This window comes from Haliotis asinina, chromosome 5, assembly GCF_037392515.1.
Source record: "Haliotis asinina isolate JCU_RB_2024 chromosome 5, JCU_Hal_asi_v2, whole genome shotgun sequence".
Lineage (NCBI taxonomy): Eukaryota > Metazoa > Mollusca > Gastropoda > Lepetellida > Haliotidae > Haliotis > Haliotis asinina.
The window spans coordinates 4072428-4216606 of NC_090284.1; the positions used below are offsets into that span (position 1 = coordinate 4072428).

The 144179-nt window shown below is 41.2% G+C and overlaps 2 protein-coding genes across 2 annotated transcripts; one reads left to right on the plus strand and one right to left on the minus strand.

Moving 5' to 3' along the window:
- The first annotated feature begins 1357 nt into the window (after window positions 1-1357).
- On the plus strand, window positions 1358-56647 carry LOC137283615 (neuronal acetylcholine receptor subunit beta-3-like). The gene is made up of 7 exons (XM_067815208.1): window positions 1358-1893; window positions 18321-18664; window positions 31894-32003; window positions 47017-47468; window positions 49839-49925; window positions 50520-50638; window positions 54282-56647. Exons 1-7 carry the CDS (start codon window positions 1779-1781, stop codon window positions 54717-54719), a joined length of 1665 nt encoding a protein of 554 aa, XP_067671309.1. The 5' UTR covers window positions 1358-1778; the 3' UTR covers window positions 54720-56647.
- A 22592-nt stretch (window positions 56648-79239) lies between these two features.
- Window positions 79240-123456, minus strand: LOC137283648 (neuronal acetylcholine receptor subunit alpha-2-like). The gene is made up of 7 exons (XM_067815255.1): window positions 123031-123456; window positions 105583-105788; window positions 102546-102655; window positions 99315-99769; window positions 92142-92228; window positions 82819-82937; window positions 79240-80912 (listed from the first exon to the last, which is right to left on the minus strand). Exons 1-7 carry the CDS (start codon window positions 123113-123115, stop codon window positions 80460-80462), a joined length of 1515 nt encoding a protein of 504 aa, XP_067671356.1. The 5' UTR covers window positions 123116-123456; the 3' UTR covers window positions 79240-80459.
- Window positions 123457-144179: the final 20723 nt, after the last annotated feature.

A 144179-nucleotide genomic window follows, 5' to 3' on the forward strand; every position in this document is an offset into this window, starting at 1 on the left:
TGATTAAAACCGTCTCTGACTCAAGTCAGTGTCTCACAAAATGAATACAGGATCTCAACCTGTATGCACCATGTGACCCACGAACTGTGCTAAACAAAGCGACTGCTTGACTTGAATCTGAAAAAAACGTTTCGAAAGGTTATGGTGCTAATTTAAGGAGAAACTGCTTGAAGCTGTTAACGCTGTGTCTTAGGGTAGCGGTGCCAAACTACGGCATTGTTGGTTTCAAGCTCTTACTCTTGTTTGAAGCAGCAGCGTTGCTGAATGAAGACACAGAGGATGGAAGCATTCATTTCTTCCTGCAAGGTAATCCCACTCTCCGGCTTCACTTGGCTGAGAGAGCAATCATGTATCGTTTTCTTAGTGAGCGATCAAGCTATGAGTTCTCCAGCAACTTGACGATTGATCGCTCACAATGCATTTAGACAACTATCGATCCTCGGTGCAGTTGCGATAAACACAGGTCAACATATAGACTATTAGAGTGTTGTAATTTGATTAAGTTATTCGCTGATGATACATGGCGGACTTCTTAAGGGATTGTTTGCATTGGATACAGATTCGACCTAATTGTTAATACTTTCAGAGGTCTGAGTCTTTGTTTTTTACTTTACAGGATGTGGGTAATTCATTATAGATTAGTGTTGGTACGTGACGCATGTATATCATTGTGATGGGGTCACGGTCTGCGGGCGTTATGAACTGTCATTGTTTCCCCAAGCAACCCATCCCTCCAATGTTGCTACTTCCATTCGTCATTGTTTCTGTCGTGGTTTATGCCACCACCAGCAGTATTTCAGTGTTATATCACGGTCTACATGTAATCGAGTCTAGATCGGTGTTTTATTGCCATAGAAACTCGTTGGGGTAGGTCCATGGGCAGTCAGCCAAGTTGGTCCTCTCTCTAAACAAGAGGAATACCGCTGCAGTTAAATGAAGTGTCTGGGGAAAAACAGCACGTTGACTGGACGATCTCAGTTTATCGTCACGGCAGGCTCGCCACAAATATTTGATGTAAGTTACGAAACAGATAAACTATATTTGATTGGGTTAGTATGACTATACAAAATCATTTCCGACATCGTAAATCAGACAAATTATTAAATACACTTTATTATGTTTATACACCTGTGTGTTTCTTGGAACAAGTCAGCGGAACTATCACCAACTGTGCTATTGTTATGTTGTATTACCTATTCTAGTGTGGAAAGCAGTTCAGCCTCATCTTCCAGCTCGCCCACCATTTAGCAACGATACACGGTACATAATTGATGCAATGTTGAATAGATGTAGTTCTCCCGTCATCGCTGCCGACAGACATTTGCGCGAGAAGTCCATCTCAAGCCTGTAGAAAAAACTCTCTGTATGTTGTTGCATTTTAACAGTACTGGTGGCATGTCAAACATTGTATAAGTATGTGTTTTGCTTGCAGTTATCTCGGATGAGCTCTATGTGCATCGATCCCTATCGGAAGCTTGTGTAGTCGCCGGCGGGAGATCGGGAAGACTGCTATAAACACGCTTCTGTTTGCCAGCCAACTCGCAGTGGTGACAGACGAAGGCAGACCAACCTGCTGCTGCAGCAGAGACAGTTGTGTGTCGCGTTGTCTGCCAGTTCTTGGAGTGTTTCATGTAAACATACAGGATACCGTTATCCACACACACGACAGTGAAGTCAGTGTCATCTACTTGATGCAAGGGGATACCTCTTTGAATGTAACAATTGGCTGCCGACCCAGTGCCTGTGTGTTCAGATAGCCCGGTGTGGGTCTCCCTTCTATGCAATGCACGAAGATGTTGGAAGTTTGGAAAATTCCCCGTCTTTTTGTCTCCCTGCTGCCAACAGCCCAAGTACTGTTGCTGTTGCTGGTACTGTCATCGCAATCACGGGCAGGTATGTGTACTGACGTCTATCTTCTAAATTACTTGAATTTTTAAAGCCTTTTGAACTGGTGAATGAAACTTGAATCGTTAAAAGAATGATTGAATGAGTGCGCGGGTCTTCCTTCCTTCCTGCCTTGGCAGAGATTTGTCCGTATAGATATGTCGAATCGTGTACTCAGTCTGCTTATATGACGCTTCAACCACTAAACGCTTTTTTTTGCCATTTTAACAGATTTTCAGCAACATACCTATTTAATAATTTACATTTATATACATCGCCAAACATGGGTAGAAAACTGAAATGGGGATGAATGTAACCGTCCATCGGTTTGCAGTGATGGAATGTTATCATTGGTACCGGACATTAATTCTCCATCAGTATGTCGGACGACTGGAGATTTGCCGTAGTCTGTCTGCCGATATCGGCACAAATATATGCGTCGTAGATTGTCTATCAATGGCGGCAAGTAGAGATTTGTCCTAGTTTGTCTAGAGTAGCGTCAGGTTGTAAGAATATTTGTGGCTTTATCAGTTGCTTGTCTCACTTCAATGCTTTAACGATTATATACTATTTTGTAAGATTTTCATATAGTTTCAAAAAACTGGAACAAGAACACAGGTCGATAGAAAGAAAAAAAAACAAATAGAAGAAAGAATGTGTAAAGCATGGATATTTAGAAAGTGGGTAACAGCTCAGGTTTGTTTGTGATACTAATACAGATCTGCGTCAGGTGCATCTTCACAAGAAATATTGATATGTACATCCACTTTACAAACATGTAATAGGCTAATGACCGTTGATGTCACTGGCATTGTTAGACTATGGGAGCATGTGTGTATTTCCTGCAATCAAGGAGCAATCCTATTAACGTGTAATCAAGCTTGCTTGTTAGCTGCATCGTAACCTCAGCTGTATGAGCCAACTTCCACTTTGAATAAAGATAATGACGTATCGGGTGTCAAACATTTCTAGATATTTACAACTGATTGTCAAACTGCTTTTCGATTTTTTGGAAAACACATTTTCCCCACTGTACAAGAATAAGGCTGCTTCTGGTGTTACTCCCATGTATTAAAGAGTGTTGATACAGTAGCTGGAAACTACGTACAGAGGCAGTTCTAGACATATCTTATGTGAAAGGTGATTCTCCCTGTAGTGATGTGATCTGAAGGACCCACATAGTGTTTCACCTGGAAAGTGGCCGAGGAATCGTCTTAGGTCATGTTAGGTAATTTTAGGTCATTTCATTGCCGGCCATTCAGATACAGGCTGCGCACTTGCATATCATTTTATTGTCGGCCAGTTCAGCAGATGCAGGTTAAGTCATTTCATTGCCGGTCATTCACATACAGTTTGTGCACTTGGATATGAGATCATTACATGTCGACCATTCACATACAGTTTGTGCACTTGGATATGAGATCATTACATGTCGACCATTCACATACAGTTTGTGCACTTGGATATGAGATCATTGCATGTCGACCATTCACATACAGTTTGTGCACTTGGATATGAGATCATTGCATGTCGACCATTCACATACAGTTTGTGCACTTGGATATGAGATCATTTCATGTCCACCATTCACATACAGTTTGTGCACTTGGATATGAGATCATTTCATGTCCACCATTCATATACAGGCTGCTCACATGCAGGTGCGATCATAATGAAAGACTCACACTCAAGATGCTTTTCTTCAGTGTGTTCATAATGAAATATATCAATCGGTCAAACAGCCGTAGCCCACATCGGGGTGAAGGTGTTTTACAATAAGACATTCATATGGACGCTGCTTATATCATGGTGAAGATCATTTTATCATGAGATATTCACATAGATATGATTCACGTCTGAATGTAGATAAGTATTGTATCAAACGTACACTTGGCAGCTATTCGCACCGGGTTGTAGTTGTCTGTTTTCAAACAACAGCATGTTAATCGGTCACATGAATATAGACTTGAACATGATGAATCATTCAGGTGTATGCACAAATCAAGGTTCAGATTGATAATACAGTGGACGTGCATGCTACATCATTCTGCCGTCATAGAGTCACGTGCGAATCATCTGCACGAAATTGAAAATCATTGTGGTATCAGACATTCATATGGATAGTTCTTCACTTGAGGACGTGGAGTATTTTGTTTTGAAATGATTACATGCATGTACACTTCTGAAGGTATTAATCTTTAGATTATCAGACATTCATATGCATGGTGCCCACGTTAGGCAGTTGAATATTTCTTTTCCGTTCACACGCACGTTACTCACACTTCTTTTTATTTTCAAGCATTCAGTTGCTTGTTGTTCTTATTAATGATTCTATTATCAATTACTGACAGTCACATTGTTCAAAACCCTGAAGAGATAATTCAGCTATGAAACATTTAGGTGCATGTTGTTCACATCCATGAGTAGATCAATGATACTCAATTATCAAACATTCATATTCACATTTTTGCGCCAGTGGGCAGACCATTCTTTCTCAAAGATTCAAGAGCAATTCGCCTCTAATATAGCTCTTTTAAATCGTGTAATTAAACTAGTAAAGATAGCGTAAGTTTCAGTGGCAATGGTTATCTGTATTCTTGCGGATACACAACTAGGTTCAGAAGAAAATATACTCAGTCAGTAACTGACTACAAAACCCGGTGTATTGTCTGCTACTGATGACAGTCACTAGAATGTCAGACCCAGCCTCGATTATGTACAGACTGCCGTCGGAAAATTTGTAAGTGAGACGCTAAGCAACAAACTAAATTCAGCTGTCAGGGCAGATATCCAGGTATGTTTACAGGAGAACAATTGACTTGTCATTGCATGTGTTGGTGACCATCAGGATAGGTTATTCTCACCGCTTCATCGCTGTTTGATAGCGAGTCATTAACACCTGCTGATGATATACACAGAATTTACAGTGGTCTCCGTCTGTAGAGGAGATTTCTTTTTTTTTTATTTTGTCGTTTGTATTTAATGTCAAGGCTTCCAACATGGCTGTGCGGTGATAAAGCCAAATAATTACAGTATTTACGGAATCTTATTTTAGAACGCTCTGGTGTATAATGTTGACACATAGCGTTAATGTCCACCCAGACTAATTTACATGGATGTAGCTAGATGACACTGAGTCTGTTCGCTGGAAGTCCACCCACACAAGTGTGTTGCGACGGCCCTGCACTCAGTAACGCACGAAGAAGATGTTGTGACAGTGATGGCAATGCAGTTGAACCCGAACCACGAAAACATCGCTAAGGCTCCATCATTCCATTTGATAAAGATCATGTAACCATTGTGTGCTTCTGTGCTTAGCAGGGAACACTTTTAGCATCACAGTGGGTGAGAAATACGCTCAGGCGGACGCGCGTTTTATGCTCATCAACTACTATTATCTGGAAATCAAAAAACATCAGTCTTCGATTGGATATTTTCATGATCAAAGTACATAAATGGTCTCATCTAATGCTAAAACTCACGTGGCTTCTTCTGCCTTCAATTTGAATGTTAACCACGGCGGAAAATAAGCTCCCTAATCAATGGTCTCATGAAATCCGGTACATATTTTCATTTCCGACAGACAAGCTTAAGTAATAACGCTTCTTCACGGCAGACGATATGTGGAATGGGATTTGTGAATGTGTGTAAAGCGGGCTGGTCATGCTACCACAGGAGGCCTAGATCGTTGCTTCTCATCACACCAACATTCAATTCTCCGGTCATGTCATAAAGTTTTTCTTATCAGTATGGCTAAAGGAAAATTACTTCTAGAAAGACCATTTCCAAGCAGTTTGGGTAGAGGCTTATAACGAGACTCCCGGTAGTTGGTGTAAGGGGTTTTGTCGATCCACTTAACCGTCTAGAGACTCCTGAAGACGGCCACCAAGCTAAATGGCTTCTTTATATCATCGGTCATATGCTTTGTATGTCTGGTTAGCGGTGGTCAATCATGTCCTGTGTGTAGATGGTATATGCCAGCCAGTCGTGGTAGACGTATATATGCTTATCAATGTGTCATGGTGTATATGTGTTCGTCAATCACGTTTGAGTGCTGATGGTATATGTTCGTTATACAAATAGACTGCATATGTGGTGGTCAAGTGAGTGAAAGTGAAATAGGTTTCAACGTCGCCTTCAAAAGTCTTAACGCCTTCAAAACGCCTTAACGCCTTTTGTATGCATGTCTTCGAGTCTGTCTCCTTGGACCAGTCCCAGCCAATGTCATTTTGACAGTGCTGCTTCTTTGTGATCAAATATAACATTCATACTCCAGTCGGCCTCAGCATACTGTCTCCAAGCTAAGCAGGGCTTGAAGTCGACAAGAATGTAACCAGAAGTCGACAAGAATGTAACAAGCACCTTCCTTCCGTTCTAGAGATAGAAGGCATCCATGTATGTGTGTGTACAGTATTCACTAGTCAGTGGTGTATGCGTGAATGGTATATAATAGTCAATTATGTGTGAATGAATATACTTGCCAGTCATTTATGAAGTATTCATTGTACATGCCACTCAACTGCAAATGTCCTTACTATTCTAGCCCATTATTGCGAATTGTAGAACATGCAGTTATTGTTTTGTTAACGTTGTGTCATGGCGGAAGGAAGATGTGCCAACTTTGACGTTTTCAAGCTTATTTCCTTACATATAATGTTATAACTTCAAGACTCAGGAAAGTGCTGCCGAATGGCAAGTACTGAATGCTCGCAACCTTTTTATTGAAAACACAGAAGCCTTATCTCCGAATTCGAAGCCAGTGTAGCTTCTGGACAATTCGCTTGGCGTGAATGCATTTCTTCATGATTTATTTTCCCCTTAATCCTGAATTTGATAAAGAAACTTGCCGGCTTAAGAAAACTGATACAAAATTAATCAAATCTTAAGTTTCGTCTATATTTTTTTCAGAATAATTTCGATTTAGTTCGGTCTTTTTGTCAAGAAATCTGCCATAAGGTGGTTTCGGTTACCATAAGCTAGCCCCGATCTCATTATAATGATCATATCATTGCGACGTCAGTACAGACACGGAGTACTGTTGTCCTACACCGGATGTGACACCAAAGACGCGCGTGTTGGAGATAGAGATCCAGAGGCCAACTTACATGATGTATACTATTTCTGGAAATACTACAATGACGTACGTATGGTAGAGTAAATAGTGTTGTCTGTATACATTGGTATACCATTATGTTTGGGTCATCTTTCAAGTACTGAATGGAGGTGCAAGTATGCCAGGTCCGTTTGGTCATTTATCCGTACTTGTATTGGGGGACGTTCAGAGCAAGAACTATATCTGTATATGTACAATACTCACCACAATAACAACTTGATTTCAACCAAATACACAACCACTCGCCCTGCCTATATCTGCAATGATGAAGGGGTCCGCCAGTGAACGCCAGTATCATTTGAGCTCCTTCCTTCGCCATTTCACTAAGAAGGGGGCAGTGGAAGAGGGCAAGAGAAGCCCGATTACAATTAAAAAACGAGCTTAAGGAGACAAAGGCTTTGATTGTGGATGATCTATAACTAACAACGTGTCTCCCATCCATTCCGCAGGAATTTCAGTGGGAATCTCGTATGAGAGGTGGGGATGTTTTCAGGAACGAACGGCATTGCACACATTGCACGTCTCCTGTCTCCGGAGTCATCACCCCTCTTGCGGCGTCCCGTCTTGCTGAAGCAGATCCAGCTGATTTGGTTGACCGATTTATAGCAACCGAGTTCATTGTTATCAACCTGAGACATTACAGTCAAAGCAGTGGACTAATCGAAGGACATCACGGGACATCTGTTCCATCTAGCACAGCGATGTCTTGTGGTTTCTAGGATCCCTGGTGACACCTCCTGGTAGACTCCTTCATGAAAGGTCACGTCATGAATACAGACATATTAGGCTAATCTACAGAGGCAACTGTGAGACACTATCACACGAGGGCAAAGCGGCAGGCACAAAAGTATCCTATGGTCATGACTAGTATGCATGACTGTTGTTGTAAACTCATTAAGCACAACCAGATATTTATACCTGATTCCTAAATGGAAAACAAGAACTATGCAAATAAAGATGAATTTTCGATTTGTGTACTGATGCGTCATATCGTTGTAAGAGCGACATGGTCCATGTGCGTGGCTTACCACTGTGAATGTATGAAGTTTCCGAGTGTTTACTGCCGGGGTATTATTTACAGGATAACATGTAATCTCCGATTGTATCGTATTTCTTTGTTACTGGTAGCATCACATGTTTTCTGCTGTGCCATGCCTTTGTTACTATATCGGAGTCTTATGTTTAATATCACAATATTACATATTAAACTAACTTTGCATGAAATTCCATGTTACGCGTATATCCCAGATAATTATACCTGTTCGAAGTATATTGACTACTAACTGCCAGCTATCAAGTGCTCTACGCCTTGTCTCAGAGTCTATACAATTAAAACACAAGAGCGTATGAATAATAGATGTTTATGTATAGAAGTCAATCGAAGTGAAAATATTCCTTCCCCCAGATGTACGCTTGAGCAGTGACAGAACGTATTATCTTACTTCACACATAAATATCATTGTCTGATTGGCTGAGCGCTCTAATATTTTTCAATGAACAAGCGAGATGCATTGCAATACACCCCCCTGCCAAAAGCAACTCATTCTGTACTTCGTGGTAGTTACTATTGTTATCTCGAATAATATTAAACTACGCATGGTGCACGGAAATTGCCGATGTTGTGCGAATGAAAATCGACGGAAGGGAGATGTGTCTTGTGTCGTCCGAAAATCTACCGATGGTTTCGAAAAATTATACACTCCTTGCAATAAATAAATTTTTACAAAACGTTTAACATTAAGAAGGGGAATTACATCGTGGCGACATTACTAAGACAATACCTGCGGGAAAAATGAGCAAGATGCAAGATTCGAATCGTTTGATTCACAAAGCTTGGCTGAAGTGTACGATCCATGGTTCAAACAGTTCAAAATTAACATTGAGGTGTTCGGTGAGATAAATACTTTATTCACTGGTTCCTCGGGGATCATGGTTTGAGATATCCTCAATGTTTGTATATTTTCGGGCTGATTAAACAGCAAGTGTTCTCACAAAATATTTCTCAGTACTTGTTGAAGGCGCTTGACAAGAAAGAAACTCGTGAGTTTGGTGCCTTAAACGGTATTTCAGTCAGAGTTTCAGGTCTGACATAACCACGTTGGTGAAACACACAAAACACTGGGTACTGACAAAACCCAGAAGCAAAACGTGGGAAATCTGTGATTAGAATCCACAATCATTGGTTCCTGGGGCACCTATGGGAGGTAATTCTGCTCGGCTAATTACGATTCCGGGGGTGACGGGGCACCATCGGGTTTTACAGTGCTGCAATTTAATCCTAACTGATAATTCTCATTTACAAGTCTTGTTTACTGTCGTTACACATGGACAATGTTTACCATTCTGACAGATTTAGAACGTCGTTTGTGAGGTAGTGTTACTAATCCCACATCACCCTCAGTTCCATCCATAACTATATTAGTCTTGTTATACAGTCGTTCCTTTATAGCGTTTAAATAATAATCGATATAGCTCACCAAGCGTGCATCGCCCTTCCCCTCCACATGGCCGCCCTGCAATCAGATTAATTCGAAACACGTTTCTGTGAGAAAATAGAATGGAGAGAGAAGGCTCAAGAATATCCTAAAAGCTTAAATCTTGTATTTTAGTGCTACGGTAATTGCGCCCATTATTTCTCAGAGAACATCCAAGCAGTGCATTCGTAACATGTTCACGTGTTTTGGATTTTTTATTTTATTTTTATCTTTTTTTTTTTTTTTTGCATTTCATTGGCACTTGTGTTTTTTTTCAAGTAGAATACACTTTAGTGTATTTATTATGGAGCGCATATTTTATGTTGGGGAGAACATGCGGGTTACTGTTCGCTGGCAAGGCGAATCATGTTCACGAAATCTGCCAGTATGATTTGTTCTCAAAATACATTGATAACTAATTTCTTTTGTGGAAAATGGTTTAAAAGTATGTGGGATCTCTTTGTAGTTGCATCTTTTCTTATGTGAGCGTGAGAAACGTCGAATGTGTCCTCTGCTAATGACGACGTGAGTTACGAAGCTCAGTCGTGAGTTGATATTTAAACAAAATTGTCTCAGTGCTCTTTACAATGTATCTATGGGCAGTAATTGATCATTTTAATCCCCGAATTACTTGAACGTGAATAACACAATAAGTTTGCTTTGTCGTTTAAACGCATCAGTCAGCTATATCCCTGGTGTATTGTCTGTAAACGATCGATTCTGCACCATGTAATCCAGTGACTGTCATTATGAGCAGCGGTGTAGGCAACGAATATATGATATTATGCACCAGCCAGCCTCATCACCTAAACCTTTTTCCGATACAATTTGAAATCATCACTTGAGAGCGTAGATCCGTCAATTCCAAGTATGTACAATCATATATATGGATTCTTGTTGGCATACACTTATGTACAATATACAATAATAACTGACAGTCCTTTCCAGAAGAAACCCGACTGATAGTTTATATAACAGAATATTGTATATATGATAAAGTGAAATTTTGTAATACATTTCAGAGGTAATATGCACCTTATCCACCTTGTGCATACACTTGCATTTTAAACTATTATCTCCTGGAACCTAGTCGACTAGTATACTAGTCCCTTCCCAGGTCTTCTATCCAACTAGAATGTTCGATTTAATTTTAGGATGGCAAACCCCGATCGAAAGCAATGCAGTCAGGTTCCATGGTATCTAGGAGTTATGTCTAAATGTGTCCAAGTCCTAGCAACGTAATCGCAGTTGTGGCCAGCCTAAACTGTATTACAAGGAGACTTGATGGCGGGAACCCATGTTGTCCCCTGGGGTGGAAATATAGAGTTTGAACGTGCCTGTATCGTAAGGTGGGGGTCTGTTCTTTGTCCTGGAGAACCATTGATGGCAGTTGCATCTGTCGTGGTCGATCTCAACAGTACAGGGGTGGGACTTTGCCAGAGGTGACCACTACATATGCGAGAGTCTATGGACTTTGTGGTGGGTCTTTACTGTCCCAGACTTAAACTGCATCGGCCTGCAATTGTTGTATATAGGGACGTCTGCTGTCGCAGGATAGAAGTATATATACCCCACCATTTGCTGTTGAGTGGACTTGGGCTGTCACAGAATAATGCAATACATATATGAAACTGGTAATTGGTAATGCATTTATTGTGACGGGTTTGTTGGTCAGACCACAGCTTTCTCAGGTTTGGCTAATACATGAAGCATACCTTTAATACCATACCACGGCTGTGAGAGGGTACAGCAATACAGGCGGGCGTCTACTTTCAGTGGAGTCTCAGGGTACATGGATACGAACCGGTTTTCTAGCCTCGTCAGCTTCTATATATAAAGACCAACCTTTGATGTCCTATTGAGAACAAGCCTGACGGGAACGTCTCTACTATCTACCGAGAATTGCAAATTAAAACCTGATATCCCCTGTCTGAGGACCCTCGGTTTTTAAAGACATACGTAGACAAGGTAACGAGGATACAATGTAAATGTACTTTAGTATATAAAATGTTGTAATTTAAAAGAAAAGGTTTTGTATAAAGAGGAGCTGTAACTTCTGAAAGACCACGGTCTTCAACGGATAGCACAATGTTGATATTGATAGTTGGCGTTAGAGCACCCAAAATGACAAATTACAATTTATGTGTAACTATATTTTGCTCTTAAATCTAAAGTTCATCAATCAGTTCAGTTTATCTTTATGCGCGTAAGAGCTTTCTAAGTACTAAGTACTTCAAGTGGTTTTGTTTGTGGAGAGTTAACCAGCACTATTATATATGCCTCACAATATATAACAGATATACGATAGTGTTTGAAAATATCTAAAAGTTCTTATCACGTGATTCCATAAAAATGTTACAAACTCATACATCTGAAAACTGGACTTGGTGAGTGAATAAGGCACATAAGTGTTGTTAGCTGACGAAATGTAAATAAGACACAGGTCATGTTATTAGGCCTGGAAGATATGAGAATAGTAGAAACTTTTGAAACCACAGATTAATAATCTAAATCCATATCAGTCAGTGATTGAATTGTTGACGCCAATCAATACAAGAAGAAAGGGATTGTCTAGCAGTTTAAGTCCATTTCAGTGAAGGATTAACATCACCATCTATTCGTATACATATAATTTGAGAAAAATATGGATGGAACGATTTGTGTGTGTTCATGCCAAACGGTGATGGTTTATGCAAATGATTTGATATCACAATGATATCAATGATGCACAATACTATGGGGTTCTCAACTAATACTCTCATATCATAGTCTATGCCGGTGGAGTACGATGATGGGCAATTCTCATGCCACCATCTGGATTCGTATTAGGATTGCTTTCACTCTGTATCTAGTACGATAGCTGATCGTATCTTTATACCGCAGTTTTGCCTGAAGTAATTTCGTCATCAGTTTCCTGCCCGATCAGATGTTCCAAGAACCATTTGATCCACATATAATCTCGTATAATAGCCCTCCTTATATTCACAAGCCCATGTTCGTGTACCTAAGTACTTTCACATGCCACGGCAATAAATGAGGAATGCATGTGTGATTTAAACCCTCCGTAACATTTTCTTTTGACGGGTGGTATTCGGTTTGACGTGGACAGGCGGAATTTCGCCACGTGAATAATCTCTAGAGTATGTATAAATGCAAAAGTATTCAGTTCCCATAATCCAATGCGTCGCCATTTAACCGTCTCTGCCTACGCCAGTATTATACGCGCAAGGCAACGTGCTAGGTACGAGCGACAATCTACGTGAGTGTGCTAGTAGTTATTACCTCACCTAAAGAGCATCTCCAGATGCAACTTCAAGCAGCGAGCCCTAAATTGCTGGAGGGACACGGTAGGGGGAGCTGTTTGATGATGGAGACAGAGCAGAGAGGGGAAGTTCCCAACTCGAGGTGAAATGTGGGGAGCGGAGACACGACTGCGCACATTTGACAGGAATACCTCGCCTATTGACTTCATCTAGCCAGGATCAACATTCACGAGGTGTACTGAACGGCAGACATCTTAATGGAAAAAAGGTCCGTTTGGGTTAGATCGATAAGAAAAAAATGAGCTTTCTTGTCTAAAGAAATCAACGAGAAAATGTCGGATGTTTCAGAAGTAAACACTCTCCCAAAGGGCGAATATCTAAAGAAGGAATAATAGATATATAAAGTCGCCCGTATCAATAGCAATTTCTGATAGTTTGTTTTGTAAATATGAATACGTGCACATGAAGTTCAGTCAGCGCAACGTGATCGATATGAGGTTGTTCAATAGCAGGAGTGAAATGAGGTTCTTCAATACTAGCAGGACCGAAATGTGGGTCTTCAGCGCTGCCTTGGCAGGAATAAGGGTCTTCAGTGCTGTCATGGCTGAATTGAGGGTCTTCAGTACGGGCAGGACATCGGGAAGATTTTTCAATACAAATATCATTATAAGAGTATGGTCACTTTCAGGAGTATTAAGACACACTGGAAGGGATTGTTCTGCTCTCGCCTGGACTGAATGATGTTCATTAGCACTGCTATGTATTATCACAACAACGACATGATCACTAAAGATCACCATACATCTCCCGTTCAAGAACAAATCACGTTTGTTTACTAGTGCTGAATAGCAGTTCGTGTGGACACAACAGGTCGAGCAAAGGCTTGTACGCTGCAGCGTCTACATACCGTACACAACAACTCCTCTACACTATACACAGCAACGCCTGTACACTTTACATAGCAACGCCGGTACACTATACACAAAAAACACCTGTACGCTATAGACAGAATTGCCTGTACACTATAGACAGTAATGCCTTACACTACACACTGTGATGCCTGTACACTATAGACAGTCATACCTGTACACTATAGACAGTAATGACTGTACGCTATAGACAGTAATGCCTGTACACTACACACTGTGAAGCGTGTACACTACAGACAGTAATATTTGTACGGTGTAGACAGTAATGCCTGTATACTACGCACTGTAATGCCTGTACACTATAGACAGTACTGCCTGTAAGCTACACACTGTGATGCCTATACACTATAAACAGTAATGCCTGTACACTATAGACGGTAATGCCTGTACACTATAGACAATAACGCCTGTACACTACACACTGTAATGCCTGTACACTATAGACGGTATACTACACATTGTAATGCCTGTACACTATAGACGGTAATGCCTGTACACTATAGACAATAATGCCTGTATACTACAAACTGTAATGCCTGCACACTATAGAGAGTAATACCTGTACACTATAGACAGTAACGCCTGTACACTACACATTGTAATGCCTGTACACTATAGACGGTAATGCCTGTACACTATAGACAATAATGCCTGTATACTACAAACTGTAATGCCTGTACACTATAGAGAGTAATACCTGTACACTATAGACAGTAACGCCTGTACACTACACATTGTAATGCCTGTACACTATAGACGGTAATGCCTGTACACTATAGACAATAACGCCTGTACACTACACACTGTAATGCCTGTACACTATAGACGGTATACTACACATTGTAATGCTTGTACACTATAGACGGTAATGCCTGTACACTATAGACAATAATGCCTGTATACTACAAACTGTAATGCCTGCACACTATAGAGAGTAATACCTGTACACTATAGACAGTAACGCCTGTACACTATAGACGGTATACTACACATTGTAATGCTTGTACACTATAGACGGTAATGCCTGTACACTATAGACGGTAATACCTGTACACTATAGACGGTATACTACACATTGTAATGCTTGTACACTATAGACGGTAATGCCTGTACACTATAGACGGTAATGCCTGTACACTATAGACAATAATGCCTGTATACTACAAACTGTAATGCCTGCACACTATAGAGAGTAATACCTGTACACTATAGACGGTATACTACACATTGTAATGCTTGTACACTATGGACAGTAATGCCTGTACACTATAGACAGTAATGCCTGTACACCATAGACAATAGCGCCTGTACACTACACACTGTAATGCCTGTACAGTATAGACGGTATACTACACATTGTAATGCTTGTACACTATAGACGGTAATGCCTGTACACTATAGACGGTAATGCCTGTACACTATAGACAATAATGCCTGTATACTACAAACTGTAATGCCTGCACACTATAGAGAGTAATACCTGTACACTATAGACGGTATACTACACATTGTAATGCTTGTACACTATGGACAGTAATGCCTGTACACTATAGACAGTAATGCCTGTACACCATAGACAATAGCGCCTGTACACTACACACTGTAATGCCTGTACAGTATAGACGGTATACTACACATTGTAATGCTTGTACACTATAGACGGTAATGCCTGTACACTATAGACGGTAATGCATGTACACTATAGACAATAATGCCTGTATACTACACACTGTAATGCCTGTACACTATAGAGAGTAATGCATGTGCACAATAGACAGTAACGCCTGTAGACTACACACTGTAATGCCTGTACACTATGGACAGTAATGCCTGTACACTATACACTGTAACGTATATAGCGTACACTACAACGCCTGTAAACCGTAACTACATTATGTATGTGCAGCGTACAGCAACGCCTGTACACTGTATTTAACAACGCCTGTACACCGTATATAACAACGTCTGTACACTGTATATAAGAACGTCTGTACACCGTGCACTACAACGTCTGTTCTCTCCCAGGCTAAAGAACATCGAAGCATAAATACTACGTTCGTTATACTACAAACCAATCTCTAAACTGTCTCGTTGACACATTTTATGTCCAGACTTTGCTTACTTGAGTTGCAGAAAAATAATGAAGAACAAACCATTATAAGGTCGTTGCAACATTAATCGTCGCATCTGCTTGCTACCTTGAACTTGTGGTAACAGAGATCAGCGCCCGTTGGACCAAGTGGCCTGTCACGTATGGTCTTATGTCAACCGGTATAATCTTGTTTCGTGAATATTTCGTGCTCCGAAACTAAGCAAATGGTGTAGCCTAACGGTAATTACAACCAATGTCACAACAGATAAACCATCTGGTGACTCATATCACAGAGGTAAAATGGCTGGACTCGATGTATCTTCGTCTCGCGGGCTCGCGTCACCATCATTAAACGGAGTCGGAAGTAGTGTTTCCACTGAATAGAAATGTTTACGAGTCAGCGATGCTGTGTGAATAAATGCTGTTGAAACGTTAATAAAAACGTTTTGTAGCATCTTATCGTATTTTAAACCCGCCTTTGAGAACTTTATTGTCAGGTTGCACTTCTGAGTACAGTCGGCGAAAGGTGGCTTTCTAAGCCGCTGTCACCAACACTGTCCGTTATATACATCTGGATAATGAGGAAGGCTATTCACTGCCAATTACGGTACCGGTTGTATTTCAACCTTTGAAACAATGCTATTATTATTACTTTGGAATCACTGTGATTCTAATACCCGACCCTCGTTTAGTCATTCGTAAAGTCCACAAACACATGCTTTTGATACATGCATGCATGTACCGAACGTCGTCTTTCACTCCCGTCAAAGCTAACGTTTACGTCTCACATTGCTGGAATAATAATTAGCACTAGGTAGAGAGGTTTTCGCAAAAGCTGGACGTGTGTATAAATTAGATTACTCTTGGTTTGTGGTATGTGGTTATTATGAGCCGTCATATGTTTGTGCTGACTGTTAAATAATCCTTAGGTTTCAAAACATGCGCGCAGATATCTCTTCACAAACATTCATGTGAACATATTCTGTACATGCTTGAATTTCACAGCTTTTCATAGATTCGCTCTTGGTCGAATATTGATAAGGCATTGCAATAACTGTCAAGGTAATCTGTTAGCCTTAATTACAATGACTATGGGTGAATGAGCTGTGAGTGAGTTTGCTCTAGATTGAATCCCTTTCAACAGTTGTTCAGTCGTTTCACACACGCAAGTGATAGTTGGAAAGTTTGTTACAGATGGTAGCTAGATTCGACAGCTGTCAGCGGTGATCGGAAAACGCAGGCTTGGTACCTTAACGAGATGTGACGCTCAGAGAGCTTAGCTGCAGTAATTGATTTGGTTTGTAGATAATAAGCAAGACTATTTTGATTCTGAGTTCTGATTCCAAATGACCAACGTGACTATACGCCATTGTTCTATAAGACTACCCTGACTACAAGACATTGGACTGAAAGAGTAACGTGACTTCTAGTCATTGTACTTTAAGATTAACATGATTACGAGTCATAGTTCCCTGGGTCTTGAGTGATTACTAGACATTGTTCAATAAGACTAGTTTGACAACCAGACTTATGGTTCTGTAAAACAAACGTCACAGCAAATCCTTCTTGAATTTCAACTTGTTTGTAAGAAACGCGAAAGCAAAAGTGAACACAAGGTCCCCAAGACTAATCTGAAAACAAGTATTGTTGAAATAAGACTGAACTGACTACAGGCCGTAGTTATTCAAGACTCACAAGGAGACAAGACAGGGTCTTCCAAGACGAATCGTTGTTCTCTAAGACTAACATGACGAACAATAATTGTTCTAAATGGCTACATGAGAAACCTTAATATGGCCAACGTGTGCATGTACGAGAAACGCTAAAGCAAGCCATGGCGTGAATGTGCATGTCATGTGCTTGTACAACTAACGTGAAGGAAAACCATATGCATGTACGAATAATGTAAATGCATGTCATGTGCATGTACAACTAACGTGAAAGAAAACCATATGCATGTACGAATAATGTAAATGCAAGTCATGTGCATGTACAACTAACGTGAAAGAAAACCATATGCATGTACGAATAATGTAAATGCAAGTCATGTGCATGCACAAATAATGTGAATGCAAGTCTTGTGCGTCGCAAGACATGACCATGTGCGACTAAGGTGAAAACAAGCCATGGTTGTCCACGATTATATATAGTGGTACTTGAGGTCCTCTTTACCACCGTTTGTAGTTTCAAATTCTGGAAGTCAACCACATTGTCTCTCTGTTCATACGAGCAGGCACAAACTGACTCTCCTCTCTGTTGCCTTGATCTAGTGTTTGAAATGTGTACATGCACAGGGTGTCCTTCAAATGGGGACTGACTATTCCGAATGCCTGTATGTGTTCTTCACGTTGTCTTTGTATATATGCCTCGTGTTGTCGTCTTCTGTGTATGTGTATGTTTTTGTTTTTTTTCTATGATGTGTTTGTGTGTTTTCTGGCACATGTGTGTATCTGTATTCATGTATATGTACGTAACATCTTTCACAGGCTTTACCAGCGTTTTATAGAAGAGCAAAAAACAATATGTTCCCACTCTTTGACAGGTGTGCTTTTTCTTTTGTTTTAGTGAGGCCCACAGAAGGAAAAAACGCCGTAGACGACCCTGCGGTTCCACCCTGGGAGAGCGCACAAGACCAGCTACAGAACAGCAGTGGGATGCCAGATAAGAACAATATACAAGAACGCAGTGTGCAACCACCGCCTCTCAAACTACCACCAAAGCGGGCAATATCGACTGAGAAAATCCTCATTAAAAAGTTATTGGAGCGCTACGAACGTCAAGGACGAGTGGGTCGCCCGGTGATACACACGAACGACAACCTCACGGTGTTCTTTGGCCTTTCCCTGATACAGATTCTGGACGTTGACGAAACAAACCAAGTACTAAAAACAAATATATGGTATCACTATGTAAGTAACTGTGTTTGTTGTATATATTTTACGTAGTAATGGTATCCTTTCTGTATATGTTTTGTATAGGCATAACACACTCGTAAACATTAATGGCCTTCCTCACATATTATACTGTCCGTTTGTGGTCATGTGATAAGTTCTATGCCCATTCCTTTAACTCAACCAAGGGACGCTGGGCCAGAGAACGAAATTTGATTTGACTTGACATTTGTTCCCTTGGAATAAGCAAAAGCATTATTTAGTTGTATCTGGTATGTTCTCACATAGAATCAGTTGCGTGAAGTGGGCATTACATAATGTCACAGGCGTTTAGCCAGAATAATTTAGGTATTAAAGTCAATTTGTTTCGCTGACCTTTGGAACATGAAACCTTAGTTCAACAAGTGTGGAGGCATTGAAAAGAAGACAAAGACTGCCCCATGGGATGCGGAGGTCGTGGCCTCCGCGTTCCGGAATGTCAAAGCTGTCAACTTGGTGGAATATTTTCGTCAAGGCCAGACAATAAACGAAGCATATTGAGCTGGACCTTTGAGACAATTACAAGATGAAATAAGGACAAAGTGACGTGGGAGGCTTTGAAATGTCTACTCATCCACAAAAGCACTGAGTCGAGGTGACAACTCAGTCTTTGCTATGGCTTGACTCCTCGAGTTTGGCATTGAACTCCTTCAGCAGTGATGTTATTCTTTGTCATGGCCCTGAGTGACTCAGTCTGTTCCTAAACACGATGAATACTCTACTCGGAGCCAACTGATAAACAACTCAGGACGGTACGGCAGCTGTAGAAAACATCGTGGACTTCTCCGAAACCTGGACAAATTCTCTCCAACGTCATAGGCAGAAGTGTTCCAATGGAGAAAGGGATTATGCTGAAACAGTAGTATACATAGGAAAGTCACACACAAACCTTATCTAACGTAACATATGACATTCACGTCTTCTTACACATAATTTTCTTAAAAACAAATGTAGCACCAAGTAGCTGTCAAAAACATAAACCATAATTCCTAATATTATCAAGGCCAGACAAGTGGGAACACCCCCATGTGGAATCTCAGAAAACGCAAACGATTTACTGTCAGATGTTTAATGATTCACCTTTGTGCCGTGCAATCGCATATGACAAAATGAATCATTCGTTGGGGCATTTGTAAGCTTGGTGTGCACAGACATGGATACATCCTTAGAGAATGTGGACAATTTGTCACAAATGAAGCAAATTGAATCACATATATTAAGAAGACCTTATTGAAAATGCTTGTCTTCGGCATGAAAAACATCCACGTACAATTTAGAACAGGCAACGTCATTTGATGACTTGTGGACTTAATGTATATGAATCAGAATTTTGCAAAGACAAAACATACTGTCAGGAAAATTGACCAATAGAGTAATACTAAACTTCAGTTATACCTATATTCTGTTGTTCAACACTAGTCAAGCAGCAAATTCTGTTCCACTGATTTACACACATGTTAGAAAAAATGCAGCCTAGTAAGACCACTTAACGTGTTTTAATATTTAGAACTGTACACAAAGATTCCAAATAACAAGTAATTGTTCCAAGGCAGTGAGACAGAAGGAATTATTGTACTTTCCAATTTCTTAACCTTTTTGTCAAGCCATATTTCAAGAGCTCTGTTCTTTACTATTTACGTTTCAGCTTTTGATTTAAAATTAAGCACGCGTTATGTTTTACAAGTTCAAAAGTTCATACGACTCGTGATCTGACAACTTTAAAGGCCGTGGTAAAATTGGACTCTTTTATGGAATACATGTGGAGCACAGTCGCATGTTTGACATCAGAAACTAACTTCCTAATGCAGCATTTATTGTAATACCGACCTCCAACTTCTTAATGCAGAATGTCTTGTAAAAATAACAACTAACTTCCTAAAGCAGTATGTCTTGTAATACCGCCTACTAATTGCTAGTGCTGCATGTATTGTAATACCGCCCACTGACTTTCTAATGCAGCATTCCCAGTAATACTGCCCAGTAACGTCCTAAAACAGCATGTCTTGTAAAACCGTCCACTAACTTCCTAAAACAGCATGTTTTGTAAAACCGCCCACTAACTTCCTAAAACAGCATGTTTTGTAAAACCGCCCACTAACTTCCTAAAACAGCATGTTTTGTAATACCGCCCACCAACTTCTAATGCAGCATGTCTTGTAAAACCGCCCACTAACTTCCTAAAACAGCATGTCTTGTAAAACCGCCCACTAACTTCCTAAAACAGCATGTTTTGTAATACCGCCCACCAACTTCTAATGCAGCATGTCTTGTAAAACCGCCCACTAACTTCCTAAAACAGCATGTCTTCTAAAACCGCCCACTAACTTCCTAAAACAGCATGTTTTGTAAAACCGCCCACTAACTTCCTAAAACAGCATGTCTTGTAAAACCGCCCACTAACTTCCTAAAACAGCATGTCTTGTAAAACCGCCCACTAACTTCCTAAAACAGCATGTTTTGTAATACCGCCCACTAACTTCCTAAAACAGCATGTTTTGTAAAACCACCCACTAACTTCCTAAAACAGCATGTTTTGTAATACCGCCCACCAACTTCTAATGCAGCATGTCTTGTAAAACCGCCCACTAACTTCCTAAAACAGCATGTCTTGTAAAACCGCCCACTAACTTCCTAAAACAGCATGTTTTGTAATACCGCCCACCAACTTCTAATGCAGCATGTCTTGTAAAACCGCCCACTAACTTCCTAAAACAGCATGTCTTGTAAAACCGCCCACTAACTTCCTAAAACAGCATGTTTTGTAAAACCGCCCACTAACTTCCTAAAACAGCATGTCTTGTAAAACCGCCCACTAACTTCCTAAAACAGCATGTCTTGTAAAACCGCCCACTAACTTCCTAAAACAGCATGTTTTGTAATACCGCCCACTAACTTCCTAAAACAGCATGTTTTGTAAAACCGCCCACTAACTTCCTAAAACAGCATGTTTTGTAATACCGCCCACCAACTTCTAATGCAGCATGTCTTGTAAATCCGCCCACTAACTTCCTAAAACAGCATGTCTTGTAAAACCGCCCACTAACTTCCTAAAACAGCATGTTTTGTAATACCGCCCACTAACTTCCTAAAACAGCATGTTTTGTAATACCGCCCACCAACTTCTAATGCAGCATGTCTTGTAAAACCGCCCACTAACTTCCTAAAACAGCATGTTTTGTAAAACCGCCCACTAACTTCCTAAACCAGCATGTTTTGTAAAACCGCCCACTAACTTCCTAAAACAGCATGTCTTGTAAAACCGCCCACTAACTTCCTAAAACAGCATGTCTTGTAAAACCGCCCACTAACTTCCTAAAACAGCATGTTTTGTAATACCGCCCACTAACTTCCTAAAACAGCATGTTTTGTAAAACCGTCCACTAACTTCCTAAAACAGCATGTTTTGTAATACCGCCCACCAACTTCTAATGCAGCATGTCTTGTAAAACCGCCCACTAACTTCCTGAAACAGCATGTCTTGTAAAACCGCCCACTAACTTCCTAAAACAGCATGTTTTCTAATACCGCCCACCAACTTCTAATGCAGCATGTCTTGTAAAACCGCCCACTAACTTCCTAAAACAGCATGTCTTCTAAAACCGCCCACTAACTTCCTAAAACAGCATGTTTCGTAAAACCGCCCACTAACTTCCTAAAACAGCATGTCTTGTAAAACCGCCCACTAACTTCCTAAAACAGCATGTCTTGTAAAACCGCCCACTAACTTCCTAAAACAGCATGTTTTGTAAAACCGCCCACTAACTTCCTAAACCAGCATGTTTTGTAAAACTGCCCACTAACTTCCTAAAACAGCATGTCTTGTAAAACCGCCCACTAACTTCCTAAAACAGCATGTCTTGTAAAACCGCCCACTAACTTCCTAAAACAGCATGTCTTGTAAAACCGCCCACTAACTTCCTAAAACAGCATGTTTTGTAAAACCGCCCACTAACTTCCTAAACCAGCATGTTTTGTAAAACCGCCCACTAACTTCCTAAAACAGCATGTCTTGTAAAACCGCCCACTAACTTCCTAAAACAGCATGTCTTGTAAAACCGCCCACTAACTTCCTAAAACAGCATGTTTTGTAATACCGCCCACTAACTTCCTAAAACAGCATGTCTTGTAAAACCGCCCACTAACTTCCTAAAACAGCATGTTTTCTAATACCGCCCACCAACTTCTAATGCAGCATGTCTTGTAAAACCGCCCACTAACTTCCTAAAACAGCATGTCTTCTAAAACCGCCCACTAACTTCCTAAAACAGCATGTTTCGTAAAACCGCCCACTAACTTCCTAAAACAGCATGTCTTGTAAAACCGCCCACTAACTTCCTAAAACAGCATGTCTTGTAAAACCGTCCACTAACTTCCTAAAACAGCATGTTTTGTAAAACCGCCCACTAACTTCCTAAAACAGCATGTTTTGTAAAACCGCCCACAAACTTCCTAAAACAGCATGTTTTGTAATACCGCCCACCAACTTCTAATGCAGCATGTCTTGTAAAACCGCCCACTAACTTCCTAAAACAGCATGTCTTGTAAAACCGCCCACTAACTTCCTAAAACAGCATGTTTTGTAATACCGCCCACCAACTTCTAATGCAGCATGTCTTGTAAAACCGCCCACTAACTTCCTAAAACAGCATGTTTTGTAAAACCGCCCACTAACTTCCTAAAACAGCATGTTTTGTAAAACCGCCCACTAACTTCCTAAAACAGCATGTCTTGTAAAACCGCCCACTAACTTCCTAAAACAGCATGTCTTGTAAAACCGCCCACTAACTTCCTAAAACAGCATGTTTTGTAATACCGCCCACTAACTTCCTAAAACAGCATGTTTTGTAAAACCGCTCACTAACTTCCTAAAACAGCATGTTGTGTAATACCGCCCACCAACTTCTAATGCAGCATGTCTTGTAATACCGAAGACTAACTTCCTAAAACAGCATGTCTTGTAAAACCGCCCACTAACTTCCTAAAACAGCATGTCTTGTAAAACCGCCCACTAACTTCCTAAAACAGCATGTTTTGTAAAACCGCCCACTAACGTCCTAAAACAGCATGTTTTGTAAAACCGCCCACTAACGTCCTAAAACAGCATGTTTTGTAATACCGCCCACCAACTTCTAATGCAGCATTTATTGTAACACCGCCCACCAACTTCTAATGCAGCATGTCTTGTAACACCGAACACTAACTTCCTAATGCAGCATTTATTGTAATACCGACCTCCAACTTCTTAATGCAGAATGTCTTGTAAAAATAACAACTAACTTCCTAAAGCAGTATGTCTTGTAATACCGCCTACTAATTGCTAGTGCTGCATGTATTGTAATACCGCCCACTGACTTTCTAATGCAGCATTCCCAGTAATACTGCCCAGTAACGTCCTAAAACAGCATGTCTTGTAAAACCGTCCACTAACTTCCTAAAACAGCATGTTTTGTAAAACCGCCCACTAACTTCCTAAAACAGCATGTTTTGTAAAACCGCCCACTAACTTCCTAAAACAGCATGTTTTGTAATACCGCCCACCAACTTCTAATGCAGCATGTCTTGTAAAACCGCCCACTAACTTCCTAAAACAGCATGTCTTGTAAAACCGCCCACTAACTTCCTAAAACAGCATGTTTTGTAATACCGCCCACCAACTTCTAATGCAGCATGTCTTGTAAAACCGCCCACTAACTTCCTAAAACAGCATGTCTTCTAAAACCGCCCACTAACTTCCTAAAACAGCATGTTTTGTAATACCGCCCACTAACTTCCTAAAACAGCATGTCTTGTAAAACCGCCCACTAACTTCCTAAAACAGCATGTCTTGTAAAACCGCCCACTAACTTCCTAAAACAGCATGTTTTGTAATACCGCCCACTAACTTCCTAAAACAGCATGTTTTGTAAAACCACCCACTAACTTCCTAAAACAGCATGTTTTGTAATACCGCCCACCAACTTCTAATGCAGCATGTCTTGTAAAACCGCCCACTAACTTCCTAAAACAGCATGTTTTGTAATACCGCCCACCAACTTCTAATGCAGCATGTCTTGTAAACCGCCCACTAACTTCCTAAAACAGCGTGTCTTGTAAAACCGCCCACTAACTTCCTAAAACAGCATGTTTTGTAAAACCGCCCACTAACTTCCTAAAACAGCATGTCTTGTAAAACCGCCCACTAACTTCCTAAAACAGCATGTCTTGTAAAACCGCCCACTAACTTCCTAAAACAGCATGTTTTGTAAAACCGCCCACTAACGTCCTAAAACAGCATGTTTTGTAAAACCGCCCACTAACTTCCTAAAAAGCATGTTTTGTAATACCGCCCACCAACTTCTAATGCAGCATGTCTTGTAAATCCGCCCACTAACTTCCTAAAACAGCATGTCTTGTAAAACCGCCCACTAACTTCCTAAAACAGCATGTTTTGTAATACCGCCCACTAACTTCCTAAAACAGCATGTTTTGTAATACCGCCCACCAACTTCTAATGCAGCATGTCTTGTAAAACCGCCCACTAACTTCCTAAAACAGCATGTTTTGTAAAACCGCCCACTAACTTCCTAAACCAGCATGTTTTGTAAAACCGCCCACTAACTTCCTAAAACAGCATGTCTTGTAAAACCGCCCACTAACTTCCTAAAACAGCATGTCTTGTAAAACCGCCCACTAACTTCCTAAAACAGCATGTTTTGTAATACCGCCCACTAACTTCCTAAAACAGCATGTTTTGTAAAACCGCCCACTAACTTCCTAAAACAGCATGTTTTGTAATACCGCCCACCAACTTCTAATGCAGCATGTCTTGTAAAACCGCCCACTAACTTCCTAAAACAGCATGTCTTGTAAAACCGCCCACTAACTTCCTAAAACAGCATGTTTTGTAATACCGCCCACCAACTTCTAATGCAGCATGTCTTGTAAAACCGCCCACTAACTTCCTAAAACAGCATGTCTTGTAAAACCGCCCACTAACTTCCTAAAACAGCATGTTTTGTAAAACCGCCCACTAACTTCCTAAAACAGCATGTCTTGTAAAACCGCCCACTAACTTCCTAAAACAGCATGTCTTGTAAAACCGCCCACTAACTTCCTAAAACAGCATGTTTTGTAAAACCGCCCACTAACTTCCTAAAACAGCATGTTTTGTAAAACCGCCCACTAACTTCCTAAAACAGCATGTTTTGTAATACCGCCCACCAACTTCTAATGCAGCATGTCTTGTAAAACCGCCCACTAACTTCCTAAAACCGCATGTCTTGTAAAACCGCCCACTAACTTCCTAAAACAGCATGTTTTGTAATACCGCCCACCAACTTCTAATGCAGCATGTCTTCTGAAACCGCCCACTAACTTCCTAAAACAGCATGTCTTGTAAAACCGCCCACTAACTTCCTAAAACAGCATGTTTTGTAAAACCGCCCACTAACTTCCTAAAACAGCATGTCTTGTAAAACCGCCCACTAACTTCCTAAAACAGCATGTCTTGTAAAACCGCCCACTAACTTCCTAAAACAGCATGTTTTGTAATACCGCCCACTAACTTCCTAAAACAGCATGTTTTGTAAAACCGCTCACTAACTTCCTAAAACAGCATGTTGTGTAATACCGCCCACCAACTTCTAATGCAGCATGTCTTGTAATACCGAAGACTAACTTCCTAAAACAGCATGTCTTGTAAAACCGCCCACTAACTTCCTAAAACAGCATGTCTTGTAAAACCGCCCACTAACTTCCTAAAACAGCATGTTTTGTAAAACCGCCCACTAACGTCCTAAAACAGCATGTTTTGTAATACCGCCCACCAACTTCTAATGCAGCATATCTTGTAAAACCGCCCACTAACTTCCTAATGCAGCATTTATTGTAACACCGCCCACCAACTTCTAATGCAGCATGTCTTGTAACACCGAACACTAACTTCCTAATGCAGCATTTATTGTAATACCGACCTCCAACTTCTTAATGCAGAATGTCTTGTAAAAATAACAACTAACTTCCTAAAGCAGTATGTCTTCTAATACCGCCTACTAATTGCTAGTGCTGCATGTATTGTAATACCGCCCACTGACTTTCTAATGCAGCATTCCCACTAATACTGCCCAGTAACGTCCTAAAACAGCATGTCTTGTAAAACCGCCCAGTAACGTCCTAAAACAGCATGTTTTGTAAAACCGCCCACTAACTTCCTAAAACAGCATGTTTTGTAAAACCGCCCACTAACTTCCTAAAACAGCATGTTTTGTAATACCGCCCACCAACTTCTAATGCAGCATGTCTTGTAAAACCGCCCAGTAACGTCCTAAAACAGCATGTTTTGTAAAACCGCCCACTAACTTCCTAAAACAGCATGTTTTGTAAAACCGCCCACTAACTTCCTAAAACAGCACGTTTTGTAATACCGCCCACCAACTTCTAATGCAGCATGTCTTGTAAAACCGCCCACTAACTTCCTAAAACAGCATGTCTTGTAAAACCGCCCACTAACTTCCTAAAACAGCATGTTTTGTAATACCGCCCACTAACTTCCTAAAACAGCATGTTTTGTAAAACCGCCCACTAACTTCCTAAAACAGCATGTCTTGTAAAACCGCCCACTAACTTCCTAAAACAGCATGTCTTGTAAAACTGCCCACTAACTTCCTAAAACAGCATGTTTTGTAAAACCGCCCACTAACTTCCTAAAACAGCATGTTTTGTAATACCGCCCACCAACTTCTAATGCAGCATGTCTTGTAAAACCGCCCACTAACTTCCTAAAACAGCATGTCTTGTAAAACCGCCCACTAACTTCCTAAAACAGCATGTTTTGTAATACCGCCCACTAACTTCCTAAAACAGCATGTTTTGTAATACCGCCCACAAACTTCTAATGCAGCATGTCTAGTAAAACCGCCCACTAACTTCCTAAAACAGCATGTTTTGTAAAACCGCCCACTAACTTCCTAAAACAGCATGTTTTGTAAAACCGCCCACTAACTTCCTAAAACAGCATGTCTTGTAAAACCGCCCACCAACTTCCTAAAACAGCATGTCTTGTAAAACCGCCCACTAACTTCCTAAAACAGCATGTTTTGTAATACCGCCCACTAACTTCCTAAAACAGCATGTTTTGTAAAACCGCCCACTAACTTCCTAAAACAGCATGTCTTGTAAAACCGCCCACTAACTTCCTAAAACAGCATGTCTTGTAAAACCGCCCACTAACTTCCTAAAACAGCATGTTTTGTAAAACCGCCCACTAACTTCCTAAAACAGCATGTCTTGTAAAACCGCCCACTAACTTCCTAAAACCGCATGTCTTGTAAAACCGCCCACTAACTTCCTAAAACAGCATGTTTTGTAAAACCGCCCACCAACTTCTAATGCAGCATGTCTTGTACAACCGCCCACTAACTTCCTAATGCAGCATTTATTGTAACACCGCCCACCAACTTCTAATGCAGCATGTCTTGTAATACCAAACACTAACTTCCTAATGCAGCATTTATTGTAACACCGCCCACCAACTTCTAATGCAGCATGTCTTGTAAAACCGAAGACTAACGTCCTAAAACAGCATGTTTTGTAATACCGCCCACCAACTTCTAATGCAGCATGTCTTGTAAAACCGCCCACTAACTTCCTAAAACAGCATGTCTTGTAGAACCGCCCACTAACTTCCTAAAACAGCATGTTTTGTAATACCGCCCACAAACTTCCTAAAACAGCATGTCTTGTAAAACTGCCCACTAACTTCCTAAAACAGCATGTCTTGTAAAACCGCCCACTAACTTCCTAAAACAGCATGTTTTGTAAAACCGCCCACCAACTTCTAATGCAGCATGTCTTGTAAAACCGCCCACTAACTTCCTAAAACAGCATGTTTTGTAATACCGCCCACCAACTTCTAATGCAGCATGTCTTGTAATACCGAAGACTAACGTCCTAAAACAGCATGTTTTGTAATACCGCCCACCAACTTCTAATGCAGCATGTCTTGTAAAACCGCCCACTAACTTCCTAATGCAGCATTTATTGTAACACCGCCCACTAACTTCCTAATGCAGCATGTCTTGTAATACCGCCCACTAACTTCCTAATGCAGCATTTATTGTAACACCGCCCACCAACTTCTTATGCAGCATGTCTTGTAATACCGAAGACTAACTTCCTAAAACAGCATGTTTTGTAATACCGCCCACCAACTTCTAATGCAGCATGTCTTGTAAAACCGCCCACTAACTTCCTAATGCAGCATTTATTGTAACACCGCCCACCAACTTCTAATGCAGCATGTCTTGTAATACCGAACACTAACTTCCTAATGCAGCATCTATTGTAACACCGCCCACCAACGTCTAATGCAGCATGTCTTGTAATACCGAACACTAACTTCCTAATGCAGCATTTATTGTAACACCGCCCACCAGCTTCTAATGCAGCATGTCTTTTAATACCGAACACTAACTTCCTAATGCAGCATTTATTGTAACACCGCCCACCAACTTCTAATGCAGCATGTCTTGTAATACCGATTTATTACCACCTAGTTGTGCCCCCTTGTATGACTCGTTATGTAGTCAGATAACATGGTATAGCACGTTATTACATGTAGCAAATTCCATAGCCAAGATCTTAATATCATACACTAAAAAGGAATGTAAGTGTCTTGTAATGCATACTTGTAACAGTTGATGAAACATATCTTGTCATACCATTCAGTTCACACTCTAATGTAACATGTCCTGTTGTACACATCAATTCACAAGGTGATGTAACATGCACAACGCACCAGTCACTCCCTGGTGAGCAGTGACGTGAACGTGCACTGTGAAGCGAGGTGTAAACGGGGTAACGTCGCGTTGCGTTCCAGATCATTGCCCTCTCGAGTAAGAGGTGTTCTGTCAATAATACGTTTGGACGCAACAGGAAAATCTTTGTTCATCAAGTCTGGTGACCTATTCCCATGAAGACCAACATGTTTACACCCACACAACCAGTGAAGATATGGGCAGAAGTCTGCAGCGACCCATGTTTGTCGTAAGAGGCGAGTAGTGGGATCGGTTTGTCAAGCTGTCTGGCTTGGTGGACAGGTACCGTCGTATCCACCATGTTGTATAGATCGATGTGTTTGTTGGAATGGATTGTTTGGTCCTGACTTGATTTTTTACAGACCACCGCCACATAAAGGAATATTGCTGTGCGAGGTTTAAAAACATAACAGATTAACAAACAAAAGAAGCACATACACCCATGAAACACCTGATGTCTATAGACTACTGACCCTTAACGATAGTTTCCTGACATTCTGCTGCCGATGTTGTATCGGAAACCAATGTCGCACTAACGGATCATTACGCAGAGAGTTCGAAAGGAGCACACATGCAAAAACAATAACACCTGGTGTATAAAGAACTTCTTTAGTAACAATCATGTCTATGTGTTCGGTTGAATGTTATTGTTTGAAATGTGACAATGTTGTTTGGTGCACTGTGTCAAAATTGCAATTAAACATTTCGGAATTTTTCGTGGTATACATGTGGAGCACACTCTCAACTTTGACATCAGAAAAAAATTATGCAGTTCCCTATTTTAACTTGTACTACAGGTTCCCAGGATTTACCTAGACGTATACTTATGAGGGGTGTAGCTTGTTGGGGAGGATATTCCTGAACACCTGCTGTCTTCCCTAGAATCCATGATCAAGCTGGAACTGTACAGTCAATCCTACTTTTAGCAGATATATCTTATGGATGTTGAACGGGTTCTGTCGTTTTATGTTCATACGTTCTACCAAATTATTACATCTGTTGTGGCTGGCGTGGCCTCTTGTCATTGCAAGCCTAACAAGCGATAACAGAAACACTTCCGCGATATTGTTCAAGTTTAATATCCCCACAGTGTCCGTGCTAGTACCAACACAGGGTCGACGGTATTGATTCCAACCCCGCTTTCAGAACCCTTCGGTATGCATGTCGTACTTACGAAAATTAGAACTATCAGCCTCTAAATTTGAGGTGTCAGTAGCGATCTGTCCTGAATCAAGTGCTTTGGTTATGAGTTTGTTGTAGGTCATTCCTCCTGAACATAGCTGTTACGAAGCAATCTTGTTGAGCTATGTTGATGGAAACATGTACTCAAGGGGGTTGTAGCTCCTGCAGATCTCGGCCCTTATGCAAATACTGACGTCTGATGTTGGTGCTATTGGATGTCCTTTTTGTGGTGCGGCTTTGACTAGGGCTGAAGGTGCCGTTTCTTGTGATTCTGAAGCTTTAGCAACGTTTTATGCTGACGCTACTATCCGATCCGAATATGAAAGTGCTGCTATGCCAGAATACGAAGGCAATATGAAGCTGCTGCTCTGTCAGTATTTGAAGCTACTTCCTTCTTTCATATAGAAGCTACTACCCTCTTCATATAGAAACTACTAGTACCTTCTTTCATATAGAAGCTACTTCATGTAGAAGCTACTACCCTTCTGAAACACGGAACTAATAAACTGTCGGAATATGAATGTATTTCCTCTACGCAACTACTATTGCAATATGAAGCAGCTATCCTGTTGTAATATGAACTTTCTAGTCTGTCGGAACATGAACCTACCATTTTGAAGCTGTTACCATGCCACGTGCATGAATCTACCACCATGTCAGAATATCTATCCTCAACTCTGTCCGTGTCTACTGACAAAGACACAGCTCGTAGCACCTTGTGTTGAGACGATACATGAAACCTGTCTGACACAATCCGATGGTGAGTAGCATAATGTGTGCATTTGCAAGAAAGTCATTCCACATACTAATGAAGCCGCGGTCCGAATTGTCCGGCACCTATTATAAATGTTAGTCGCATGACTCTCACCGAGTGAGTGCAGAATAAACACTGTGTTCTTTTTTTAAAAAAGAGTGTGTTTACGCCTCGTGAAAACGTCTTTCATATTTAACACGAATATTACCACCATTGCCACTTGTGGAAGATATTCCTACATATATCGTACATATGATGCTATAGGTGAACGTGCACAGTGTAGATTGCACGTGTTTCCCTTTTGGAGATAAACGGGTATGGAGGGAAGCATTTGGTCATTGTATATTTCTCCATTCTGCAGTCATGATTGGTCAAATTGTCCGCGTCACCTTTGCACTCGATCTCGATACGAACTTGTAAGATACTGTTTGTTTGCTGTGTGAATATCTTCTACCCGTTCCTTTCTTCCGTTTTAACAGAAATGGACGGACGTTTTGTTATCGTGGAACCGAACAGAGCACGATGACATCGACAACGTCCGGGTCCCCTCTAAGAAGATTTGGCTCCCTGACATACTGCTGTACAACTTGTAAGTATGGCTCACCCACCTTTCTTATAAGTCACCTACCTTTCCTATAACTCACCATGAGAAGGTGACCCTTCTGACACACACACACACTGCACACCTATTTCATATCGTTTATAATAATATGTGCATCTGGGGAAAACGTAGGGAAAGTCATAATATGCATTACATTAACATGTAGCCAAAATGCTGCACATTGGAAACGTTTATGATGCATGTTAGCCTTGACGACTGAGTGTTTGGGGTATCATTAGTAGTAATCTGCCCATCTTGGAAAAGGTGCTATATGTTTTTTTGATAAACAGACAGTGATAATGTTCCATATGGCAAGCGTTCAACTCTGAGCCGCGCTGTGAGCATTCTAGTCTTGACAGCCAGGTCTTTGGGGCAGTAATGTAGGGTGGTGACTATCGAGTTTTGGTATTCAAGCTTTTAGTGTTGGAGATAGTGCTGGTTCCTCTTTAATTAATGAACCTGTAATCCGTGTGTAATGGTGGATGAGACAGCAAGCATATTCCGAAGTGTTGTCCGTCATGCCGATTGCTGAAGAGCTGGCGCCTTGTTGGTTGTTCAAGTGGATAACATACACATGTGTCAACTCCTGTTGTTGCGTTTGGACAAGGACAATGGATGTATGTCTCATCAATGTCCTTGTGCAGCAAAGAAACCCTCTCTTCAAAACTGTTCATGTTTATTTCGATAGATAGTAAAGAAAGTGGCATAAACGTCTAGTGATTCACATTTAGTCTCAGTGTCTGGAACAACAGTATGTTTAGTGGACGATGTTGTCAACGGTGTGTTTACTGTGTGGGAGATCATCTTACTCTTCTCGTGGAGTGATGTTACAACCTTTCTTTGTTGACAGAGATGTCAGGGCCGCCCTCTTTTCTGCACTGATGCTAACGGCCTGGGTACATATAGGCCACTTTCGTTGAATGCCGAACCTCTTGATTTTGTGGGTTTGACAGTTGCTTTGACATAATTTGATTAGGATTGATGCGATTGCTGAAGATGGTGTCATTAATGTGAATTCTCCAGGGTTTTCATGAAGGGTTGTAGGTTAAAGTGAGGGTTTAGGTTTCTGTATGGTGTCTTTTCCATTATCTGCTTTTGTGTCTGTCCATTGTAGAGTAGAGGTGGGCAGTCCGAGTTAAATATTAGGCATGGCCATGTGTTACAGATAAAGTGTGGCTAGGTTATACTTTAGTAGCAGAAGGTGTATGGAAGGTGTAGACAAAGTAAATTATAAAGTAGATATGGACAGTGTGAATTATATGTTAGGTGTGGCCATTTGTGGACAGTTATACATACAAAATATCTGAGTTATATAATGATTGATTGTGGTCAACGCAACGTTATACAACGTATTATCTTGTTGATTATATTCTGTAGAAAACCTGATCCACATGACCTTCCCGCGAAGGTTCCTTCAAATACCCAGGTAAATCATTTGAGATGAACAAGATGCGATCGAAAATGATGAGACAAGTGTTTGGCATTGACTGTTTTCTTTGTCACTTATAACGATGGATTTTTTAAAACACATGCCTTTGTAATCCAAAGGGTTTTTTGTATTAATTGAAAGAATCACCTCAGTCTCCTTATATGAGGTAAGCTATGTACACATATTCCATGTATTGAGGAGACCCGATGCACGCAGTTCAGGAGTATGATTACTCTCTGTATGATGTAGGGCATGTTATTTTACCCGACCTGTGTTCAACGTTTCCATGAACGTTTAACCTAGGTAAATAAACCGGTATGCATGCTCATGTATTGGAAATCCGTGTAACTTCTTAAACACGTATTGACATAACGCACTTGAGAAAAAAAAGACACATGAACACACTAGGTTGACTTGCAATCAAAATGGGAAAGTCATATTTCGAAACGTTTGCATGCTGTTAAATGTCTGTACAATTTCAAACGTTTCTGTTGTTATGCGTCCATATTATTTGACTACATTGTTTGTGTATAATTAAGGATATAGTTTTATGCAGCTGGTGAATGTATTGTAATATCTATTTTAAGGGTATTTCTCTGGTTCAGTATAATTTCAGTTTGACTGTCAACATTAGTGTACATTCTAGGCGTTTTCCCACAAACGAACTTAGCCGTTATAGTAAGCTGTGCACACGTCCAACAATTCTCTCCCAGTCAAAAGTCACCTCACCATGTCGACACATTCATGAAATAGCGCCAGATTACATTCGTCCTTGTAGAATATACTTTGGTGTGTCCATACTGATCATTGCCTGGCTTGATTACCAGAATGTGTTATTTTGCGTGAGAGGGCTTTTGATGGTTTTGAAAACAACAAGTCGTTTGTGTAGAAGATATGTACTGGGATCCTCATGTAGGGGGAAACTGATATTTCATGAAACAGTGGCGAAAACAGTCTGTCTCAAACAAAATTACCAAGCCCCCATGAGCCACAGTGAAGGGCAAACTGAAGCTATACATTGAAGCCTTATGATACTTGGTATAGTCGCTTCTTGCAAGGCAAAAATCCTGAATAACGTATATGCTTCACACCACTGAGGATGTTGTAAGGTAATTAAAGCAGATTGTCCGGTATCCGTCACGCTAGGCCCACGTGGGTTGTCGTGTATTATTCATTCCGTCGGACACACTGTGTAACGGTGGGAAATGCCCACTGTGATGACCACGTCCACTCAACTGGACGTCTAGCAGCCATATCGTGATTACCTTCGTTCGTCATACATGATTTAGGCATATCAATAAAGGTAATTAACACCACAGTCAATATTGCTATGGCAGAGTCCTGAAATAGAAGTCGATTTTTTCTTTCAACAAATATTGTATCAGCTGTTGATCTCGTATTGTTTCAAAGTGGTCTCACTTGGTCAATATGCTGTGTATACAACTACGATTGCGTTTGAAAACGTCTTAGTTCGTGCTACTGAAAGCAAAATTGTTGCATGGGTCATGTAGTGCGTGTTAACAGAACACGCAGTGATTGGCCTATCCCCATCAGCGGCCGCTCCTGGCTGCATGATAAAGACCTGGACTGGTGGTACCAGCACCTTGGAATCAACCACACCTTACCAGCAACCACACCTGTCTTCATTACTGCCAATCTGATAGTCTTCACTGTTCCGAAGCTCACGGGAGGCTGGCTGCAAACCTACAATTGGGTTCGTGACACAGAACACCAATATGGCATGCTGTGCTGTATTACGTTGCGCGATTTGTGATTAACCTCAGACGTCACGGTGATAACTACCTGACGAATGGCACAGAAAAACTTAATCTCTCGTTACGGCCAAAACGTTCTTGAAGTAGCATGTCTTGTTACACCCACCAGTAACTTCCTAACGAAGCATGACTTGACATACCTACACATGAGTCCTCGAAGTAGCATGTCTTTTATACTGGCCAATAACTTCCTGATGTAGCATGACTTGTTACACCCACCAGTAACTTCCTAACGAAGCATGACTTGACATACCTACACATGACTCCTCGAAGTAGCATGTCTTTTATACTGGCCAATAACTTCCTGATGTAGCATGACTTGTTACACCCACCAGTAACTTCCTAACGAAGCATGACTTGACATACCTACACATGACTCCTCGAAGTAGCATGTCTTTTATACTGGCCAATAACTTCCTGTTGTAGCATGTCTTGTTACACCCACCAGTAACTTCCTAACGAAGCATGACTTGACATACCTACACATGAGTCCTCGAAGTAGCATGTCTTTTATACTGGCCAATAACTTCCTGTTGTAGCATGTCTTGTTACACCCACCAGTAACTTCCTAACGAAGCATGACTTGACATACCTACACATGAGTCCTCGAAGTAGCATGTCTTTTATACTGGCCAATAACTTCCTGTTGTAGCATGTCTTGTTACACCCACCAGTAACTTCCTAACGAAGCATGACTTGACATACCTACACATGACTCCTCGAAGTAGCATGTCTTTTATACTGGCCAATAACTTCCTGATGTAGCATGTCTTGTTACACCCACCAGTAACTTCCTAACGAAGCATGACTTGACATACCTACACATGAGTCCTCGAAGTAGCATGTCTTTTATACTGGCCAATAACTTCCTGATGTAGCATGTCTTGTTACACCCACCAGTAACTTCCTAACGAAGCATGACTTGACATACCTACACATGAGTCCTCGAAGTAGCATGTCTTTTATACTGGCCAATAACTTCCTGTTGTAGCATGTCTTGTTACACCCACCAGTAACTTCCTAACGAAGCATGACTTGACATACCTACACATGACTCCTCGAAGTAGCATGTCTTTTATACTGGCCAATAACTTCCTGTTGTAGCATGTCTTGTTACACCCACCAGTAACTTCCTAACGAAGCATGACTTGACATACCTACACATGACTCCTCGAAGTAGCATGTCTTTTATACTGGCCAATAACTTCCTGTTGTAGCATGTCTTGTTACACCCACCAGTAACTTCCTAACGAAGCATGACTTGACATACCTACACATGAGTCCTCGAAGTAGCATGTCTTTTATACTGGCCAATAACTTCCTGTTGTAGCATGTCTTGTTACACCCACCAGTAACTTCCTAACGAAGCATGACTTGACATACCTACACATGACTCCTCGAAGTAGCATGTCTTTTATACTGGCCAATAACTTCCTGTTGTAGCATGACTTGTTACACCCACCAGTAACTTCCTAACGAAGCATGACTTGACATACCTACACATGAGTCCTCGAAGTAGCATGTCTTTTATACTGGCCAATAACTTCCTGTTGTAGCATGACTTGTTACACCCACCAGTAACTTCCTAACGAAGCATGACTTGACATACCTACACATGACTCCTCGAAGTAGCATGTCTTTTATACTGGCCAATAACTTCCTCTTGTAGCATGACTTGTTACACCCACCAGTAACTTCCTAACGAAGCATGACTTGACATACCTACACATGACTCCTCGAAGTAGCATGTCTTTTATACTGGCCAATAACTTCCTGTTGTAGCATGACTTGTTACACCCACCAGTAACTTCCTAACGAAGCATGACTTGACATACCTACACATGAGTCCTCGAAGTAGCATGTCTTTTATACTGGCCAATAACTTCCTGATGTAGCATGACTTGTTACACCCACCAGTAACTTCCTAACGAAGCATGACTTGACATACCTACACATGACTCCTCGAAGTAGCATGTCTTTTATACTGGCCAATAACTTCCTGTTGTAGCATGACTTGTTACACCCACCAGTAACTTCCTAACGAAGCATGACTTGACATACCTACACATGACTCCTCGAAGTAGCATGTCTTTTATACTGGCCAATAACTTCCTGTTGTAGCATGTCTTGTTACACCCACCAGTAACTTCCTAACGAAGCATGACTTGACATACCTACACATGAGTCCTCGAAGTAGCATGTCTTTTATACTGGCCAATAACTTCCTGATGTAGCATGTCTTGTTACACCCACCAGTAACTTCCTAACGAAGCATGACTTGACATACCTACACATGACTCCTCGAAGTAGCATGTCTTTTATACTGACCAATAACTTCCTGTTGTAGCATGTCTTGTTACACCCACCAGTAACTTCCTAACGAAGCATGACTTGACATACCTACACATGACTCCTCGAAGTAGCATGTCTTTTATACTGGCCAATAACTTCCTGTTGTAGCATGACTTGTTATAACCACGAATAAGATCCTGATGTAGCATGACTTGTTATAACCACGAATAAGATCCTGATGTAGCATGACTTGTTATAACCACGAATAAGATCCTGTTGTAGCATGACTTGTTATAACCACGAATAAGATCCTGATGTAGCATGACTTGTTATAACCACGAATAAGATCCTGATGTAGCATGACTTGTTATAACCACGAATAGCTTCCTGTTGTAGCATGACTTGTTATAACCACGAATAAGATCCTGATGTCGCATGACTTGTTATAACCACGAATAACTTCCTGTTGTAGCATGACTTGTTATAACCACGAATAAGATCCTGGTGTAGCATGACTTGTTATAACCACGAATACGATCCTGATGTAGCATGACTTGTTATAACCACGAATAACTTCCTGTTGTAGCATGACTTGTTATAACCACGAATAAGATCCTGATGTAGCATGACTTGTTATAACCACGAATAAGATCCTGATGTAGCATGACTTGTTATAACCACGAATAAGATCCTGATGTAGCATGACTTGTTATAACCACGAATAAGATCCTGATGTAGCATGACTTTTTATAACCACGAATAAGATCCTGATGTCGCATGCCTTTTATGCCGAGCAATAACTTTCCGAAGTTGCAATGACGTACTAAATCGACCAACGTCGTTCTGATGTACCATGACGTGTTATGCCCACCTATACGTTCCGGAAGCTGTATGTCCCATTATTCACACCAATACATACCCTGACTTAACATGTCTTGTAATGTATACATTGACGTTCTGCCCAGTATCCGTTAGTCTTGAATTGTAAATTCAAAAGCGCTTTATTCTCGGATCCAGCAAATGTTCCCCGAAAGACATGTTTCAAGGGACTTTTCATATAGTCATGGACGTCATACAGAATGATTTTATCACCTTTGGGATTGACACCATATACATTCTAGGAAAAGAAGGGATATTATTGGAATTAAGTTCGATGTTTGCAATGCATTTATTTCTTAGCTGTGCACATTACTATCCCATATAAAGCAAGGAAAACTTTCATTCACTCATTGTTCTCTTAGACATTATGGTCGTCATAGAAATAATTCCAGAACTATATTCAGAGGTTCGCAAAACGAAATGGATGAAATGCTGGTGATCGGAATTAACCACCAAAATGCCAGTTCCCATCAGCTGATTTACTCACGTGAAACACAAATATATGAGACCGAATCGCTTGTTTCATATGTATATTTATGAATAAACACTGAGAGTGACTAGACAGCTATCAGTGGACTACATACCAAGGGATGACTGAAACAATAGTCAACCCTCTCTTTATGTCGAGTATTAGTACAACAGCTCCAGTTTGTGATGTTTTGTTATACCATTCAGTTCACACTCTAATGTAACATGTCCTGTTGTACACATCAATTCACAAGGTGATGTAACATGCACAACGCACCAGTCACTCCCTGATGTTCAGTGACGTGAACGTGTACTGTGACGGAGGTGCAAACGGGGTAACGTCGCGTTGCGTTCCAGATCATTGCCCTCTCGAGTAAGAGGTGCTCTGTCAATAATACGTTTGGACGCAACAGGAAAATCTTTGTTCATCAAGTCTGGTGATCTATTCCCATGAAGACCAACATGTTTACACCCACACAACCAGTGAAGATATGGGCAGAAGTCTACAGCGACCCATGTTTGTCGTAAGAGGCGATTAGTGGGATCGGTTTGTCAAGCTGTCTGGCTTGGTGGACACGTACCGTCGTATCCCCCATGTTGCATAGATCGATGTGTTTGTTGGAATGGATTGTTTGGTCCTGACTTGATTTTTTACAGACCACCGCCACATATAGGGATATTGCTGTGCGAGGTTAAAAAAACATATTAACAAACAAAGGAAACATATACACTCATGAAACACCTGTCTATAGACCACTGACCCTTAACGATAGTTTCCTGACATTCTTCTGGCAGCCACTGCTGCCGATGTTGTATCGGAAACCAATGTAGCACTAACAGATCATTACCTAGCAAGGTCGAAACCAACACACATGCAAAAGAGATCTTCTTTAGTTACAATCATTTTTATGTATTTGCCTGAGTGTTATTGTTTGAAGTGTGTCACTGGGGTTTCGGTGATGGTATGGGCCTTTTAGTGTATCCCGATAGACGTCAGGACGTGTATGTCATCGCTTGTTTTCAGTGATTTATTGAATCATGCAATGATCACCACTATTTTTTCCTTGGACATGCTATGTTTGTAATGAATGTGGAGATTTCGGGACATTGGTTGAGGACATGAGGGTTCGATGTGTCGTGTTTATTTTTTGATTGTGTGAATAGCTCTCTACATTATGTCAGATTAAAGTATTTTTGTCTTGAAATTTGTATTGTATTGATCCTGAAAGTACAGGAGTACATTGCATAAGTGTATATTGTATCGATCATGAGAGTACATCAGTAAATTTTGTCATTGTGTTCATCAAGAAAGGAGCGAGTACATTGCATCAACTTGTTTTGCGCTGATCATGAACTGTATATGATACACTGAGTCATGTGCATAGGGATGTCAGTACAAAGTGTCAGCGTTTGTTGTGTCGATCATGGGATTAAGGATGTTTGGTGTATTGGATTCGTCGTTTGTCTATGTTTTCCGTCTCTCGTCGATATGAATCCATCTCCCACAGTCTTCCCACATACCAGCCACGTCTGTGGAGGACTTTGTGTAATTTCACGCCTCCATTTTGGGAAATTGCATGTGCCAATCACGTGTATTGATATTTTAGCTCAAAGATAACCAATTTCCCAAGTGTCCAGAAATGTACCCCTAGGCCTAGGAATCGCTCTGTTTTGACTGAATGAAGATGAGAAAGTACTCAGCATTGAGTGAAGCTATGAGTCCTTATAGAAGGGAACGTTTTCTTCGGTGGACTAAAGGCATTGGAGAAGGCGTGGGGTGTATGTATTACCGTCGTGGAGGAGGTAGTGTGTGCTGTGTTTTGCCAACAAACATCAATAAGAAGTCAGCTCCTTCTCACTGACAAGAAGCATTTTACCGACAATGTAATTTTGTTCAACGCACAGAAGCCTGATGCGTTTGTAATAGCCACTCACACGAACATTTGTCAAGTTTAATGAAGGTTTCATGTGGATTCCTTCACAGGTTGCAATGTGATGTTTGTGCTGTGTCCACAAAGAGTTAGTGTTCTCATTGCTCGCTGTAAGTGTGAGATGTGAATGGTTCTGACCACATCCCACTGTGCCCTGCTATCAAAGATAACGCTGCGTTGAGAGCTTAATTGACACTAACGTGTGAAGAGAGTACTCCCGGCTTGACGGTGCTCAGCTCTCATGTGCTGAGTTTCAGTTGGGGTCGGATAGTTGAGCAAACATGTTCCCAGTCATGGCTATCTTCTCGCCTCAAAGGCCTGCTTATTGGTCGCACAGGAACATAAACGTCTCAGCCTGGCATGTCGGCGTCCGAGCTGGCAAATCAAAGATTACACACTGTAATTACAACCCGGGATGCAGCTATTGAGCATTTTGATCCTGTCCAATTCTAGAATCTATCGATGCTGATTTGTACGGGCTGAGGTATGCACTACTCGGCTAATGGCAACAACACAAGTAACAAGCCAAACGAAAGTTTATTGTGTGCAAATACTTGTACAGAGAGGTAAATTGGACATACATGCACACAATCTGATACCCTTGCTAGAGCTACATGTTATCGACAAGGCTGCTTGCTTTCTAAACCGATTCCACTAAAATAGATTTCAGCGAAGACGAGACGTTTCTTGGAGGGGAATACAGCAGTGCCAACGATGCACGCTATAACACCCCCAGCCTCAGTTACAACTCGGCTCGTCCTTACAAGCACAAGAACATTATCGGAATTTTTCCAAAGCTGTCAAGATAGCTGAAGCTAACACAACAACATGTGTGCACAATGAAAAGACTGCTTTTGCTTCGGCACTTAGGCCCAACATTTGGTTTTCCATATGCTTTGGAACTCTGTGTATTGGAAATCATTCACCACCTACCATCATCTACTTTTTCCGTGTACAGACATTCTAGAGAAACACTCACCAGACTGGTTACGTACAAAGTGGGTAAATCAAACCTCGATACCAGTGAGTTTTCGTATCGTGGTCTCTTAGCGGTAATTTGTTAATACTGTCAGTGAGAATTGGTCGAAGCGCTGAGATCATACCCCGCACACCACAGTGGCAGATTTATATAACATGATCGAATACACGTTCCGATAAATGCATCTTAAAATAGCTGCATTATGGGTGCTTTCTTTTAACTGATTTCGACATATTCCTGTGTGTTACTGTGACAGTATACAAGATGGGGAATATGCTATGTATGAGGTTTGGACGGTACTTCTCGCTAACCTAGGCTACTTGAACTGTATGCTATACACCTGCAGAAAGCTAAATGGTGTGTGAAATGTATTAGCTTCACGCATTCTTAAACTTTGTATGCAGAATTTCTGCAGACGTTGAACACGATAGACCTGCCATGGAGTTGTGTTAATCTGAGTTGAATTAAGAGGGGTACTGTATCGATATCCACTCCATGCATATTTAAGTACGTTTTATATGCTTGCATATAAAATATATACAAGGCTCGCTGGTCAGGAATATTCTCTGTCCCTGGACTTAGCCCCTGTTAGCAATAAAATCTCCATATGCTATACTTCCGATGCGTTGAATACTACCCATATACATCCTCTGAGATACACTAAACCCTGCAAGAAAATATATAACGTCAGTATACAAAACCTCAGGTGGAATATACATATTGTTCAGGTTTTATATACACTGTCCGTGACTTTGACGTTGCTTACACTGTCTTTATCCTACTTCACCGCAGGGATGAACGATGTGTATTATACTTCATTATATTTATCTATTCCAGCTGTGATATTCCCTGCCTATATTCTATATTTCTTCTGCATTATATACGGCTCATCAATAGTACTTCTGCTGGAATATTAGCTCACCTAATGAAAATTAGGTCTGCTGATGTCGCAGCACTTAGCCCCTCGCCCATGTGTCCATGCATCCGCTGTTACCATTTCTAGTTTTCAAGTCCTCTGAAACTACAAAGTGTATGAAGCTAAACATGGCCTATTTCATTCCAGATAGCAGCTAAGAGAATTCTGATTATAATCTGAGCACGACCCTCAAGGTTGCGAAATCATTTTTATATCTAGCTTCCGCCTTGTGACCTTGACTGCGTAAGAGCTGATGTTACAAACATGAATATGTTGTCGCAACACAATTGAGAGTAGGCACACAATTTTAAAAATAATTCTAAGATGCAATTCCACACTAGCTTGCTAACGCATTTGATCAGATTATCTTCATACACTGGGGAGCAGTGGTAAAAAGACGGTTTTTGCATATGGTTGCCATGGAAACCAAATAGAAATTGTTCTAGCAACATTTGGAAACTCTGTCATTAGGATCATCAAAACATGGTTTCAATGGAATACACCTCTTGCACTGGAGATAATAGTGAAACGAATTCAGAGGGAGTTTGGGCCAAGCTGACAAGTGTAAGTTATGCCTTGTAGGTTAAGGCCGCCAAGGACTTTTTTGGGACATACTGCATAAAATGTTTTGTACTCAATGATCACAACAGTTCTGAAACGGACTTTGTAATTAGAAATTAATGTTTGAATGTATCACATTTACAACGAAAACCGTCAAAACATCAGGACAGTACATGCTGAGAGCTTCTGTTATTACGTTGTCTACAAGAAGATCTCACTGTGTTGTTTTAAGTATAGGGATATGCACTGAACTTTGTGTTTGTAAGCGACGTTGTAAATATTTAATGTTCTCATTTGTTATTTAACTGACAGTACATTTTGACACCGAATTGAGGTTAACATTTATGACATCATTTGTTAAATGTCTCTGATGAGGTACAGACACACGCGTCTATTTTCTGTGTCCTCTGCAAGACACTCTCGAAATCAGGTGCATTGCATCCTTTGTTTCCAGCTGAACTGAAGATAATTTGTTTAAGGTATGTGATGTGCTGTCTATGATGGGGATGTATGATCACCATCTATGTGATGATGGTATGTATGATGACTATTTATGTGAGTTCGGTGTATACTATGACTATCTATGTGATGACGGTGTATATGATGACTATCTATGTGATGATGGTGTATATGATGACTCTCTATGTGATGATATTGTATGTGATATGACGTCTATGATGGAGATGTCTATGAGTTGGCGGTGTTTATAATCACTATCTGTGTGGTGATGGTGTATATTATGACTATCTATGTGATGATGGTGTATATGATGACTATCTATGTGATGACGGTGTATATGATGACTATCTATGTGATGATGGTGTATGTGATATGATGTCTGTGATGGAGCTGTCTATGAGTTGGCGGTGTTTATAATCACTATCTGTGTGATGACGGTGTATATGATGGCTATCTGTGTGATGATGGTGTATATGATGACTATCTATGTGATGACGGTGTATATGATGACTATCTGTGTGATGATGGTGTATGTGATCACTATCTATGTCATGATGGTGTATATGATGACTGTCTATGTGATGATGCTGTATATGATGATTATCTATGTGATGATGGTGTATGTGATGTGATGTCTATGGTGGGGATGTCTGTGGGATGGCGGCGTATATGATGAATATCTATGTGATGATGGTGTATGTGATCACTATCTATGTGATGATGGTGTATGTGATGTGATGTCTATGGTGGGGATGTCTGTGAGATGGCGGCGTATATGATGAATATCTATGTGATGATGGTGTATATGATCACTATCTATGTGATGACCGTGTATAAGATGACTTCCTATATGATGATGGTGTATATGATGGCTTTCTATCTGAAGTATTTGATGACTATCTATGTGATCATTGTTAACGTGATCACTATCTGTGTCATGATGGTGTATATGATGGATATCTATGTGATGATGGTGTATCTGATAAATATCTATGTGATGATGGTGTATGTGATGACTATCTATGTGATGAATTTGTATAAGATGACTTCCTATGTGATGATAGTGTATAGGATGGCTTTCTGTATGGTGGCGGTGTATATGATGACTGTCTATGTGATGACGGTGTATATGATCACTATCTGTGTGATGATGGTCTATATGATGACTTTCTATGTGATGATGGTGTATGTGATCACTATCTGTGTGATGATGGTGTATAAAATGACTTCCTATGCGATCATGGTGACTATCTATGTGATCATGGTTAATGTGATCACTATCTATGTCATGATGGTGTATATGATGGATATCTATGTGATGATGCTGTATATGATGTGAGGTTTATGATGGCGATGTGTATGAGATGGCGGTGTATATAATGACTATCTGTGTGATGACGGCGTATATGATGACCACCTGTGTGATGATGGTGTATATGATGACTTTCTATGTAATGATGGTGTATAAGATGATTATCTGTGTGATGACAGTGTATATGATGACTGTGCAATGATGGTATATGTGATTTGATGCCAATGATAGAGACGTATATGAGTTGGCGGTGTATATGATGACTATCTATGTGATGATGCTGTATATGATGTGAGGTTTATGATGGCGATGTCTGTGAGATGGCAGCGTATATGATGACTGTCTGAAGTGATAATGGTGTATGTGATATGATGTCTATGATGGGGATGTCTTTGAGATCTCGGTGTATATGATGACTATCTCTGTGATGATGGTGTATATGATGACTATCTCTGTGATGATGGTGTATATGATGACTATCTCTGTGATGATGGTGTATATGATGACTATCTCTGTGATGATGGTGTATATGATGACTATCTCTGTGATGATGGTGTATATGATGACTGTCTATGTGATGATGGTGTATATGATGACTATCTCTGTGATGATGATGTATATGATGACTATCTGTGTGATGATGGTGTATATGATGACTATCTCTGTGATGATGATGTATATGATGGCTATCTCTGTGATGATGGTGTATATGATGACTCTCTCTGTGATGATGGTGTATATGATGGCTATCTCTGTGATGATGGTGTATATGATGGCTATCTCTGTGATGATGGTGTATATGATGGCTATCTCTGTGATGATGGTGTATATGATGGCTATCTTTGTGATGATGGTGTATATGATGGCTATCTCTGTGATGATGGTGTATATGATGACTATCTATGTGATGATGGTGTATATGATGGCTATCTATGTGATGATGGTGTATATGATGGCTATCTGTGTGATGATGGTGTATATGATGGCTATCTCTGTGATGATGGTGTATATGATGGCTATCTCTGTGATGATGGTGTATGTGATGGCTATCTGTGTGATGATGGTGTATATGATGGCTATCTGTGTGATGATGGTGTATATGATCACTATCTCTGTGATGATGGTGTATATGATGGCTATCTGTGTGATGATGGTGTATGTGATGGCTATCTGTGTGATGATGGTGTATATGATGGCTATCTGTGTGATGATGGTGTATATGATGACTATCTCTGTGATGATGGTGTATGTGATGGCTATCTGTGTGATGATGGTGTATATGATGGCTATCTCTGTGATGATGGTGTACATGATGACTATCTCTGTGATGATGGTGTATATGATGTCTATCTCTGTGATGATGGTGTATATGATGACTATCTCTGTGATGATGGTGTATGTGATGGCTATCTATGTGATGATGGTGTATGTGATGTCTATGTATGTTATGATGGTGTATGTGATGATGGTGTATGTGATGACTATCTGTGTGATGATGGTGTATGTGATGACTATGTGATGATGGGATATATGATGACTATCTCAGTGATGATGGTGTATATGATGATGGTGTATGTGATGATGGTGTTTGTGATGACTGTCTATGTGGTGATGGTCTATATGATGACTATCTATGTTATGTTGGTGTATGTGATGATGGTGTATGTGATGACTATCTCTGTGATGATGATGAATTTAATGATGGTGTAAGTGATGAGTATCTATGTAATGATGGTGCATGTGATGATGGTCTATGTGATAATGTTGTATGTGATGATGATGGTTCTGATAATGATCGATGTGATGATGTTTTAAACGGCCTTTGCAATGGTGGTGCCATAACTGTACATTCCGTGATATGCTAAAAGATGTTTGATGATACAGTATGTGATGAGAACCCATGTGATGATGGCGTATGTTGTGCATGTGATGATGATGTATGCTGTACATGCGATGCATATTCGTGCACCTGTATCATCTCTGATCTGCATCTGTTACAGTGCTGACGACCGACTCCAGGAACAGAGAGACGCACTGGTTGTGGTGCATGATTCGGGACAACTGCTGTGGATGCCTCAAGCAATTCTGCGGAGTTCCTGCCTGTTTGACACTTTATATTTCCCGTTTGACTCACAAAAATGCAGCCTTAAGTTCGGTTCGTGGACGTACAATGGCAACAAATTGAACATAGACTTTGTGGATTCTCACCATATGGACGTGAGTGACTTCGTGCCCAGCAACGAGTGGGATATCGTGGAGAACAAGGCAATACGCAACGTCAAGTATTACACCTGCTGCCCCGAACCGTACCCAGACCTCACATTCAGTCTCAAACTCAAACGGAAGGTAGCGTTCTACACGTTCATCCTGGTCCTCCCCTGTGCCCTACTGTCCCTCCTGACCCTCGTCATCTTCTGGGTGCCGCCTGAATCCCCGGCCAAGCTTCAGCTGGGTAGGTCATCTTATATTCAGGTGGGAAAGTCATTTTGTAATGCACATGATGGTTGAAAGGGGTGTTGGCATGGGCGTGTCCTCTTATTGTGCATTGACCTTTCAGTACTGACACAACTGTAAGCCTTATAATTGTGACAAAAGCGTTCATCTTATGACGTTGACTTTGTTATTTAATAACATTCATGTCATCTCATTGTGTTATGGATGTCTAGATAGGAAAGTGGTTCCATTATGTATTAATTGTTCAGTTAGGAACATCACATCAATGTGTATTGAGTGTTTGGTTAGGAACGACAGACATTTCATTTGTATATTGACTGTTTGGTTGGGGATAGCATTTAGTTTGTGTATTGGGTGCTTAGTAAGGAATGTAATGTCATTAGCGTGTTGAATTTTGAGCTGTGGATTTCATTCCGGTTGTTTAGTTAATTTTTATTCGGGAATATGTTTCATTTGTCTACTGAGTGTTAGCAATGTCACCTTTATGTGTTTTGAGTGCTCAGCTGGGAATGCATTTGTAGCATTTTATTGTGTATTGAGTGTTCACTTAGCAATGGCATTTCATTGTGCAGTGAGTATTCACGTAGGAATGCCACTCCTATCTGTACAATGCGTTCAGAAAAAAAATGTCATTCCTCTGTTCACTGCATGTTCAGTACGGAATGTCATTTCATTATGTTTCAGTGTTCAATTCACAGTAATATTTATACATTTATTCTCATATAACTTCCTTAGGCTTAAGTCTTTTTCGAAAGCGTTTAAAGTTTTTAATGGGCAGATCTAGACTTTTTCCGACATCAACCATAGCAGATACTCCGTAGCTACATACTGTGATAAGTGCGCCTGTCTGTGTTCGCCAAAGAGCTACATGGTCATAGTGTGCACATACAATCAGTTATAGGTCTCTGATGTTAAAATGAATGGTTACTGACATGCTACGTGGTCATTACAATCGAATGCACGCTACTGAAGCATACAACAAGAAAGATGCCATGCATTACATAGTTTACTCTAGGGCTGTTACTTCCAAAACAGAACAATAATATACAAGAAGGGCACAATTAGCTGCGGCTGCATTACACACAATATGGAACACAATATTCAGAGAAAGGTCTTCCATTGTGTAGGGCAGTTCCATATTATAATCATTGATACAAATGTATAATTGTATACACAATTAAGTGAGATGAATATATTGTCAAATTAATTCGTTAATGTATATGTTACACATGGCCGTTCAGTGGGTAAGCCGCCATATGTTATTTATGGAAATGACACCTTAGTGCTCATATCAATAATGAAAATTTGACACCAGAATGCTCGGCTGGACGATTTGCATTCTAAACCAGTACATTCGTTTCATTATTTGTCGAGCTGTTGCTTGGCAGAGAAAGTTAACTGTGACACTTGTACTCAATTTAGAAATAATCCATATGGTGCTTTTAGTCTTTGTTTGCGTATGTGTTTAGTTGTTCACCAGTGCGTATTTTGCAGAAAGGAAACAGAAGATGATATTTGGCTGTAATTTATCAGAATGAACTAAACGTCAAACTCAGCATTTTAAGGATTCAAAGTGAAGTTTTCAAATCGAAACATGAGGGGAGGCCAAACCCACTCAGCCCAAGAACCCATACAGTGTACTGTACTACACAGTGTTATGTGAAAACGGGTCTTTCGTATCTCAATAGATACACCTACGTCACTAATATGTACCAGATGGGCAGGGACGTTTCTTCCAGTGGTTTGTGTCCATTATATTAGGCTGGGTGAGGGTGTGGGCGGGGTTGCATGCTCGTCAAGATCAGAAAGACATTTAGCTGCCTACACTGATAACTAAACTACTGTTAAGCTCAACTCACACAAAAATAATTGGTATCATGTACCAGATAAGGTTGTAGTGTATCCTTTCAGCTGGTCTTAAAAGGACGCTATGTTTATCAAACAGCAAATGTTAGAAATGAAATTGGATTCGCGGATATTTGGGATGAATAATCAGTTAGTCGACAATGTATTTTCATAGCTTACACAAAGGTCAAGAGAATCATTTCGCAAAATAGATTTGATCTTTAACTTGCACAAGTAAGTATTTGCATCAAAGCACGACCAAGAAGTATGAGATGTTGAGAACAGCTAGTGATCATGAATTTAGTGTCATGCGCAATTTAGAAGATGTGACCGCTGAATTAGACATAAATTGTAATTAATCTGACAAAAAAATGTATTAGACATTTTCCCATTCAGTATATGAACTTCATCTGAATGTGTATAATGAGAGGTACACCATTACTCAGATAATGAGCTTTTCCAAATACAGAAACGACGTTGTTCTGAATTTAGAGAGTAAAAGTGGAATAACTTCTATTTTCAGGTATGAGTATCTTTGTAGCCTTCTTCTTTCTGCTGTTGGTCTTAGCAGAGTCCACTCCCCGTGCAGCTGCATCAGTACCGCTCATAGGTAAGTGTTAATCCCAGGCGCAGCTGCAGCAATACAACCAATAACTAAGTGCCCACCGAACGTGCAGCTGGATAAGTACCACTGATAGGTAAGTGCCCAACTCATGTGCAACTGCATCAATACGACTCGAAGGTAAGTGCCCAACCAACATGCAGCCGTATCAGCATCACCTACAGGTAAGTGCCCACCCAACGTGCAGATGCATCAGTGGCACCACTCGACAGTGTCCACCACGTCAGTAAAGTTGACCTCTGTAGCTATGTGTTTATGTGGTGGGCAGAGGTAGAAATATAGTTATATTTATGCCGAACAATAGGGTGTTATCCGCTGCTTGTTGCGTGATTGGGTGACAGCTTGCTATATGCTTTCTGGAGAGAGAGACAATCGTTTTGCGCACCGCTTCAGGTGATACAAAATTTATTGTCCTGAGAGACCAATCTATTTGACAGATTTTGTTTCTGGTAGAACAGTAGTAATGTTTTTTTCCTAAACCTAAAGTAAGATTTATTTTCCAGCAGGTTCGAAAACAACCTTTTTGATTGAAGTTTCAAGTGAATATATAATAAACCTGAGCCCAATGTGTTTATTTTGCAGGCGCCTATTTTTGTCTGAGCATGGTGCTGATCACGGTGTCAACTGTCCTTGCCTGTATCGTCGCTAACATGTTCTTCAGGGGGGTCCGTATCAACCGCGCTCCAGCGTGGCTTAGATCTGTGAGTAGAAGCCAACCATGTCTGTTTATTTAATCTGTTCATGGCCGTCACTGTCTGTGTCTGTAGTACTGAAAGCGTAGTGTTATTGTAGAGTACGTTTTGAACACGGACTTGACTGAATGGCATCAGCTTGGAGTTGTTTCAAGCTGTTCAGTACCTTTTAACAGAACAAACATCTGCCATATTTGAAAAAAAACCAGGGCTGTCTTTGATTTTGTCACTTGTCGGCTGATAAATCTGTTTGATCTTATGAGAACGTATAACCGACATTTCCAGTACCTTCTCAAAATTCATTGGAATATTCATGCATGTTTTCATGCTTATAAAACTGATTACTTGTTACTGATAACGATGTACGTCAGGTTACATTAACTATCAAAACAAATATACATCCACTCACTAGGATAAAAATATGCACATGTTTGCTGATATTTCCCTACACAAACCATGTATCGACCAGCACTCGATTATTTGTAATAATCAGTGATCGATTGTGATATTACAAACCTGTGAGACATAACAAAGAAGCGTACACAATAGACAAATAATTTCGAATATTCATTACTGTCTAGTGAACCAGTTTATTGTTCGGTATCTATTAGAAGTTGCTAATATCCTGCAACGCCCCATCTCATCGACTTTCAACAGTCGTTCATAGTGATAAATTACTTTATTTTGTCACATATGAAAGTACTAAATGGGCCTGGAAATTATTCATTATTGTTATTCATAACTTGTACACACATTCCATATTTAATCGTTGCACTATGTGACCAGCGTGTCGATTTCAGCTACGTTCACTTTTCTGTCATCCGTAACGGTTTTAATGCTTAATCTTTCTGTAGACGATGCTGGTACATTCCATGTGGGTTGAGTTTTGTTTTGGTTTTGGTTTTCTATTGATATCAACAGTCTTTCCATTTGCTTGAGCGGCGGGGTGGCCTAGTGGTTAAAGAGTCCATCTCTCGTCACGCCGAAAACCCCGGTTCGATTTTCCACTTGGGTAGAAAAGTCCATCCCCGGTGTTCCCCGCCATTATATTGCTGGAATATTGCTAAAGGTGGCGTCAAAACATACTCACTCCAGCTGTGTCTCGACTGTTGATATATACTAGACTACGAGCGAGCCAGAAGTAGCACAGCTATCAATGTCGTCGGGTTACTTAACACACAACAACCAAGAAATCCATCCATTGTTACCATTCCACTCTCATTTGTGTCAGTTCTCACAACAAGCACGGTCGGTTGAGAAGAATCGGAAGAAATAATTTGTAGCTTGAAAACACAACTGAAAATTGACACACGTATTCGTCGATCACTAACTGGAGAACCCGCCAAATGCACGTCTGCGGTTAGACCCCACAGAATCTGAAATCATGATGCAAACAGGTATTCAATGGATGCAGTTCTGGAACTGGGGATATAATATTAGAGTGAGTGAGTTTAGTTTTACGCCGCACTCAGCAATATTCCAGCCATATGGGGGCGGTCTGTAAATAATCGAGTCTAGACCAGACAATCTAGTGATCAACAACATGAGTATCGGTCTGCGCAGTTGGGAACCGATGACATGTGTCGACCAAGTCAGCGAGCGTCAGGCACCCGATCCCGTTAGTCGCCTCTTACCACAAGCATAGTCGCCTTTCATGGCAAGTATGGGTTGCTGAAGGCCTATTCTACCCCGGGACCTTCACGGGTCGATATAATATTAGAATACATAGTGATAAGCACAGGTAGATCATATGACTTGCAGAGAAGACAGTCCATGTGGACAGGGATGATATTGATAAAACTGTTGATAACAAGTTGAGTTTTTAGTGAGTGCTATGTTTCGATACAGGATCTTGCATCGTTGTCAGACATGAAGAACGTTACACGAATCTGTATCGAAACGTCGTACTCACAAGAAGCATTAATTGTTGTCCAAAACTTATGTCAGAATTGTACTTTCCAACTTCTTTATGCCACTCATCGAAGTTACAGCAAGATCATATGACTTATGGCAGGGCAGCCAGTCTATGTATACATGCACGGAAATGTAATATCTCTTGCAGGGCAACCAGTCTAAGTATACATGCACGGAAATGTAATATGTCTTGCAGGGCAACCAGTCTGTGTATACATGCACGGAAATGTAATATGTCTTGCAGGGCAACCAGTCTATGTATACATGCACGGAAATGTAATATGACGTGCAGGGCAGAATTTCTACGTAGTCGTCACAGTTGGATAATATGACTTGCAGACAGAATTTCAGGACAATCACATTTACATTGTTTGCCGTAGCGACAAAAGCACGTGTCAGTATGGGTACAGTTGGGTGGCGAAAGATGTAAAAGTGAAGACGTCAATATTTAATCAGCTTCCCTGAAGAAGAATGAAAGCGAGAGACAGGCCTAGACGTAGGCCACATCCTTCCTCAGACACCTCCCTATGCTGCTACTCCTTTGGGTGTTGGCTCATAACGACAAACAGCACCAAATAGCTGACAAATACGCCGCCTCTAACATAAACAAGGAAAGATCATTTCTCTTAAACGGATATGAATATTGCAGGACCGTTAGAGGTGTTCCAAGACGTCTCCCAGGCAGTTATTGCCTGTAATATGTGGCCATTAGTCCTCTTCAGTATCCAACTGATTGCGGAGCTGGAATAACAAAGCAGAGTCTAACGTAGCTTAAACAATACGATGTCAAAATCATGCATGAAATAGGAATGGTCTCCCCAAACATATGTGATACAGTAATCAAATATTCATCCTAAGATTTGTACAAACCATTTTAACACTACCTGAAAGAACGACGTGTCCAGTCAGAAACACACAAACACAGTCATCATTGGAGGAGCAGTTCTCACACAGACGCATTTTCTTTGGAGAGAGACATACAAATAACTAATTCAATTCCCTCGTCTTTGAGAATACAGTTGAACTTTGTCTACATAGATGACTGTATTACTGAAGGAAAGTATCTCTGGATTCGCTTCTTCGAGTCTTAAACGTTCAATGTTATTATGGTATGTTTGTGTGTTTTTATTGTAATATTTTTGTATTATCTAGTTTGTGTAATATGCTATTGTGATTGATCTTTCCACAATGTTGTGTGTGTGTTTCGTGTTATTATAGTGTATTTGTTCACTATAATATATTGTATTTGTACCTGTATTGTATCTGACTGGATACCCATATATATAGTACATGTATATATAAGACATGTTGCACGATTGACTGTTTGTTTGCGCCACAACGAAACGCACGCGATAAATGTGGTCTTACCCCAGGCAAGTGAGTTTGCTCAAAATAGCTTCTTTTCTCCCAGCAGTGAATGGGTACCTGGTGGGATAAGTCATGTGACTGTTGATCTACTATGGCCTTAAACAGCCAAGCCATATTACTGTCTTTGAACATGCGTTAGTGTGTTTATATATAGTCTTTACAATTGTCCATTATCATTGTGGTGTGTTTGTACTTCAGTATGGTTAACATTTGTGTACGTAGTGTGTATTTGTAGCAACTTATTGTTGTATTTGTCTCTAACGATGTTTACTCTTTAGCTTTTTATTGTTAGTTGTGGTGGACTTGTTTGTTTGGTTTATTTTGCTATGTTGTGTCTGTGTGTTATATATACTATGTTTGTGTGTTTCAGTGCACGATAAGAGGTATCGCCACGCTACTCTGTCTGCGGGATAAAATCATTGATCCAGATGAATATATGGAAACAAAGAAGGAATCATCAAAATCCTACAAAGACACAAAGAACAAGTTCCCCGAAGCTGACTTTAAGTTCTCTAAGGTGAGACTGCTAGACAATGGTATCGACTATAGGATCACACCCCAAACTGAGGGTTCCGATCTTGATGCTTTTCTGGACCGAGGTGGTTTCCGCTCAGGCGCCATTTTGGAGGAAGTGAGAGGAATCCGGGACATTTTGGAAAAAAACGAGGAGAAGAAACGTATTCGGGATGAAAGGGAGCGCTACATTCGAGAGTGGCGTGTCATAGCGTGTGTGACAGATCGCTTCTTCTTCCTCATCTATGTCATTATCAACATCGTTGGCATCACCGTCATCTTCAAAGGTCAGTGACACTCTCTGCACCCTGGACGGCAATATTCTCAGTTGTGTCTTATCCTCGTCTGTCTGTGCGTTGTTGCTTCAACAGCAGCAGAACCATCCGGCCTTGGACTCCATGCTGTCTCAAACGACGTTCATCCCAAACAATGGGACACTACACTTTTATCACTGGATTTACGTACACCTTGATTGTGCAATATTCATGGAACTGTAAACATTGACATGTCCAGGGATACTAAGCTGAAATGTAATCCCCAGTGCTGCTTAGAAATGCTTCATTACAGATAGTGATACGTATTTGAAGATGATTGTTTTGTGGAACGAGTAGTCGAGGAACACTACGAGTGCTCATTGTTGCACATATTGAAGATGACATAGGGCTGCTGCTGCTGCTGTATATAAGTGGCGACCTGTCTGAGATCGCTCCAGCGATGTCACGGACACACGCTACTGGTCTTTGGACTCGTTCATGCACATACTGTAAAACAAACAAGGATATATGATATAACAATGATATATGTACCCTGTATATATAATTTTTATGTGTGGGCTTAATACGTCCGTAATAAAACGCGTGTTGTGCGAGTGGGAAGGAAGGAGGGAGGGTATTTGTGTTGGAGGGTGGGTGTTTGTGTTGGAGGGAAGGAGGATGGATATTTGTGTTGGAGGGAAGGAGGGGATGTTGGTGTGAGTTAGAGGAAGTATGTGTGTGACTGATAGGGAAGGCGATAAAGACAGTTTGAGACTAAATCCGTGTGAAAGTGTTTGCTATGTTGGTTTTTGCTTGTCATTGAATGTGTGTGTGTGTGTATGTGTGAACGCGTGTGTGTTTTAGTTTTCACGTGTGTATTGTTTGCTAGCCTACATCACGTCAGTGTATGTCAGCCTACGTGATATTACCTATCTTACATCATGTTCACTGCATGCAAGTCTCATGATGTATGTCACTGTGCTGGCTAACACTTCGGACACTGTGAACTAGCTAGCACATCGCACTTGGTGTGCATTACAGACTGATAAACAAGGAATTCCAAGTTACGTTTTACCACTCAAGTTCAACACGGGTCGTTTATAGATATACTGTACATCGAAGAACTGGTACCCACAAGCTTTATATACATGTTGTGGCGTAGTGGTTTGCACTGATGTTGTTCATGTCACCGTTGGCGTTGTCCGGCTGGGAGCTCACAGCGGCACTGTCAGAAGACAGGGCTGACTGACGTAGTGCAGTCATGTAGTGGAGGGAAACAGGATAGATTGGTATAGGGACGAAGCTGTTCCTTTAGATGGTGTCTCTGCATGTTTTCCACAAACGCGTGGAAGCGGAGGAAAACGTTGTATTAGTCAGGAATTATTTCAAGACACACTGTGTCAGCACACGGATAACAAGATACACTGTACTGGCATAGGCGGTGTTAAGTATTGCTGTACTGAGTGGTGGCGGGAGATACAGACGGACTAGTGAAGTTGTGTGGTGCAGCTGGTTGGTGGCACAGGCGGGCTAGTTATGTTGTGTGGCATAGAATGGTTAGTGGTACAGACGGACTAGTTATGTTGTGTGGTACAGGGGAGGAGTTGATGGTACAGATGGACTAGTGAATTTGGCTGGTGCAGACGGGTTAGTGACGTTACGTGGTACAGGATGGATGGTGGTCAGGACGGACTGGTGAAGTTGTGTGGTTGGGGAATTGGTGGTACAGACGGACTAGTGACGCCGTGTGGCACAGGGGGGTTGGTGGCACAGAGGGGCTAGTGACGCCGTGTGGCACAAGGGGTTGGTGGTACATAGGGGCTAGTGACGCCATGTGGTACAGGGGGGTTGGTGGTACATAGGGGCTAGTGACGTCGTGTGATACAGGGGGGTTGGTGGTACAGAGGGGCTAGTGACGTCGTGTGGTACAGGGTTGGTGGTACAGAGGGGCTAGTGACGCCGTGTGATACGAGGGGGAGGGGTTGTGGTACAGAGGGGCTAGTGACGCCGTGTGGTAGAGAGGGGTTGGTAGTACAGAGGGGTTAGTGACGCCGTGTGGCACAGGGGGGTTTGTGGTACAGAGGGACTAGTGACGCAGTGTGGTAGAGAGGGGTTGGTAGTACAGAGGGGCTAGTGACGCCGTGTGGTACGAGGGGGTGGGGGGTGGGGGGTGGTACAGAGGGGCTAGTGACGCCGTGTGGTACGAGGGGGTGGAGGGTGGTACAGAGGGGCTAGTGACGCCGTGTGGCACAGGGGGGGGGGGGTTGTGGTACAGAGGGGCTAGTGACGCCGTGTGGTAGAGAGGGGTTGGTAGTACAGAGGGGTTAGTGACGCCGTGTGGTACGAGGGGGTGGGGGGTGGTACAGAGGGGCTAGTGACGCCGTGTGGCACAGGGGGGTTTGTGGTACAGAGGGACTAGTGACGCCGTGTGGTAGAGAGGGGTTGGTAGTACAGAGGGGCTAGTGACGCCGTGTGGTACAGGGGGATGGTGGTACAGACACGCTAAGCAGGTCAGTAACGTTCTGTTGTTTAGGGTGATCTCGGCGGTATGCCTCCGGTTCGTGAGACTAGTCTCCAAAGACAGTCAGTGAAGCTCAGAAGTACAGCACGATTTTATAGAGGCACGCAGGATTGTACACAGGAGTTGGACGGGATGGAATTGCCAGGCGATTGTGAGGGTAAATGACTTTCTGAACAGACGGTGAAAGTGCTGACTTAAACTAAACTAATGTTACGACGAAATAGCGATATTGGGAAAAGAGTTGCGATCATCATGCTACAGACAGCATGCTCTGAACTGTAGTACAGGCCTGCGAGGGTGCACTAAGCAAAGACGGACATTTGAAGGACATTGTATTTATTATTTAGAATCGTTTTTAAGCCTTGTGCATCTACAGCATTGGACGTGTGTGACATATGCAAATATATGTTGATGTAAGCTATCATACGTGACTATATGCAAACACTGAGAATGACAGTGCTTTACTACCATTATCCCTTACCACGTTGTCGTCTAGAATGAGTGAGTGATTTGTTACAGATCGCCGCTATGAACAGTACTGAAGTTGTATCCCAGCGAGTTTGAGTTAGTTCCGTTAGGGAGAAACCAGATTTGGTACAAATTTGTTGAATCCCAAAACAAATGGGCCATGATCGTGAGTGGGCGAATCAGATGCCCGATCCGCGGATCCTGGCAGCTAGGTCATTTAAAGTTTTTGACCACTGGTTCCTCCACGCCACTCCATGTGTAGTCCTTCCTCGTACGGATAACACTCTATTTTAGTACCGAGATCCCTAAATTACGGTAGTTGTCACTGCGTCTTATTTTTGTATTAACTATCATGTAGAACTAATTGCATTGTTCCCCTGTAGCTCATCTTGTACTCAACCAGATGTTTAATGACTTCCTCATCGTAAGTGATTTGTCCGTATGGCCTGCATTGTAGACAAAGCAAAGGCACGTGTTCGTTTCAATCGATGTCATTATTAGAGCTATTTCGACTTCATTTGCCTGATGTAATGAATGTTTCAATGTAGAAGTGGAATGTTTTCTCTGCACCCCCTCCCCTTGACGGTAGGCCTGACTTAGGCTGCTGGGTCATTTGGTGTTAGGGTCGGGGCACTATAGGTCGGCAGGATAACTAATGACTCTCCCTTCCCGATCTCTCGGCGGCACCTATGTATTATACCACATGACTTATGGCACAAGTTCATCGGAGACTACGCCTAGCCGAGGAAGGCGGTTGCCTTTATCTTCAGCTAATCGTAATTGGTTGTTTTTGTGAAGCACTGCATGCTGCTTGTACCGCCCAGTAGCCTGTCCGAGCTGACAGCAATAGTCGGCTGAGCTCTAGGTTGTCGATGCCTCGTATATATCACTCTGTAATAGTACGCTGTTCGAGTTGCACCTCTTCATCTGCATCACGTTCACTCTGACCTCTTGTAACGACCAGTCGCTCTATGTAATATGCAGGCCAGTTCCAACGATTCTTATATCAATAAATATATAAAGCTACGTCCTCTGTGTTCTTTTTACACTCACACAAAACAAATATTGGGGTGAGTACTTGTTTGTTTGTTGGTGTAAACGAAATCTGCGTAAATGATCGTTGATAGATGTCAGCCATGTTGCAGGGGAGGGGGTTGGGGGGACATGTGACTTGCAGTGAAACATGAACACATGCATGGTAACCCAATATGCAGGAACATGGCACTACACATGGCAGGCATCACTGCACATGTCCTTCAGAGCATTACGTATGGCGCACAACAGGGCATTGTGTATATAGTACAACGTGTCACCATAACATATTTTCAGTTGTGACCTATCCAGACACATCTCCGTCAAAACATGTTCAGCAACACACCACGAAGCGTCCACCTACACAACCTGCCCAACAACGCAACACATGTCCAACAACACAACGCATGCCCAACAACACAACACATGTCCAACAACACAACACATGTCCAACACAACACATGTCCAACAACTCAACACATGTCCAACAACACAACAGTTGTTCAACAACACAACATATCTCCAACAACACAGCATGCCCAACAACACAGCACATGTCCAACAACACAACACATGCCCAACAACCCAGCACTTGTCCAACAGCACAACAGATGTCCAACAACACATTTCCAACAACACAGCACATGTCCAACAACACAACACTTGTTCAACAACACAACACATGTCAATCAATACAACATGCCCAACAGCACAGCACTTGTCCAACAACACAGCATATCTCCAACAACACAACACATGCTCAACAACACAACACATGTCCAACAACACACCACATGTCCAACAACACAACATGCCCAACAACACAGCACATGTCCAACAACACAACACATGCCCAACAACACAGCACTTGTCCAACAACACAACAGATGTCCAACAACACAACACAAGTCCAACAACAAAACGCATGTCCAACAACACAACATGCCCAACAACACAGCACATGTCCAACAACACAACACATGCCCATCAACACAACATGCTCAACAACAAGGCACTTGGCCAACAAAACATGTCCAAAAACACAACACATGTCCAACAACACAACACACGCACAGGACAACATGTCCTCACAACACAACACATCCCCAGGACAACTTGTCCAGCAACACAACATATATCTGTGCCCAATTGTCCAGTAACACAACACATGGCTAGGACAACTTGTAGAGTCCGTCTGTACCACCATCCAACCTGTACCACACGGCACTGCTGGTCGAGACACGCGTCTAGAAACATAAATGTTCAGCACAGCATCACATGTACGACACGGTAGGACTTGTTCAACAATGCACAACAGCTACCCAGCGAGGTAAATTATGACAACCATCACAGCATATGGGAAGCAACAGAGCTTCTAAATGGCAACCCACTTAAATGACTCGATTTGCCAGCAACATATTCCCTAAAATAGATTGTTGTTGTTGTTACGCCGTGTATATAATTTCACGACAGGCACGTCATCAGTGTAAGGTACCGAACACAGATGGTCTATAAAGGTCAGGAGACATATTGCAGTGTTCGTTTACTGCTGATAGAAGCAACCGTTGTCATGAGTGTATATACTTACCTGAAACTCTGTGATCGATCGATCGATATGCAATCTCTATGATATGATACACATATCATTATAAATAGCATCATTCATCGTAATTCCATCTTGGTGGTCAACATATTGAACATCACATTGATGTGGAATACAAATCTAAATCAAGATACACCTGTCAGCTCATCAAGACTTGCAAAGACCACTGCATTGGTGTGAGTGAGTGAGTGATGTCTCACAAAGCTACTATTTGCTTGTCCCATTGTTTATAACCTAGGCGGACAGTTGGAACTGATTTACTTTTGCGTGACGAGTGCACCTGTTTCAAGACGCTCACTGCATGACTGGAATCGCACAGTGGAAAATTCGTATCAATATGATTGTTCGCATTACTTACTATAAGTATTGGCTACTTACGTGTCTTTTAAATTGATGATTCATATACACAGACTGATAGTCACGAGAAGACGAAATTGAGTGTTTTAACAAAGCTTGATAATAACTGAAAATGTGAAGACCATTTACCATCTGAGACCATTGTGGGATTTCTAATTTTCAGATTTCGATCTAGCATTTACCAAAAGACTGGCGTTGGCGGTATGCAATGTTTTTGATCTGCAAGTCCCTTCAAAGGACAGACGATGGATTTCAAAGTACACGATGCTTTCACAACGACAAAAAGCAAACTGCAGGATTTGTTTACTAATTGCATATTGCAACAGCGTATTTTACGTGGCTGACACTTTTTTTATTTTGGCTTTTGTTTCAACAATGTGCAGCATTAATATACTTTTCAAGTTCTATCCCCCCGCCTCCAGAATATCAAATAACCGGCCCTTAAGCGGGAGTTATGTCAACACAAAGCAGCGATGGCACTTCTCTATGCATTATCCACTTACATTTACAGTTATGTTTTAGTCACGATATCCCATTGACAAAAAGTTGTCAGTAGATACAGGTGCCTTTGATTTCAATACGTTCTGACAATTTGACACTTGGAAATCACCCACCGGGTACAATCATCCGACTAGTTCATCGACAATCTTAATTGACGGCAACAGAGACCAATGGATGTCAGCTGGACAAATGATTAAGCGCCATTTAATCACTGCCGGCGTGACTCTGGTAATAGAAAGGTTGCAAGGTTATGACACAGATGCCGTGGCACTAAACTGGAGTGTTCCCAGAAGCGTAATTTCAAGGCCAGTAACACCGTAATTTTTAACTTGCCAGTCAACGAGGAGTGATCCAAAGGTGGCATCGCCGAGACTTGGTATTCATTTAACACCTGTGTTGTCTGCCTGATCAAAGCAGGGGAAGCCATCGTGAAGACCTTTACATCTTACATATAAAAAATGAATAAAATTATTTGGAAAATAGATAAGCAATATAAGATTAATTTTCATTTTGATAAGTTTTCTGTCTGGCTTAAGGACAAAACTTTCCAACTTACGATTGACAGCAACAAATGTTTACACAAACAATTCTAAACGACGAGAGAGTTCTTGGCCTTCCCAAACGCACACACGTATAACATACATTCACCCTTGCTATCTTGTTCCCAATTCGTCCGGTGTAAGAATTCGTAGTTCCAGTAGTTGTGTCGTATATCATTTAATAGGAATTAATTGTCTTCACACTTTGTGGCACAATGGACCTTCGTTAGAATGTGAAGAACCGTCTCATGTCTCAGAATGCAATATGTCACCTTCTTCTATGATATATCTAACAGGATATCAGGAAGGATGGGGATCTTCTATGATCTCAAGTATCTTGTGCACCTGACATCAGAACATAAGGTAAATAAGTACATACCTTGGTTATTGCAAACCTAACACTCTATTCTGCAAAATTATGGACTGTATTTTGGGGTTTGTTTTGGAGCTACATAGCATACGAATGTCTGGCAATGGCATGATGTGGTGAATGTGATAAGAACATTTATTCAGCTCCTAAATGCGACCGTAAAACAAACATAAATCACATAACCGATTACTGAATGTGTAAGTGACGGTATATCTAAATTACAATGTCAGTCACTCTCGGTTGTGAAGAGATGCCTATTGCCTTCTTTGAACCAAACACACAATGGACCCTTTATAAATACTTTTCACTGTTTAAGTAATAAAACGTGCCTGTTTTGATCATGAGCTGTAGGGCTACATGACTGAGTTTTCAGAACGATGTCATGAAGAAATCGGTTGCAGACTTCCATCCGGATAAGCAATCAGTTGCAATAGGCTACAGGTGCTGTAGTATATGCTTGATTTCCATGACAGAGGGACGAATGTTAAGACGTCTTAATAAGCCTTCTGTGTATGTTATCGCTAGCATGCTTGTTTTGACAGTAGATGGCATGGTGCTGTGCTACGACGAACTGCAGTGTCTCTGTGATGCCTTAAGGGTGACCTCTATGATTCTCTAATACGTGTTCTGCTTAAAATCTATATCTACGAGTGTCACTCGTTGGGATTTCACATTGACATGGCTGAAACAGTCACCGTGTAAGACTATACTCTGTCATTACTTTTCATATCGAAGTCAGGCCATGTCTTATCTATATATCTAACAGAGACCTAGTAAAGTTTGTACGAACAGAAACATTAACAGCGACGGGGTTAGGCCAAATATATAAGAAATTTCATAGGAGGACGAGTCAGTTGTTCACGTGAATAGGATATTAACTTTCATGTATTTTGTTCATAGAACTTACTCTCTTCATACTATTACACATTAGATAAATGCATTTGCACTTGAAAACGCAGTTCTACATGTTTATTGATAGACTATATTTCCACACAAATGCCAATAAAAATTCTTTGGCAGTATAGATGATTGATTTAAGATTATCTCATTCGTGAAAAATATTTTCTAAACGTTCGCGTTCATCATTGCATAAACTGCAGCGATCGTTTCAGCGATCAGTTTTAAATACATAATGCCCAGTCGCCGTATCAAAGAGTAAACGTATCATCAATATGTCACTACCATGTCCTTTCGAAGCAATTCTAAAGAATTGTGTGTTACCGCGATGTTTACTATCAGTGGCCGTCTTCAAGGATATCCAAGTGAGGTATGACAGTTTTACCGGATAATCAATGTATAAGAATGTAATTATTCTCATGGTTAAACATAGAAGACGCGTTCGTTGCTAATGTTAATAACGTATGGCACAAACATTGATATGGAAGACACAATAACTCATTAACATTTTTATCTTTATTCGTCCTTTGACAACTGTAATGAAGCAGCGCGACAGATATACATTCTTATTGTTCCATTGTATCTATGTACTTTCCATAGACATTATGTATATGTGTTTACCACAGGAGTATATGGATTGCTTTGCTAGCAATTATCATAAGCTTTGGGAAATAAATTAATAGTTTTTATTCAACTGTGCTATTCCCATGTATTTCTGTAAACATGAAGCATGTTCAGTCAGCCATTTCAGTATTCATTGATAATGTTTCTAATCTAATCTGTTTACTACAAAAATATTTATTCTGCTAATATATATTATATATAACATTCTGTCTTGGTTTTTAAAACAAAATCTGTACAAGACACAAGAGGGAACTACTTCGAGCATAATGCTGAACGCTGATGAGCCGAGTTTGAACATGTCTTCCTCAATACACGTCTTGAAAGCTCTAATGATGCCTAGACTGTTGTCAGTCCCAACAACTTTGTACAAGAGGGAGCGGCGGGTTAGCCCATTGGTTAAAGCGTTCGCACGTCACGCCAAAGACTCGGGTTCCATACCCAACACGGGCACAATGTAAGAAGCCCATTTCTGGTGTCCCCTGCCGTGATATTTCAGGTCGTGGCGTAACATCCGAGTCACTCACTCATTCATTGTACGAAGGAGGAATCCTTCAAACTTTTGTCGCGAGTGCATTCTCAGTAGCATCCAACAAAATATGACATATAGGTACAGAGGGCCGAGGCTTTCTTGCTCGAAATTAGGGAAGTTTAGAGAATAAGAAGTCATCCTCCTTGTCATCTAGCGTCTCTGAATACCCATGCATACTGAACAGTGTCTCTTGACTGTGGTAAGTACATGTGAACATATCAGCAGAGGGGAAAAGGCTGTCTGATTGTTTTGGAATGATAGCAGATCATTGGTTCACATAAAGCTTTATTTGAACGTCTGTTAAAGTGTATTTTATTTTGCTAGTCCCAGCAGATCGTGCAATTCACATGCATATGCTTACAGATGAGAATGAAGTGTATCTCAACTGTGTCCACGAGATATATTTGCCTTGACTGAATGTAATATTCCCAACTGTCACATAGATATCATCCACGTCGAGTATTTCATATATTGTCTACACAAACCAATCAATGTAAATGTAATCTGCATAAACAGAGCACAGTCTATGTGATAGTAGTCAACATAAACACATCTGAAGCAGCAACAAAGAATTCTACACCCTAAGAACAGGTACTATGCAGATGTGCTTTACATGTACCATGCAAGTGTAATTTACACAGACAGGCACATGTATCGGAAGACTAGTCTATATCCAACAAACAGTCCCCTAGTAAAGACAAATATTTTGCTATAACGTTTGCAAGTTTTTAATCGGCACCAACAATTAAACAGATTCGCACCTACACTCGATATGTGGACAGTATGACGTAAGCTGTTCTTTTATTGGGCACGCAGCAAACTCTACACAACACTCATGCTAGCTACCGCACAGTCTGAACAAGACCGTCTGGCTATAGGTAAAAAGTACCTCGGGACAACATCCCCTCGAAAAATGCTAAAAAGGCCCCTTACCGTAATGCAAAAATATGATTAATGACAAGAAATAATTAAAACCATGCTACTGCCTGATAATATAATGACCGACAGGTGAAGCGTGGAACCGCTGACCCTGACCACCCCGGATAGTTTAAATGCCCTCACTTCATCTGCCGATAGGGGATCTCCCTGAACAGTCATTTCCGCGCCGACACAAGAAAAGGACTTAACACATAAATGGAAAATCATCAGATCGATGGACGACCGAGATAGAGAGAGAGAGAGAGAGGGAGAGAGAGAGAGAGAGAGAGAGAGAGAGAGAGAGAGAGAGAGAGAGAGAGAAAATTGAATACTATGTAAATTAATATAAAAGTGGCTAACATTTTTAGAGATTACGAAATAGTTATGTATCATCACTAATGAAAAAGACGTCAACAAGAAATTGTAAATGACATGATGTAATAATTCTGGAGCTACATCTGACATCATAAATAAACACATTAACACAACCCGATGTTGTGGCCTATGGCAGAAAGGACGTCATCAGTAAGACGGACAACGCTCTATTTTTCAAAACAAAGCTGCTTAAGGCGGCATCGTGTCCACGTGGAAAGCCATAGTTTGGCTGTCAGAAATGTGAGTTTGCAAAATACATTAATTCCAGTGCAATGGGTATGATGTGTATGTTTTGTGTTATGCCCATATCCTCCTCAGATGTTGATTTGTCAATGCTTATTCTGAAATATGTGAAACAAGTGAAATACATAAATCGAGGGGCCTTTGACAGGGGTGCTCAAATTCAGCGAGGGGATTTTGTCCAGAGGTGCTCTTGTACCAAGCTTAAGGGGCTTTTGTCCTGACCCATGTTCCCATACTATCTAAATCAGATACAGCGAAGTCGCCTGATATGAGCATACCAAATCTTTACTATTCCTATTTGGAACGCTATCCTTGTATGGTGTACACCCACATCAAGCAGCAACACACTAAACACGGTGATGATAGCCTATAAGTGATGATAGCCTATAAGTGATGACAGTCTCAACAGAAACCAGGAGCAACTATGCAGAAATACACCATGTAATACCTGATCATAGTCATACCCGCACAACAGGCAATAACTTTCGATGGAGAGAGAAGGGAAGGAGGGAGAGAGAGGAGAGACAGTATCTTGATGCAAATGATGATGAGCCGTCAGGCGAAAGTTTCAGGGAATCCACACTATGAAATAAGACAGAAATCTCGGCTTCCGGCTTATGAAGGAAGGGGAGTAACTCTTCATGTCGGTGAACCACAGTACCTGTGTTGCGACGGGAGTTATGGGATCAAGGCCTGTAATGTCGTTTGCCTCGCAGATCAGAAGTATATCTGATATTCCTCTTAGCATAAAGACGATCATTTGCCATGACCACTGTCATAGTATAGTCGAAGTATTTAGTTGTCTTCTATTTACTCGTGAGGGCTGCATCCGTTAGTAAACGGTTTTAATTCAGTCTGGTGTCGACCAAATGTCGTTAGATTTCATAGCAACAGCAGTAATGTACATAACCCAAAACGCAACTGTCTTCGTGTATCTTTTTTTCTTGTAACACAAAGAGAGACGATTTTAAAGAATGAAATATTTGATTCTGCACTTTACTTCGAAAGCGAATCCCCCCAAAATACAGTTGCATAACCTGGTGTTGTCACACGTTGATCGCAACGCTAAAATATAGCTGCTATTGGTTTCTGTATATCCACTGACCTTGATCCCTATTGGAAAAAGGCGGTAGCTTGGGGATGTCCTGATGCAGGTGGATTGTGTGATTTGTGGAATGTTGTTACGCAGCTCCCTAGTAGACAGTGGTATTCCTTCCCCAACTGTAGAGCAGACGACTTTGGTGTTGATATCAATTTCAACATTTTCATTTTATGAAAAATGATGGAAACAGTACACGTGTATTTGCTCACATGACTACGGCCCTGGGTGAACGGCTCGCATAATTTCCAGTTCATGTATATTGGATCTGTTTCATAGCCAGAACTACGAGGCTACACCACTTTGTCACCAGAGAAAGCAGTTAAAAGTGGCAAGACTTCTTGTTCCAAGGGAGAGTACTCTGTGTGCTCCATGTGGACATCAGCTGGTTCCCACACGCCTCCTGTGGCTCAGATCGACCCATCTTTCTACATTTTCTGTTTCTCTAGGAATTCTGTTTTAACTACACCTCCACTGCAACGACGACTGCTACTTATGATAACAGTGTTCACAGAACTTCCTCGGGTAAATGCATTAAACCCAGACAAAGTCTTGCCCATCGGGTGAGATTTACATTTAGATCTTCCATATTGGAATTAAACCGGTTGTGTTTTTAACTTCGTAGTTTCGTAAGCAGATTCAAGGTCGGATAATGCCATTTGGCACCGACTGATTTAGTGTGTGTTTAAGGGTTTTAAGCCTTTCACCCCACTAGGATGATCAAACGGCCGTTTGGTTCAATGAAACAGGACAAAAAGTTCAAAGTGTTTGGTGAAAGTGGAATTAAGTGATGAGTGCTGTGCTTTTATCAAATGTTTCTTACTTATAAAACAGAGCAGTTAATATGATAATCAATCCATTTCATCCGTATCGCAGCTTCAGATCAAGTCTAACGTGCCACTGAGTGAGTGACCTGTTTCACTTTGAAACCTTTCCGTTGAGCACTTGCAGCTATAATTAAAATTCCGATGGAAATATATCACATTTTACGTTCACACAACAACGTTTACAAAATAACTGGAATCACATTTTTCTGTGACTGGATATTGATCCAAGACTGGTCTCCTTCTAAAGCTACGGAATTATCGACTATTTCATGGTTTAGCAGATATGGCACAATGTGTCACGAGGTCATGACATTATAAAGACGGATCATTCCTTAGAACAAACTTGACGTCACATGGCGTCGTAGAATAACGTCAAATGCCACTTCAAGGCCTCGGAAAGTTTTTAGGGTCCGTCTTTGTTCTTCAAATTTAAAATCTCCAGGATCATCATCGCGGTATTAGACTGTGTAAATTTGATAATATCGATGATGTTCTTCGAGGAAGTTTCGGGAGCGAAGTGCTTTCAAATAAATACAATCATCAATTCGGACGCGATCTAATGTAAATTCGATTCCACTTGAGGTCCAATCAGAATGGGGAACTCTAATATTTCAAACACAAGTCACAAAGGCGATATCAGTTAACAACTTGACTTTCGCTTTCATCTCATGACCTGTCAATTGAACATCGACTATGTGATAAATGAAACGACAGCACAGCCTGATGCGTGTCGTCAACTTCTTCGCTTTTATGTCCACTACGAGAGTTTTCTTTTGTGAGTGTTGTTTAAAACTGACTTTATGACCAGTCAGCAGAACGACATCCATGGCTCATAATGAATTTAAATTTGAAGGCCTGTCGCTATGTTTACGAAACGGACCTCTTTTCGGAATTAAACACTTTTTGTAACATAAATAATATTTTGACCAATTGATGGAATGTCAGGATGACCAATTCTCATCAGTCCCGATTTTGCTTCGCTAAATTTTGAAGGCATGGGACTTTTAGGACAATCGCTTATTATTTTGCATTACATTCATATGTAGCTGGATAGGGAAGAAATTTTAAACATACATATACATATCATTGGCATATACATCAACACGTTGGATAAAACATGTCGTTCAATGAAGCTACATGGCTACTTGGTGACAACAATGGGTAGCACACAATATACGTCTTTGGTGACATTAAGTGCACTCATATATAATATATACCCTTTCATGATTGATTGCTCAGCACTTCAAGGTTTAACGCCATGGTGAACGTGTCGTTCCCTATGCAGCACCGACGTGCCTCCAACATTACACCCCATTACAAGTAGGTGACGGTAGCATCGACAAAACGCACTCTTTATGCAGATTCTTGCGCACTCAGCAAAACCTATTGGATTGTGTGGACAAATACAACAGCTATATTAGATATTCTTTCAGGTACGTGTTTTCTCTCCGCTGCACATTTCCAATAACATAGGGATCTAAGCAATGAATAATTGAAATTGTTTCAAGGATCCGCACCTCAACCCGCCGACATAATGGGACAATCAATATCTACACCTTCTTTGTTGGTGGAAGATGAAGTTACCTCCCTTTACTCGCGCAGCAGCAGTTTGTGATCGCGTGAACGCCACTGATATGTTGCCCATGTAAAGGAAACTGTTGTATTTTCAATCGCATTTCACGGCTGAGGGATGTGAGAGCTTGCCATGCCGGCAGCCTTTGTACAGGAAAAACTCTTCAATTGTTGTTGAGGAAATTACAGGGACGGGGGAAGTAGAGGGAGAGGGGCGGCAGGAGGGGTCACGGGGGGAAACATATCTAATTATATCCCCTCTGCTTACCCGCCAGGAACATTTAGGAATTAAATTCCGACAAGATAATCCAATCACGAACCACTCGTGTTTCAGTTATAATCAGGGAAAGGGAAGTGGCTACCCCATAACTCAATGAATCATGGAAATCAAAGGCATCTGCGAGAGCACTATTGCTCAATAAATGCATGATACGAATGGAACACTTGCTTTATTTCCTCATACAATGCCACACATGATGCACGGTAACCGTTATCAATGCTGCATTACTGATGCACTCGACTGGTGCGCCGCTTCTGGAGCCGCAGCACAGATGCCTTCGAGACTCTAGACAGTCAGATTTAAACTGCCATGTTGTGATGAAGGTTTCACACGTAACCTATTTTAAAAAATGAAATCTTCAACTAAATTTATAACTTCCCCTTCAATCACGACGGACGATCAACAAAACAAAGCACGTCATTCTACAGTGAAAGAGTTTGTGAATACTGATTAAAGCCGCATAAGAAATATTAGAATATTTTACTACACGTAATTTACAGTCTCGGGTTTACAATCAGATAATGAATCTTATCACACTATGTGATTTTCCGTGTGTTTATCGATAGTGGGCCATCCTTGAGGTTTACGTAATATGTGATGAATAGCAGTGCCATTCCAAAATGGCCAATAGTAAAGTGTTTGGGGGATTTCCTTTCAAGGTAACATGCATGCTATATGTGGGACTCTCGACGCAAAAAGATGTCTACAGAATGTGTCATCTATGGTGTTATTGTTACGCTTGATGTTTATCGATACGTGTCGTCTGTGAGATTGCAGCCACACCCGATGTTTATCGATACGTGTCATCTGTGACACCTTGGTCACTCTTGATATTCATCAGTCTTTAGTCACCAGACATGACGTTGCCCAATGCGAATTAACTCATGAGTCTGTCATAAGCATCAGTGAGTGAATCATCGACTGCACGTTTTCACCGCGTTCAGAGAAAACTCCGAAATATTACTGTGCAACAAATACAGGGGCTTCACTACTGTGCCTATGTTGGGAATTGAACCCAGGTCTTCAGCGAGGAAAACTGAGGCTTCAGCTACTTTACTTCCCGACCACCCTGTCTCATGATGACCTCGTTTAGCACATCACTGTCTTTAAGACACTAATTGCATATGATTGCATCAATAGATGTTCATTTTTTTCCCAAACCCAGGATCCCAAATTCTAAATGGAAAAATCTATAATATAATCATAATTTTCCACTTTCAACCGCCAAGAACTCATCGGAGAAGTGTATGCCCACAACGCGTAACAGTTTACTGCCTCGGTTGCCAGATAAATCCACACTCATATTTCCTTCTCAGCTCCATGGGGTTAATACCTCGGAATTTGTCTGTTATACACTGGAATGTTACAATCACATCCCAATGCCCTTGGCAACTGATGTCTACTGGTTAAACATATGCAGGTGCCAATTCAGCAATCACATTTCCACTTTGATTTTTATCGTGTGAGACTACTCCGATCTTTTGCAAAATTAATTCCTTTCCGAAATGAGGACAACAGTGTGCGGCCTTTGCGTTATAACGTGAAGTAGATCGTTCACTGGACATGGTGGATCTTCAAAACAATAATATGTGGAAAAATGATTCCATTCATCTCCAAAAGGTCCCACAAGACTGACTAGCAACCATATCCTGCGACGAAAATCTCAGCGTCACTACGACCCGACCCCTAGATTATTAGATAACCGGATCCTACCTCTTTGAAGATTCCATTAGAAGACCCAGGTTTTGTTCACTGCAATGTACACTGTATTTCTAATAACCTGAGATAGTATTAGTTCTGATGTTAAGAAATGCCTGTGTGTTCTGTCTTACGTGAAGTTCAATCTGTACAAACGTTTCAACATCTGCTTAAATCAATAATGACGGGTAAGGATTTAATAAAATGTTCCCAGCGTAGAGTTAAATGTCTGTTATAAACCGCAATCATGCCTATTAAACCCAATACTTACGTTACAAGAGTCTTGGGTTCATCGTCTCCACTCAGGCTAAGAGAATCCCACAGTGAATAAATACAAGCGCAACACCGAGAGGATCCCTAAATGAGTTTCAACCCGTGCAATGAGAGGGAAACGGTACTTCTTCGTTGGTAGGAAGATGAGGTTTTAATCGTACGTTTGTATTTAACGCCGCTCTCAAACATAACTCAATCGAACTACTACGTTTCCGTTTGGGAGGTAAACCCATAGTAGTCACACTACACTATAGCCCACACCATGATGTAGAATTATCATAAATTGGAGATGATAGTGTAGACAAGAGGAGATTACAGTGCAAACTGAAGGAGATTATAGCGTAAACTAAAGGAGATTCTGGTGCAAACTAAAGGAGATTCTAGTGCAAACAGGAAGGGGTTATGGTGTAGCCTGGAGGAGACTATGGTGTAGACGGGAGGAGATTATAGTGTAGACTGGATGAGATTAGGGTGTAGCCTGGAGGAGATTCCATTGTAGACATGAGTAGGCGTTAGTAGATACTTGTGGAAGTTACTGTATTGGCCAAAGCAGGTTATAGCATAGACTGGATGATCCTATAGCGCAGTCAGAAAAAGGCCATAGTCGAAACCAGAGGGGATTTTGATACAGATTGCAGGAGGTCATCAGCTGGAAGTATTCAAGGTGTGGACTGGAGAAGGTCATATCTTTCATAATGGTGTAATTTATTATTGGTAAACTATGTCAAAATGCGTTTCTGATTAGATTCATTTCATATAATTTTGTTTTGAGAACAATAGGTCTCAGAAATGTATCACTACCTCAGGTAAACGTTAGTGAAGAAATTGCTGTTTTCCCCTATCCTTCACGAGAAGTGTGGTATGGAATCTGCAAGGACAGCAATAGGCTATCCCAGTCAATAATGGAACCTTCTGGATGGTCATGAGACTATATGATATGAAAAGTGTATGATGGTTTACGATCACAGGAATGCAACCTTTACTGGTCATATTTTGACCCTGATTATATACCTAATGGCAAACGCTACTCAGGGTTAAAATCAGTAATTATGTTTCCCCTTACCCACTGAAGACTGTTCTAGATATGGATCTGATTGGCCTGCAGTTGTGATGGCTTATGAAATGGGTTTTTTTATGCCAAAGGGCACACGTACAGGTGTCTTTGGAAGACATATGGTTCCGTTTGTTGATTATACTTAGTAGAGCATTATCCGTATGTCAGGGAACAGTCGGGTGTATCCGAATAGGTGACCAGTTACACAAAGCTACGGTGTAGTTTCAGGCAGCCAGGGTTCTAAGACAGGAGTGTGTTGGGATAGATATGAGGAAAGGGCAGTTTATCATCTCCTACTTCTCGTTCTAACGTGTGTTGGTATTGGTGTTGGTAAAGATACGTCTGGATTCCGCCTGAACCTCCCTACAGATATTGCCGTATACCATGGCTTATGATTTCTGAATGTATACTGCTTGTTCTTAATACTAATGATATGCCCCTAATGCTTGCATATATTTTAAGTCACGACCATTTGCGTGAATCGGATAACAGGGAGGTCCCGCTTTTAGATCATCTTTGTGATACTCGTCAATTGTAGTTGATGGTGACCATTCCAATTTAAAGCCCTTTAATGTGTATTGCTGCTCTTGGGACGGGGTGGGGTTGGACTATTGCTGTTCTTTGCCATGTTTTATGTGTTGTAGCTGGTGTTTTGGTTATGGCTATCAGGCAATCTTTTTGACACCTTCTAACCTTTTCTGCGGGGTCAGCAATGATTGTGTTTTGCCTTTGCTTGAAGCTACGCTACGTAATTGGTAAGGGTCATTCTTTAGGGGGAATCAGCTATTGCGATAGCCTATTGCAACATGCTATTGCGATAGTCTTTGCGACCAACTACTGCAATACTATTGCAGTATTTTATTTCTCCTTGAATTGTCCCTTTTGAAGTCATTTCCCAATTGAATGTACAGTAAAAAATAAGTTGAAGTATTTTCATTCTCTCTTAATAACTGCCAAGAAACTTCAAACCCAGATCAAGCTTATTCAAGAGGTAACAGGGGCGGATAACTCTAAATCAAAGTGAACGGATCTGTTATTTGCTGTATTTCGACCTCAGATACTAAACTATCGACAGTGACATATACTATGGATGCGTTGATAATTATTCGTTTATCATCGATTAATTACTATTTTATTCATTTAGAGACTCAACAATTGCAATGCATCGATAGTTCGATCCATCGTTACAGCCCTAGTAACGAAAACATTCTTATTACCGTATGTGATTTCACAAGTTTCCATAAGCTAACTCACGGATGCCACAGCTCAGGTTATATGCAAGGCTTTTGTTAAGTATTATCCTATTGCTGGTTTTCCAGGTCATGACTGTAAGCTCTTGTCAGTTGTCTTTCCAACAGATTATACTCCAGTGAGGCAAAACTCTGTCTAAGTAAGTCTGTCATCATTAATCTCTGTCTATCATCATTTATCCCACGTATCATCACTCTGTCAAGAATGTGATCAGGACATATACTTTCAGACGGAATGATTGGAAAGAAGGGGTAATTGCTTCCTGTGAAGGAGTAAGCTCAGGAATTCTAAAGTCTGATCCTCCTGACATGTACCTTGCCATATTGTTTGTGAACCCCTGAATATCTTGGAGGAGAATAATTGATGGAACGGTGAAACATGTTCCGTCATTCCGTGCTGGACTTTCTGAAGCTTGTCCGTTTGCAAGGGAAAAATATAACGAATCTCAAATCAATGAAATGACTCCAAAGGGGAAAAGGTAAAGCATGTCTGCCAATGTGTGTCAATCCTTGCATACTTGGTACCATGGTCACTGTGTTATTCATAGGAACATGACTGGCTATGGCTAGACAGAGGGCCTCCATTAAGATATAGGTTGTTATGTCAGTTTGACAAAAGTTGCCATGTAAGAAATGACAATGTACCAACACTGAGTGTTGTCACCATGTCTGCAAATAAATCCCTGACGAATACATCCAATCACGTTTAAAGCCGCGAAGAAGGACAATGGCATTATTGACCTAAGCCATGATGACTGGAATCATCACCTTGCATTCTTGTGGGAACGTCTAACGGAAGTTGCATATGTTGTACAGGCCTAATCGGGTTTCTAGCACGAGTTGGTTAAATGTGATTGGTTATGAATTAATACATATGATTACCATGTATAATGTTCAGTGTCGTTCACCGACTTGCTATTTGTTTTATACGATGTGAAGTCACCACTGTTTTAACTGTCTTTCTCCTATGTAGGAGAGGGTAACGACGCAGTGTAATCCATTGATTCCTGTGATATGAAGCGCCTGCTCAAAAGAGTACCCAGTTTTGAACATATTTAACAGCTTGATTGTGGGATCGATTTCGTCAAAAAAATTCTACAAATGACCGTTCAAGATCAGGAAGAACTAGAGTCACCACACCTGCCCAAGATCGGTACATCCAGGTAACCCATCTACGTGACCGTCATCGCACCGCCGTGGACACAGCACAAGAACAGTTTGGAGCACGAAGAGTGTGATCAGATCAACGGCAACTCTTCCAACAGGACAACGCCAGGCCACCACACAGCACGTGCCACCGTGGACTACCTGGCCAATAACAACATCAATACCTTCCCCTGGACCTCCAGATCCCCGGAATTAAATCCAATCGAACACTTTTGGGATCAGATCGATAGACGGGTACGTCGACGTCGTAATCCACCACAGAATCCTGTGGTGGGTCACATTTCGTATGATAGATGATCCGCATTTTTAGGATTCAGGTTTTCCGGGAATTATCTGCCCTTGACGTCCTGTTTGTTTACTGCCGGGAGACATTGTTTCGAGGGCATTCTACAGTGTTGGCGATGGCAGTTAGTACTCGTACTTTCGGGAAACGACTGAAAATGTACATAAAGGCTAGAGCCACACACATTTACATTCATTCACTGGAGCTACATCGCCAACATATCCGTCAACGCCTGAAACTGCTGCCAGACCGCTCGCTGTTTTCATTCTACATAACTGTGTCTCCCTTGTACAAAGACTTTGGTGGGTTTGCTATATATTTTGTGACCCATTGCCTTAGATCTTGTCTCACTTGTATTGTATTTGAAATCGATATTGTTATGTCGACGTAATAACAGTGCATTGGTCCACCAAATTTTATTCATGTATCTTTGTTTTTCCGCTGATCTACACGTCCTTGAATAACAACAAATTTTCGCCGAAATTTCTTTTTTTCTTTTCTTCTTTTTTTCTTACTTTTTCTTTAAAGAGTGTGGATTCCAAGAACTTATTATACAGAGATGGAGAGATCTTAGTATAATAACAAACGTTATGGATAATAACTTCTTCATTTTTTTTCAAGAATCTCTATAAAAACGCCGCACTTGCACACAAAAGAAGTTGTTATCCGTAAAATTTGTTCTATCTTGTTCTTCTAAAACTCAGTTTTGTATTGGTAGGGTTGACCAAGTTTACATTCCTTTCATTGTAACATGTGCTATAAACAATTAGATAATTCAATAATAAAAGCGTAACAAATGACGACTGCAAAACACAAAGGGGTAGTGAAGCATGTGGTATACATAAGCACGGGATTGTAAATGAAGCGGGTGGTTATCACTGATGGGGATCTTTACTGAGTTGCTGGTATATGCTGGAGATATGCACTAACCTTGGTCACGGTTGACTGATGGCTGAAGTCTTCTGATGATGATGGCTTCTTGAAGGTTCCTGAGTTTAAAGTCTTTGGGGTTGGTTGTTAGGCCTTGGGTCTGTCCCACTGGATACTGTGGTTGGGGTTGTCCTATTCCCCGTTGTAGTGTACAAACATCTCCTCTAAACTGTACGTATGTTTCCTCTATCCTTATGTGTTCATCACTTGCTTGATAACAGTGTTAGAACCATCACTGAAACGTCCCTCTCATTGCAATAAGGACGTTGTTCATCCATATATTGTCATCCTTCCATGATAACAGTTTTCAGATCAATTGACTTTTACATGTGTAATGCATTAATTATTTGTTAAGTGATTTGAATGTCTTTATTCCTACCTTGTTCTCGACCCTATCAGAGTATTCTGTGGTAAGAGCTGGCCACAGAGTTACAGGACATACTGCAGGAGTAGGGCAGTATAGTCTTGTAATGACATTTTCTGTTATCGATAGAAGCGGTTTCTAGTATACACCAGAGAAGAAACTGCATAGACAGACTTTACTGTGCACACAGGAGATATAGACTGGGATAGACTGTATAGATGCAGTATAGACTGGGAGGGCTATAATATTAACTGGTGATGTAAATAGTATGGACTGACAGGGAGTTTTGTACAGAATGAAGGAAGTTTGTGAATAGACAGGATGACGTTAGAGTGTACTCTGTTGGACTAATATCAATATAGTTTAGAATAGTGTTGATAATAGGATATGTTTGAGATAACAGTACAGAGTTGACGTTTAAGAGCTTGACCGAAAGAGGTTAGCTCACTGCGTTGTAAGCGTTGTCAGAAAGACTGATGATCACGTAACGGAGACTAGAGAAAAATATAGAAATCCAAGGGAAGTGTAAACTGTCTAAAATACCGAAGGCCTGATTCATGAAGTTGTGATAAATATTTTGTCGACTGTATATAACAGGCGTTGACAAAGAGTAGACTGGGTCAAAGTATAAATACTCATAGCGTAGAACAGCGAAGACAGGAAATAATGTCCCAAAGCAAATTCTGTAAATTCATTGCGATGAATGTAATGTTAATAAATGTTATCTTAAACCATGTTTGGTTATGCATTCTAAGGCATTAGATTTAAACACTTTGTGAAGAGAAGTGAATTCTCCCCGTCAAAGAAACATACTGTTTTATTGTCATAAACGTCCACATAAGATGTTCAAGTGTATGCCTTTATGTAAGTACTGACTTGATAACAACAGATTTCACGAGAGACAGATATGTACAATGGCCATACAAGGGACATGTTACCCATCCATACAGTTGCTGTACCTGTCTCTTCTCCAAACAAAATATACATTACAGTCAACACAATACAATCCTTATCTATATGACAATCATACCATAATCATCAAGCCCCTATTTCATCTTGGCGACGTTGGTAACAGCCATTATTTACTACGGAATCTTTGCGGTTTAATATATGTGCCACAAACATATCGATCTTTGCTCTTTCAGTACTGTACATTGACACGCAAGTAGCCCTCATACAGAACAATAGAATGGATAGGAAAAAGTAACATAGAGTTTGTCATAATGAGAATGTCAACAGATAATATAAACGTGCAGAACCGACGGATGAATAGACGGGTATGTAAGCTAGACAGCTGATGGGACAGATTATATAGACCTGGAGTACTTTGGATGGAGCAGACTGCATATATACTAGTAGCTCGCAGATAAAACAGTCTGTGTCTGTACCAGCTGCACCGAGGTAGAACAGGCCGTATATACACCAGTGCTTGCAGATAGAACAGTCAGAACACCAGGGACACACCGTATTTCTGCTAGTAGATCTCAGAGAGGACAGTCTATGTATATAACAGGTCACCGAGAGACAAAACCTTTATTTTTTTATAGCACGGATATTGAACAAGGTATTTATATGCCCTCATTAGTGATTTTGAAATGATGCTAAATGTAGCGGCACTCAAAATGAACCTGCGTTAGAATGACCAGATACAATGAGATCGAAAAGTTGATATTACTCATCTAAAATAAAATACAAGAAAGATGCTGCTATCTTATCAGCTACCCTGTAATGACACCAGATATACTTCTGAATCATGATTATGATCTTTGTTGCGATGCTGCTCTTCCCTGTCATCAGTTTTGAAATCTTTCCTCTCTACGTCGTCATGTCTATAAATAGACATACTATGAGTCAGTGTAGCTCAAGCTTGACACGCGCGCAGCGTAAAACCTATAAAGACGCTGACTTTGATAAGCATTGATTTCTGGCAATTATTAGGCAAAACTACGAGTGCAGAGGTATTTCGATACCTGGGTAATGCAATGGTGAACTGAAGTGTCAAATTCAAAATGGTGTACTGCATTGGAACTCATCTTTGTTTTGACAATGTTTTGCTGGACATTTCTACCGAGTGTTGGAACTTTCGCGTTTGATGCTCGTTTCTTGTGTCCTACAAAGTCATCAGATTGTAGACGCTACACTAAGATCTTAGCTAGTGTGTTAATAGTAATGACTGGAAACCCTTTGTTACACTACCTAGCAAATGATGTTGCACTTGCCACCATGAGCAGCGGTGTGCATGTAGTGTTTTGTGGAAGAATGACGTCATAGGCTGCATCGTCATCTGTGACAGTCATGTTGGTAAGTAACATACCAACAGCAGAAGCAACACAATTACCAATGCGTCGTTTCTGTAACATTATGAACAGAAGCTGATATCAAAAGATGCTTGTTTATGTGTGTTTATGTTTCGGCACACTTTATTAGAAATGACCTGCAAATATCTAGATAATACTGAATAATTTATGTCACACTATATACAGTCTTAAACAGACATTATTTGTATTATATACAAAGGCAGATCTTTGACGCAAATTTCCCTGTTTCCTTCTACTACTGCAGAACGAAACACGGTGCACGCCAGAGTATCGCAGCACACCACCAAGTGACTGTTTGTCAAACTGCAGATACAGTGAAATAACTTACTGTTTTGGATCTTCTTGTTCCGACTACATGCTGTGTAATTAGTCAAAACGCATACAAAGGACTTCAGTCACGTCGAAATAGGTTTTTAGAGTTCGTTTAAACCGTTGATAACTGTAACTACAAATAGCAAAGGTCGAACTCTTTTAAGGTGCATATGAATTTAGTCACAACGAATACAACGATTCATATGTAATATTCTTAGGTCAAACATGTCATAAACATAATTCCGTGAATGAAATGTTGGGGAATCATCTCGACATCTATTTGAAACACCCAAAACTTGATAAGGTCAGTCGGACAATATACGTTTGTTTACATAAAAGCCATATTGGGGCACAGAAGAACAAAACGAATGATGAGAGACACGTGGTATACACCTGTGGGGAAAGGGACGAAGCATACAGTTGTCCATGTCAACACTGGAAAGACGTATTACAATGGACTTTGGAGTCTATCAGTGGGTCAGGATGATTTATCATTAGAAAATTATGTCATTACGGCATGATCATATTGAGCAAACAAAATTACTAAAATCTGTACTCAGATTTAAATCAATTCATTTTATCTAAGGGTAAACAGCTGTTTTCCGGTGTATATACAGCGAGGATATGTTAGTGATTTGCCTCATATATTCAGAGATAAAATATAGTACACGCTGATGGTCGATGTTTGGCATTATTCCAGAATAATTACAGATAGTTAAAGAATTACAGTGAAACTTCGCTAACTCGAATAATATGGACAATTGAAGCATGCCCGTACTGTATTTCGAGACAAGCAGAGAGATTTGACAAGCTGGTGATGGCAAACAAAAGTCAGCTTCGTAAAACATGTTTTCAGGAATGGAAAGACATTGAGGTAAGTATTTTTTTCGCAGTGTCTTATATCAGACGGTTACTAGCTGGAAGTGCTTTAAGCATAACACCATAAGCTTCGATCGGCTGCAGTTTCTGCATTGACAGATGCTGTGTGGATATTGCTGGTGGCTAGAGTCACCATGGTGAAGGCAGATACATAGATACATGTTGATATATCTGCACGATGCTGGTGGGTATGGAGACAGTTAGCACATGTAGATGGATGTGACTTTGCATAATGTTGCTACTACTACACAGCAGTAGCAAATTGTACAACACAGGTATTAGCAGGCATGTCCAGTTCGAGTGTGCCCTCCATCTCAAGCATTCATTGAGGCGTTTCAGTTCGATTGATGACTTTACGAAGTCATATCATGTCATCTTAACTTGAACAAAAACCCAACTCACATTATCACCTTGTGTTATATCTCAAACAACCACCAGGAAGCAGATGATGCGACCGGTTGCACTCACAAAACCAGATCACAGTCGTTGCCTTATCACTCAAACAAATACACCTCTCAGAATAATTGCGATAAGTCCGATGCCATTGACAATGACATAGAAGACAAAGAACAATCTGTCCACCACACATGCAATGACTCTCCACTCGCGCACATTGCTGTCGGTCGTGTCCTTGGTTTTCTTGTCGTCTCGCGACTTGTCCATGTGTTCACGTATTCCGCTGACCTGCTCCAATATCGGGCACGGTTGTCGCGCCATCTGGCGGGCGGGAGACGCTCCAAGCGAGGACCCGTCTCCACCATAGATATCTGAACGGGAGTCTCCTCCCGTGTCCAGAAGGTTCACTCGAGCAAAGGCTAACTCTGGATCCGACTGGTCAGTCTGATTATCCACAAACGATGACCAGGTTTTTTTGGGTGTTGTACAATCTCGGGGAGACTCTTGGAAAGTATGACGGACATTCATCAACCGCGCCACGCCGTCGATAATAAACTGAAACAACAGGTAGAAAACAGCATTAATACATTAAGGAAGGAGGCATCAAAAAGAGCTGAGATATAACAGGCAAAACAAACAGACACGTTCACACTTAATTGCCATCACTTACACAATGAAATGACGTCATCAGACCCTCCTGACACTTGTCAGTGAGGTTATGAATTAAGGACTGGCCATCAAATATAATCAGGAAAAAGCTTCAAGAAATCAACGATCGACCGTCAGAATAAAGGTTGGCTTCAAATGACTTCCAAAGACAAAATTGTATCTCAGTTAATTCTAACACCCCCAGACACGTGAACATGCGTATCATCTGTGCGAGTTGTTATAGGGTCGTCATTCTTGACCTAACACAGAGTATTGTCCATTGCTATTGTTGTTATCCGCAATATCAAGCTAGCTCCCTAATCTTGCTTTCATTTGTGATCCTTTTGATAATGCTATGGGCATGCTTTAAACTTACAAATCTCACCGAGAGGTAGCCTGTAAGCAAATATGTCTCAGTCTGCGATTTGTATACTTTGGTACACGTTTCGGCACACATATACCGTTAATGACTGGTCCTGCTGGGTGCTCTTGGTCAACAACACAAACACAAGATCAATTTTCTGTGAAATAATAACATTCAGCTCACACACCCAATCAAACTCACTCGTGCGAGGCTGTCGACATTGCTACGGAGGATGGAGCTAGTTCGAGTGCTCAGCGACTACGTGTAATACCAACGTTTGCAAATCGACACATACTAGCCGGGTGCCAAGGCCTTTCAAAGCGGGAAAATGCTGATGGTCTCTGGTAACGCTTTTAGGCGTTAGACTATGGACGTTTTGGATAGCGTGGTTCTGCCCGGAAGCGTCATAACTGACGCAGTGTAACCTTAAGATTGTTAAATAGGTTTGGGAATTCACTGTGGAGTCACAATGACTGTCAAAAGGCCAATGCAACTTGTACATGTCAGAAAAAGAGTCACTCAACAGTTATGTCGAGGAGACAAAATACTGTCCCCAACAGCCTGCCATTTGTCACCAATAATGGAACTTTTGTGTCTTTCAAGACAATAACGATCTTGAGTGCACTTATCCTGAGTGAATACTTCCAGCAGCAGAAGATCAACAGTAAGGAATGACAACTCATTGCCTTGGCCTTCCCCTCACACAAGACGTCTTAGACATGTTTGTTAGCAATCTGGGCAAAGACCGAACTGACCCAGGTACGAGGGGATATCAAAAGGTATTGAGCCTCACCCGGGCAGTGATATGAATGTTCTCCTGCAGCTGCTCTTCATGTAACACCTTATCCTTCATTTCCTCAGGTCGTCTACTACCACCACTCTATATCTGCCAATAATTCGGTACTCTTCTATGTTTGAATATCTCCTCCTTCTTGAGGGTGATATAAATGTTTTTAGAATGCGCCATTAATCACCATTTCGTCTCACCATCTTTCTCACACAATAATTTGGGTGGTACAAATGTGATCGCTCGGTCATATTCAATGTCTGTAGAAATGTGAAAGAAATGAATGAAAAGAAAACCATGTAAATTAGCTTATGCTTTTTAATTACGTTCATCTTCACTCTTTTACATATTAGAAAACACATTCGACCGAAAGCAAAACCAAGCATTCTCAAGAACGGATAATCACCCTTTGCCTAGAAAGTGAAATGTTATGAAAACTACATGCACGCATGGGCCCAGCCAGAGTAATATTTATATAAACAGGCGATGGTCAGGACATCTAGGGGTTAAAGTGTTTTTCGTTACAAAAACTGTTCGGGTCTATAAATTGTCAAAATATGGAGATCCCATTTGTGGTGTCAACAGCCATAATAATATTGGACTGTTCTTAAAATCGGCACCACGTCTCGCCCACACATTCGTCATGTCACACAGTCACTCACCGAACGAAGCCACCGAGGAGCCCTGTTGATCCGAACACCGCGGAAAAACATGTTGGCGATGACGCACGCCAGTACTGTCGACAAAGTGATCATCACCATGCTCAAGCAGAAGTACGCCCCTGTAACACATGAAGATATAATGGTTGATTCTTTGTAACTTTGTGGTCTCATGATGCATCGCTATTTTCTGTCCGATGGTCAATGATCAATGACATGCAAAAAAGCAACAAAAACGTACATCGATGACTCGGATGCATATGGGTAGAATCGATAAATAACATACAAAGAAATATATACTGTTACGTATTTACTACTATTTCGATTACATTCCCAAACGTACCATTATTCAGCGATACATGAACATCCCTTCAAATAGCCAAGAGAGGCACCTCTGGACCATCTTCCAGAGAAATCTTAGGATTCCGAGGCTTTGGACATTTCTTTCCTAGGCTTTCTTTCTTTAATTTAGGCGGCGGGGTAGCCTTGTGGTTATACCGTCAACGTGTCACGCCGAAGACCCATGTTGTATTCCATGGTGCAATGTATGAGGGCTATTCTACTGTTATTTCGTAGTCTCAGTATTACACTCCTCTACTGAGTCTAACAAACCCTGGTGGGAGGTCATGTGCTATATTGTGGGGTGACCATATTTAAGTCACCGTTTTTTACCATAAAAGCAACACTAAGCACACACAAAACAAATTCGGTTAGAGTTAAGTTCTTACTGAAACTCAATTCCAATTCGCAGAACTTCAAAATGATACGTCATAAATTGTGCGTAGTAGCTGTAAGTCCGATCCACAGAAGTCATTGTGGCATGTGTGATGGATTCAGTGTGTTTGTTTCACACAAGTAACGGTCACAATAGTTCGTCAACAATCGTAAAATTATGTTTGTACAGTATGATGAACATCCTTTGGATGGGCTTTCATGTATGTGGTAAGTGTAGCAAAACGTTATTATGTCTAAGAAACGGCGTTGTCTTAAAGCAATATATAAACTGCACTGGCATCATAACCATTCTGCGGAGCAGTTTGTATGTATTTTTCATTATTTTCTAATATTTTGTGTTCAGTTTACAGTCTTAGCTTGTTAGATCTCACTTACATATAAGAAATAACAAGTAAACGAACCAAACGTCGAAGAGACGCAATGCAGACCGTTTGAAGTAACTGTTGGAAAGATATGGGATACAGTTCCAGTCGCCCCGAGAACAGCAACTAGAGCCATCATTTGATATCTTTGGCACAACACGACATGGTTTAACCGTTTCCATGTTACAACTGAGCCTTCTAGCTCTTGTCTATGCCTGAAAGTGTGTTGGCAGCGCTTTGAGAAGAAAAAACGAATCTTTTCCATTATGAATCACATTGTTTACGATCTAAAGTCTATCAAATGCCATTGAAACCAACAATGTATCATTCTAAAGTATTGATCTATTCTGTTTCGTAAACATATGTGCCATATATAGTTAGTGACGTGCATTGATACAGCATAGCAATGTGTCATAGAAGAGGGTAATACTACTTTGTATTATTGTGTCATCGAGAGCATGTAGGTCACCGATGATGACAAAGAGCATGCACTGTAGCTGTTCATCTCGTAACACGTGTATTATCCATTCATTGTATCGCTCGGGTGGTATGTTGGTGTCACTGTCCACCAAGAGCTAATACTCCTTGATATGTTTATTGTCGCTGTCCAGATATTGATATCCATTTTTACCAAATTCTGTCAGCCTCGGCCATTTTCTTAATTAATCATTTTCGACCGCGATCATTTTCTTGCTATCATGTCATCGTGGAACGTACACGCACACAGCACTTGCTCATATCGTATAGTTATTTATGATCTCTTTATATTATTTCTTCCAGATATCGTATCAGTACTAACTGTCTGTTGATAGAAATATTTCCAGATATTTTGCATTGCTGGTCTTTTTACTAGTATCAGTAATTCCTGACATTATGTCCCTGCTGGACGTCAACTGTTGTTGACCGTCCATTGTTGATCGTCTACTGGTATCAATACTTCCTGATATCTTGTCTCTCTTGACCGTTAGCTGATATCAGTACTTACCATCAACTAATATCAGTGTTTCCATACATCTCTTCAACGTCGGCTTCTGTTGACACCAGCAGTTCCACAATCTTACTGTCGGTATTTTCTAAACGCACGCCGTGATGCCACAGGGGACACAGACTAATCAAATTAAGCGTTGTGCAGCTTGGAACATATGGTTTTTGCTCCCGATCCAGGTCGTGTCTTTCAATTACTAATACATGTTCATCAGGATATTGCTTCATCATAGCGGCTACACGTACACTATACCGCCAATGACCTCTTCTCTTCATGCGCGAACTCTAACAATTACACTGGGTATTATTGAGTTTTATAATGACAACTGATTACAGCCACGAGTGTCGGACTGTTTACTTTTGGTGCATTCATCAGTATTGAACCAAGAGCTTCTAATATGATTTACTTTCAATAATCAAGGGCCATTATGCGAGCAACAAACGAGCTGGAACTCAGTAGCTCGGTAATAACCATGTACGATTACCTCATTCACGGATAGCCAATGAGGTGATTGTTCCTACAGTGAAGTAATACTGACTTCATTATGGATTCAATTTGAAATTAGTTATGACTATTTCATAGATGGATGTGGCGAATGTAATTCCAGCAATTGTCTAACTTAATTCCTTCTACGTTTCTTCCCTGCTATATGATCAATATGGAAATATACAGCGCGTGAGGGGGCCCCTGAGGGTTTCAGCAGGCGCTTAGTACTACTCCCGTTAGTTCGGCGCCGTCGTTATATTTCTTGGCTGGTATTGGTCAGGTGAGATTAGCTATCTGTGTCAGTATCTCTCATACACGTAGTACGTGGCCGAGCTGCTTTCAGTTTACATACAGGATACCTGATTGTCCACCGCTAACACCATCCTCGCGAGGAATAACCCTTGTCCTACATACGCAGCAATACCCATATCACATGCTCATCTGCATAAACTCAGCTTGATCGTCCTACAATACATCCTCATCTTAATGCAACACAGCTCTATCTTCAGATACCACTTCCTCGTTTTTATATAACACAGACTCATCTTCACAAAAATATCATCATCACACTCTTATAATCTCAAAACACATCCCCGTCTTAGTACAACACAGTCTTATCTTCACAAAACATATCCTCACCAAAACAAACTCGAAACCATGTTGATCATGAGCTACTAACAACACCCCCATTAAATGCCGACAATATATCACACAACACAACACACTCAAACACAAACACACATCACAATTTAGATACTGTTCAAACTTTGTAACATCTCGAGGAGAAAAGTGAACATTCAAGTCACAAACACACTTTCACCTATCATTTTGCCATACTGAATATACATATCTCTTGAGGAATGTGTAAAGACAGTAAGGTTCTCATAAAACAAGATTAAACAAAAATGTTAACTAGATTATGCAAAAGAAAAAGACTTTAATATTATTTTTACATCTTCATTTGCATAATCAATATTTCCTTGTCAGCCCTGACACATTGTATTTGAAACAACGTGGCAATAGATGCTTTCTATCGTAAACATATTTTACCAGTGTAGTCACAGATTCCGCTGAGAGTATTGAGAGCCCCTGCCACATTGTTGCAGGGACAAGAAAGGTTTCAGCAGCCTAAATCACGTCAACATTCTACAAAACTATTCCTAGAACAAAACACATCATCACTATTTTGTTCAGAGCATAATATATAGCTCGTGAACGACAAAATATAACACACCAAAAAGACTGATATGACGTTAGCAACTGACACGAGGCCGGATAACCTGTCAGAATGGTAAATCGTTCTGGAGACATAGAAACCCAATATACTGTGAAATATGTACGAGACCACAGATCACAAAGACCGAATGACTTTTGCAACTGACACGACCTCTGATGACCTGTCAGATGCATTCTTGGGTATTTGAGAGTGCAATTCCCAACCAGATAATGGTAGCGAAGAGTACTGCGGTGGTGGATGAGGCATTGTGGATGTGAAGACGATGAAACATTATATACTTTCTTATCTCCAGATATGATTTTTGCGTGGTAATGTTGTGTCCGTTAGTAAATTCCTTTCTACTGCATTTGATGGAGATACATACATAGAAAGACACTCTCGTATACAAGAGATATTCATTCATGATACCTATGTGTAACAGGAGAGCGCTACGAGGCTCTGTATCTTACATTAAATTGTTTACATAATGAGATAATGATAAAGGGGAAACGGATAACATTATAAAGATGGCCAAAGGATAACAGAATGATGTAACTATAAAATGACGCAAAGTAACGTGTGTTTCCTGGAAATCCTTGTTGGTATTGTGTGACAATTGGACTTCATACCTGCCTTACACCATGCGAATTTAATCTGTTTCAAATAATAACAGTCTCCATTACCTGCCTATTCCACGGGGCAGTAAAAGAGAATCGCAGCTAACACCAGTGTTGACAAGCCCCGCATGCGTTGTCAAAAATGTTATAAACTGAATTACCGAGACACCGGTGTGTGTGTGTGCGTGTGTGCGTGCGTGCGTGCGTGCGTGCGTGCGTGCGTGCGTGTGTGCGTGCGTGCGTGCGTGCGTGTATCTGTGTGTGAGTCATGCAATCATTGTGACCTGTTAGCGCAAAATCTCATCAATAAAATATTCTCTGCAAATAAAAACTTAAGCATTAAACGCTTACTGTAGGAATTGTGCTGTGGTTGCCTCCCCCAAGGACAGTGTATACGAGAAGACACGAGCGCGTTAAGAAACATTTATCAAGTATTAACTGAAGTTAAAATTGAGGATGTGTCCTATCACCCATGACAAATGTATGTGTAATTATTACGTTGGATAAAGCCAACTCGCTGACATACATCTGTCATGTAGTAATTCGTTAAAGTTAAAATCTGGATCAAAAATGATGACGGACACAGTGATTACACATTTGAAAAGTGTAAAGGAGTGAGTTGGGTTTAAAAAGTTTGTAATAACGTTTCAATGTTATTGCTCGTCTGGAAGGAAAGACAGAATATGAGCAAGGTCTGCGATTTGATGAGAACAACTGGAAGAGGAATGTTCCCAAATCAGGGTCAATTTCACAAAACATCTTAACGCTACACTTATTCAGATCACCATCGTAGATTTTAGATACAATCGATTGTATTCTAAGGTCATTGTAACTTACTGGGGAAAGTGGTCCGGACCAATTATAAGAAGCTAAGATCATTGTCTTTGACATAATGGCGTTTACGTTAGTGTCTGTTTCACACAAATATTCAGCTTTACGTTTGGAGGTTGCTCTTATATTGCATACAACTATATGACAGGCCCCGACACTCCAACAACACGAATAATGCACTACCGATTTAAATTCAGAAATATTTTATTGGTAGAGACCGCATAACTAACCAGTCGATATCATAAGCTAGTACTCCCACCCGGTTCAGTGCTGGAAATGTGAAACAATATACCCTTTAGATAATCAAGACAAGGATAGTAACTAAAGGTGTCTGCGTTGAAAGGCGATTAGCAATGGTAATGACCTTTTCAATACCACAAGGGCGGATAATCTTACGAGGTGAGAGTGGTTTCCCTTGGCATCTTATGCAGTTGTCGTAGAGTCAGATATGCCCAATATATTAGGTCACATTACCGTCAATGATTTCATCTTAGTTGATCATTTAAATACTCTACAATTAGATGTTTGGGATTTTATTTCAGGAAAATAACCCGAACAGCTGCGTATTAAACAATGTTTCTATAACAACCATTGGCAGAGCATGTATTAAGGTGCTATGGTATAAGGATATGCTGTTGTTTTTTATGGTTTAATTTACATAATTATTAAATCGCTAAATTTAAACCTAAATTTATGAAAGAATTTTTTTCGTATTTCATTATTTACATTAAAGATGGGTAGTTATTTCTGTGGTGACAATATTACATTCTTAGATCATAAATGTTAAATAGAAAATCATCCTCCAGGCAATCGTTTCCTACCACGATTTGTGGGAATGTTTTTCATGAATGAGTGAGTTTAGTTTCACGCCGCACTCAGCAATATTCCAGCTATGTGGCGGCGGTCTGTAAACAATCCAGTCTGGACCAGTGATCAACAGCATCTGCATCGATCTGCGCACAAGGAACCGATGACATGTATCAGCGAGCCTCAGCACCCGATCCCGTTTGTCGTCTCATACGACAAGCATGAGTTACCGAAGGCCAATATTTAAAAACGGGACCTTCAGGGGTCGTTTTCATCAAACTGCTCTTTTTTTCGAGAAAATTCTACAGGTGCGATTCAAGGAGGTTCAGTGACCAGTTCCACGTTTTATTTGCGCAGCACGCTATGTGCACTTATAGACAATTGTATAGCAGTGTCTAGTTTAAGGAGTTTGTACCTCCACTGTTGAAGAGTTAGTGCGATCTTAACTAAATGATTTTTAACATTAGCGTTAAGATCGGCTTAGTGCAAATGGATTAGGGCAAGTGGATTAGGGCAAGTGGATTAGTGCAAGTGGATTAGGGCAATTGTATGGTGATTGTAAAGTTGACTGTAGTGCTCCACGATTGACTGTAACAAAGGTTGCTCTGTGCAAGTGAGCCCAGGGATTTATTTTCATGATCAACCATGTTACGCCAAAGAGACGAATATTCGCACATCTAACGCAGATGTAGCTGATCGGATACGTGTGTTACTATGTCTACCAGTATAAGTAGCAGCAGCATGCTTTTTATCAACGTTTTTATAGATTAATAACGGTAACGTATATGACTAGCATTACACACTCGCTCATACAATACAGACATGCATGCACACACACACATGTGCACACGCATACACACTCGAAAACACACGCTAAACCACATATAATGAGTCAAAAAAGAAACTTCACAAAATGTCATTTTTAAAAATACTGAATATTTTCTTCTCTGATAATACATGTTTGTATCCGAAATGAGATCCCTATCTTTCGACTCTAGAAAAACGTTAGCACACAAACTCACTCAAACCCAACCCTTCGTCGTGCAAATGACGTTAGTGCCAAATCAGGTTTTGCAGTCGATCACGTGATCTTCGCATGGACGTTTTCTTCATTTACACGTGTTTGCATTGGCCTAAAGAATTGAAAAATCACTTTTAAACCACAGTTCTAACGGTACTTTAAATGTGTACCGTTGGCATGTTGCAAGCGGGAGGATCAGTTATTGACGTCGCAAGAGCAACGGAATACCGCCTTACTGTGTATGACTTGCGAGATCGTCTACAACAAACTGGCACCACTTCTGATCGCCCAAGGTCGGGTCGTCCATGTGTGACGTCACGAGCAGAACACCATCAAATCGCCCTACGTCACTTACGTGACAGATTTCTGCCAGCTACGCTTACCAGGGCTGAGATGTTTACAGGTCGACTGTCCTCACAGACCATTCGAAATCGGTTTCGGGTTGCCAGTCTCCATTCTCGACGTCTGTATTATGACCTGACATTCTGAATACCCATGTTTTGGAATGGTGGTGTAGTCTAATGGAACTGATTGTGGCACTGTCAGTGCATCGAGTACATCACACAGATCTCAGCAATGAAATAATAACAATTTAACCACCTTAACATCTGTTGTTCTTTTATGGTGCCCTGAAGAATGATAGTGACGTTTCTTTTTTGACTCAGTATATATCACCATCACGAGACAAGACAAAGTAACATGCTTGTGTCATATCTTTGGTATATACACACACACACACACACACACACACACACACACAGATGTATATGTATATGTGTGTGTATATATATATATATGTGTGTGTGTGTGTGTGTGTGGTCTTATTGTTGAAAGAACATATTGTGTGTGTTCATTCTGCGATTCATGAATAGTATATGACTTTAGACCCAGGAGAACTGCCCCAGTAGCGTTTCTAAGTAGACACTACACGGTAGATTGCGCCACACACCAAGCGGCGGATGCATCAGCCTATGTCACGGAAGATGGGAACTTGGTGTCTTTGGACGCCCTTTCGTCTGACGTCATCCTGACCGCCCGGGCAAATTACGTGTATCTACATGTAACAGCTGCTGATGTGCATAAATATCTACACACAACACACGGCTTCGTGTGAAAGATGTACATAGATACCCATATTTCAAAAAGCGGCTAAAATGGCTACATAATTTCAATGATCATAAGGAATCACCGGTAAATGCAGCTTCGTTTGTTTGACAACATCATAAGAACCGGTTAAGACCACTAAGTATTCATAATACGGATCTCGCACTGTGTTTACCCACACTCTTCATACACTATCCATTAACCTGTGCTAACGTCATGTGTAGACACACACAACACCTGGTCTGCAGACACCACGCAGTAACATGCACAAGTCTCATTTCACTCATCCTCATACACACGCTCTGCAATGACCGGCGCCACCTTTACCTACAGAGAGAGAAAGAGAGAGAGAGAGAGAGAGAGAGAGAGAAGGGGAGGAGGTAGGGAGACAGAAGGCATCGTCTCCAATTGGCACACTAGGCTATCGTCACCCACATCATTCATCGATCAGTTTCCACAAGATTTCCTCTAAGGACCAACTAAGAACAATTATTTATTTTATATTTTAATATGACTAATTAAAACCTGTGGTGTGCACAACTAAACAAAAACTGACGAGCGTTAGTTTCTATTGCAGTCAACCACCTACCTATGGTACAATAAGTTCCGCACGTCTGGGACAACACGCACCTCAGGATAAAAGGAGTAGTTTTAGGTGTTGGCCTCTCGTGACCACAGTACTTAATGAATATAAACGTGTCCAAGCAACTGCACAAAGGACCCCCATTAACAATACATCGAGTTAAACTGCACTCAGCCATGCTGTCAGAACAACCTATTAATTTACCATGGTGCTTCAGGAGGCTTCACAAGGTGGGCGACTCACGGAAACCAGACACGAGCGCCCTTTCAGTTTCGAGGCTTAATTGACATACGCACCTTTATTTCGATATTTTATGTACATGTTTACTCATATAAGTATGGCACACGCTATAACAGTGAATGTCTCCGTTCAGCATCAGCAGAAGGCATAACAAATAACAGAGTCTCTTTGACCTAGCGCAAGTGGCTTCCCAGGGGAAGCTGCCCATTGACACCTAAAGCAAAAACCTTTTTCGTATCTATTCTGAGATCAACGGTGCTATATGGTCAGTCTGCGGACAAGGACTTCCAGGGAGACTGTAAGAGATAATTATCAGTGGATGTAAAGGGATTGACTCACCTATAAGGGGTATGGATGCTGCGGCCCTTGGGGTGTAGTCAGCCAACAGGAGAAGCAGCACAAAGAAGGCCAGAAAGATGTTCATACCTACAACACAGTACCACAAGCTGAATCACATATACAACACTCCCTATATTCATTGCATGTTATTACCTCAGAGAGGGGAGATGAAGTAGTCTAGAGGTCTAGTCTAGAGTCTATATATATTATATATATTATATACACATTATATATACATAATCTTACGGGAAAACACAGTAGTCATATATGTACAATGTACAATTTAGAGGTTAGTTAGTCACAATAGTAACTGACTACACTAAAAGTCACCAGTCGTACAATTCAGAGTGATACCCCGTACATGCAAAATAAATGTAATCATGCTGTCACTCGCACCCTTTAAGCGAGATAATGCTTCGTAAAAGATACAGTTTCATAGGTAAAGTATAAGAAAGTATTACTGGAGTCCGACGCTGTATGTGCCTGCCTTCAACTGGTGTATTTACAAGATAAAAACAACCCAATTAATATGAACATGCAATGAATGTATATAATTCGTCTTTCTGGAAACCCGTTAGACTATTATATTTGCTTGCATTTGTATAGTTATGTTCATTGCTATGAAATTTAAATGGTAAAACAAGTACTTGTAATAATTCCCTTGTCTCCAATTCTCGTTTGAATTTATCACTACATTGATCAAAGGCTTAACGCAAACGTGTGCTGTCTCTGGATAACCTTGTTTGTACACATGTTATAGGCTACAAAGATGCTGACAGTGAGATTACCTATCTGGTATTGATGGAACTGATGAATGACGATCCATGATATCGGAGATATTTAATAAATCTCAGATGAATAGTTATATCCAGACGTGTATTTGTGCAATGACTGATTCTTGGCTCCAACGCAAGGAAGCCGACGAGTCAAAGCCTGCCACATTTCTTTAGGCTCGTGGGAAAACCTGCTCCCTTTGGTTGTATTCAAACACAGTGATAGGTGCATGTTTTCGTAATGTTGATAATTATAGATTTCACACCAATCGCTCTGTTATACATATGCACATGGCTAGTGGTCTCATGATGTATGGAAACAACGACCTATGGCTCTGCCACTATTGTAGGACCTGTTTGTGATGCTCGAGAGTTATGATAGCTACCATATCGACCAGCAATCAATATTTACTAAATATCGCTGTGCGTCTAACATACTGGTGTATACGTCTGTAGGGAATATATGTTGTTGGCATCACAATGCTGACTTCTGTTCATGGATGCCTTTCCTTATTTCTTCTCTCAACGCTGGCTTCTTTCAAAAACATTTCTTTACATTTCACTGTTAGCACAGCTTGTGTGTTCTCTGTGTGTGTGTGTTGTTTAGTGCCACAATCAGCAATAATACAGCTAGCTGTATATGGCGATTTGTAAATGATCTAGTCTGCACTAGACTGAAGCAGTGATTGAAGACACAAACACCGATCCACGCCGTAAGGGTATGGGGACATACAATCAAGTCTGACCACGCAATCCTTTTAAATACCTTTTCCAACAATGGATTGTGAAACTGGAGAATGTGATTACGAAATAAATCAGATTCTTTTCCTGGTAAAATCAATACTCGATAAATGTAACATAAATATGATTTAATACTGCCTGCACTAATCCCATCTGCACTACGCCCGTCTGTATCATGCACTATGCTGTCTGCTGTCTGCTTTGCATCCCTAGCACTAAGCCTGTCTGTACCACGCCCCTCTAAACTGGGCTTCTCCGAACTGCGCCCCTCGACGTCCCGGTTGCACTTAGCCTTCATTATTACGCCCCTCTGTACTACGCCCCTCTGAAAACTGCGCCCATCTACGCCCCGGCTGTACTAAGCCTTCTCTATTAAGCCCCTCTGAACTGCGCCCTTCTACGTCCCGGCTGCACTATGCCTTCTCTATTACGCCCCTCTATAGTACGCCCCTCTAATCTGCTCCTTCTACGTCCCGGCTGTACTATGCCTTCTCTATTATGCCCCTCTGCACTACGCCAATCTGAACTGCGCCCATCTACGCCCCGGCTGTACTAAGCCTTCCCTATTACGCCCCTCCGTACAACGCCAATCTGAACTGCGCCCTTCTACGTCCCGGCTGCACTATGCCTTCTCTATTACGCCCCTCTATAGTACGCCCCTCTGATCTGCGCCCTCTACGTCCCGGCTGCACTATGCCTTCTCTATTACGCCCCTCTGTACTATGCCCCTCTGAACTGCGCCCCTCTACGTCCCGGCTGTACTTAGCCTTCTCCATTACACCTGTCTGTACTATGCCCCTCTGAACTGCGTTTCCTGCACAACACGTTTCCGTACAACACTTGTCTGTTCTCCGCATGTCAGCACTACGCCTCTCTGTAAAAAGATCTGCGTACATTTCTCTCGAGAGTCAAATCATACTCGGTAAGAAAACAACCCCTGTCAGATCGGAAATTTCTTTCTTCTGGATCGGGGATAAATGCTGAGGTATGCTGCAGTATTTGTGTATAATAAAATACATTTATATTGTTTCAATGTCCCAGTGCTTACCACGATGAACAAGTTATGCTATATCTGAATCAGTGTGACTCTCTATAGACACCCATGCCTCATCAAATGGCTGAATTCTACCAGTCGTTTTTATGAACGTCATCGAGATAGGAATTCAGTTGCCTTATGAAGAAGTCACTCGGGGCAGGAGTCGATAAGTCAGCACCTACTGAATCTCTATAGCTACTGCACACTGTGTCTAACTAAATATAAATACACATAGAGCAGTTTCTTTTACGTCTGTTTCTATGAGATGACGAAACAATGTATTATTGAGTTTTTTCAGTGCGTTTGTCCATGTACCGAAGGAGTCATTATATCAACACAACAACCCTTCCACACTATTGCACGCTGTTCCGCTGGTGACAGACTTTCCCCCATCGTCACAATGACTGAATAGAGATCACTTCACGGTAGAACAGGGGTCGGTTGCAATCGTTTTCACTTCTGCGAGACACGAATAGAATGAAATATTACCCCAGCCGTGATACAAATAATATGGCCCAAATTAGGGCAAATTCACAGTTTGCGCGATGCATGATAATTGATTGATTGTAGCTGTGGTCGTTATTCTAGTTATGGGGTGTATGCATCCACGGGCACCAGGAGAAAATGAGTAAAGTTACTCTGTGGCATATTGGGTATTGGGATGACACGGTGTCATGTCCATGGGCTGTAGTACGGAACTAATATCCCTTTGCCTGTATTCTAGTGCTGGGCTAGCCATTGTACATTCATCGATTGCCATCTATGCATCTACCGACTGAGTTTACAACGTGGTACTTAAATTTCATAGCTATGTATTAGATATCCTTCACTCGTGTTTTGCTATTTCCTGGATAGTTATTTATCAACGTCATACACTAACCATCAGCGAAACATTCCAAGTGGATAGAGAAAGGTCAGATTTCACAGGCTTCCGTATATAGAATCACAACTATCCATATATTTCACAGCAGAATGAGAGGAAGCCTGGGGAAAGTAGCAGACTGGAAATGTTTGTTTGGCTTGTTTACCGCCACGTTAAATTACCTAACTGCATGGTGGCTGTCTGTACATAATCGACTCGGGACCAGAGAGTTTAGTGATCAACAGCATGAGCATCGATGTACGTAAGTGGCCATCGATGACAGTGGCCCTGACCTGCAAACGTACCTTTAGTCGCCTCTTGAGATAAGCATGGGTTACTGAAGATCAGTTCTAACCCAGATCTCAACCGGTCCGACTTTAGATAATCTTTGTATTATAAAGACAGTCCAGAAGGTTAACGGAAGACTATAGCACTAAACAGACTATATACTAAACTATACTATGTATACTACACTAACTATATACTAAACATGTTTCCACATTACTCGCTCGCATCCATGGCGCCTGTGTTTAATACTGGAAAAGGGCTTCAAGTGATTGAGTCTCTTAATGAGTTATGTTAAAACCATTCACACGCTCCAAGAAGACGTATCGCGATAAACGTTCATTCACAGAACTCGAGATTTAGTGCAATAATGTATCGACAATCTCGACAAAATTAATGGTCTCATATCATATATCTAAGGTACGATATCCATCGTCGTCGCAAGTATAAGGGTATTTCCACAGCTTATGGTATGTGTAAGGAGATGCAGCGGTTCACTTAGGTCATGACAGGTGATAGGTCAGGGCTGTATAAGGAAGTACTAACATTCACATAAATCATTTCACGCATAGCGATATACGTATATTGACATAGCCGATGACAGGCATACTGATATACTTGCACCTGCATATACTAACTATCTAAAGTTTAGACTCACTTAAAACACTCACTCTATGTTATGTATTTACAGACTTTTCCACTAACTTGGAGGAACCAAATGCAAGTCGTGTGTAGATGAATTGCAGGAGGATAAGGATTCCAATTTCTGAAAACTATGTTCAAATATCGTGCATATGAACATATGCGTTTTGGTGCAAGGTTTTGCTGAGAATTGGTTAATTTTCATTCAGTTTAATCATTTGTTGAACTGATGACACAATCGTTTTTTTTGTGAGCACTCTTTTGGGACAGTTGACTGAAGTGACTTCATTTACACAAGTGAATCTAAACATTTGATGGATAGTATATATCATGCATCCACAAGGAAGTATGTATATTCACATACCTCGTGGCAGGTATACGGGTATGGGTACATTTGTATACATCACGGTATCCATAAGGAAGGACGTATATTTACATACCTCATGGCAGGTATACGGATATAGGTACATTTGCATACATCAGGGTATCCACATGGAAGTATGTATTTTCACATACCTCATGACAGGTATACGGGTATAGGTACGTTTGCATACATCAGGCCTAGGGAATCAATAAGGAAGGACGTATATTCACACAGCGCATGGTATGTGCAAGGATGTAAACACATTCACACAGATCATGTTTGGTATATGGAAGAACAGACAAATATTAGAGTGTATGATGAACTGCTGATCCTGGTCAATAAAATGTAAAGCAGACCATGCGTGAAATTGAGACTGCCCGTGTGCAGCCACGGTTATCACTGACTCCTTGATTGATCGGCAACATAAGATTAAGAAGACAGACAAAGTGGGTGCTGAATGACGTGAATCAACGAGAATGTTCACTTTCTGTCCAAGGTCGAATCCCCTTTAAGCGCAGGGAGCAAAAAACATCGCATTGCTATAGTTGTGTACTGATTTACAGCAGTTTCTGTTGTTACGTGTAAGACTCTATAACTGTAGCTGCACTAATGTGAAACTATTCATTGCTATTCCTCCAGTTACGACGTTACGTAGTAGTAGTAGTAGTAGTAGTAGTAGTAGTAGTAGTAGTAGTAGTAGTAGTAGTAGTAGTAGTAGTAGTAGTAGTAGTAAACTAGTGTGCTAATGAAAACGAACACTTTTCATTTTGAATTTTTGGCAAAGTAGTTCAAATTAGTAAAATCCATTTAGGCTGAAACGGTTCGCCAACACACTGACTACTCATGCTCCCAAACGCAGCATGTTGGATGTGCAGAAGCACTTGAATTCGCAGAGAAAATGGCAAAACGTGCATCTCGGAGATTTTGCAAAATGCTTGTTGAGAACTAATATAAAAAGGCATCGAATCGGTGGCCATACATCTCAACTGACAGGAAACCGCCGAAATTATGCCACCGGTAACAGCACGCTAGAGGGAGAGGGCCATGGGTATGAGGCAGATGGGCGCCAACAACAACCATATTGCAAGTCCCTGAACTGTACACGTGGAATGGTCATCACACAGTTCCAGCGTTACAGGCAGAATGGCAGCACCCAAGACACGCCACGATCAGACAGACTATGTGTGACGACCCCACTGGAAGACCGCCATCTGTGTGCTCTTCATCTACGCAAGCGGGTCATCACGGTAACAGAAACGGCGGCAAGAGCTCTAGGACATGTTATTAGTCGATGTACCGTGCTAGGACGTCTACGTGCAGCAGGTGTCAGAGTTCGACGTCCCCTGCGTGGAAACCAGGAACGTCGTGATGACCCAGGAACAACATCGTCGTAGGTTACAATGGGCAAAACCTGTACGTCACTGGCTGGTATGAAAGTGCCAGCAAGAGTTTTTCACAGTCGGAAGTTGATGTTCCTTAATGATTGTATGTTTTGCTTTGATTTTTTCGATCATTATTAAGGGTGTCCACTTTCTTTTGCTCACTAGTTTAGATAAAGGTGTCACTTTGACCGTGTAAAGTCTTGACAACAGGGTTGTGTTTAAACAGCATATATTAAGCGAATAGGAAATCCGACATCACGTGTACTAATTCTGGAAGAATGAAGTACCCAGCTGCACTGAGCTGTGTCCGGTACCCATTGCCACTGACCACGGCTATCCGATACTGTGTTTAAAACATGAGCGTGCGGAGATGCACAGGGAACACGCTTGATATATGGAGTTGGTTACAGTAGTCATTAATGTACTTGTTTACTTGTTTACCCGCTCAGATTATCTGCAAAATATGATATTTGATACTCTGCAGAAATTCTGCTTTTGAAGAACAGTTAACCAAAGTCACTGACAGAATTATGTATCAGTGTACGGAGCTGCATATCACAGGTATATACAAGGCGGCATATAATTTAACTCAGGGAGTCCTTTGATGGCATGCCGATCGTGTATCTCAGTGTACACACGATTTGAGAAGATCTTCACAAGTAAATGCACACTGTTACATGATGATCTCTGAACATGGTAAACCACAGAAACGGTCTATGGGATGTTCTGCACGACTGAGCAGTGTTAAAATGTGATCTACATAGCTGTAGACTCGTTACAAAATGATATCTACACAAGTGAACACTGTTATGAGATTATCTACAAATTTTGTCACAATGTGATCTGCGAATGCTGTTTCGAAATAATGTGCACGCTTGAATACAGTTACAAGATGATCTCCACAGCAAAACACGGTTACAAGGTGATATACACAGCTGAACACGGTTACAGGATGATCTGCACAGCTAAACACGGTTGCAAAGTGCTCAACACAACAGACCACGGATACAAGCTGATCTACACAGCTGGTGTAGATGTACGAATTAAGATACGAAGTAAAGTACGATGCACATCATAGGATTACCTACCCAGCTGAAGCTTGGCCGGAGATTCAGGCGGCACCCAGAAGATGACCAGAGTCAGGAGGGATAGCAGGGCGCAGGGCAGGATAAGGATAAATGTATAGAACGCTACTTTCCGTCGTATTTTAAGTGTGAACAGCAAGTCTGGATACGGCTCTGGGCAGCAAGTGTAGAACTTGACATTTCTCTCGCCATAGTTGTCAATGAGGTCCCACTCGTTACTCGGCATGAAGTCGCTGACGTCCATAGCGCTCTGACCATCCACAAAGTCCAAATCAACCTTCTGTCCGTGATAGGTCCAAGACCCGAACTTCAAGGAACACTTTTGCGAGTCAAAGGGGAATAACAGAGTGTCAAATGAACATGAACTGTTGAGGATGGCTTGTGGCATCCACAGGAGTTCCCCATTGTGTTGAACAACTACAAGAGCCTCGCGTTGTTCTCGAAGACGGTCGTCAGCACTGTAACATGAATTTAATCATTTAATAATTATTAATTTATTTATTTATTTTATATACATATAATGTGGTACATTTCGCCAGTATCAACGGTACAGTCCAGAACGATGCAGCGAGCACTAGCCCAGTAATGTGATGTTACCTGAGTAGTTTACTAATTAGCCTGTTTATTAACTACCACACCAATTACACGATAGTTTTGATTAACGTTCAATCCACCGATTACAACGGAAAAACAGTGAAGTATTCTATGACTGTGGTGTTTAAACCAGTGCAACTACCGACTTTGTTGTTTTGCAGTCAACCTACAGATTGTATTGTTTTCCAGTCTGTGTGTCAAGTATGCTTTCCGTTTAACCTATCATGCAATTACCGACTAAGGGAAAAACATACACATAGCTACTAGGTCACGTATTCAGTTTTACAGCAAGCCTGACATAGCAGTTGTATCAATGCAGCATGAGGTGACAAAGCAGACAATTCCTGACCAGCACCGTGATTATATACGCACTATTCACTGTAGAACATTCCATCCTATCTCATCTACAAAGACAGATATATTTCCCCATCTAGCTGTCTCTGGTTGGTCTGATTGGTTAACCGATTGTGCCACCACTCTCGCAATTACCTTATTATCTTAATGCATCTACACCCAAATGGAAATATATTGGTTGCGCTTAAGATGCTCTCCTCGTTGGCCCCTCATTGGATCATTGCGAGTCACACGCTTCCCAAATCAAACCACGAAATAGGGTTCGCTGAACGTGGCATGACGCGTCACACTACAGCGCCTTGCGAGTTACTAGGTCAGCGATCAGTGGAGATATAAACTGATCAATCAGTCAGCATCAAAGCAAGAAAGACTTTCAAGATTTCCTTCATTTGACAAATATTTTTAACGCCGCCATCAATGATCTTTATTACAGATGCATGTTGGGCAGCGGTTATTCAAGTAACATTAAGCAAACATCGACACGTTTTAATTAAGATTCGAGTAAAGCGGGGTTCTGAGCTGACTGTATTTAAACTGGATAGAATAAATCTTTTGGAATCAATATCAAACAGCCGCAGGTACCTATATACACTGATATACATAGTGGTATCACGCACCAAAATACCCTAACATATATATCAAAATATATAAAGGTTATGTCATAATAATATATGTATCCGTAAACATCTACTTGCTTCTGTTATTGCGTGTAGCTAAGAGAAACATTAGTGTACAGACTAGGAAATCAGAAGCAAGTAAACATAAAGCAGCAATACATGATTGTAAGCAAATTAGGAGAAATTAGCTTAAAGACTTCCACGACAGTGTATAAATATAGAAATTTGCAAAATCTCACACAATAGTACATCTTATCTAGATGTAAAATATGTCTCAATTCTAATCCAAATCTACGTATTGGAAGACTGCTGCACATCTGTAACGTAAGGCTTGCAGATGTGTTTCGGCGATTATACAGATATGCTTTAATTCTGTGTAGCAACCATCATATCCGATTAAATGAGCTTCTTCACATTGTCTTTAACTGGAACTAAGGTACACAGACCATTACTCGGTGTATAAGTCTAACAGATGGCAAGAGTACTCATGACTCCAAGAATTGGCAGGCAGGGGATTTCAGGCTATTAATACTATAAACACCCAGCATTTATTTTCGTAATTAACTGCCACACAGATTAGCACAGTATGCCTTGACAAAAACAGCTTTCAATGTTCATGTGTAATCTTGATTCAGTGTGCAGCAAGCAAAACGTTGATGTCAACGATGATTTGATCTTCACATCACACACCACAGCACCCTTGGTATCCTGCGGAAGTGGATGCATGGTGATTCATTTGCTAATCTTTGAAGCGTGGCGTTTTTATTCCAAGATGGCTAATGTAAGAAGTAAAAAAAATAAAAGTAGGTTAAGCTTTTACAAAACAAAATAATAACTGACAAATTTCATTTTCGAAATGTGCCATGATGTTGATCCAATAACACGGCCCATCAGATACTATTACATCGTATATTTGATAAAGAGTTTCTGGGATCACGCCCTGGGGACGCCCCAAGCATCAGGTGACACAACGCCGGCAGGAACAGAAGCAGCAGCATCTCCACTTGATCAGTTAGCTGCTCAAATCTGCTATACTGTTGCATAAAAATCGGATATGTTTTCTTCCGTGTTGATTCATAGTCGCAGCCAGAGGAACCTGTCAATGTCCTACTTAGCTGTCGTTGAAACACGTTGAAACACGTTGAATCGGATCGAAAACCATTTACGGTATTTACTCAAAAAAGCGTTTCGTTTTCTCCATAATATGATTAGATCTTTAGTGCCGTTGTTTAGTTGATCTTTCACTTTCTGACCTTTTCTGAAGTAAACGATTTACGTAACAATAAGTACAGGTGGCTCAAGGCGTGCTACGGTGGAGTTGAAGACATGTAACAATGTTTTGACGCTGCAATTCATTTTGTACAAGGAGGAAGTGGCGTATACCTAGTTGACTAATGCAAACATAAAACCCTAAACTTCGGTAGGCAGTCACCGAACGCAACAGGCACTCTACTACATTTTGATTGCTTCATAGGACGCTTTAGCAACCATGCAAGACTACTTTCTCATGTGTAAGTTCCACCAGTATTGCTCTTCAATAACACTTGGCGGTATCGCTATTGAGAACGTGATTATCAAGAAATGATCACACTATAGCTTCAATCGAAAATGGACTCGATTTTTTTGTGTGTAATGATGGAACGTCTGCTATCGTGAACAGGTCACTTACAAGTTGTAAAGGTAGATGTCTGGAAGCCATATTTTGTCTGACGGTACCCTGACACTGGTGATGTTGTCATGCAGGGTCGGGTCCCATGTCAACAGCAGGTCCGTCCAAATCTGAAACATATATTAACACACGTCGATGTAGACGACGCACGCGCAAGGGCAATGCAGATAGCCATCAGGTACACAGTGACCGTCATTAAACACAAAGTACATAATATGAACTGAACCAAACAAACAGGTACATATATGAACTGGACCAAACAACCACGTTTACATATGAAGTAGATCGAATAATCACGTACACACATCTGCTGGATCAAACATTACGTACATATATGTACTGGACTAAAGAACAATATACCAACCATGCTCACGCGTGGAAACGATCAACGTGAGTGATGAAACGATTACCAGTACATATTTGATCGTGTGTGTACAAGAAGGAACGGAAACGAGATACTATCTGCATGCGTGAATGAAAATGATCGATTATCTGCACATATGAATGGAAATGTTCGACTATTTGCACAAATGAATGGAAACGATAGACTATCTGCACATGTGAATAGAAACGATCGACTATCTGCAAGTATTAATGGAGGCGTTGGACAATCAAGGTGTACGCGTGAATGGCAAAATGAAGTGAGTCGTGAAGGCTTTTTGAATGATAAGAAATACATGCATTTGTGTATAATTAATATTCACGAAACAGTACAGTACAGTATCGACAGAGCATGCAGCGCGGAAACGCTTGCTAGCAATGCCTGACTATATAGTGAAGTGGATAGTCCTTTGTAGATCATTGAATAGATAGTAGTGCATTTCGGATTGGAAGCCTTTACGAAAATATGAACACAGCCGATTGAACACAAGACTATTGTTAGGTGTGAAATTAACAATGAGACATATGCAACATGACTTGTGTCTTTGGACCATAGTCAGTTTAGCGTAGTCACCAAATATGCTCATAGTTAACTTTGCAGATGAACAGATTGTGGAAGAGACTCCATTAAGCATAAAACTACCACTATCGACTGAATCAAGTAGAGCCAGACACAGAATACCCGACAGGGTCATCTCTCCCTGGCTGTACGGGATCGAAGACAAACAGAACCGACAACCTCATACTGCCTGGGAGATCTGACTTAACTCATCTGAGAGCAGGCCTCGGGAAATCCTATGTTTGACTGATCGCCACATTAAAGACAACGTACAGAGTGGCGAAATGGGAATAATGACATGTAACATTCTCGGGCGAATCCAGATTGACGCCGAGTGTATACGTCTGCAGTTGTTTCTCTGGAATGACTCTCCCCTCAACGTCTTCAGGGTCTTACAACACTGTATGAACCTTCCAGAACCTTCGTTCAGCTGACAAATTCCCCCCTTCTGCACCTCCATACAATTTGAAGACATTTGGTGCTAGATCCTTTCAACACTCTACTGCCGTGCTATTGAACATTCTTCACCGCAGACGCGCAACTTTCTTGACTGTTTTTAAATCTAGCCTAAAGACCCATCTGTTCCTTAATTGCTGATAATTGTTCATCTTTTAAGTTGTACGCGCTTAAAGCAGGCCTGATCTGCGTGGAGAGCAGCGGCAAATACGTGGTCTTATTAATATTATATACTTTGGAGGCAGTATCGTATGGTACCAGTAACGGATATAAAGCCGTTGCAAAATATCCTGAAATTTCACTTCCCCGACGCCTGATGTGCGTCCCTTTGTCGGTAAAAGATATTCCACGCACCCACCTTAGTCGCTTGGCCACTGTGTTCTTACATACATACATACATACACACACACACACACATACATACATACATACATACATACATACATACATACATACATACATACATACAGTTCAAAGATGAGCAAAGGGACAAATCTTTAGATCTAGTTTAAAACCAGCTAAATCTGGTTGTGTTCTGAGGTGATATGGAAGATTGCTCCAGAGATGATTGCTCCAGAGAAGATTGCTCCAGAGATGATTGCTCTAGAGATGATTGCTCCAGAGATGATTGCTCCAGAGAAGATTGCTCCAGAGATGATTGCTCCAGTGAAGATTGCTCCAGAGATGATTGCTCCAGAGATGATTGCTCCAGAGAAGATTGCTCCAGAGATGATTGCTCCAGAGATGATTGCTCCAGAGAAGATTGCTCCAGAGATGATTGCTCCAGAGACGATTGCTCCAGAGAAGATTGCTCCAGAGATGATTGCTCCAGAGAAGATTGCTCCAGAGAAGATTGCTCCAGAGATGGTTGCTCCAGAGATGATTGCTCCAGAGATGATTGCTCCAGAGATGATTGCTCCAGAGAAGATTGCTCCAGAGATGATTGCTCCAGAGATGATTGCTCCAGAGAAGATTGCTCCAGAGATGATTGCTCCAGAGATGATTGCTCCAGAGAAGATTGCTCCAGAGATGATTGCTCCAGAGATGATTGCTCCAGAGATGATTGCTCCAGAGATGAGGGCCAGTCGTTTCGAAAGACCTGTCACCATATGGTTACAGAAATGTTGAAGACACTGGTCATTTGATGGGAGGGAAAACACGAGTTTAACGGTGAAACAGGCCTAGTAGTTGAACCATGTACATACTTTTCAAAACAAGAAGTAGAGGTTTATATTTCCCGCAGTACTGGATGGGAAGCCAGTGGAGTGAGTGAAGAACTGGAGTAATGAGCACCTTCTGAAGCCCATGTAGAAGATAATTATGGGGACCCACAAGAAGCGCATTGTACGATCTTGATATGTCAATCCTTCCTCTGTAACGAGCCTTGGATGTTGTGATTATTTTAGCGATGTGAAACGGGGGAAAAACTGTACTTTACAAATGTGCTGTGAAGCGGTGGTCTATCACATGGATGACAGGAACATCAAGGACACAACATTATAACTGACACGTGTAGATAGCAATCATGATGCGAAGGGGATGGAGACATTCCATTATGTGTAATAGTCTAGGGTTGGTGGAACACCTTCTCGGCAATTTACTGTAGTCGTACACAGTTGACATTCAGTCATAATAACTTACATAATGGTACCATATGTTCAGCTTGAGAACCTGGTTCTTCTCATCCACGTCTAGTATCTGTATGAGAGAGAGGCTGAAGTTCACCCGGAGTGTGTCGTGGTAGTTGTACACAGGGCGGCCCTGCTTGCCGAAGTCCTCATAACGCGTCAGTAGGTCCCGGATCAGAAGCTTTTCAGTGGACTCCGTCACGAGTGGAGGCAGCTCTTCTGAAAAATAAATAAATATTTAATTTGCAATATGTGTTATATGCCTTCTGACTGACATGCTGTCTTCAACAGTAACGTTCTTTGGAAATACCCTTCACTATCATGGAAAGCAGGGGACATTTTCCTAGTTTGGAAGGTGAACCATGAACCAATTCGGATCGTAAAGTAAACTTGGAATATATTATGAACAGTAGGGAAGTAAGACAGTAGATATTGTAACTGCTAACGATCTTGACAGATGATAGTGGTGATTGACACAAAGATGACATGGTCGGACCAGCAATGAGCAATTTTGCTACTATTTGTCAGCCATTAATTCATTCGATGGGGCACACTGCGTATGCGTCTCCCGGTGACGGAGTCAGTCCTACTCCTCTTGCAGCGCCCACCGAAGTTCAGCTAATGCAATCATCTATGACGTTGACGCACACGTCTCTCTCACATTCCCCACAAATATTCTGTGGGATTCTGGTTTGATGACCATGGAATCTTATATACGGATGTGAGCATTACCGAATAGTGTTGGAGGTGTGTTCGGTTAGGAGAGCGCAGACAGATCTGCCATCCTAGAAGATGTCCCATCACACGCCTTGCAAATAGGACAACACAGGGTGCCAGTATGTTGTCCCAGTTGCACTCTCAAGTGACCCTTTCTTGCACAGTTTGTAGTAGGGTTCGCTTGCCGAGTGGGATGAAATCCCACACCATTATCGAATCTCCACAGACATCACGTCTCAAGTTGACAAAGGCTTCAAAACCACGCATATCAAGCGAGTGCACAGTTAATTTAGACTCGCCTGAAAACATAAAACGTGACCAGCTTCGACATGGTGTACACTCTTGACTCGTGCTGGCGATACAACGATCTGTAAAGGGCGCCACAACACACCGCAGTCGAACATGGAGATGAGCTTCTTCTAGACGATTTCTAATAGTCTGCCGTAGAGCATTACTCCAGTTGCCTGATTGAAGTTGGGCGTTTGAAATCAATTTCTTTAGATCAGTGGACACTTTACTCTTGTCGTTGACCACGACGTCCTGAACGTGGTCCACTTGGTCAACACTGGGGGTTCGTTGATGCCTGTTCGATAGTCTGCATATCAGGAACTGTGAAAGATTGAACGTAGTGGGCGCGTCACTAACACTTCCTGTCGCTTGCTAATACTGAAACGCCTGATTGAGTATTTAATCTAGCAGAACAAACAGAGTTGACAAGAATAACATATTTTATCTTTTCTTAACGGTATTAAAAGCTGGAGTGACTCGGAGGTGTGTGCTACTGCAAGCGGTACGCGTATATTTTCATATCAGGTTCTACACACGTGGATGTTCTTCAACAGCATATGTGTAGTATATACCCATCTAAGCTTCAATACTTGGTGTTATTCAGAATTAATTATCCCCACGTGTTTAAAAGAGCACATAGTGATAGCTACATTATGTAAGTGCGGAAAACTGAACTCACTCACTCACTCGTAGCGCTACGTTAACAACAACACTGACAGCCTTATATACCCGCACTTAGCAGCTGTGAGATCATCAGCCCAACAGCCCAACAAAGTTACACTGGCCATATGTTAGGTCATATCTTACATAGAATAATGCCTGGCAGAAGCACATTAGTAGCGTGTAACATATGGAGCTGTTAGACGTGGGCTGTAGTAGACAGCTGGGCACTTGAGGACCTGTGTGGTTGACAATATCATTTCTGGCAATATCCGCAATGTCCCTGATCCGACTCAGTGCCTTTATGATAGCTTGGTACAGGGCATTCTCATTGTGCGACATTCTTCATTACTGAAATTGCCATGGGAAGCGACAATAAAGACCTGACTGATCCACCGTATCCGTGTCCACCCTCCATGTCAATGGCCGACGGTCGTTGTAGCAGCCGCCGACGGGGATGTAGTCACATGACGTTACCACCATCTTACTAATGCCGTGGGATTAATTACGTTCCAGAGCACGGTCTGCTCGAGAACTTTAAGTACACAGCTTACACTATTGTCAAGGATTTCACACAGAGCAGCTTAAAGAAAGTTCACGGTTTTCAGCCGCGGGCATGAATATACCTTGTTCACTGTCTAGGTGTCCACAACTTGCCTGAATCTAGAGTTCTATAATGTTTTCTACTCTATTTCTGGGCGTGTTTCTTGAATGGTGTCTTCGCTGCATGTTTCTAAACCATTCCCAGTGTTCTAATCTTACATCTCAAGTCTAGTATCTTGAGTACTTTTCACGCGACTATGTGTATACCACCCCATATCTTATTCACATTACAAGGTGGACGTAAGCTAGGTGTATAAGTAGCAAGACGGGACGTACTTTGTATATTACACTCAAACTGATCCATAGAAGAAGCTACATCGTTTCCAACACTGACATACATACAGCAGTAGTCTCCATACAGTGATTTCGAAATGCATGCATTAGTGCTGAACATAGATATACTGCCTTCCGCATTAAATGTGATACGATATGGCCGACAGTACTTACAGATTAAGCAGGGCGTTCAGAATGAGCTAGGATGTCTAGAAATGAACTGCAGAGAATCAACTGTCAGGAGATTGTACAACGTAAACCGTCTTTAAGAGCGCTCGGGGAAATGGTACAGAACGTGAATAATTGCTTTCATCGACTTGCAAAAGAAACACGCATGAGTGATGGGTGCGCAAACAGAGGCGCAAGAAGGGTAATGAAGAGGCGCCATGGTGTAGGAATATCTCCCACATTAATCATAACACGCTACTGTAGCGGTTCACTGTCCGCCTGTCTCTTCACAACCAACATTATATCACAAATGTAGCCTACAAGTCCACTGAAATACTTCCATGGTACAATGCAGAGTAATTAATTGCCCGAACTGACGAATAGAAAGTCGATATAAGCCGTGGTTTGTTCCTTGTATTGCGTACGTGAATAGAACGTTCAAGCATCTTGCCATTAACAGTATTGAAAGTCAAGGGACGGAGAAGCTTTCGCAAATTAATTTGCAGGTACACAACATCGGTACGAGTAGCTTGGCCACCTTGTGAAAATAGATGAGCTCAGCATGTACCTGGAAAACTCGATCACAGGCATTGAAGCCAATGAAAGACCATCCCACGATTCTCACAGCATTATAAATGTCACTGGAAAAGAGACAAAACATATGTTCAGGAATGGTGAGACTATCCTCTCAGAATAGTTGACATGCACCCTAAACACATGGAAAGGCAATTCTGGAAACAACAGAATATATGGGGAAAGTCGAAAGGGGGAATATCTTTTATCACAGATGCACAAATTTGGAAATGTCTTTCGCAAGTTTCACTAAGTCCGTGGCATAACCCTGACCAAACATGTTTTCAGAAAGGGTCGTCTGGCACACTTGGGGAAAAGAATATGTTCGATAGAACTTCACAGATTCAGATACCAAGAGCTAGAGTTGCTGGAATATTGGGCTACTTGAAAGGAATGTTGACTGTAGGAAAGTTGAACTCACCCCTTTCATCATATAGGTTTGTGGAGAATCCGTTCTCCCTCTGAAGAGTTATGCATATATCTAAATATGAAACATATCAGTAGGTCTCGATTACCCGACGGAACAAATTCCATTAGACTTAAAGGGCAAACAGTCTGATTGTACGATTGGATCCCTGAAAATCAGTAAAGACATTAGTTAGGGACTGGGATTTGGCTTATTGGCAGTTTTTTTAATTATTTCAAATTATCAGTGTACATAGGGCTTAAGTTTTGTTTTGATATGAGTTGCAATTTCGGCTGACATGCATGACGAAACCGACCAGTGGAACGCGGAGCACAATTAGGGATAGAGATCCATAAGGATTCGTATGTTTTACATAAATGCTGATAGACTTTATCACAGAGAGAGCATTTCAAAGATTGTTTTCTATGTATGGGAAGACGTTCTCGTTTTTCTTGGGACGTCATGGAGGCTAAACGGGTTAGGCGGCTGACTTTGTGTGCTGGAGATTAGGTGCCTGACTCTGAGAATGTGGGTTCGAATCTCGGATGGGACTAGAATTTGTACTTTATTATGAAGTTGTAATTCCAAAGATAAGATATGTTACAGAAAGGATTTCAACAAATTCTTTGACCTTGTGGGGATTATTTGTTTCTAATTCCTTGTGTCGCATATGCTTTCTGAGAATATAGGGAAAGCCCCAGACTGTATTTTGGATGATTGTTAATCTTCAAAGACAGGAGTTTAGTTGTACATCAGAAGCTCCCTCCATGCTCCCGCATTAGGACAATGCGCGTGGCAAACGGCACCCGAGTCAGTGCTGCAGGTTGTTGGCTTGTTCCCCATTACTTTGATTAAGCACTCTCATTGTCCTCTCTACTTCCGCTAACAATGGAGTGGTATCAGTAACAACAGAGTGATTGCCACCCCCTTGGATTCCTCTGAGAGCACCAAGACGATGGCTTCCAAGGGTTTGGACGACAAAGCTGTAACTGTGCTTTCTAAAGGTTCTTGACATGAAAGGAGATTTGCTGATATTTTTTGACAATTCAGATTCAGTGTGAGAAATCTGTTCTTTTTTTAGGTACTGTGTATAAGATCAAGTTAAATATCGGTTCGAGGAGTGCTGTGAGCCCTGTTGTTAGACCACGGGTGATGCGCTGCACGTAATATATGTTGTGATTACTGTATGAAACACATCACCACCGACTAACCAGTTCTGTTGCTTCATTTTCAGCATCAAGCATTGTATGCTATTATTTGTAGGGGCGTTTTGTTATGACATTGGTGTAATCTATTATTTGTAGGGGCGTTTTGTTATGACATTGGTGTAATCTATTATTTGTAGGGGCGTTTTGTTATGACATTGGTGTAATCTATTATTTGTAGGGGCGTTTTGTTATGACATTGGTGTATGCTATTATTTGTAGGGGCGTTTTGTTATGACATTGGTGTATGCTATTATTTGTAGGGGCGTTTTGTTATGACATTGGTGTATGCTATTATTTGTAGGGGCGTTTTGTTATGACATTGGTGTATGCTATTATTTGTAGGGGCGTTTTGTTATGACATTGGTGTTTAAAAGAGCAATAATAATGAATGTCATTAACATGGTGTAATATGAAAGGATGCATGATATCGACAGAGCAATGATGTATGTCAGTGCCTGACTGGAGCCACGATGAAACATTATGTGATATGATAGCGTTCTACTAGGGGTCATACGTCAGTGATCGACCGTGTGCTTTATGTGATTTATTCTGTATATATAAATTTGTGTGTGCGCGTGTGTGCGTGCGTGCGTGTGTGTTCTGGTAATTGTATTATGTAAGTGTTTTACTGCGCGCAGTATGTTACTAATCTTACGTGTTTGTTATGTATGTGTAATGCTGAGTTTACTAGTAAAGTGTTCTACAATGTGGATAAGTAAACATGGATAGTATCGGATGTAAACACGTACATTGTAGTGTGGTGCATTAACAGGGGAGACAATTGTGACTCGTAACAATGCAAGGATCGCATGTACGCACTGTCAACCCCCCAGATTAGCAATGTTCCTCCTCCTTCGTGGAAATGCATCCAAATACCAAACACATCACTTCAAACGTCCTTCGACATAAGCTCGACTCGATGTTTACACTGACTCAACTAAGTCTAAGTGTAGACATCATTGGGTTATTGACGGAACTGCGTGTTAGTTGATACAAGTTGTGATGTTTTACCTATAGTACCAGTAAATACTTCAAGATGTTTATTTAAGATGATGTACAATTCTTTCTGCAATGGGTACTTGGGGATATTATCCAATGTTATGATCAGTACTGAGTCAGGCATTCACGGTATTCTGTAACTGTGTGTTGTACAATGTGGTGAAGTGGATGCAAAGAAGCGCATGGCGCGGTATCAGTCAATAGCGACGTTGATCACCTCACCACTTCCGCTCCGTGACAGCAGGAAATAGACCAGCGACTTGTACACGTAACGTAACCTGCAGCATGGTGAGATAATACGTCGCCGACTGAGGTCGTCTTCCCCTAGGACCGACAACTTAAAAGATAATTCACAGAATATTGACTCTACTGACACGCTGAAATTGAGCAGCAATTTACTGCTCTCTTCAAGCTCATCCCATTTGAGCACAGCAGTTGTCGTTCGTGTTATGCCCTTTGAAAGCCAAATGACGCTAGGCACCGTAGAAAGGAACATAGCATTTCTCAGGCATCGACGCAAAAAGGCAGATGGATTGCTTAAAGTTACCAAACTTGAGGTTTTATATTCTTTTTGCAATTTAAATAAGTGACTACGGAATGAGATAAGCACCATGCTGCAGTAGAGAGCAATGAATCCACCGTAAAGACGGTGCCAATCCACTCAATGCTTCGTTTGTTCATCTAAAATAACTAACGAAGAGTGAATGCAGTTCTCTTGGAGGAGGTGTGTCAGGATACACTCTGTATTCCATGCCTCATGCTCAGCCGTATGAACTATCCTGCTACGAAATACTATACAGGAGAACTATTTTTGACCAACAGCAGTTACTACACTCAAATCGAGAGCTAGAACATTGCAGATTGGAGGTTCAAAACATATTTGTCATTTGTAACAGATATATTGTTATCAAAAAGAAATTCCTTGTTACTTTTCAGTTTTAGTCTTAACAAACATGACCTTTATTCAAAAATCTGTTCATAACATGCACTCTGTAGGAATGAGTTATCCACGAACTGTGTGTGTTGGAGATGACGTCGCCTCAACTGTATATCATTTACTGTGCGGCCGAAACATTAATATGAGCATAAGAGTATTTTTCTTATGTGGTGGGTGTATAACACTGCGAACAAGAGCGTGGCAACCAAAGATGAAATGACTTGAATCTATTTAGCGGATCATGGTGAAACTAAGGGATGTAACTCTGCATAGCCAAATGTAGCGACGTAAACCTTTCCACCAGAGGAGCCCCATCGATGGAAGTATGGACGTTTCCAGATGTGTCCGTGTTATTGTACCTTGACTATGATGCCTACTCTTTGAGAGTACTTCCTATGGCTGGTTTAAGTATGGCTACAAAATGTATTAAGAAGCACAGCGTGAGTGTATAGGATTACCATATCAATATATATCCCTATCTGAAACCACATTGGAAGAAACATTACATTCAGTATTTTTTTAAACCTGAAAATATCTCATTTCACTGGAAATACGTACATCCTCACTACACCTAACAATTGGGTACACTTACTTCCCATACAGACCCCATATACAATGTCTAAGTCCATAGTACCACTGCGCACATAAATAAGTAACCATGCATGTGGGAAACTGTAGTATACCTCGAATGAAATCAATGCCTTAATCTGATAATGCTTTGAGTGTTCCCTAGAAGGGTAGGATATTCACTAGGTCTGTTGAAGTGTTGTGTCTGGTGTTGTTGTGTGGCGCTGTTTAGAATGCCGGCATTATCTGTGGGAAATCTATACCCTCGCCCATCTCTATATCCATCTGTATCTATATCACATGAAACTTCTTGATGGCAAAAATCGAATCGGCCCTTCTCTGATTTATCTCCACTGTCAAATTGTGTAAGCTGATGTTGACCCGAACGAAATGTCGTGTCCGGGGGCTTATAGTGTAGGACGTTTAAATCCGGAAATCCAATATATGGCTTGAGTTACAGGCTTCCCGCTCTTCCTCCGCCCCTCGCCCGTCAACCTGCGCTCACCGCGTCCATCTTTCACGCTAAATGAACTTTAGAATGTATCTGCTGACATGCCGGGGCAATCAGGCGGGAGAACATCACAATACATCGACTGAGAACACTGATCAATCAAACACGAGCCGTTCTACATTGTGATGGAGGGATGTGCAATACCCAATGTAGATATGCAGATGTGCTATATATATGGCAATCATGTGCCTCTGACTGGCGCCATCCAAATACAAGAAGATCTAAGATACTGGTCCATCATGCAGATGTCACATCTAAGCAAGGGTACAACATCAAAGGGTCAGAATGTCCAAGCCTTTCCAATTCAAGGAAAGACAGTTACAGTGCAGCATCACAAACAGTCAAGACCTACATCAAGGACAGACAAGGTCATGGGTTTGAATCCTAGATTCCCCCCGATTTTGATCTTTGGTCTGTCAATAGAACATATCTGCCCGGGACTTTCATCATAGTGGTAAATGTCTATGACCTGTGTCCCCCTGGAATATCTTCCCTCATTAATCTGTCAGACGGTGATATGTATGATATACTGTGTAACTAACGCGATCACTCACTTTGCCAGACTTATGGTGGCCATTAACATATGATACTTGACAGTTCCGATTTGCTAAGAACATACATCAGAAGAGCTTATGTCAGCTCACAGACACAGTTAGTGTCCCAGCAGATGCTTGTCTCTCAGATACACCCGCAACGTTCCGCTACATTGAACGAACGAACGAACGAACACTGTTCAAACGTGTCTGCATTTCACCTACCCACAAGAACATACTGATTGATAACCTACAAAGACACACATACAGGAGCGGATCGTTCCAGAGCACACCTATATTTTATCAGCCGCGTTTCAGCACATAGATATATGTAATCAACATCAGCCACTAACAGTGTTTCAGCACATACACACAGTACTAACATACGTTTACAGACGTCGAGTTTCAGCACATAACTCGCACCGACACATTCTTGAACCAACAAAAGGCACACGTGTACTGTCAAAGCAAATTCCAACATTGTAACCATAGGGGTATTATGTGAAGACATCCGCTGCTACTTACAGAGACAGTTAGGCATTAAAAGACAACTGATGTATTGAAGAGAATAGTTTCAATACGGTTTGACTGTTGTGGATTGGCATATTGCGCTCTGTATTGACAGATTCCCTGAGCAAGACATTCAGATACAGCAGCCTGTCTCAAAGCGATAAGGAATGATCGAGGGACCTATCACTCCACTGCATAAAACGGAAACTACCTAAAGCTGTGCTAAGTGCCTGCACCTGAACGAGAGGTCACCTAGTTAAACCTATTACAAAGACGATCATTAAACATTTATTAACAATCATCGCCTATCTACTCGCCATCAAGCTCATGTGCCGTTACATCTGCTTGTGGCGGGTAATTGTTTCACACAGATCGCACACGACTCGGTGTCTCAAATTGGTCAGAAGACTATTGGTGTGGCCGTCTCTACTCAATCACGAACGTGGAAAAGTATCACCAGATGAGCTAGTTCATTTATTGCTCCCTTGTCCATCTAATGGTTTAATCTCATCCTGGCACGTGGGTGTGTCAAGTACGCTTTGGCTATTGTTATTGTGGTGATGCCGCTGGCTTCGCCCATCCCTGATTCAGGGCACTAGAATCCCCAACATTTAGTGTCTTAGAACAGAACAGCGAAAAAAGGACATAGGATAAAACTCTGCATAGAAAATTAGTCCTATTTATCTAATGGCAATAATGACTCAGATTATCTTACGAAAGTTCACTAAAGTGTGTCATCATAGCTCAACAAATTTACCATGAACTGCTGCAATATCTTACGATGTGAATGGAAACTACAGAAATGTTTTCAATACAAGCAAATAATGAAGCGATTCAATCAACAGTTATTGTCAAAGTCGAATAACACGAAATTCAATCAACAAGTTCATTATCACAGGGTCAATGGAACGTAGGTCCGGTGGGGCACTGATATATAAAGATCACTAAACACTGCAATTACAGCAGGGAATAAACAGTTTAAAAAGTGAAAAAAAATCTCATTGAAGTTGGAAACCTGTCCCTTGTGAGATGAAAAAAAAACGATTTCTTCTAGAACCCATTACGTGTGAAGCTCAAGCTTCTGACATCTTGTGGGAAGGATCGGATTGTGGGGAATACAAGCAGGTTGGAGATGCAAAAGCTGACATAAAGTCAGGAATATTCCATGTAATTTGTTAAATAACAGAAATACGAAGTGAGCGAGTGAGCGAAATTGCGGGGATACTCAACAAATTGGCTTCACCTATTGCACCACCATTGCAAATAACAAACTTCAACTACAATGCTATCGAGGATTTAACCTAATGTGTGATATTCTAATTACGAATAAAGACATACCTAAACCTTATAAAATGCGCGTTAAGTAGTGGCCTGGATTACCTTCACCTGTAAGGTAGGATAACCTCAGTTTATTTAGATCACTTTTCAAAGTCGCTTTCAGTGTGTTTCACATTTGTAGCGACATATCTGTACAAGACATCTAAACATATGAACCTTAGTTTCATGCACACTTGGTCACAAGAGCTGACTAATATTAGCCGTCAACGTGAGAGGATAACCCGACATGATTATCTGCTGGAACAGACAAGCCTGTCAATGCATTAGTGGCAATCCGAGACACCAAGTTGCTGCTTGTCATTGCACAGTTCTACGCCCGAATGGTAATGCTCACAGACGTATTTCTGGTATCTTTACCGTCAATATCGTATAGTTCTTGCAATTACACAAACTCTGCTTTTTAAATATTTTTATGATATTTATGGAAATAACCTGACCCAGCAAATAATTAAATACCAATTAGAGTGTTCAACCATGAATCACTAGTTTCACTATAAAAATCGTCGATTCAGATTTCCTCTGTTGGAGAATTTTCCGTATGCATCCCTCGAGAAAACAGAGCACATATACCAAGTTAGGTGTGATTCAGTCTTGTTTCCAAGGACGCGCATGAATAATATAACTGTCTTGATGACAAAGGCAGTTCCGTTGTGTGAACACATGTTTATGGGGATATCTTCCTCAGCTTTTATGGGACATGCTTCTATCCGTAACGGCATGTAGTTTTTTCACGGGATGTCCTCGAACGAGAATTAATTTTGCATATCGATAGAACAATGGTTTCTTGGCGCAACTCAATAAACAAAGAGTTTATCTGATTTCAAATACGTTGTGTCAACACTTGTGCAATACAAGGAACACAATAGGCGATTGTTAAGCACTTTTCGAGTGTTGTGTACTTCGGTATATCATAATGGTTATATGCTTAGGTAAACAGTCTGATTGAATATATAGGATGTAAATGACGTTCATAACGTGTACATGTTATAAAGAGACTGCTGGTGAAGATGAACACCCTGTTTACACACAATAGCCAGTTTTGTTGACAAGGATGTGTCTATCTGAAGAGGATTACAATCATCCTACCGAAACTATGTTTAGCTCTCTGTCTCCATATTCCAATACGGACGTGAAGTATTTAACCAAACCCAAGATGAAAAGTCATCTTCAACTTGCGTTCCATGTGTTTACAAACGCTTTGAGGAAAGTTAAAATACAATGCAAAAAGTCTCGCTTTAAATTCATGTATACGAAGTTATATTGTTGATGTAACATAAGTGTTGCATCCACACAGGCAGTGTGCATGGATTGTCTGCTGTGGCTGTCTGTAGTACCGTGACGCCTCAGTGCGTTTCCTCTGAATGGCTCAGTTTGGTATAAAGATCTTCATCAACCACCATATCCTTTATCAATATCCTGTCTTGTCTGATTTCGTCAAGCAACCAAAAACATTGAAGAAAATATTCAGTTGGGTACCACTTGCGTATATTTCACAAATTACCAACAGTTCTACAAGCACAGGAGCAAATGGTTTCTGTAACTTATTGAACATTGTGTATCCGTTCTGAATTATGTTCTGTCTGAAACAATTCTAAAGTATTGGTATTTTAAATAGCTTTCTACTCAGGCATGCGTATCAGAGGAGTGAACGAGAATGTTCAGTTGATTAATGTGTACATCTTGAAAAAGGCAATATCCTCTGGCCACATTGTATACTTGTATTCGTTAGTGAACAGGGCAAAATCAGAAGGAATATTTATTACACTCAGTCTGCTATTGTGCGCATATATTTGCATACCATTGTTGTCGTTCGGCCGTATCGTAGATCTGAATAGCCTGCAGTTGTACAATTGATTGACGCATAACGATTTTGTTGATATATTTGCCTGTTGCATTGCTATTGTTTCGATATATTGTTCATGACAAGACTGCCGGACGGAGTATTTATGTTTAACTGGTACATGTATGGTAGCAGTGGTGGTTGAAAAATGGTGAGCCTAGTTATGATGGACGACGCATAATACACTCAAGTATACATTGGATATTTCCATCATAGCAGGCAAACTATCGCCATGATTATTGTAAGATGGCATTACTGCAGTGTGACTGTACCACAGTCAATATTGAAACACTGCACTGTGCTGGCCATGATGTGTGTGCGTGCGCATGTGCGTGTGCGTTCTCAGATATACAGCTGGATATATGTACGCATGTGTTTGTGCGTGTGGATGTTTGTGCGGGTGGTGGTTGTGATGGTGATGATGTCTGTGTGTGTCTGCGTCTGTGTTAAGGGGATGGGGGAGGGGTGGCTGCTGGGAGTTGGCTCGTGGCGTTGCACAACAGTGTCTCACTTCTTACAATTTATACTTGATCCTGTGATAAACACGTTAAGCCACGAAACAAACATCACATAATTGGAGTTATTGCCTGATTTAGTGACACGGCTTGTGCATGTACTGGACTAGAATCGCTGACTCACTATGCAGTGGGCTATAATGCAAATGCCTGAGTGCCGTGTAACCGGCTCTTGGATCTGATACCTTTGTGATCAATACTCCTCCAGGGTGCAGATACATGCATATGCATACAATGCATACAGCTCCGTCACGTCATGCAATGTAATGTCCTTGTCAAGTGTATGAAATATGTATGTGGGGTAATTGTATAAAATGGTGGGCATAAATATACACGTCAAGACATAATTTTTGAAACATTACTACACTATTACTAAAACACTGTTAACATAAGGTCCACAATATATCTACGATAAGTAGAAAGGACATCTCGAACGAATAATCAAGTTAGATTATTATGTTGGCCTCTATCAACTTTGAATCACAATTATCTGTCCGCTGGCAGTTCATCCTGTGGCTAGGTAACTATTAATATAAATTATATATAGTATATTCTTGAGGATAAAAGGGACTTACTTATGTGTGTAAGCCACCGCACTTGTTTTAAGAGTATACATAACTCACAACCAACAGGTGGACCAATATTACCAGGGGAGGTTGCGCTCAACATAACTGCACGTATTGCGACACGATTGTACTGCTTGTACCTGTCAGACTGCCACTTAAGGTGCCATAAGCCTGAAATATCCCATGCCACTGACTGTACTGGACACCAGACGCAGGAACGATATACTGATTCCGAGAACGTCACCAGTTCTTCCTACAGGTGAGAGCCAGATAGGAAGTACCATCTTTAAAATTATTTGGTAAACAAGCTGACAATACATAGGCATAAATGTGTCCTTCTACTCGCAGAGCATATCAATCCAGGTTATCTTGTAATGTCCCATGTATCCTGTCTTTGGATAAATTCCCACCTGCTGTTTCAGTATATAATTAGCGGCGTGGCACGCCTAATGAACGTCCGTATACCGGAACTCCCCAGGGATGGTAGAAAATCCAAAAAGTCCTGGTCATCATTTGTAAATAATCAGACTGACCAGATGGATCCGGACCCTGTGCTTGAGTAAACATTCTGGACACGTGGGAGGCAACTCACTCTCTCGTACCTAAGGCGAAGATGGATCTTCGCTCGGGGGTTTCTCGCTCGTTAGATGGCACCCGAACCATATCATGAACTAAGCTAGCGGGATACATAAGTACATGGACATCGTCCGACCAAGCACACAACGGACAGCCAACAATGTCCTAGAGCTGTGGCTCATGACGTCTATAAAGGACAGGTCAGACATTAACTTGCCGCCACACTTTAAAACAATCAACGAAACTGCGTTAAGTAATGTGTTAAGGTATCCCGAGACAGTGTTTGATACATCTGGAAGTCAGCATCGTGCTTACCGCGGGTTTGTTGTTTTTCTCCGGTGCTGATATTATTGGCCGAAATGGCACGATACTGAAATGGAATGTGTGAAGTCACCGAGCCTAACCATCCAGTCCAATCATCCGCAAGTTATCACCTGGTATAACAGTGTTGAGAATGTGCTCTTATCAGTTCCACGAGAAAGTAGTTACGTCGCAACAATCACACAATATCAGAAGGCCATGCAACAGGTGTTCCTAAAATCGCTGCTATTGGGGGAATCAAACACATAACGTCCAGGACAATCACACAATATCAGAAGGCCATGTAACAGGTGTTCCTAAAATCGCTGCTATTGGGGGAATCAAACGCATAACGTCCAGGACAATCACACAATATCAGAAGGCCATGCAACAGGTGTTCCTAAAATCGCTGCTATTGGGGGAATCAAACACATAACGTCCAGGACAACAAAACGCTTTAACCACTGATGCATCCCACCCTAACTAAATAATTCGAAAAGGCGTGTTAAGTAAAAACATTCTTGAAAGCGTGTTTGATGTCTGTAAGAGACCAGGGTTGTGACCAAGTGTCTGTAGTCTAATGCCATATGTTCCTTTGTCAAACATATGTGAAGCATATTGTTCTAGATACATGCTAGAGTTGTGTTACTGTTACGAAACAGGCACCTTTTGCACCTGTCGTCCCCACGGAAAGGTGTCTGGCCACACACAGTGCAATACTCCTGTGCAGTATGTGAACCTACAGGCTTTGTGCCTCTGAGTATGACAACACGACATACTGTGCTATATGAAGGTGGTAGATTCCTAGTTACCACGGCAACGATAAAGACAACCTACGACAAATAGTACAGCTTCTTGTGTACAACATATCAACTGGTGTGTTTATCAACGTATAGGTCAGTTAGCTGATGAATGTCAGGGAATCCGAACGTCGGTTTATAGTTCCAGCAAAACATATCCAAGCTGCCATGTGGATACAACAGTCTGGGTGATGTCTTAGGAGGCATGCCGACACTGGGAATAATCCATCCTGTTGCAGAAGACACGTGCATCAGGAACGTCGCTGTACACAGTCGTACTTAGCACGTGAAGGGAACACAAGCACAGGATATAATTGACGCACATACTTGTAGCGCACAGATTAGCGTACTTCAGATAAAAGCTGCATATAGTTGCACAAGGCACATGAAACATGCAGTTGCACGAATCACAGGAGACATGCAGCTGCACAGGGCACATGAGACATGCAGTTGCATGCAGCACGTGAGAAGAACAGTTGTTGAAGGCACACGAGACATAATGCAAATGATACATACAGGTGCACAAGGCACCAACTGGATACAGTTACGCAAGACAGCAAACAGTTACTGAAGACAAATGAGCCATACAGTTGCACAAGACACATAATACATACGGTTGTTCAAGGCACATGAGACATACAGGCGCACACCGCACAAGCTGGATACACCCACGAAGACACATGCAATATGCAGATGCTCAAGACACATGAGACATACAGCTCCACATGACACAAGCTGCTACACACCCATTTTTCAGACATTTACGGCAAAATATTCCATTTGACACACAACCCCAGTCAACAGAGTTTCACAAATGGGACAACTGGTTTAGCCAACATGGCAGACCATACCATCACAATATTCTTGCTGTAGATGTGTCCAGCAACCAAAGCCGACTATACCGTGCCAACCAGACTAAACAACATAGTGATGATTCCCCACGGGTATGATTTGATGATATGTAATATACCTCTGGAGACGGTAAAATATCGATTAACGGAATACGATTCACATTTCCCATATCAAAAACATAGGTGATGAATTGTATTTATGTTAAAGCTATAATCTACGATATTAAATGATGGCTGCACAGATGTACGAGGCCGTGATCTGTACACAATTGGGGAATACAGACATATAATCATGCCGAATTCTATGTGTATATGTGAACTTTAACATTATCCTTAAACTGATTTACAAGTCTTCGGGTCTCTCCTATTACTGATTCAATATTGTTTTACATACTTACTCTCAAACTAATTCACATAAGAGACTTGTCTGTCCTTTATTCTGCTGTTTATGAGATCGTGATTATTACAATATCGAGAGTAAGTCCATTCTGTGGTTTGTTTTTGTTGTGAAGAATATAACCTAAAGCACACACAAGGATTTTTCAAAACGATCGTTCCGTGATCTAGATTTAAGGATAGTCTACATAAGTATGTCGTTCACAGCAGGCTGATATTCATCCGAAATTCAGAGAACTAGATGACAAAATTATATGGATGATGAACTTCTGAACATCCCTGACTTCGACCTCATGGTCATAAAAAATCCTTGATGACACCATTCCTTCAAAAATATAAAGTTGATTATCTATAACATTTTGTCACCTCTATACCACAAACGTTTTTCTAGAGTGACACTCAAATAAATAAGTTTAACAGAAGCACATGACAAGTATTAGTTATACGAGCCACATGCTGGCTCAGTAACGGTAACCGATAGGAACCACATAATTCCCAGAGTATAGCTCAACATAAAACGTTAAGCAGTAAAATACCTGAACAGTGTCCGTTCAATTAGTCAATTATATTTGGATTCACTTAGAATGTACAGGTAACACTACAAAGCAACCCCTACATAATCCAGCCATTGCAAGGTAAAGTCTTAGCGATGCTGAAGGAGCAGCTGTCTGGCAACACTGAGGCATCATAAATGTCCGGTTAAATCTGAGATCGGGAAGAGCCAAATAGGTTCATTGGGTTCATGGAATGTGCGATTTTGTCGTTTTGCATTATAATTTTGTTAAAAAATCGCATCACATTTATACTAGGCACTGCTTAGTAGATCAGGTATTTTGCAAGGGAAATTTTACAATAACAGAGAATCAAACATCAGTCTTACTTCGTCCTAGTCCTGTGCTAGACGACGTATACACAGAACAATAGAGGCTTTGCTTCATTATTCTAGCTCTGGCATGGGAATTCACCGAAGGGTATTAATTCTCTAACGATTGGCAACGACCAGTATTCATCCGTGATCATCAATTAGATATATCATGTAACAATACCAATAAATAGATAAAGCATCTTAGTCACCAGTTCGATTCTTCCATTGTATATATTTTGTGGCATGGACGTTCCGCCAGACACAGATGGCACAGAACATTGTCCTTGTATGGTATACTACTTGTTAATACGAACAAAACTGTACATGTATACATGAAGTCTTCGGATTAACGTTATGTTTTGAAATATACGCAACAGGTTGATATCGACTGCCTGTGGTTCTCCAGGAGCGACCAGGCAAGGACTGTGTGATGTCGTGATGTAGCAATGTGTGGCACTTACCGTCGACTGTTTGTAATCCAAGAATCACCTGTAGCAGGCCCACAAGAAACACAAGCAGACCCGTCTGGTGTCCCAGTCCTGACATGGCTCTGTTCCCATCCAGCGACAAGCCAACACGTCCTCTTTATACTGCACGTCATGGAATATTAATCAAGCCAGAGTGGAAACTCGCATGACAGTTCATTAGGTATGTTGAGCATGTCTCTTGGGTGAAGCTGTTTCTCACTATAGATATACACAAGGCGGGGAAGTCAGACTACAGCAACACTTCCGGAGTCAGTCAACGCAGGCACTCTTCGACTGTTTCTACTTGAAACATAAAGTTGCTTCGTCAACCGTCAACCACACCGGCCACTCAAGTGAAGTCAAGCCGTTGAAGTGTTTCAGACTGACCTCCCCTCGCCGGCCACGGCTGTGACCAGTCTTCGTGACCAATCTTTGCATACGCCAAGTTTGTTGTGTTGACGACAAGCGCCCAGTTGGTTAAAGATCCCGCCCCTAGCGTCCCTCGGCTCGCGGCGGCTCCACCAATACCCGCGCAAATCAATATAATCAAACAGGCTGCTGTCAGCCTTATGTAAGAGCTAGCTCAGCCCCAAGTCATAAAACCTTACTTGTACTACTTTTTCAAAAGTAACACATAAATCTCAAATCAATACTTTATCTTATCTATTTTCACAAGCATGGCGATGTCTTTGTAGCGTTGTGGCCCATCTAACAACCTCTAGCGAGGCCGACAGGGGATTTGTGTTAAATACTTGAGACTGAGTGAATTGACAAATGTTGCTGCCACGTGTTCCTTCAGTTAGCGTTGAAAGCGTCGGGGATCAAGACGAGATTACCGTCCACGCAGGCGCATGCAGGATGGCGATAGCGGGTAGGCTGATACTTGGCAATGCGTTCTCGGCAGGCAACAACAAGAGTTAAGTGGGGCGTAAGTGCTACGAGAAGCCATGCTCCTTCTCTTGGAGTTAAGACGACCTAATATTGGAATCACAAGATGGTTTTATTGCTTGAAGAGCATATCAAGTTAGATCTGTTATTTAATAGAGTGCATGACAAGATTCTCTCATATCTGGCTGAAGCTGTATTGATGAAAACGAATGGTATGAACTTGAGACTGACGAGGTATAAGGCAACATTAAAAATAAGTGTGAAACACGGCGGAGACTGTGGGCTGTGTGGAGCTGGTTGGTTGACGATGTTGTGAATGTTGCCGTGAGGGCTGGTGCAGGCACGGGGATACTTTTTGGCGGTGGATGTTGTTACATTTGAGTGTGGGTTAGTGCAGAGTGTGCTTCACATTAAGGGGGTTGAGCTGAGGGTAATGTTCGAGGGAGATATTTGGTCAGTGATATGGTGAATGTAACGTTGTCAGTGATATTGTCAGTGATGTGGTGAATGTAACGTCAGTGATGTGGGGAATATGACGGTGTCAGTAATGTGGTGAATGTAACGTCAGTGATGTGGTGAATGTAACGTCAGTGATGTGGTGAATGTGACGTTGCAAGTAATGTGGTGAATGTAACGTCAATGATGTGGTGAATGTAACGTAGTCAGTAATGTGGTGAATGTAACGTCAATGATGTGGTGAATGCAACGGTGTCAGTAATGTGGTGAATGTAACGTCAGTGATGTGGTAAATGTGACGTTGTCAGTAATGTGTTGAATGTAACGTCAATGTTGTGGTGAATGTAACTTTTGTCAGTGATATTGTCAGTGATGTGGTGAATGTAACGTCGGTGATGTGGTGAATGTAACGTAGTCAGTAATGTGGTGAATGTAACGTCAGTGATGTGGTGAATGTAACGTCAATGATGTGGTGAATGTAACGTAGTCAGTAATGTGGTGAATGTAACGTCAGTGATGTGGTGAATGTAACGTTGTCAGTGATGTGGTGAATGTAACGTCAGTGATGTGGTCAATGTAACGTCAATGATGTGGTGAATGTGACGGTGTCAGTAATGTGGTGAATGTAACGTCAATGATGTGGTAAATGTGACGTTGTCAGTAATGTGGAGAATGTAACGTCAATGATGTGAATGTGACGGTGTCAGTAATGTGGTGAATGTAACATCAATGATGTGGTGAATGTGACGGTGTGAGTAATGTGGTGAATGTAACGTCAATGATGTGGTGAATGTGACGGTGTCAGTAATGTGGTGAATGTAACGTCAGTGATGTGGTGAATGTGACGTTGTCAGTAATGTGGTGAATGTAACATCAATGATGTGGTGAATGTAACGTTGTCAGTGATATGGTGAATGTAACGTCAGTGATGTGGGGAATGTAACGTCAATGATGTGGTGAATGTGACGTCAGTGATGTGGTGAATGTAACGTCAATGATGTGGTGAATGTAACTTTTGTCAGTGATATTGTCAGTGATGTGGTGAATGTAACGTCAATGATGTGGTGAATGGAACGTTGTCAGTGATGTGGTGAATGTAACGTCAGTGATGTGGTGAATGTAACGTAGTCAATGATGTGGTGAATGTAACGTCAATGATGTGGTGTATGTGACGTTGTCAGTAATGAGGTGAATGTAACGTCAATGATGTGGTGAATGTAACGTCAATGATGTGGTGAATGTAACGTACTCAGTAATGTGATGAATGTAACGTCAGTGATGTGGTGAATGTAACGTCAATGATGTGGTGAATGTAACGTAGTCAGTAATGTGGTGAATGTAACGTCAGTGATGTGGTGAATGTAACGTTGTCAGTGATGTGGTGAATGTAACGTCAGTGATGTGGTCAATGTAACGTCAATGATGTGGTGAATGTGACGGTGTCAGTAATGTGGTGAATGTAACGTCAATGATGTGGTGAATGTGACGTTGTCAGTAATGTGGTGAATGTAACGTCAATGATGTGAATGTGACGGTGTCAGTAATGTGGTGAATGTAACATCAATGATGTGGTGAATGTGACGGTGTGAGTAATGTGGTGAATGTAACGTCAATGATGTGGTGAATGTGACTGTGTCAGTAATGTGGTGAATGTAACGTCAGTGATGTGGTGAATGTGACGGTGTCAGTAATGTGGTGAATGTAACGTCAATGATGTGGTGAATGTAACGTTGTCAGTGATGTGGTGAATGTAACGTCAGTGATGTGGGGAATGAAACGTCAATGATGTGGTGAATGTGACGTCAGTGATGTGGTGAATGTAGCGTAAATGATGTGGTGAATGTAACTTTTGTCAGTGATATTGTCAGTGATGTGGTGAATGTAACGTCAATGATGTGGTGAATGTAACGTTGTCAGTGATGTGGTGAATGTAACGTCAGTGATGTGGTGAATGTAAAGTAGTCAATGATGTGGTGAATGTAACGTCAATGATGTGGTGAATGTGACGTTGTCAGTAATGTGGTGAATGTAACGTCAATGATGTGGTGAATGTAACTTTTGTCAGTGACATTGTCAGTGATATGGTGAATGTAACGTCGGTGATGTGGTGAATGTAGCGTAGTCAGTAATGTGGTGAATGTAACGTCAGTGATGTGGTGAATGTAACGTCAATGATGTGGTGAATGTGACGTTGTCAGTGATGTGGTGAATGTAACGTCAGTGATGTGGTGAATGTTACGTCAATGATCTGGTGAATGTAACGTCAGTGATGTGGTGAATATAACGTTGTCAGTGATGTGGTGAATACAACGTCAGTGATGTGGTCAATGCAACGTCAATGATGTGGTGAATGTAGCTTTTGTCAGTGACATTGTCAGTGATATGGTGAATGTAACGTCGGTGATGTGGTGAATGTAGCGTAGTCAGTAATGTGGTGAATGTAACGTCAGTGATGTGGTGAATGTAACGTCAATGATGTGGTGAATGTAACGTAGTCAGTAATGTGGTGAATGTAACGTCAATGATGTGGTGAATGTGACGGTGTCAGTAATGTGGTGAATGTAACGTCAATGATGTGGTGAATGTAACGTCAGTGATGTGGTGAATGTGACGTTGCCAGTAATGTGGTGAATGTAACGTCAATGATGTGGTGAATGTAACGTAGTCAGTAATGTGGTGAATGTAACGTCAATGATGTGGTGAATGCAACGGTGTCAGTAATGTGGTGAATGTAACGTCAGTGATGTGGTAAATGTGACGTTGTCAGTAATGTGTTGAATGTAACGTCAATGTTGTGGTGAATGTAACTTTTGTCAGTGATATTGTCAGTGATGTGGTGAATGTAACGTCGGTGATGTGGTGAATGTAACGTAGTCAGTAATGTGGTGAATGTAACGTCAGTGATGTGGTGAATGTAACGTCAATGATGTGGTGAATGTAACGTAGTCAGTAATGTGGTGAATGTAACGTCAGTGATGTGGTGAATGTAACGTTGTCAGTGATGTGGTGAATGTAACGTCAGTGATGTGGTCAATGTAACGTCAATGATGTGGTGAATGTGACGGTGTCAGTAATGTGGTGAATGTAACGTCAATGATGTGGTAAATGTGACGTTGTCAGTAATGTGGAGAATGTAACGTCAATGATGTGAATGTGACGGTGTCAGTAATGTGGTGAATGTAACATCAATGATGTGGTGAATGTGACGGTGTGAGTAATGTGGTGAATGTAACGTCAATGATGTGGTGAATGTGACGGTGTCAGTAATGTGGTGAATGTAACGTCAGTGATGTGGTGAATGTGACGTTGTCAGTAATGTGGTGAATGTAACATCAATGATGTGGTGAATGTAACGTTGTCAGTGATATGGTGAATGTAACGTCAGTGATGTGGGGAATGTAACGTCAATGATGTGGTGAATGTGACGTCAGTGATGTGGTGAATGTAACGTCAATGATGTGGTGAATGTAACTTTTGTCAGTGATATTGTCAGTGATGTGGTGAATGTAACGTCAATGATGTGGTGAATGGAACGTTGTCAGTGATGTGGTGAATGTAACGTCAGTGATGTGGTGAATGTAACGTAGTCAATGATGTGGTGAATGTAACGTCAATGATGTGGTGAATGTGACGTTGTCAGTAATGAGGTGAATGTAACGTCAATGATGTGGTGAATGTAACGTCAATGATGTGGTGAATGTAACGTACTCAGTAATGTGATGAATGTAACGTCAGTGATGTGGTGAATGTAACGTCAATGATGTGGTGAATGTAACGTAGTCAGTAATGTGGTGAATGTAACGTCAGTGATGTGGTGAATGTAACGTTGTCAGTGATGTGGTGAATGTAACGTCAGTGATGTGGTCAATGTAACGTCAATGATGTGGTGAATGTGACGGTGTCAGTAATGTGGTGAATGTAACGTCAATGATGTGGTGAATGTGACGTTGTCAGTAATGTGGTGAATGTAACGTCAATGATGTGAATGTGACGGTGTCAGTAATGTGGTGAATGTAACATCAATGATGTGGTGAATGTGACGGTGTGAGTAATGTGGTGAATGTAACGTCAATGATGTGGTGAATGTGACGGTGTCAGTAATGTGGTGAATGTAACGTCAGTGATGTGGTGAATGTGACGGTGTCAGTAATGTGGTGAATGTAACGTCAATGATGTGGTGAATGTAACGTTGTCAGTGATGTGGTGAATGTAACGTCAGTGATGTGGGGAATGAAACGTCAATGATGTGGTGAATGTGACGTCAGTGATGTGGTGAATGTAGCGTAAATGATGTGGTGAATGTAACTTTTGTCAGTGATATTGTCAGTGATGTGGTGAATGTAACGTCAATGATGTGGTGAATGTAACGTTGTCAGTGATGTGGTGAATGTAACGTCAGTGATGTGGTGAATGTAAAGTAGTCAATGATGTGGTGAATGTAACGTCAGTGATGTGGTGAATGTGACGTTGTCAGTAATGTGGTGAATGTAACGTCAATGATGTGGTGAATGTAACTTTTGTCAGTGACATTGTCAGTGATATGGTGAATGTAACGTCGGTGATGTGGTGAATGTAGCGTAGTCAGTAATGTGGTGAATGTAACGTCAGTGATGTGGTGAATGTAACGTCAATGATGTGGTGAATGTGACGTTGTCAGTGATGTGGTGAATGTAACGTCAATGATGTGGTGAATGTTACGTCAATGATCTGGTGAATGTAACGTCAGTGATGTGGTGAATATAACGTTGTCAGTGATGTGGTGAATACAACGTCAGTGATGTGGTCAATGTAACGTCAATGATGTGGTGAATGTAGCTTTTGTCAGTGACATTGTCAGTGATATGGTGAATGTAACGTCGGTGATGTGGTGAATGTAGCGTAGTCAGTAATGTGGTGAATGTAACGTCAGTGATGTGGTGAATGTAACGTCAATGATGTGGTGAATGTAACGTAGTCAGTAATGTGGTGAATGTAACGTCAATGATGTGGTGAATGTGACGGTGTCAGTAATGTGGTGAATGTAACGTCAGTGATGTGGTGAATGTGACGTTGTCAGTGATGTGGTGAATGTAACGTCAATGATGTGGTGAATGTAACGTTGTCAGTGATATGGTGAATGTAACGTCAGTGTTGTGGTGAATGTAACGTCAATGATGTGGTGAATGTGACGGTGTCAGTGATGTGGTGAATGTGACGTCAGTGATGTGGTGAATATAGCGTTGTCAGTGATGTGGTGAATGCAACGTTGTCAGTGATGTGGTGAATGTAACGTCAGTGATGTGGTGAATGTGACGTTGTCAATGATATGGTGAATGCAACGTCAATGATGTTGTGAATGTAACGTTGTCAGTGATGTGGTGAATGTAACGTTGTCAATGATGTGGTGAATGTAACGTCAGTGATGTGGTGAATGTAACGTTGTGAGTGATGTGGTGAATGTAACGTCAGTGATGTGGTCAATGTAACGTCAATGATGTGGTGAATGTAACGTTGTCAGTAATGTGGTGAATGTAACGTCAATGATGTGGTGAATGTAACGTAGTCAGTAATGTGGTGAATGTAACGTCAATGATGTGGTGAATGTGACGGTGTCAGTAATGTGGTGAATGTAACGTCAGTGATGTGGTGAATGTAACGTAGTCAGTAATGTGGTAAATGTAACGTCAATGATGTGGTGAATGTGACGTTGTCAGTAATGTGGTGAATATAACGTCAATGATGTGGTGAATGTAACGTAGTCAGTAATGTGGTGAATGTAACGTCAATGATGTGGTGAATGTGACGTTGTCAGTAATGTGGTGAATGTAACGTCAATGATGTGGTGAATGTAACGTTGTCAGTGATGTGATGAATGTAACGTCAATGATGTGGTGAATGTGACGGTGTCAGTAATGTGGTGAATGTAACGTCAATAATGTGGTGAATGTAACGTTGTCAATGATGTTGTGAATGTAACGTTGTCAGTGATGTGGTTAATGTAACGTCAGTAATGTGGTGAATGTAACGTTGTCAATGATGTGGTGAATGTAACGTCAATGATGTGGTGAATGTAACGTCAATGATGTGGTGAATGTAACGTTGTCAGTGATGTGGTGAATGTAACGTCAATGATGTGGTGAATGTGACGGTGTCAGTAATGTGGTGAATGTAACGTCAATGATGTGATGAATGTGACGTTCTCAGTGATGTAGTGAATGTAACGTCAGTGATGTGGTGAATGTGACGTTGTCAATGATGTGGTGAATGTAACGTCAATGATGTGGTGAATGTAACGTCAGTGATGTGGTGAATGTGACGTTGTCAGTGATGTGGTGAATGTTACGTCAGTGATGTGGTGAATGTTACGTCAGTGATGTGGTGAATGTAACGTCAGTGATGTGGTGAATGTAACGTTGTCAGTTATGTAGTGAATGTAACGTCAATGATGTGGTCAATGTAACGTCAATGATGTGGTGAATGTGACGGTGTCAGTAATGTGGTGAATGTAACGTCAATGATGTGGTGAATGTGACGTTGTCAGTAATGTGGTGAATGTAACGTCAGTGATGTGAATGTGACGGTGTCAGTAATGTGGTGAATGTAACATCAATGATGTGGTGAATGTGACGGTGTGAGTAATGTGGTGAATGTAAAGTCAATGATGTGGTGAATGTGACTTTGTCAGTAATGTGGTGAATGTAACGTCAATGATGTGAATGTGACGGTGTCAGTAATGTGGTGAATGTAACCTCAATGATGTGGTGAATGTGAAGTTGTCAGTAATGTGGTGAATGTAACGTCAATGATGTGAATGTGACGGTGTCAGTAATGTGGTGAATGTAACGTCAATGATGTGGTGAATGTAGCGTTGTCAGTAATGTGGTGAATGTAACGTCAGCGATGTTGTGAATGTGACGGTGTCAGTAATGTGGTGAATGTAACGTCAATGATGTGGTGAATGTAACGTCAATGATGTGGTGAATGTGACGTTGTCAGTAATGTGGTGAATGTAACGTCAATGATGTGGTGAATGTGACGTTGTCAGTAATGTGGTGAATGTAAAGTCAATGATGTGGTGAATGTAACGTAGTCAGTAATGTGGTGAATGTAACGTCAGTGATGTGGTGAATGTGACGGTGTCAGTAATGTGGTGAATGCAACGTCAGTGATGTGGTGAATGTGACGATGTCAGTAATGTGTTGAATGTAACGTCAATGATGTGGTGAATGTAACGTTGTCAGTGATTTGGTGAATGTAACGTCAGTGCTGTGGTGAATGTGACGTTGTCAGTGATGTGGTGAATGTTACGTTGTCAGTAATGTGGTGAATGTAACGTCAATGATGTGGTGAATGTAACGTCAATGATGTGGTGAATGTAACGTTGTCAATGATGTGGTGAATGTAACGTTTTTCAGTGATGTAGTGAATGTGACGTTGTCAGTGATGTGGTGAATGTGACGTTGTCAGTGATGTGATGAATGTAACGTCAATGATGTGGTGAATGTGACGGTGTCAGTAATGTGGTGAATGTAACGTCAATAATGTGGTGAATGTAACGTTGTCAATGATGGTGTATGTAACGTTGTCAGTGATGTGGTGAATGTAACGTCAGTAATGTGGTGAATGTAACGTTGTCAATGATGTGGTGAATGTAACGTCAATGATGTGGTGAATGTAACGTCAATGATGTGGTGAATGTAACGTTGTCAGTGATGTGGTGAATGTAACGTCAATGATGTGGTGAATGTGACGGTGTCAGTAATGTGGTGAATGTAACGTCAATGATGTGATGAATGTGACGTTGTCAGTGATGTAGTGAATGTAACGTCAGTGATGTGGTGAATGTGACGTTGTCAATGATGTGGTGAATGTAACGTCAATGATGTGGTGAATGTAACGTCAGTGATGTGGTGAATGTGACGTTGTCAGTGATGTGGTGAATGTTACGTCAGTGATGTGGTGAATGTAACGTCAGTGATGTGGTGAATGGAACGTCAGTGATGTGGTGAATGTAACGTTGTCAGTGATGTAGTGAATGTAACGTCAGTGATGTGGTCAATGTAACGTCAATGATGTGGTGAATGTGACGGTGTCAGTAATGTGGTGAATGTAACGTCAATGATGTGGTGAATGTGACGTTGTCAGTAATGTGGTGAATGTAACGTCAGTGATGTGAATGTGACGGTGTCAGTAATGTGGTGAATGTAACATCAATGATGTGGTGAATGTGACGGTGTGAGTAATGTGGTGAATGTAAAGTCAATGATGTGGTGAATGTGACTTTGTCAGTAATGTGGTGAATGTAACGTCAATGATGTGAATGTGACGGTGTCAGTAATGTGGTGAATGTAACCTCAATGATGTGGTGAATGTGAAGTTGTCAGTAATGTGGTGAATGTAACGTCAATGATGTGAATGTGACGGTGTCAGTAATGTGGTGAATGTAACGTCAATGATGTGGTGAATGTAGCGTTGTCAGTAATGTGGTGAATGTAACGTCAGCGATGTTGTGAATGTGACGGTGTCAGTAATGTGGTGAATGTAACGTCAATGATGTGGTGAATGTAACGTCAGTGATGTGGTGAATGTTACGGTGTCAGTAATGTGGTGAATGCAACGTCAGTGATGTGGTGAATGTGACGATGTCAGTAATGTGTTGAATGTAACGTCAATGATGTGGTGAATGTAACGTTGTCAGTGATTTGGTGAATGTAACGTCAGTGTTGTTGTGAATGTGACGTTGTCAGTGATGTGGTGAATGTTACGTTGTCAGTAATGTGGTGAATGTAACGTCAATGATGTGGTGAATGTAACGTCAATGATGTGGTGAATGTAACGTTGTCAATGATGTGGTGAATGTAACGTTGTCAGTGATTTGGTGAATGTAACGTCAGTGTTGTGGTGAATGTGACGTTGTCAGTGATGTGGTGAATGTTACGTTGTCAGTAATGTGGTGAATGTAACGTCAATGATGTGGTGAATGTAACGTCAATGATGTGGTGAATGTAACGTTGTCAATGATGTGGTGAATGTAACGTTTTTCAGTGATGTAGTGAATGTGACGTTGTCAGTGATGTGGTGAATGTGACGTTGTCAGTAATGTGGTGAATGTAACGTCAATGATGTGGTATATGTAACGTTGTCAATGATGTGGTGAATGTGACGTTGTCAGTGATATGGTGAATGTAACGTCAGTGATGTGGTGAATGTAACGTCAATGATGTGGTGAATGTAACGTCAATGATGTGGTGAATGTAACGTTGTCAATGATGTGGTGAATGTAATGTTGTCAGTGATGTAGTGAATGTGACGTTGTCAGTGATGTGGTGAATGTGACGTTGTCAGTAGTGTGGTGAATGTAACGTCAATGATGTGGTAAATGTAACGTTGTCAGTGATGTGGTGAATGTGACGTTGTCAGTGATGTAGTGAATGTAACGTCAGTGATGTGGTCAATGTAACGTCAATGATGTGGTGAATGTGACGGTGTCAGTAATGTGGTGAATGTAACGTCAATGATGTGGTGAATGTGACGTTGTCAGTAATGTGGTGAATGTAACGTCAGTGATGTGAATGTGACGGTGTCAGTAATGTGGTGAATGTAACATCAATGATGTGGTGAATGTGACGGTGTGAGTAATGTGGTGAATGTAAAGTCAATGATGTGGTGAATGTGACTTTGTCAGTAATGTGGTGAATGTAACGTCAATGATGTGAATGTGACGGTGTCAGTAATGTGGTGAATGTAACCTCAATGATGTGGTGAATGTGAAGTTGTCAGTAATGTGGTGAATGTAACGTCAATGATGTGAATGTGACGGTGTCAGTGTTGTGGTGAATGTAACGTCAGTGATGTGGTGAATGTGACGTTGTCAGTGATGTGGTGAATGTTACGTCAGTGATGTGGTGAATGTTACGTCAGTGATGTGGTGAATGTAACGTCAGTGATGTGGTGAATGTAACGTTGTCAGTTATGTAGTGAATGTAACGTCAATGATGTGGTCAATGTAACGTCAATGATGTGGTGAATGTGACGGTGTCAGTAATGTGGTGAATGTAACGTCAATGATGTGGTGAATGTGACGTTGTCAGTAATGTGGTGAATGTAACGTCAGTGATGTGAATGTGACGGTGTCAGTAATGTGGTGAATGTAACATCAATGATGTGGTGAATGTGACGGTGTGAGTAATGTGGTGAATGTAAAGTCAATGATGTGGTGAATGTGACTTTGTCAGTAATGTGGTGAATGTAACGTCAATGATGTGAATGTGACGGTGTCAGTAATGTGGTGAATGTAACCTCAATGATGTGGTGAATGTGAAGTTGTCAGTAATGTGGTGAATGTAACGTCAATGATGTGAATGTGACGGTGTCAGTAATGTGGTGAATGTAACGTCAATGATGTGGTGAATGTAGCGTTGTCAGTAATGTGGTGAATGTAACGTCAGCGATGTTGTGAATGTGACGGTGTCAGTAATGTGGTGAATGTAACGTCAATGATGTGGTGAATGTAACGTCAATGATGTGGTGAATGTGACGTTGTCAGTAATGTGGTGAATGTAACGTCAATGATGTGGTGAATGTGACGTTGTCAGTAATGTGGTGAATGTAAAGTCAATGATGTGGTGAATGTAACGTAGTCAGTAATGTGGTGAATGTAACGTCAGTGATGTGGTGAATGTGACGGTGTCAGTAATGTGGTGAATGCAACGTCAGTGATGTGGTGAATGTGACGATGTCAGTAATGTGTTGAATGTAACGTCAATGATGTGGTGAATGTAACGTTGTCAGTGATTTGGTGAATGTAACGTCAGTGCTGTGGTGAATGTGACGTTGTCAGTGATGTGGTGAATGTTACGTTGTCAGTAATGTGGTGAATGTAACGTCAATGATGTGGTGAATGTAACGTCAATGATGTGGTGAATGTAACGTTGTCAATGATGTGGTGAATGTAACGTTTTTCAGTGATGTAGTGAATGTGACGTTGTCAGTGATGTGGTGAATGTGACGTTGTCAGTGATGTGATGAATGTAACGTCAATGATGTGGTGAATGTGACGGTGTCAGTAATGTGGTGAATGTAACGTCAATAATGTGGTGAATGTAACGTTGTCAATGATGGTGTATGTAACGTTGTCAGTGATGTGGTGAATGTAACGTCAGTAATGTGGTGAATGTAACGTTGTCAATGATGTGGTGAATGTAACGTCAATGATGTGGTGAATGTAACGTCAATGATGTGGTGAATGTAACGTTGTCAGTGATGTGGTGAATGTAACGTCAATGATGTGGTGAATGTGACGGTGTCAGTAATGTGGTGAATGTAACGTCAATGATGTGATGAATGTGACGTTGTCAGTGATGTAGTGAATGTAACGTCAGTGATGTGGTGAATGTGACGTTGTCAATGATGTGGTGAATGTAACGTCAATGATGTGGTGAATGTAACGTCAGTGATGTGGTGAATGTGACGTTGTCAGTGATGTGGTGAATGTTACGTCAGTGATGTGGTGAATGTAACGTCAGTGATGTGGTGAATGGAACGTCAGTGATGTGGTGAATGTAACGTTGTCAGTGATGTAGTGAATGTAACGTCAGTGATGTGGTCAATGTAACGTCAATGATGTGGTGAATGTGACGGTGTCAGTAATGTGGTGAATGTAACGTCAATGATGTGGTGAATGTGACGTTGTCAGTAATGTGGTGAATGTAACGTCAGTGATGTGAATGTGACGGTGTCAGTAATGTGGTGAATGTAACATCAATGATGTGGTGAATGTGACGGTGTGAGTAATGTGGTGAATGTAAAGTCAATGATGTGGTGAATGTGACTTTGTCAGTAATGTGGTGAATGTAACGTCAATGATGTGAATGTGACGGTGTCAGTAATGTGGTGAATGTAACCTCAATGATGTGGTGAATGTGAAGTTGTCAGTAATGTGGTGAATGTAACGTCAATGATGTGAATGTGACGGTGTCAGTAATGTGGTGAATGTAACGTCAATGATGTGGTGAATGTAGCGTTGTCAGTAATGTGGTGAATGTAACGTCAGCGATGTTGTGAATGTGACGGTGTCAGTAATGTGGTGAATGTAACGTCAATGATGTGGTGAATGTAACGTCAGTGATGTGGTGAATGTTACGGTGTCAGTAATGTGGTGAATGCAACGTCAGTGATGTGGTGAATGTGACGATGTCAGTAATGTGTTGAATGTAACGTCAATGATGTGGTGAATGTAACGTTGTCAGTGATTTGGTGAATGTAACGTCAGTGTTGTTGTGAATGTGACGTTGTCAGTGATGTGGTGAATGTTACGTTGTCAGTAATGTGGTGAATGTAACGTCAATGATGTGGTGAATGTAACGTCAATGATGTGGTGAATGTAACGTTGTCAATGATGTGGTGAATGTAACGTTGTCAGTGATTTGGTGAATGTAACGTCAGTGTTGTGGTGAATGTGACGTTGTCAGTGATGTGGTGAATGTTACGTTGTCAGTAATGTGGTGAATGTAACGTCAATGATGTGGTGAATGTAACGTCAATGATGTGGTGAATGTAACGTTGTCAATGATGTGGTGAATGTAACGTTTTTCAGTGATGTAGTGAATGTGACGTTGTCAGTGATGTGGTGAATGTGACGTTGTCAGTAATGTGGTGAATGTAACGTCAATGATGTGGTATATGTAACGTTGTCAATGATGTGGTGAATGTGACGTTGTCAGTGATATGGTGAATGTAACGTCAGTGATGTGGTGAATGTAACGTCAATGATGTGGTGAATGTAACGTCAATGATGTGGTGAATGTAACGTTGTCAATGATGTGGTGAATGTAATGTTGTCAGTGATGTAGTGAATGTGACGTTGTCAGTGATGTGGTGAATGTGACGTTGTCAGTAGTGTGGTGAATGTAACGTCAATGATGTGGTAAATGTAACGTTGTCAGTGATGTGGTGAATGTGACGTTGTCAGTGATGTAGTGAATGTAACGTCAGTGATGTGGTCAATGTAACGTCAATGATGTGGTGAATGTGACGGTGTCAGTAATGTGGTGAATGTAACGTCAATGATGTGGTGAATGTGACGTTGTCAGTAATGTGGTGAATGTAACGTCAGTGATGTGAATGTGACGGTGTCAGTAATGTGGTGAATGTAACATCAATGATGTGGTGAATGTGACGGTGTGAGTAATGTGGTGAATGTAAAGTCAATGATGTGGTGAATGTGACTTTGTCAGTAATGTGGTGAATGTAACGTCAATGATGTGAATGTGACGGTGTCAGTAATGTGGTGAATGCAACCTCAATGATGTGGTGAATGTGAAGTTGTCAGTAATGTGGTGAATGTAACGTCAATGATGTGAATGTGACGGTGTCAGTAATGTGGTGAATGTAACGTCACTGATGTGGTGAATGTAGCGTTGTCAGTAATGTGGTGAATGTAACGTCAGCGATGTTGTGAATGTGACGGTGTCAGTAATGTGTTGAATGTAACGTCAATGATGTGGTGAATGTAACGTCAATGATGTGGTGAGTGTGACGTTGTCAGTAATGTGGTGAATGTAACGTCAACGATGTGGTGAATGTGATGTTGTCAGTAATGTGGTGAATGTAAAGTCAATGATGTGGTGAATGTAACGTAGTCAGTAATGTGGTGAATGTAACGTCAGTGATGTGGTGAATGGGACGGTGTCAGTAATGTGGTGAATGCAACGTCAGTGATGTGGTGAATGTGACGATGTCAGTAATGTGTTGAATGTAACGTCAATGATGTGGTGAATGTAACGTTGTCAGTGATTTGGTGAATGTAACGTCAGTGTTGTGGTGAATGTGACGTTGTCAGTGATGTGGTGAATGTGACGTTGTCAGTAATGTGGTGAATGTAACGTCAGCGATGTTGTGAATGTGACGGTGTCAGTAATGTGGTGAATGTAACGTTGTCAATGATGTGGTGAATGTAACGTTGTCAGTGATGTAGTGAATGTGACGTTGTCAGTGATGTGGTGAATGTGACGTTGTCAGTAGTGTGGTGAATGTAACGTCAATGATGTGGTATATGTAACGTTGTCAATGATGTGGTGAATGTGACGTTGTCAGTGATATGGTGAATGTAACGTCAGTGATGTGGTGAATGTAACGTCAATGATGTGGTGAATGTAACGTCAATGATGTGGTGAATGTAACGTTGTCAATGATGTGGTGAATGTAATGTTGTCAGTGATGTAGTGAATGTGACGTTGTCAGTGATGTGGTGAATGTGACGTTGTCAGTAATGTGGTGAATGTAACGTCAATGATGTGGTAAATGTAACGTTGTCAGTGATGTGGTGAATGTGACGTTGTCAGTGATGTGGTGAATGTGACGTTGTCAGTGATGTGGTGAATGTGACGTTGTCAGTAATGTTGTGAATGTAACGTCAATGATGTGGTGAATGTAGCGTTGTGAGTGATGTGGTGAATGTAACGTCAGTGACGTGGTGAATGTGACGTTGTCAATGATGTGGTGAATGTAACGTCAATGATGTGGTGAATGCAACGTTGTCAGTGATTTGGTGAATGTAACGTCAGTGTTGTGGTGAATGTGACGGTGTCAGTAATGTTGGGAGTGTAACGTTGTCACTGATTTGGTGAATGTAACGTCAGTGTTGTGGTGAATGTGACGTCAGTGTTGTGGTGAATGTGATGTCAGTGATGTGGTGGATGTAACGTTGTCAGTGTTGTGGTGGATGTAACGTTGTCTGTGTTGTGGTGGATGTAACGTTGTCAGTGTTGTCGTGGATGTAACGTTGTCAGTGTTGTGGTGGATGTAGCTTTGTCAGTGTTGTGGTGGATGTAGCTTTGTCAGTGATGTGGTGGATGTAACGTTGTCAGTGTTGTGGTGGATGTATGGTTTTCAGTGAAGAGGTGGATGTAACGTTGTCAGTGAAACTCATGTTGTTGATCAGTGGATTGTTTGATGAAGCCTGCTTTTTAACGGACAGGCTGGGCCTGGGATATTGCGCCATGAACAACCTCCAAACTGACACAAGTATGCCGTCTAAAGTTGCTAATGACATGATACTGAGTACATGATATTGATATAGTGACATAGCTTCGTATAGTGGCGTTGTAGATGATAACGTTGTAGTGACGGTGTAGCTGAGCTTGGCAGAGTGACATCGTACATGATACTGTTGTAGTGACGTTGTAGCTGAGCTTGGCATGGTAACGTAGCTGCTATTGTTGTAGTGACGTTGTAGCTGAGCTTGGCAGAGTGACATCGTACATGATACTGTTGTAGTGACGTTGTAGCTGAGCTTGGCATGGTAACATTGTAGCTGCTATTGTTGTAGTGACGTTGTAGCTGAGCTTGACACAGTGACATTGTACATGATACTGTTGTAGTGACGTTGTAGCTGAGCTTAGCACATTGACAGTAGCTGATATTGACTGGGTGACTGAGTATCTGCCGATGGTAAATCGACTGTGAGATTGACAGAGATTCTGTGATCGTTGAGAAAACTGGACTGTCGTGACTCTGGAGAAAATATTCGTATACTCACTAATAGGATGACAGTGATGAAGTGACTGTTGAAAGGCTATCAGTGAGTCGGTCGTGGAGCTGACGTTGCTATTGTGTTGTGAAAACAAGCAAAGTGCAGCTCGCCCCTTCTCAGTGGTTACCGCACTTCAGGCTCTAGCTGCTAATCCTGTTACATCAGATAACTGCTTAAGCACGGGTGCCGACAGGATTTCAATGTGAGCTGATAAATGGCAAGTTAAATTCCTCCCCGAGTAAACCATACAATTCTCATACAAAAATAAACCTGGAGAAAAACCTTCTATAGAAACGAAACAAGCTAAACTACAAGACGTTACACAAACAGCTTCGATAGATGTTCTTTGCGTTCATTTAGAATTTGTTGCAGGCAAATGCTAAAAGGTTACAGAAGCCCACACTGATGGCTTTTATGGGAAACTTTAACGGCTAATTACACATCGCATATTTATTTCTTAAACTGATACTGTAGCTAACTTGTAGGCGATTTATGAACAAAGGGCCAGATGTCAATGTATGACACGTGAATCCTCGTATGATTGCACGTTGAACGGAACACCACCAAGCTAGCACTCGGGAGAATTAAACCATTATTAATAATTGAAATTGATTATGCTGCAATTAAATAAATGCAACGACAGCACTTTACTGGTAGAATATTTCAGACATTTCACTTACTTCGAAGTGCTTCGGTGTAATGTTGAAGTCAATTTCGGAATGAATGTGCAGGTGATATGCCTCGTGAGGAGAAGAGTGTAGTTTAATTAGTACCAGCTACGATAGTTAGAACTGTGAAAGGAACACTGCATTATCATAGGCAAATTACATTGTGATACGTAATGATGTGTGCACAGGACTCCCAACATCAAGCTGTTTGCTATTTTATCTGTGTTATATCTACACAGTCACATGTTGTGCTTTTTACTAATAACTCTTTCTATCCATTTGAATGTTTGATGTTTTATCACCGTAATATCTACACAGTTACCTGTTGTGAACTGTGCACAGGACTCTCATAAACATGTGTCTGTTGTTGTCTACGGAGCCATAAGATGTAATTCGTGTAAATGGCACTTCATATTAATTTGCTGGATGTTTTATGTCAGTAAGCATTATTCAAAGGTAAGGAAAGGTAAACCTGTGTTTAAAATTAAGAATAACCTCTCGCTGCTCGACCAAGATAACAGGAGAGTAGCTGACCAGAACCATCCGGTTTTTTCCCGACGTCTCTTTGGACACGCGTACTGGTCACAGATCTTCCCCGACTGGACGATATCATTATTATTAGATCTGTTGTGTGTCTTCATCTGTATGTGTCTTCCTTGTTGTTCAACAGAAGCGGTGTTTCCATAAATCACTTGTGACCTGTCTGCCAGATCAATTAGTTCCAACAGAGCGATAAATGAGTATATCTAAAACACATTGGTATTGTGACTGTCGGGCTAACTTTGGTACTGTCTAGAGCTGTGGGCCTTTTCTCCGATCAATGCACTGTCCGCTGACACTCCCTCCTGTTTGTGTACGTAATTCGTATTAGACTGATCAGTAATCAATAGGCAGATTGAAATGTGGGACTATTTGGTGCTTTACTGTGTATAATCACTAGCAGGGTCCAGGCTGGTATTTACAGTACCTATGTTAGGGATTTCTGGGATATCTTGCAAAGACTAGGTGGGCCGCAAGGCGGCAGAGCGATCTTAACGATGGGAGAGGTTTCGATTCAGAGCAGTGCTACTGGCCTACGTAAAAATAGGTTTGGCAAGAATTTGCTTGCCTCTAAAACGCCATAGTTTCGAAAGGAAGCAAAAACACCGAGGAGGTTCACTCAGTATGTGCTGAGAAATCAAGATATCTGACTTTGTACAACAGTAGACGTCTAACGTACTCTTATACTACAAGTTATTTATTTACGAGATGGGTTGGTTGAGGTTAGACGTGTACAAGTATAGAAATCATGAAAGTATAAGCTGTTTCTTAAAGCATGAATGGTTGGGGGGATTAGCACTGTATTAGATTTTTTCGACCTGTTTTCTATTCTACTTAACATGATAACTCGGTTGACATATTCAGCTTTTATAAGGTGTTTATATTACGTAGGACATTGAATAGCATTTTATTTGAAGTTTACATGCTAAGCAGTTTTTTGCTAAGCAGTACACTAGACATGTGACCAGTTTCTGTAACTTCGAAACATGTTATTTAGAGTCTTAATGGATGAAATGGCGTAAACACTGACTACAAGTACTGTTTCTGATCTTTTAGACCCCTTAATTCTGAAATGAGTGACTGAGCATACATTGAAACCAATCAGATTTAGATTCCTGGACCGTTCACGAATATCCTCACTGACTCCTATCTAAATGAACAAAATGGAGAAACTACATCCTGACTTTTGATACCGTGACCAGCTGTGTCTAGACTGACAATGACGATCTATTAATGTCTTCAGATATAAGAACATCGACAATAGCTGACACTTCTTCACGTCACCTTTCAATTATTAGCCGCTTGGAATTGTCATAGGTTCATAATCAACTTCGGAAATCTTTCCCGTCACGTTTATCGTCATTTTCACCTCTTGTATTCAATGCAAGTGTATTATGACGCTTCAGGTTGACTGATCTATTGATATTCTTCATAACACACCTTCCTTATCCTATGATTTCTATTTCATGTGCACAAAACGTAGAAAAACATCACTGGGTATTTGAACATGCCGACGCTAGTGTGACACCACTTGTTTGAGGAACCTCTCTATTGACACCAGGTTGTTGTATAGCTGCAAATGTCGACAGAAAGTCACACGTACTAAAATGGCTATGGCTCTACATTCGAGGCAGAGAACATCGACAGACAAATTATAGATTCATTGCATTCATTCACATATTTTTATACCAATTACAATTCACATCAACCTGGATAGTTCTGTGCATTGAGTAATTGCACTGACTATCGGTTTCGTGGCTACTGAGCGCGTGAGAGAATCTTTGTTTCTTGCGTTTGTTCGTTTGTTTTTGTTTTTGTTTTTGTTTGTCTCACCAGCGATATTCCAGGCACACAAAGGTGGTTTGGACCAGACACATGGGTGTCTCCCAAGGAGGGAGCTGTACAAGGGAGACACGATGACATGGTCGTATATTTGCCTGATAGTCGCTAAGTAAGACCAAGGGTCCAACTTGAAGGATCCTAATCGACGAGGAATCACGGGTGGTGAGACCCATATTCCACCTAGCATGGGTTTCATTGCTAGACACAGAGAAGATTCGTTTAAATGTTACTGAGCAGTGACCAAAATGATTTCAATGGAATTCCTTAGTTTGACTTGTATGATAGTTCGCAAGTTAGTTTTAGTGGCCATCTGATCTATTTTTGCGGTGCAAGCTACCCTGAACCTGTTACCAGGTATCACTGCTGTTTCAGAGTGATGCTCGGGGTACTCGGATAAGTACAACTGGCTCTGCTTTCAGCGGATACTTCACATCATGGCGGGAAAAGGTTTTGTCACTTTTGTTTGCGGACAAGTTGTTAAACATTTCTGCTATATAAAAATGCAAGTACCGATTATGATTTGCCATTTCCAATATTTTCAGGGAGTTATTTCCACATGCTTCCACAATTCTGGCCTCCTTTCTCCCACCCCTACTCAACGTCATGTTGTAATGTCATGTGATTATGGCTTTTACTTTCAATCAGACATCACGGTCCTCTGTTTCAAGGAGGGTACAAAAGTGAAGCTATTTTCACTAATCGATCCCTATGTCAGTTTCCTTGTACAAATCCTATTTGAAGCTCCTTGGATTTTGAATGCTGGCAATTTAGTCAAAATTGACTGTAAATATTTACCAAGATGTGAAGTATTCCATTATGTTAGATGCCGTTAGAGCGATACAATAGCGCGTGCACTTCACGTCAATCACAGCCTGACGGGAGGGATGTAACGGTATTGAAGAGCGCTCGTCTTCTGACTCCGTGGCGGTGATAAGACCGTCGGGCTCTACAGGGACAATTACTGACTTTTCTCCGCGTCAGAATTCTGCCGAATGATGTACGCGCTTTGAATCTCAGATTGAGATACAGTCGACAACGTCTTTAATCTCACCAATCTCACTGACACAGATCCAATAACAGAACTACTATTACCTACCATCCTCTTGTTACACTCGCGAGACAATGCTCTGAGGGCCAGCTTGACATTCATGTTGGATCATATAACACTGGTATTTCTCGTTCTGAAATGTTCCATAATGAGTCAGGCTGCACATGACGACTGTGGATATGATAACGTG

Bases quoted from the DNA above. Each gene is read 5' to 3' on its own strand.
- LOC137283615 (XM_067815208.1), top strand. From the start codon at position 1,779: ATGCAATGCACGAAGATGTTGGAAGTTTGGAAAATTCCCCGTCTTTTT. The intron at 1,894-18,320 runs GTATGTGTACTG...CTTTTGTTTTAG, and splicing joins GTCATCGCAATCACGGGCAG to TGAGGCCCACAGAAGGAAAA. The intron at 47,469-49,838 runs GTAGGTCATCTT...TTCTATTTTCAG, and splicing joins CCCGGCCAAGCTTCAGCTGG to GTATGAGTATCTTTGTAGCC.
- LOC137283648 (XM_067815255.1), bottom strand. From the start codon at position 123,115: ATGTCAGGACTGGGACACCAGACGGGTCTGCTTGTGTTTCTTGTGGGC. The intron at 105,789-123,030 runs GTAAGTGCCACA...TTTATTTTTCAG, and splicing joins TGGATTACAAACAGTCGACG to AAGAGCTGCCTCCACTCGTG. The intron at 92,229-99,314 runs GTAGGTAATCCT...ACTGTGTTGTAG, and splicing joins TCCGGCCAAGCTTCAGCTGG to GTATGAACATCTTTCTGGCC.